The 144,179-nt window shown below is 41.0% G+C and overlaps 1 protein-coding gene, 2 long non-coding RNA genes and 3 pseudogenes across 4 annotated transcripts; 2 read left to right on the top strand and 4 right to left on the bottom strand.

The window, feature by feature from the left end:
- The first annotated feature begins 17,421 nt into the window (after positions 1-17,421).
- LOC116271337 lies at positions 17,422-17,895 on the top strand (annotated as a pseudogene).
- Positions 17,896-28,253: 10,358 nt separating this feature from the next.
- LOC101007612 lies at positions 28,254-31,857 on the bottom strand (annotated as a pseudogene).
- Positions 31,858-40,936: 9,079 nt separating this feature from the next.
- LOC101002762 lies at positions 40,937-43,769 on the bottom strand (annotated as a pseudogene). The gene has a single exon (XR_159936.5). The product of XR_159936.5 is annotated as a T-complex protein 1 subunit alpha pseudogene (transcript).
- Positions 43,770-54,497: 10,728 nt separating this feature from the next.
- Positions 54,498-68,467, bottom strand: LOC116271336. Its single transcript, XR_004179902.1, has 3 exons — positions 68,405-68,467; positions 60,710-60,840; positions 54,498-55,279 (listed from the first exon to the last, which is right to left on the bottom strand). It is a non-coding gene; the product is annotated as an uncharacterized LOC116271336 (long non-coding RNA).
- Positions 68,468-75,873: 7,406 nt separating this feature from the next.
- LOC116271335 lies at positions 75,874-131,353 on the bottom strand. The gene is made up of 4 exons (XR_004179901.1): positions 129,085-131,353; positions 128,787-128,946; positions 79,204-79,349; positions 75,874-76,682 (listed from the first exon to the last, which is right to left on the bottom strand). It is a non-coding gene; the product is annotated as an uncharacterized LOC116271335 (long non-coding RNA).
- Positions 131,354-132,109: 756 nt separating this feature from the next.
- Positions 132,110-143,439, top strand: PRDX6 (peroxiredoxin 6). Its single transcript, XM_003893583.4, has 5 exons — positions 132,110-132,327; positions 136,149-136,305; positions 140,010-140,156; positions 140,919-141,065; positions 142,425-143,439. Exons 1-5 carry the CDS (start codon positions 132,233-132,235, stop codon positions 142,551-142,553), a joined length of 675 nt encoding a protein of 224 aa, XP_003893632.1. The 5' UTR covers positions 132,110-132,232; the 3' UTR covers positions 142,554-143,439.
- The last annotated feature ends 740 nt before the right edge of the window (positions 143,440-144,179 follow it).

Below are 144,179 nucleotides of genomic sequence, written 5' to 3'. Positions count from 1 at the left end.
AGGCAGGTCTTCTAGAGGAAGAACTCTGGTACACTGCTTAAAATATATACTGTTACTATTTCTACCAGCCTTCCCTAAAGTAACCTACAGCATTTAGCCAAGGTAACTATAGATTGGGGGAAAGTAAATAATCAGACTTTTCCAGGACTACTGAACACTGGCTCTGAACTGACAATAATTTTCCAGGAGACCCAAAACATGACTTTGATCCCTCAGCCACAGTAGGGGCTTATGAAGATAAGGTAATCAATACTGTTGTAGCTCCGGTCCATCTCACAGTGGGCACAGTGGGTCCTGACCCCATCATGTGGTTATTTTCCAAGTTCTAGAATGCATAATTAAGATGGACATACTCAGTAGCTCACCAAATCCCCACGAGGCTATTATGGTGGGAAAGGCCAAGTGGAAGCCCCTGAAACTACCTTACCTAGGAAAACAGTAAACCAGAAGCAATACTGGATTCCTGAAGGATTACAGAGATTAATACCACAATTAAAGATTTGAAAGACACAGGGATGGTGATTTCCACCACACTCCCATTCAATTTGCCTATTTTGGCTGTGCAAAGGACAGATGGATCTCAGAGAATTACAGTGGATTATTTTAAGTTTATGCAGATGGTGACTCCAATTGGAGTTGCTGTACTAGATGTGGTTTCATTGTTTGAGAAAATCATCACATTCCCTGGTACCTGGTATGCAGCTATTGATCAGGCAAATGCCTTTTTCTCTATGTCTATTATCTAGGACCACCAGAAGCAGTTTCAAGCAGTTTGAGCCCACAAGGCCAGAAATCTACCTTCACTGTCTACCTCAGGGGCATAACAACGGTCTCTGACCCAGTGTCACAATTTAGTTTGTGGGGATCTTGATTGCTTTTCCCTTCCACAAGATATCACATTGGTCCATGACATTGATGACATTGTGCCAACTGGAACTACTGATCAAGAAGAAGTACTATTGGTAAGACATTTGCACATCAGAGGGTGGGAAATAAATCCAGTAAAGATTTAGGTGCTTTCACTTGTGAAATTTTTAAGGATACAGTGGTATGAGGCATATGGGAGACGTCGCTTCAAAAAGTAAAGGTCAGTCATGGCATCTAGCTGCTCCTACAACAAAAAAAGAGGCACAATGCTTATTAGGCCGCTAGAGTCTAGAGGCAACATGTTTCTCATTGAGGTGTGTTACTTCCACCTATTTACCAAGTAACTTAAAAAGCTGCTAGTTTTGAGTGGGGCTCCAAAAAAAAAAAAAGTCTCTGCAATAAATCCAGGCTAATGTAAAAGCTAATCTGCTATTGAGCCAGGTGATTAAGCAGATCCAACCATACTTAAAATGCCGGTGACAGATAGGAATCCTGTTTGGAGATTTGGCAGGCTTTTATAGGTATATTGCAGTGCAGGCCTCTAGGATTTTGGAGCAAAGCCCTGCAATACTCCACAGCTAACTTCTCTTATTGAGAAACAACTCTTGGCCTGCTATTGGCCTTAGTAAAGATTGGTTGCTTAATTATAGGCCAGCAAGTTACCATGAAACCTAAGCTCCCCAACATGAATTGGCTGTTATCTGATCCACCAAGCCATAAAGTTGGGTGTGCAAAGCAGCACTCTATCATCAAAGGGAAGTGGTAAATACGAGGTCAGGCCCAAGCAGGTCCTGAAGGCACAAGTATGTCTGCTGCCCCCACTTCTGCTATACTACCCTCTCTCTTCTAGTCTGCACCTATGGCTTCACTGGGAGTTCTCAATGACCATTTGACAGAGGAAAAGAAAACTCAGCCTTGGTTTACAGACAGGTCTATATAATGTTCAGGCACCACCCAAGACTGGACAGCTGCAGCACTACAGCCCTTTTCCAGAACACTACTGAAGGATAGTGGTGAAGGGAAATCCTCCAAGTGGACAGAACTTTGAGCAGTGCACCTGATTGTTCATTTTGTTTGAATGAAGAAATGGCCAGACGTGTGATTATATATGGATTCATGGGTTGTGGCCATGGCTGATGGTCAGCAACTTGGAAGAAACATGATTAGAAAATTGATGACAAGGAAATTTAGAGAGGAAGCAGACCTCTCTGAATGGGCCAAATGCATGAAGATATTTGTGTGCCATGTGAATGCTCACCAAAGGGTGACCTCAGAGAGGAGGATGTTAATAGTCAATTGGATAGGATCACTTGTTCTGTGGGTAATAGTCAGCCTCCCTCTCCAGCCACTCCTGACATTGCCCAAGGGGATCATGAAAAAAGAGGCCATAGTGGCAGGGATGAAGTTATGCATGGGCTCAACAACATGAACTTCTGCTCACCAAGGCCTAGCTGAAGACAACTGCTGACTTCCCAATCTGCCAACATCAGAGACCAACACTGAGTCCCCAATATGGTACCATTCCCCCAGAGGAATCAGACAGTGATCTGGTTGTAGGCTGATTATACTAAATGGCTTCCATCATGGAAGGGAAAGCTTTTGGTCCTTACTGAAATAGACATTTACTGTGGAAATGGATCTGCCTTCCCTGAACACAATGCTTCTGCGAAAACTATCATCTGTGGACTTACAGAACGCCTTATCCACTGTCATGGTGTTTCACACAGCATTGTTTCTGATGATAGAACTCACTTCACAGAAAATGATGTGTGTCAATGGGCCCATGCTCATGAAATTCACTGATCTTACCATGTATCCCACCATCCTGAAACAGCTGGTTTGACAGAATGGTAGAATGACTTTTTGAAGACTCAGTTATAGCACCAGCTAGGTACCAATACCTTGCAGGGCTAGAGCAAGGTTCTCCAGAACACTGTATATGCTCCAAATCAGTGTCCAATGTACAGTGCTGTTTCTCCCATAGCTAGGGTCCAGGAGTCATGGGTCCAGAAATCAAGAATGCAAATGGGAGAGGCACCACTCATTATTACTGTCAGTAACCCACTGGCAAAATTTTTGCTTCCTGTTCCCACAACTTTATGCTCTGCCAGCCCAGAGGTCTTATTTGCAGGGGTGGAATGCTACAATGATTCCATTGAATTGGAAGTTAACACTGCTGCCCAGCCACTTTGGAATCCTGGCTCTGAACCAGCAGGTAAAAAAGGAAGTTACTGTGTTGGCTGGGGTAATTAAACCTGGCTACCAAAAGGAAATTGGACTACCACTCCACGATGGAGGTAAAATCTGGAATACAAGAGATTCCTTCAGGCATTCTTAGTATTACTATGCCCTGTGATTAAGGTCAGTGGAAAACTACAACACCACAATTCAGGCACGACTACTAATGACCCAGACCCCTCAGGAATGATGGTTTGGATCATCTCATTAGGTAAAGAACCACAATCACCGGGCACAGTGGCTCACGCCTGTAATCCCAGGACTTTGGGAGGCCGAGGTGGGCAGATCATGAGGTCAGGAGATCGAGACCATCCTGGCTAACACGGTGAAACCCTGTCTCTACCAAAAATACAAAAAATTAGTCGGGCATGGTGTGGAGCGCCTGAAGTCCCAGCTACTCGGGAGGCTGAGGCAGGAGAATGGCGTGAACCCGGGAGGAAGAGCTTGCAGTGAGCCGAGATCACGCCACTGCACTCCAGCCTGGCGATAGGCGAGACTCTGTCTCAAAAAAATAAATAAATAAATAAATAAAAAGAATCACAATCAGGCAGGGTGCAGGGGCTTACGCCTTTAATCCCAGCACTTCAGGAGGATCACTTTAACCCAAGAGTTTGAGACCAGCCTGGGCAACACAGTGAGACCTCGTCTCTACAAAAAAAAAAAAAAAATTTTAATTAGCCAGGCATGGTGGTGCATGCTTGTAGTTCCACCTAATCAGGAGGCTAAGTTGGGAGGATCACTTGAGCCTGGGAGGTAGGGGCTGCAGTGAGCTGTGATTATGCCACTGCACTCCAGCCTAGGTAACAGAAGGAGATCCTGTATCAAAAAAATTAAAATTAAAATTAAAAAAACAGCTAAAGGCAAAACAAGTGCAGAATGAGTAGTGAAAGAAGGAGGTAATTACAAATACCAGCTATAGCCATGTTACAAGTTACAGAATTCAGTACTGTAATTGACATATTTCATCCTTATTTTGTTATGAATATGATTGTATGCATAGTAAAATTTATATATATATATTTATTTTCTTATTCTCTTCTCATGCAACATAAGATATAGTAACTTTATATCATAGTGTGTAAGTATTGTTAATTTTACAACATAGTAGTTAACTTATGGGATATCAAGGAGAAGAATAAACATCACACAAGAATCTTACCTGCTTTTCCTGATGAATGGTTAGTGTACTCTTTGTTGTACATAGGATAGTTGTATCATGTTAGGGCAAAATATGACTTTGCTTTTGTCTTTATTTGGACATTAAGTATGTTTTAAGGAGATGCAGATAGGTGCCAAGTTAATCAGGAGTAGACTTGTGATAGCCTAAAGAGTCATCTTGACTAGGCAACAGTGTGCCTGGATATTTGCTCAAATATTATTCTGGGTGTGTCTGTACAGGTGCTTCTGGATAAGATAAAATACTTGAATTAGTAGACATAGTAAAGGTTGCCCTCCGTTTACTATGATGTGAGTGGGCCCCAATCTAACAGTTGAAGACCTCAATAGAACAAAAAGTTTAAATCTCCTGCAAGTAAAAGGGAATTCCTTCTGTCTGACTGTCTTTGAACTGAGACATCAGTTTTTTCCTGTCTTTGGACTCAAACTGAAACATCGGTTTTTCCCAGGTCTCGAGCCTAGTATCTTCAGGAATGGGACTACACCATCAGCTCTCCTGGATCTCCAGCTTGCCCACTGCAGGCACTGGGACTTGTCAGCCTCCATAATTGTGTTAGCCAATTCCTTATGTATCTAATCTCTTTACACACACACACGTCCTATTAGTTCTGTTTCTCTGGAGAACCCTGACTACTATAGTAGGGAAAGAGAAATTGTGTAGCAGGAGCAAAATGCAGGAAGCAGCACTAAGGATGGACCATTTGAGGTGATGAGCCTGACCCTCTAAGAAAAGCTTAAGCAATTTAATGGGTGAGGAAGTTTGTTTTTAGATGCCTATAGCCCCAACCAGGTCCCCAGGGCAGATAGATTTGTAAGGAGAAAAGGAGGAGAGATTGGGGCAGACCTCAAGAAATCTAGATATTTTCAAGTAACAAACAAGGAAGCAGACAGGAGTGAATGCTTTGGTTTCCCTGGAGGTCTCTCTCCCCAGCCATGGCCTGAGAGTAATAAAGAGGATTTTAGAATGGAAATGAGGAGGAAGAGATAAAATAGATGGGTAGGCTTTCCTTCTTTATCTGTTTGCCAGGTTTACTAACAACAAGATGCCCTGTCTGTGAGTGCTGCATAGTCTTGGTGATATGGTTTGGCCATGTCTCCACCCAAATCTCATCTTGAATTGTAGTTCCCATAATCCCCACATGTCATGGGAGGAACTCAGTGGGAGGTAATTAAATCATGAGGGCAGCTACCTCCATGCTGTTCTCGTGATAGTGAGTGAGTTCTCACGAGATCTGATGGTTTTATAAGGGGCTTTTCCCTAACTTAACTCTTCACTTCTCCTTGCTGCTGCCATGTGAAGGACGTGTTTGCTTCCCCTTCTGCCATGATTGTAAGTTTCCTGTGGCCTCCCCAGCCATGCTGAACTGTGAGTCAATTAAACCTCTTTCTTTGTAAATTACCCAGTCTCAGGTATTTCTTCATAGCAGCATGAGAACAGACTAATACACTTGGCAAACAGAAGAAATACCTTTCCTTCTTATCTGCTTGAGACAAACAGAGCCCACAGCAGTGTAAAAGATCAAACCATGAGTCAATGAGCTATGAAAGAAGACAGAGGAGGCTCAGAATAATGAGTGTAATTCCAAAATTTGAAAAGAGACAGCAGGTCTTTGTATTCATTAGTCAACAGACATTTAACAACTGTATTTAGCACAGGCCCCCTTGTCAGAATATGACTAAGGCCTGGTCACCCAGTGGCTTGACTGCCACAACCTCCTCCCCAAATGGGATGAGCTAATAAGCTCTGGATGTGGAGTTAGGAGACACAATTAAATCTCAGCTTGGCCACTTACTAGCTTGTGCCCCTAAGAAAGTTCCTGAGCATTTCTAGACCTCAATTTTGTCACTTTCAGACAGGAGACATTACAATCCTTTCACAGAACTGCTATGAGGTGTAAGTAACATATGTTAGTGGTATGCAATAAGCCTAAGACAAATACCAGATGAAGTCACTGCCCTATATTTGTTGTTTTCCTTCCTTTTCTGTTGGTATGGGCTCTGATTTTTCCATTCTGGTGAAAGATTGCTCTGTGCTCCATTGCAGAAGCATCCTTACCATTTCCTACCCTAAAATCCCTGTCCCAGACCCCAAGTCTAGCATCCTGAAGATGTCCTCTCACCCCTTCTGGAAGTCTCAGTGGCTCCAGGTACCCTCTAGAACTCCTGCTCCTCCCTTTATTTGAGTCCTTCTGTTTCTATTCTGCTTTTCTAGACCTAGAAAAGGTCTAGCACAGTGTTGGACTTTCTGCTAACTTTAGGGTGATCTGATAAAGATAAGAGCAAGGGCATTTAGCTGCCAACAGCCTCTCCTACTGCCAGGGGGAGGGGACTTGTATGATCTTATGAGCTTGGATGTCCCTCAAGCAGCTTTGACCAGTATTAGGCACAGATCCCACAAGGAATCCTTGGTAAATCATAGCCTCAGGGTTAATCATTAATCTCCCTGGGACTAGGAAATAACCACGAAATCTGCTTCTGGAAGGCCCAGTGTTCCTACACGGCTACCCCTTCCCCATATACTTGCTGGATGTCTGATTATTTTATACATGTTGATGATTAGGCTGTCCAGTGGATTTTCCCAGGTTAAGCAGCTCACATAATTTGAGGATAACAAGGATTCCCCATAAGCAAATCACAGCATGTTATTACATCTTGCTTGTTATTTTCCCAACAGTGGAAATAAATTTTCATTCTTCCTTTTAAACAAAACCACAACACTAATGATGCATTATGCAAAAAAAAAATACAAACATCTTATGGACATATCCATTTCTCAAACACTTTATTCTGTTCAACAACTCTATTTTCTCTTATCAACTGCCTGTCCTAATCCCATCAGTAAAGGTTCCAGATTTCATCCTCCCCCCTCCCTCTTAATAGATGACCTAACTTCGTACACACTAAGGAAGGTGAAGCCATTAACCAAAAATTCCAACTTCCCTCTCCTCCACTCCTAATGTCTATAATGTGATGACAAACGGGAACCAGGAAGTCCATAGCTCTGCAGAAGAGCCCTGTGTCTTGGCCAAAGAGAAAAGCCCTTCTGAGAAATCTAGAAGTGATCGTTTGGTAGTGGTGAAAGCACAAAGCAACATTATCTGGAAGGGAGAAGGAAAGTCAACAAAACATTCTTCTTTACCCTTAATAGAGTCAGCATTCAGCAAGAGTCTAAGGAAAAGGTGCCACAATGCTCTATGGTGGTGCAATAAGGGATCTCAGAAGGAATCAGGCCAAATTAATTTTACATTCCCTTAAAATTTCTCACATCCTTGCCTTTGCATTCCTATCTCCCAACTTTTCATTCATTCATATGATCAATAACTACTGAAATTTCTATGTGCCAGCATTCATGTAGGTAGTGAAGAAAGCAGTAATCAAAACTAGGGGAGTAAATGAAATAAATAAATATGTGGTATGATAGAAGATGATATTTGCTAGGCAAAAGCAGGGGATGAGGAGTTCTGTCAGGGAGGGGAGTCATTGCAACTATAAATAGGATAGTCAGAGAAGCCATTTCTGAAAAGGTGACATGTAAGTCCTGAAGGAAATGGAAGAGTTTGCCATGCAGATATCTGTGAAACCATTATAAGCAGAAGGTAAAGCAAGTGCAAAGACTCTGAAGCAGAAGACAGCCCAACATGCATTCAAGGAACACGGAGAAAAATAGAAATGGGAAAGGATATGGTGATGCAGCAAGGGAGAGACGCTACGGGTATTATTTTTCCCTTCTCTATCCCCTTTGCCTTCCTAACTCAACTGATTCTTCAAGATCTGGCTTAGATGCTACTTCCTCTAAGAAGCCTTCTCTGAATATCCCTCTCCAAATTGGATAAGAGTAACCCTTTTTCACACCCTCATGGCACTCTGAACAATCTTTTCTTAAGGAACTTATACACTGTATTCTGATAACATGTTTTTCAGGTACTTAATAAGTGCTCACAAAACGTTTGTTGAAGGAATAAATGGATGGATGGATGGATGGATGAATGGATGGATAAATGAACGGATAGATGGAATGAAATGGAAAGTGAATGAAAGTAGTAAAGACACTAATTGAAGCTAACTGGAAAAGAAGTACTGACAATGGAAATAAAAAGGAACAGACAGGTGTTAGAGACATTATTGAAGTAAAATGACAGTATCTGGCAACTTTATGAATATTAAAGTGGACAAGAAGAAGAAGAACTTTAAATGATCCTACAGGTTCTAGAAACTAAAAGGCTTAGGATGGGCCATGTCTGATTTGTTCATCCATTTTAACAGCCCTTTATTGAATTTTTCCTAAATTTCATTCCCTGTGCTAAGTGCTGGTAAGGCGAAGCTAAATAAGTCATGATCTCTCCCGTCAAAGGAATATAAAATATGGGCACAAGACCATATAAAGCAAGGCCACAATCCCACTGTGCTGAAGTAACATTGTAGGGCACTATTGTACAGCAGTAAATAGTACCTGAAGAACTTTTGACTCCTGAAGTTGGCAGTATGGCATGGCGGAAAGTGTAAGAGCTTTAAAGTCAAGTAATCTTAGATTCCAGATTGGCACCTGAATATAGGAAATCTTGAGAAAACCATTTAAACTCTCTAAGTTTGGCTCTCCTCATTTGCAAACAATGAGACAATAAAACATACTTTGTATGGTTGGTAATAAAATGTAAAGGGATAACATATGGGTAAACAACTAGCACGACACCTTAGGATACTAGGAGCTTTAGCAATATCATTTGGCTTCCTTCTCCTGTGGTCCAAAGTTCAGCAAGTGGCAAGGTTGCACCGTGAATCCCAGGGATTCAAAATTTGCATCAGTCTCACTTTCAGACGTGCATTCAGTATCATTCTTACATTTAGTGTCTTCTATATTATACTCTGTACTGACATTTTAATAACCCTAAGAAAACACCTCCAACTTCAATATCTGGAGACCAAGTTCATTATGAGAGCACAAGAGGGAATAAAGCAGATACCAAATTACTTTTTATATTCAGCATAAAAATAATTTTAGAAGTGTTATACAAACATCTAATGTTCAATTAGACAGGATTCTACAATTACTGAAATATTTCCATTGAATCATTGGCAAAGTCATCTATAGTAAATATCTCTCCTCAAAGAGTTCATGCAACCTCTCTCATTGGAACAGTTCTTCTCTGTTATATCTGCAAGTCTAAGTTTCAATACTGAATATTTACATGGTAGTATTACTGAAATTTCAATCATATCTGCCACAGGAGAATTTGGGGAATCAGAATTAAACATATTATTTGAATGTAGATCGAAAAGTTAGGCAGAGGTAATGTCCAGTTAATGCAGAGGACTTTTGTAATAAAAGAACAGAGGAAAATGTGCCTATAGCATAACAAAACCAAGATTTTTGTCTTTTTGCTGTTTCACAAGGAATAGGGTCAAAGAATAAGAGGAATAATACAAACACCTCACACAGGAGAGACCAATAAGTTTTCTGGAAAACATTAATTAGTCCAGTGGAAAAGTGTGTTGGCCATCAAGTATTTTAAGAGAAAAATTGGCTTTGGCATTGCCAATGCCAAAGAAAACTGGGAAGTTAATTTTATTCTGTAACCATTGCAACAGAGAAAGAGAGACCTCAGTATAGATATACCTTGACTCAACAAGGTTGAGTTGAAGACAACAACAAGTGATTTACAGCCAAAAATCAGGCTGGGGGTCTGTAGACAGAAAATTATTCAGAGAAAATTCTCAAAGATAAAGAGGACTCTGGCTAAACTGATTTGATAAGACTCTTGCTGAAGACAGGCTAGGATGATCAGACATTGAGGTTGGGGAATGAGGAATCTGATCAGATAGCAAGGGTAAAGAATTTTCACTAAACTGACCCAGCAGAATTCTTGAAAGATGGACTAAATGGACCAAGGACAGAGTCCAAGAGTGAGGCCTAATCAAAAAGAGGACTTGGAGAAGCATAACTGAAGGTTGGGTAAGGAGAGAGTCTCAGTCACCAACAGAGAGAGATCCAACTGAAGTGAAATCAACTACCATTCCTGGGGCCCCCCTGACAAAGGGAGTCAGTGGGCCACCAGATAGAGGAAGACTCAGTGCGATCCCACTGGTGCCTGAGGCAACAGAGTGGTATATCCTAGGAATGACCTGAGCCTGTTATTTCATTACCCCTAAGGAAGGGCAAGAGTGACCCTGAGGGTAGGGCCAGGGACTTTGGAGAGGACTTAAGGAGAGGGCTGATGAGAGGGAATGGGTGGGACTGGAAGAAGTTTATGCATGTGGCTCACCTTCCTGAAGACCTAAAATGAAGCCTGATCCACCCCTCCCCACCCACTGTGAGGGAGTTAGCTCAAAGTCACCACTGATCATTCGCTCATCCCCACCCTCAACTCTGCACTGCTTTAGGACACTTAAGCAAGGTCTTCAGTAAAACAGTTGCTTAAACATCATCAGAAATACATATGCTATCCAGAAAAGAGACACAAGCCTTCAGATCAGAGCGAGTTGTAGGGAAAATACCTGCATACCCCACTGTGGAATGTTAGACCACAGTACCAACCAGTGAGGACCACATACCTGAAAAAATTTTAAATCCCTCTGATTTCTGTACCCACTCCCACAAAGGAGAGGTCTAAAACAAACCCACTGAAGGACCAAAAGGAGAGTCCATCCATGTATTAATTGTTGCTTGTTCCCTACCTGGAAGCTGAAGTTACATAGCACTTTACATACCATGTGAAAGCATTCCTAGATGGTGTGGAGGGGGAAGAAACTGATGGAAATGAGAGTCTCCCTAAGATTCAGCAGTACAGATGCTCTGAAAACAACTACCAAGGGAGAGATAAAGAAAATATAAGGAGGGTGTTAGTTTTCAAAAGAAAAGATGCAGTGGAGCATATTTTAAATTATTAACCCACCTTCCTGGTATGGCAATAACTACTGTTGGGGAAATGTAATTAAAAATAATCTCCTCCCCACCCAGAAAAACCTCTCCACAAAAGTAGAAGAAAAAGAAAGCCATTATATTATTGAATAATCATTAAACCAGAATGTGTTGTGCACATTCTGGTTCTTTAGGTAAACTAAAGAAACTGCAAAAACAGAAAGAAATCTCATCCATTTATACAGCCAAGAAGATGGAACCCATTCCATACATGTACTCAAGATAGACAATAACTGGTACTCAAGTAAGATGACTTGACGGCAACATTTGTCATACATAGTTCCTCCCAAATCCACCTGATAATTGATGTAGCCACTATATTTGCTAATTGACTTTATCCAGAGGAAAAGTAAGTTTTTTGCATACTTGTGATGGAAGTAGGTTAGCAACTTAGAGTCAGGCGCACTACTGAAGTTAGGTTCCTACCCTCTCCCAGAGTCTGAGAGACGGGGCACTATCTCCTTGAATGATTCCATTTCAATGAGATAGCTCCCAAGTCCTTGAGGAAAGGATCCCTGGGTTGTAAAACTTGCAGACCTCTTATTTAGCTTTTAAAAATGCTTACGGACATCTCAAAGCATCAGAGAGAACTCATAAATATAACTTTTATTTAAAGTAAACGTTCTAAGGAAATTGGTAAGTCAGTCTCTTTCCCTTCTGGCACCAGGGAAAACTTTTTCTTTTTGAATTTAACCTTACACTACCTCTTCCTTATTTATCACTGTATTTTCAGTGCCACACACTGGGAATAAGACACTCTTTCCCATGCAGCAATGCACTCAATCATGCAGTAAGCATCAACTCATTCAACATTGTTCTACATACTAGGAAAGGAAAGTAAATGAAATAGACAAAGTCCTGCATTCACAGAGCTTCTATTCTATTGGAAGAAGGCAGGCAAAAAGAAATCATTTTATTTTATGCAGAGTTATATGTACAGGGTTATCAGAGACAGCATCTCTGGAATTTGAAAGAACGAGGAACAAGTCACATGGAGGGCACTATGGCAAGGGGGTGTGCAACTTTTACTGGCAATGTAGGTCTAGCCCACAAGGCTTCTCAACCTCAGCAACATTGACATTTGGGGCCAGATAATTCTTTTCTGTGAAGAATTGTTCTGTGCATTATAGAATTTAGAGTAGCACGCCTAGCCTCTACTCACTAGATGCCAGTAGCTCCCTTCTTTCAAGTGTGACAACCAAAAATGCCTCCAGATATTGCCAAATGTTCCTGGCAGGGGAAGGGGACAAAATCACTCCTAGTTGAGAATCACTGGCCTAAGGTGTAACCTTGGGAGTGAGTCTAAGGCAGTGATTTTCCAATTCATGGAATGCAGCTAAAGCAGAACTTAGAAGAAAACAGAGCTTGAAATATGTAGAAAAGGGGAAAGAAAATCAATAATCTAAGTACCTAATATGGTCTGACTGTGTCCCCACCCAAATCTCATCTTGAATTATAGCTCCCATAATTCCCTCATGTTGTGGGAGGGACCAAGTGGGAGATCACTGAATCATGGGGGCAGTTTCCCCCATACTGTTCTTGTGGTAGTGAATAAAAGTCTCATGCAATCTGATGGTTTTATAAGGGAACCCCCTTTTTTAAATTATAGTTTAAGTTCTAGGGTACATGTGCACAACATGCAGGTTTGTTACATATGTACTATGCTGGTGTGCTGCACCCATTAACCCATCATTTACATTAGGTATATCTCCTAATGTTATCCCTCCCCGCTCCCCACACCCCACATCCCAGTTACACTGAGTTTTCTTTCTCCCTGAACATATCATGTTCACTTTGGGCCTTCACCCATTCTGTTCCCTCTGTCTGGAACATTCTTAGCTGGTCTCTTCTCTTAGCTTATTGCTACCCATCATTCAGATCTCAACCTAAGCATCCCTATCCAATCATGCCAGTCTAGGCTATGTTTCTCTTTGTGTTATGGTCCCATAACACCCTGAATTACTCTGTCACAACACTTCTCACACATCAATTTACTTAACATTTACCCTCCTTCCTGTGTCCAAGTGTTCTCATTGTTCAATTCCCACCCATGAGTGAGAAAATGCAGTGTTTGGTTTTCTGTTCTTGCGATAGCTTGCTGAGAATGATGGTTAGGGAAATCCCTTTCACTTGATTCTCACTCTCTCTTCTTGTCTGCCACCACGTGAGACGTGCCTTTTACCTTCCACCATGATTGTGAGGCCTCCTCAACCACAGGGAACTGTAAGTCCATTAAATTTCTTTCTTTTGTAAATTGCCCAATCTCAGGTGTGTCTTTATCAGCAGCATGAAAACAAACTAATACAGTACCTATCTCAAAAAGCTTGAAAAACAAAAGCACAGTAAACCCAAATCAAATATAAGAAATAAAATAATGATGATAAGAACGAAAATCAACAAAATGCAAAATAAACATGCAATAGAAAGAAAATCAACAAAGCCAAAAGCTAGTCCTCTGAAAAAGCTAATAAAATGTATAAACCCCTAGCAAGAATGATCAAGAAAAAAAGGCAAAAATTATTAGTATCATGCATGAAAAAGACCACTACAAATCTTACAAACATTAACACCATAAGAAGATACAATGAACAACCCATGAATATAAAAAATTTGGATGAAATGTGCAATGTAACCACAGGACCAGGCAAAACTTGGACATATACAGTGAGTGATAAATAAACCTGTGCTATATTAAGCCAGTGAGATTTCAGAATTGTTTGTTATTGTATTACAACCTAGCCTATCCTAACTGACAAACTAATCTCCCCAATACAGGTCTGAACAAAGGTGAGCAGTGAAAACTCTTCTCACATTTTCACTTTAAGTTCCCCTTGCTTGTTTTTGTTTGGTGTTTTACAATAGAGCTCTGCCTCATATTGCATCAGAAATCCATTGAAGTCCTAAATGTATTCAATGGACTTTTTGAACTCTGTTATAAATATAGTATAAATATACTATATACTATCATCTTTTCTGAAGTAATGCACTTGGAGCCTAGCTCTGCAATAACCTGTAAGGTAGACAGGCTGCAGTATTAGCTCTGTCTCTAACTGACGAAGTGGGCTTCGCTGATTTCCCCAGTCTCACTTTTCCCATGACAGTGTGACAATGCCTTGGTTAAACTCAAAAGACTCTATATAAATCTTGGGAATAAAGAATCCACAAGTACTTAATTTCTTTTAAGCTGTAGGCTGCTCAGTAAGATAAGCAAAAGTCTGGGGGAAATATTTATATTCCAGGATCTCAGGAGCATAAGAAACTCAGAGAATGACCAGTGACCAAAAACCAAAAAAAAATGTTTAAATTTTTAATTTAAAACAAAATTATATACATGTATGAAAGGATCTAGGTTTAAACCAGTTATACCTATTGATATATTTGCTAAGAAAAAGCAAATCATTTACCAAGCTTTTCAAGAGCTCTCAACTCCTTCCTAGAATATTCATTCAACATTGAATAAAAAGTTCCTGTGTAAACTAGGTTGAATGTAATCTTCAAAACAGAAGCAAGTAGAACATTGTATAGCAAAAATATATTTATTGTAGAAAATAAATGGTATATATTCACCTAAGTTATAAATGAACTGTGTGGATCAGATGCATCACACTATAAATCATGTAGCTCCTCTCTTAATTAAAAATACCTCCATCCCTGCATCGAGTTCCTCTGTTTGAAGGTTGCATATAACAAAAGTGCTTTATTGAAGCTTGGTTTTGCTGACATTCCTGAAATATACTGTTTTCTCAAAGAATGTCTTAGGATCCCCAAGACAACAACTGGCATTATTAAAATGAGTTTTTTAAGTAACATATGATGTACCCAGGGCAGGCCAGCACAATTCAACTCACATGCCCAGTTATTGTAATCCTGGCTAAGACAGACTAGTAGAATCAGTACTTCCTCCATATAAAACATACCAGTAAGTCCCCTGGCTCTACCTGAGGCCCATATCAGAACAAGGCAGGTGGGTGTCCAACATCCTCTATGTTTAAACTATTCCCCAGTTTCATTCTGATGATAAGAAGCTACTGTATTAGATGACTGAATTAATCAGAAAAAAAGTCAAGCTAAGCAGGAACACCATCAAAATAGTAAGAACTTAACAGAACAAAGGCTATTTTCTAACTCGAAGTTTGCTGTGGGTCCAGGAGACTTTGGAGCAACTCTTCCATGTAACAACTCTGCAATCCAGATTCTTGGTGCCTCCACCAGCCTCTAGCTGCAACATCTAAAACATGCAGCCTCACAGGCTGACACAACAGGGCAAAAGAATGCTAGAGGGTCTCACACCGGTAATTAAGTGAGTCATCCTCAAAATAACACGTTACTTCTACTAATGACCCATTGGCCAGATGTAGTCACCTGGCCCCTGCTACCTGCAAAGAGACAGGGAAGTGAAACAGTCTCCTATTCCAGTAAGAGAAGAAAAGATGAGGGTATGGATAAGCTCCAAAAGCCCTTGCCAAAATGACTCTCTGTCTACCTAAAGACTAGAAAGAAAATCCAGTTCTGTCACCCAGCAGCCCATAGGAAAAGTACACACTCTGAGCATTTTCTATGGCTAAAAAATACTAACAATAAGTCCAAAATCTTAACGTGAGCTTAATGTGATCATCAAAGCCTTATATTATCTGGACCTGCCTACCTCTCCAGCCTCACCTCACCTCTCTCCTCACATCCAGTCTGCCAGTTACACTGAGTTTTCTTTCTCCCTGAACATATCATGTTCACTTTGGGCCTTCACCCATTCTGTTCCCTCTGTCTGGAACATTCTTAGCTGGTCTCTTCTCTTAGCTTATTGCTACCCATTATTCAGATCTCAACCTAAGCATCCCTATCCAATCATGCCAGTCTAGGCTATGTTTCTCTTTGTGTTATGGTCCCATAGCACCCTGAATTACTCTGTCACAACACTTCTCACACATCTATTTACTTAACATTTACCCTCAAGGCAGAAATCAAGAAGTTCTTTGAAACTAATGAGAACAAAGATACAATGTACCAGAATCTCTGGGACACAGCTAAGGCAGTGTTAAGAGGGAAATTTATACCACTAAATGCCCATATCAAAAAGCCAGAAAGATCTCAAGTTAACAAACTAACATCACCACTAGAAAACTAGACTCTGTGCTTTGCCCTGTTTTGCAGTGATGTGGGAGGGAACCCACCTGGTAAGTGGTAGGCACAGATATAGTAGGACCAGGGACATTCAGACCGTCCTTCAGTGGAGCTTAGCAAGAGTGAGAGGCACCTGGTTACTTGGGTATTCAAGTGCTGGTCTTAGGAACTTCAGATCTAAATCATCATGATTAGATGATTTAGATTGATTCTCAGAATGATTCTGAAATGACTGACAGCCTGGGGCCCAAGAGTAACCGATAATGACATAATATGGATCTGAGTTGGCTAAGGGACAAACTGCAAATACTTTAGAGTCATTTTGTTTTGGTTTGGTTCTTTGTTTTGTTTTGTTTCTTGTGTTTTTCGGTTTTTTTTTTTTTTGGAGACGGAGTCTTGCACTGTCACCCAGGCTGGAACGCAGCGGCATGATATCGGCTCACTGCAACTTCCGCCTCCCGGGTTCAAGCAATTCTCCTGCCTCAACCTCCCAAGTAGCTGGAACTACAGGGACACACTGCCACACCCAGATAGTTTTTTGTATTTTAGTAGAGTCGGGGTTTCACCATGTTGCCCAGGCTGGTCTCGAATTCCTAAGTTCAGGCAATCCTCCTGCCTCAGCCTCCCAAAGTGCTGGGATTACAGGCGTGAGCCACCGCACCTGACCCATTTTGTTTTTAAAGATCAAAAATGTGTTTTTATCTGACATGTTTTCCTGACTGCACTGTTTTGAAAACTGAGTCAGCCTGGTTCCTCAGGTTTCAGATCTAGCTGCCCTGAACGAATTTGCCTGATGGAGTGCTGTGAGGTGTCCAGATGCTTCCGGGGCCTTGCGTTTTCTCATGGCAAGAGGTCTGATTGCCAGATCTCTCCCTCCACTGCACAAGCAAAGGCCTGAGCTCAGCGTGGCTTCGGGGTACCACTGCACAGGCTACCTGCTTGGGTTCCTCATGGTTTATTTTGAAAGTCTGAGAGTCTTAGAATGATGTTTAGGAACGTTGGGAAATGGCTGCAAATAGCTAAATCAAACTTAAGAACCACATCTCTGCCAAATTAAAAAATTTTGAAGCTTTTAAAAAACCTAGACCGAAGTGGGAACAGCCAAAATGAAGTTCAATCCCTTTGTGACTTCTGACCGAAGCAAGAACCGCAAAAGACATTTCAGTACACCTTCCCACATTCACAGGAAGATTATGTCTTCCCCTTTTTCCAAAGAGCTGAGACAGAAGTACAATGTTCAATCCATGCCTAACCGAAAGGATAATGAAGTTCAGGTTGTGCAAGGATACTATAAAGGTCAGTAAATTGATAAAGTAATCCAGATTTATAGGAAGAAATATGTCATCTACACTGAATGGGTGCAGGGGGAAAAGGCTAATGGCACAACTGTCCATCTAGGCATTCACCCCAGCAAGGTGGTTATCACTAGCCTAAAACTGGACAAAGACCACAAAAAGATCCTTGAACAGAAAGTCAAATCTCGCCAAGTAGGAAAGGAAAAGGGCAAATACAAGGAAGAAAAAATTGAGGAGATGCAGGAATAAAGTAATCTTATATACAAGCTTTGATTAAAATTTTAAATGAAGAAAAAATATATGTATTCATGGTGGCCATTGAGTTCTAGGCACACTGGTGACCGTCATTGCCATAGCTGCTCACTTTCTCTGGTAAACCAGAGGGACCTCAGACACTGGGTTCCTCACTCACATCCATGCGGGCGCAGCCCTGCCAGTGCTCAGGCAGAGTTCTCAGGAGTGGGGACACCTTATTCTTAACTTGTGTGTCTTCTCCTAATGTGATCTCCTCCACTGCTGCTGTGGCCATGTTAGTCAAAAGTCACAGAGAAGATTGGGGATGGTGCATGTGTGTGCATGTGCCTGTGTGTGTACGTGCTCCTGTGTGCGTGTGCATGTGTGTACGGTTAAAATTAAGTCATGCTGTCAGTCACTCGTGATCTCATCTGAAACAGTGTTTGGAAATGGAACAGTTTCATCCCGCATGCTGATATGTCCAGAATTTCACTTAACAATTAAAAGGAAAATGTGTGGTTACTGAAAAATGTGTATTGATACAGAATTTCATAAGAGCCATGTTAGACAAAACAACCCTTTTTCAACCACTGCTCATCAGTTTCTGTAGAGTAAAAAAATCTGTACATATTTTGGAATCTGGAGAATCCTATATAAATCATTTGTCACTTAAATCTGTGAAAAACATGTTCGTTTGGAGGAAAATGTATGCATGTATAAGCATTCTGTGGAATCAGTATGTATTGTATTGATGTAATTGTCTCTAAGTGTTCCTCCTCTTCATAGCAATAAGAAATTCATTAAAGTGTACATGTTCTGTAATTCTAAAGAACTAGAAAAACAAGAGCAAACAAATCCCAAAGCTAGAAGAAGACAAGAAGTAACCAAAATTAGGGCTGAATTGAAGGAGGTTGAGACACACACATACAAAAAAAATTCAAACGGTCAACAAATCTAGGAGGTGGTTTAAAAAAAAAAAATTAATAAAATAAGACTGCTAGCTAGACTAATAAATTAGAAAAGAGAGAAGATCATGTTCTCACTCATAGGTGGGAACTGAACAATGAGATCACCTGGGCTCGGGAAGGGGAACATCACACACCGGGGCCTATCACGGGGAGGGGGGAGGGATTGCATTGGGAGTTATACCTGGTGTAAATGACGAGTTGATAGGTGCTGACGAGTTGATGGGTGCAGCACACCAGCATGGCACAAGTATACATATGTAACAAACCTGCACATTATGCACATGTACCCTAGAACTTAAAGTATAATTAAAAAAAAAAAAAGAAAAGAGAGAAGATTCAAATAAGCACAATCAGAAATGATAAGGGGAATACTACCACTGACCCCACCGAAATACAAACAACCATCAGAGAATATTATAAATATCTCTGTGCACATAAACTAGAAAATCTAGAAGAAACAGATAAATTCCTGGATACACAGACCTTCCCAAAACTGAACCAGGAAGAAACTGAATCCCTGAATAGACCAATAATAAGCTCTGAAATTGAGGCGGTAATAAATAGCCTACCAACCCAAAAAAGCCCAGGACAAGATGGATTCACAGCTGAATTCTACCAGATATACAAAGAAGAGCTGGCACCATTCCTACTGAAACTATTCTAAAAAATTGAAAAGGAGGGACTCCTCCCTAATTTATCTTATGAGGCCAGTATCATCCTGATACCAAAACCTGGCAGAGATACAACAAAAAAAGGAAATCTCAGGCCAATATCCTGTTTATGCATAACTTTTTAGTTTTCCCAAAAGACTGATAAATTTCAACATTTTGAATATATCGTTAATTTTGAGTTGGCAGAGGTAAACTAACCAACTACCATTATGTTTTAGTACTAAGGGATATACCTTTCAATAAAGTTACTGAAATGCAAAAAATAAAAAATAAAAAAAGTTTGGAAAAGTAGAATTTAAAAGTTTTTAAAAAAAGGTTACCCTCCCTACAAAATTACATTTGAAGACCATATCTATCTTTTATTCTGAGAACATTATGCAGTTCCTAGCTCATAAATGATGCTCAATAAATACTGACTCATTGTATTAACTTCCTGTTGCTGCTATAATAAATGACCACAAACTTAATGCCTTAGATCAGCACAAGTTTATTATCTTAATGGTTTTGAAGGTCAGAAGTCCCACACAGGTCTCACTGGGCTAACATCTATGCATAGTTGGAGTTGCATTCCTACTGGAGGCTCTGGGAGATAATCTGTTCCCAGCCTTTTCCAGCTTCTAGCGGTCACTCACATCCCTTGGCTCATGCTCCCCCACCAACAATAGCATTATTCTTACCTCTGTTTTTGTCATCACATAACTCTTTCTGACTCAGACTCTTCTGCCTTCCTCTTTCCCTCATAAGGATGCTTGTGATGATATTGGGCCAACCTGGTGGATAATCTAGAATAATCTCCCCATCTCAAGGACTCTAACTTAATCACATCTGCAAAGTCCCCTTTGCTATATAAGGTAACAAAGTCACAAGTTGGGGAATTTGCACGTGAACATCTTTGTGGGGTGGGGGAGCATTATCTTGTCCACCATACTGGCTGACTCGTCATTATCTCATTTCTCACAGAGAGGAGACTTACAATAACACTTGTGAACCTTTGTTCCCGTCTAAGGAAGCATCTCAGTTCTTTGCAAAAGCCTGGCTAGAAGGGAGTTTCTCATTGTCTAGAGAGTGCTGACTCTGGAGGGGTGTCTCCAAAAGAATCTTAACAGGGCCTCTACCCATTTCCCTCTCAACTCCATGTACATTGTACCACTCAAACCTCCCACAGGTGAGAAAGTGAAAGTATGAAAAGTGCAGAACGCCCCCTCTTTGGCGTACAACAAGTTAGAAGAAGCCAGAAATAAAACCTCTCATTTTATACACCAGCGAACACGTATTTGTTGAATCCCTTCCATTATGCATGCTGGGGTACAGATGAGGTCCTACTGCCATGCAGTTATATTCCAGGGCAGGAGACCTGCTACAGGGAAGCCACACTTCCCCTACTCAAATGCCTTGCTGGGCTATGCAGAGGACTCACATGTGTGAAGCAGCCAAGGGTGAGAATACAGGGAGTGGTGATTATGTTGAGCAGGAGAGTTTCTGCTTGTCTAAAGACATTCAATTCAAAATTGATCTATGGCCACTATGCTGGCCAAAGAAAACAAGCCTGCCACTTAGATCAGCATCCCCAATTCATCATTTACAGGGCTGCCATTCCCAAGGTAAACAGAGCAATAAAATAATTTCAGATATTGACACATTTTGTGAGAAAAGTAAGGCAGGCCTATGTGAGGGTAATCACTTAAATGTGGGGGAGGGATGCTCTGGCTTTTCAGGGAAAGCAACCCATTCCAGGACACCACACATCTTTGTCTCTACCAAGAATTTCCAGTGAGGAACTCAGATCTCAGAAGAGGCATCTTCTCTGTCCTGTGGTTATAAAATGAAGCAACTCAAAATTCCATTTTGATGTGAAGGGGTATTAGATTAAGAAGAAAAAGTGTCTCTTCTTTGGAAAATCTTATAAACCACAAATAGAGTTGAAAGCATCAGGTTACAGCAAACCTAGGTAGAATCTGACAAGAGACAGTTATCTCAATAGAAAAGTGCTCTTTCATTTTTCGTAATGCATTCCAGAAACCATGTATCACAAGACAGTGTGATCATTTGACTATTCTGGTTTTTGGGTCTAGTATCTGACTTTGATTCTTGTGCTCAACTTAAGTCCCCTGAGTATTCTTTGCATTTTACTCCTTCCAGTAGAAGTGAGTTCACATCCTGTCTCATAGCTTTTCTCATGATCCAAGCTATATGTCTTTAATGTTAATGTTTCACACTCACCCTCAGAGAGATGTTTCACATGCCTGGTCATGCCTGGTTGTCAATTACTTTTGAGAGAGTTCTTTCTAGCTCATGAGTCTGGCAATCAACAGTGTAATTTGTTGCTGTGTTCTCTGTATATTAGGAAAAGGCAAATTCTATGTAGAAATCAATGTGTGTGGGAGAAAGTGACATGGGCTTTTAAATGTAAGTGTAGTTACAAGTGTAAGTATAAGTACATGTATTGCCATGGTTGTGGTGGCAGTGCAGGGTTTCTGTGTAGGCAACTCTTATTTATACCGCGTTGATGATAAGACAGCTGGGGACCCATTCGGCCTATTATTTCTCTTTTTGTTCCTAACTGCTCCCTTCAGAGGAGAAGCAAAGATATATAAAATACTGATTAGCCAAGTTAATAAGTTAGAGAAAACTTGGGGAAGAAAACATAGAATAGAAAGGAAGTCAATTGACTTTGGGCATTCGATGATCCATGATAAGGTTAATTGAGTTTTAGGAGTCTATGTTGTTTTAACAGCTTAAGATGTAGGCCTCATAGATGATCTTTTTTGAGGAGAGAAAGTAGATTTCATCTCAGTATTATCTCATGCCATCTGGTAGTGGCTGTTTGGAAGGTTAGGCTGGGACACAAGATCACAAGAGAAAGAGCCTTGAACAAGTAGTAATCTCTGCCATGGGTGTGGGAGGGAAGAAGGTTGACAGCGTGCCCAGCAAGAATTTGCCTTCCCTGACCTAGTCCAATAGCCTCATTTCACAAACTACAAAGCGAGAACCAGGAGAATTTAAATGATTTGTCCAAGGCCTCATAGCTCTGAAGCAGCTCTGGGACTCCCTGGTGTGCTAACTCCATACCAGCATTTTTTGTTGTTGTTGTTGTTGAGACGGAGTTTTGCTCTTGTTGCCCAGGCTGGAGTGCAATGGTACAATCTCAGCTTACTGCAACCTCCGCTTCCTGGATTCAAGCAATTCTCCTGCCTCAGCCTCCCGAGTAGCTGGGATTACAGGCATAAACCACCACACCCGGCTAATTTTTGTATTTTTAGTAGAGAAGGGGTTTCTCCTTGCTGATCAAGCTGGTCTCAAACTCCCAACCTCAGGTGGTCTGCCCACCTCAGCCTCCCAAAGTGCTAGGATTACAGGCAGGATCCACTGTACCCAGCCTCTTCCATCACACCACTCTGCTTAGCACCTGGCCCACATAAATAAGAATAACACATACTATGGTATAGATAAGGTGAGGCTACAACATGATCATGGTAGACTAAAAAAGGGTCTCCAAAAGATGTTCATGTTCTAATCCCCAGAACCTGTAACTATGCAACTTGCATGATAAAGGAATCTGCAGACATGATTAAGTTAAGGCTTTTGAGATGGGGTTATCCTGGATTAGCCAGATGGACCCAATGTAATCACAAGGGTCCTTACAAGAGAAAAGTAGGAGAGTCAGAGTCAGAGAAGGTGACATGATGATGGAAGGAAGTTGGAATGATATAGGGTCAGGAACTAAGGAATTTGGGCAGCCTCTTGAAGCTAGAAAAACACAAGGAAATAGATTCTCCCCTAGTGCCTCCAAGGAGAGCTGCTGAGGACTCCTACATGCTCCCCCTTTCTTATTTTTTTGATCCTCCCCAGGACTCGCTCTATTACCCCATTTGCCTAATAAAATAGAATGCATCTTTCAAAAGTCTGCTAAACTACAATATGGTGCCATAAGAATTGCTAAAATGAAAAGAAAAAATATTGTTTGCAAGGAAATGGAGCAACCAGAACCCTCATAGACTGCGACTGGGAGTGTAAGTTAGTACGACCACTTTGGAAAACTATTTGGAAGTATCTATACATCTTAATATACCATAAGAACAAACAATTGCACTCCTGGGTATACATTCAACAAAAATGCATACATACATTCATTAAAGTACATGTACTAGAATTTCATAGCAGAACTATTTGTAACAGTCAGAGACTAAAAATGTCCACCAAACAGTAGGTATGGAGGAATGAATGCATGCATATTCTGACAATGGAATATCATACAACGAGACTGATCTTTACTCATATCTAATAATATAGATGAATGTCACAGACATAATGTTTGTTGAAAGAAGCCAAACAGAAAAGTGTAGATATTGTGCCATTCCTGTTATACAAGGCACTAGTTGCAGGCATCACTGCTATATGCTGTTTAAAGTCAGATAGGTCTTACTTTTGGTGGACAGTAACTAGGAAGAAAACTAAGGGATCTTTCTAGGCACCTGGCTTACATGGTATGTTCAACTTGTCAAATTTTATTAAGTGGTACATTTACTATACGTGTATATTACATTTCAATCAACCTTTAAAACTAAACTCAATTAAAGCATTCCTCTGGTTTCCTAACCACTCTCCAGGATAAAATTGATTATCCCTTCTTGGTACTTAACTTTATCTTGTGCAGCCTCTGTTATGCCATATGTAATCATGTATTATCAATATGCCTTCTCTTCTCTTCTAAACTATGAATTCCTTGAAAACTATGGTATTTCTCACTCATTTGAATGTCCAAAGCTTAGCCCATAGTAGTAACTAGAAAATGTTTAAATGTTTGCTGAGTTGAATGAATGAATGAGTTTCTTCTTTTGCAATCACTTCATGCCTGGTCATTTCAACAAACATTTGATCAATAAATACTTGTATGTGATAGACCCTGTGTTAGGTGTTTGGAATAAAAAGATTTTAAAACACAGTTCTTAAACAAGCATAAACAAATGCTAGTCAGAGAGTCAGAGTCTAAGAGTTTTAAATTTAAAAAAAAAAAAAAAAAAAAAAAAAAAAAGAAAAAGAAAAGGACTTTCTTTTTTTCAGTTGGAAAAAAAAAAAAAAAAAAAAAAAAAACAGAAAAAAGGAAAATTCAAGGACTTTTTACCAGTTGGAAAAAAAAAAAAAACATAAAAAAACTACATCTGCTGACTTCCTTGGCCATCCAGTGGCATTCCCCTTCCTCTCCTTACTATTTTCACATATTTCAGCATATTGGATTACACTTTTCCGGGATTATTTTCCTTCATGTTTCCTTCTCATGTTTATTTTCCTTCATGCCTCCTTCTTAGGATGCTCTATCTATCCTAAACCTTATACTTTCTTAAACCACTGGCCTTTAAGGGCAGGTCTGCTAAGATAGTGTTTCTAATCTTTCCATTTCAGGACACATAGAGAAAATGATGTTATTTGTACTGCACATTGGGGCAAATGGGAGAGGCTACTTGAGGCCAAAGGTGAACAGCCCACATGTTCCCTGATGCTCCAGGTCCTGCCTGGGCTCAAAGGATTAAGAAGTCAACATCTTGTTCTCTGCACACCAGTATTTTATACAAAACATAGTGAGAAGCTTGTTGATCTAAGGACATTGATCAGATTATATGACCATAGGGTCAATATCTACTATCATATTGTCCACCCTTGCTATGATGGCCACACAGGCCAGCAGCCATACTGCCAGTCATTACCCTTGGCCTCTCCCCATTCCAACTAGCCAGCTGATAACAAAGACTCAGTTCAGATTCTACCCTTGGAGAGAGAACTATATCTATCTCCTTTGTTTGGAGGCTTTTTTAAAAGTGTTTATTGACAGGTGAAGAATATATGCCCATGAAACAGACACCTTTTCTCGGAAATCTCCTGGCTTCCCATTCTCCTGGACTGTGCCTAATGGAATGAGAGCTGTCAGGACCAAAGTTGCACCTCAGAAGTTGTTTGTCTGACAAGTCACTGCTGACTGTGGCAGAAAAGCCTTTCAAACATTTCCTCCCACTACATGTGGGTTGCAATAGCTAAGCATGTTGTTAAAATAAATATGACAATTTTGAAGAACAAGGACTGCCTTCAAAAGGGATATGGTTAATTCCACTTACCATGCTTGATCTATATTTACCAAAGAGAGCTAGAAATCCTGAAACTAGCTGTGAAGATCCAACCAGCTTGTAGCTTTCATGACTTTGGCTTTTACTGTTGAATTACAAAAGGTGGATAGCTGGGGATAGCAGACTTAGCTATGGTACTGCAAGTGACAGAAACAGGAAGATGTCCAAAGAAATAGAGAAGAACTTAAACAAGAAGCTAAACTGAGGGGCCCTTTGTGGAAAAGAAACTTCAGGGCAGGACTCACTGGGTGGGCAAGGAACCCATTTGTGAGAAATTAGGGGGTGGAAGGGAAGTAATAACCCACATAAATTATTAAAGTCATCATGTGAGCAAGAACAAGGCTGCAAGAAAAGGTGCGAGGCAACACATACCTACGCTATGCATTGCTGATAGGCAAAGGGAGCATTTCAGACGGGCTGCCGAGATGAGGTGCCTGAACAGCCCTGTGATGGAAAATGGGCAGAGAAAGTGAAGGGATTAGCCAAACTAACCATGGGACAACAGTCCTGGAAAGATAAAGAGATGAAGAAAATTATGTGTACTAGGACTCATCTCGTGCAGCTTACTGAATGTGGTTACAAGGAATAATTTGATAACTTCTTGTGAAGGAGGAAGTGGGAGGTGAAATCCCCTTAAAAGCATGCTTGAATAACACCAGATGTTTGTTAAACTGCCTTTTAAAATAGGTGGGTCCAGATGACTGCAGGGGTTTTGATCTGCTGAGTGAGTCTACAAATTTGGACCAGAGCAGAATTGCTTGGGATGACAGAGAAGCAGCAGAGCTCTGCTGTAGAGACCCCGCCTTTCTGCCCTTTTGTCACACATCACTGAGCCACCCTTCTTCATGAGTATGACCAACAACTTATAGGTGGGAGGATCATCTGAAGTCAGGACTTCAAGACCAGAATGGCCAACATGGTGAAACACCATCTCTACTAAAAATACAAAAATTAGCTGGGCGTGGTGGCATGTGCCTGTAACCCCAGCTACTCAGGAGGCTGAAACAGGAGAATCGCTTGAACCTGGAAGGCAGAGGTTGCAGTGAGCCAAGATTGCACCACTGCACTCTAGCCTGGGTGACAGAGCAAGACTCCATCTCAAAAAAAAAAAGAATGCATAGGTACCACTTTCTTTTCCAAACAAATAGATAACAAAAGTTTAATTGTTAAAAGGATGGTTGAGACACATATTTACCATGTGACCAGAGGACTGATTCTTACTTTCCTTGGGTCTACGGACTCACTGTTGTGAATTTGATTAAGCTACAAACCTACTCATCAGAAAACTGGCCCCAAAAGCAAAAGTTTACATATAATTTCTGGAGATTCACAAATACTCCAAAATCTATTTAAGGATCCTAAATTAAAAGCTCTAACTATAGAAAGATTTGACATGCCTAGTGGCTAGGTAGCTATGACAATTCATGCTGGATATCTGGATACAATCCTAGAACTCTATCTTGATCAGTTCTAAGAGGGCCATATAAAGGAATTCCTCTAATATGTGGTGAACATGTCCATTAGCACTCTTGGAGTATCTTCTCATATACCATGAGGAAATTCAGTCTTCTTGGTCTTAATTTCTATGTAAGCATGAGAATGGCAAATAAGTTAAATACTAAATTACTAGTTTTATCTTAGCATCAATACATTCATGTTCTATTTAGAAAAGCAATTTTGAGAGTTTATAACAAAGAAAGCCTTTGTTAACAGGTATCAGGGAACCCGCCCCCAATATTTCAATGTAGGTTCTATTTTCCATAAGTGTCAGCTGGCTGAGAAATAAAGAGAAAGAGTACAAAGAGGAATTTTGCAGCTAGGCCTCTGGGTGACATCACATATCAGTAGGACCGTGATGCCCACCTGAGCCACAAAACCAGCAAGTTTTTATGAAGGATTTTAAAAGAGTAGGGGGTGTACGAACAGGGAGTAGGTCACAAAGATCATATGCTTCAAAGGGCAAAAGGCAGAACGAAGATCACACGCTTCTGAGGAAACAGGACAAGGGCAAAATCAGAAGTACTGATAAGGGTCTATGTTCAGCTGTGCACGTATTGTCTTGACAAACATCTTAAACAACAGAAAACAAGGTTCGAGAGCAGAGAACCAGTGTGGTCACAAATTTACCAGGGTGGAGTTTTTTCCCCAGCCTAATAAGCCTGAGGGTACTGCAGGAGACAAGGGCATATTTCAGTCCTTATCTCAACCGCATAAGACAGACACTCCCAGAGCAGCCGTTTATAGACCTCCCCCCAGGAATGCATTCCTTCTCCAGGGTATTAATTATTACTATTCCTTGCTAGGAAAAGAATTTAGCAATATCTTCCCTACTTGCAAGTCCGTTTATAGGCTCTCTGCAAGAAGAAAAATATGGCTCTATTTTGCCTGACCCCGCAGGCAGTCAGACCTTATGGTTGTCTTCCCTTGTTCCCTGAAAATCGCTATTATTCTGTTCTTTTTCAAGGTGCACTGATTTCATATTGTTCAAACACACATGTTTTACAAATCAATTTGTACAGTTAACACAATTATCACAATGGTCCTGAGGTGACATACATCCTCAGCTTATGAAGATGACAGGATTAAGAGATTAAAATAAGACAGGCATAAGAAATTATAAAAGTATTATTTGGGAACTGATAAATGTCCATGAAATCTTGACAATTTATATTCCTCTGTCGTGGCTCCAGCCGGTCCCTCAGTTCAGGGTCCCTGACTTCCCGCAACAAAGAGGCTGTTAAGGAAAGTTTCAGTGCTTTCTTTTTTAAAAAAATTGCTTTATTGACTTCAGTAGTAAATTTATAAAAGGTTAACATGGCTTCATCTAGTTGAAATTATGATTCACATCAACATGATAACAATGTGTGTACAGTTCATGTTGCACTCATACTATATGCCTTCTTATTTGTGGTCCAGAAGAATGGCTGTTGCTCTTTCCTTCTTCATCCAGAGTCTTTTTGGTAGCTTTTAATTCTTTCTTCTACTTCTTTACCTTTCTCCAGCTCAGTTTGGTATTTTCAAACTTTAGTTATTTGGTTGCCTTTTGCCTCCATCTTTTCCACTAATGCCTCCAATTCACATACTAAATTGTCTTTCAGTTCAACAGTTGGCAACTCCTGGGTAAGTTTTGCAAGCCGCTGATGATTACAGCTCCTGTGTCCAAATTCATCTGTAAACTCTGTAAGACTTCTGACAACTCCTCATTAATGCTGTCAGAGGAGGGAGGTATTACTGACAACTTCTTACTTTTAACACTCATGAAGATACTTGCTTTGCCAAGGGAACACTAATGACCGATCATTGCACAAAGCTTTACTGTGTTTCTTCATTAGATGCAATGCAAGACAGGCTGAACACTGGCTGCCACAGCATAGCTAAGACTTGTGGACTTCCCAGCTACAAACGGCACATCACCCAAGCATAATCTATAATGTACTGGTGCACCAAAATAGTTCCTAGAACTTAGTTTTTCTTGTGGTTTTGACTTTTTTAAAAATTCTTCTTGCACTGGGAAAATGTGGACTTGCCTTATCTTCAATGATAAGTCTATTTGTTTCTAGACCAGTCTGTAACTTAGCTGCCTTAGTTTGTACGTGTTTCCTTTCCTGTTCTTCTTCAGAGAGTTTTGCTTCCAACTCTTACATTTTTCTTTCTGCTAGGGCCTGCACTGTAGAAAGTTTGTTATACTCCCATTCAAAAAGATCCAATTTTTCAAGTTGGCTGCAAACATGTCTTTGATTGTGTTGCCATTCTCTTTCTAGGGAAACCTGTTACTCTAAGACAGATGTCTTCTCCATTTCTGCATGCTTTATCATATTTCACATGTATTCCAATTGTTTTTCTAAAAGAGTACATTTATTTTCTGCAGTTATCAACTGAGATATCAATTCTTGATTGTGCTTTGATTCTTCATTCTTTGAATTCTCCCTTTCCTGTATATCTTCATCCAGTACTTTCTTGGATTCAACTGTTTCTCTAGACAAGGTTTTTACACTTTATTCTTCTGGAATCCTTTCAAGTTCCAAGCATCAAATCTTACTTTGAAGATTCTTAAGAGCAGAAAATATATCTCTGCTGTTGCTTTCTAGATAGGCAAGTATAGTCTTATTTGGGGAGTGTCATAGATGACTATTAAGGAAAGGCTTATCAGATGGATATACTACATATGGAGATGGAGAATGCTGAACTGTACTTCCTTGAGGCCTTGATGATTCAGCTAAGATGTTCGAGAACTAAGAACCAGAAGCAGCAGAGACCAACGCCACCCACGGAGCCTCCACAGGTCCGAGACAGTCTGAGTTCTCATACTCTCCTTCACAACTCAGGAGCTGCCCACCAGGGGTGATCCTAAGCTGAACCCCTGATGGAAAAGGGGAAAGGTGCTAGTGCTGGGCTTAGAAAACCCTGCCACACACTGGTGCCACTTTCTTAGTCTGTTGGGGACAACCACGTAACTCAATCTGGCCTTAATCATAAATTTTGTGACCATGTGAAAGCCAACCATTTTTTGAAGGACAATTTGGTAATAAATAACAGACATTTTTAAACCCAAAGCCTTTGATATAGAAATTTAATTCCTAGGAATCTGATGTCCAGAAACACTCATAAATGTGTACAAAGATATTTTTATGGATTTCAGTTTAGCATTGTTTATAATAAGAATAAAAATATCCTAAATGTCTATCTATAGGGGATTAATTTAATTATACTAGATCTATATTTTGCATTTCTTAAGAAGAATAGATATATATATATATATGTACTGATGTGGAAAGGGGTTCATAACATATTGTTCAAAGAAAAAGAAAAAAGTAAGTATTTTATCATCTTGTTTTTGTTATAAGTTAATTTTTTAACTGTAAATGGATATACTTGTACATATATGTAGGGGTGTATGTGTATATATACACATTTATATATATATATTCACAGATGTAAATTTGTATATACATAGAAAAAGTGTGAAGAAAAAAACTCACACCAAATAATAAGCAATGGTTTCCTCTGGTAAACTGGATGGTATTTTTGCTATGTTACTTCTGTATTATAATTTTTAAATAATTTGAACTACCTTTGTAATTTTAAAAATCAACAAAAATACTTCTTAAGGGAGTTGAAACTTGTTGCACGTATTTTGTTATCCAATCAGGATTGCATTACAATTAAACTAATTATATTGCTTTAAAGTGTAAGAAAACTGTGTTTGGTATTCTTCAGTCTCTCCCACTCTACAACAAATATAGGGAAATGGGAACATCACATCACTATTATACCACTAACTGTTCAAGGGGATCTAAATGTCATATCAGGCAGGGCTGTAGTCAAGTTTATACAAGTTGCTATTTTAATTACACAATTTTAAGAAAAAAGAATATAAAATTATCAATATAAAATCAGGTATAAGGCTAAATATTTAAAAAAAGAAATCACAAAAAAATAAGTTCAAGAAAGCTAACAAGCCAGGCATAATAGCTCATGCCTCTAACCCCAGCTACTTGGGAGGCTGAGCCCAGGTACTGAGGCTGCAATGAGTTATGATGGCACTGCTGCACTCCAGCCTGGGAAACAGTGTGAGACCCTGTCTCAGAGAAAAAAAACAGAAAAAAAGGAATGCATCATTCTCAGGTGAGAAGTCACTTGGCAAAAAATAAAAAAAAAAACACAAGAAAACCAACAAACACAACAATGACATAATCCAGAAAAATATCAACTTTTATTGAAGTTGTTATTTTCAGAATACATTTCTATAATACTATTTTCTTACACTTTTTGGCTAGATGCTCTTTAACAAGAATTTTGTAATGTCATTTTCTACAGAGGAAACATTATTTAGTGTTTAGCACAATTTATGGAAATATGTTTTTTATTATTGTCTGTCTCAAAAGGCTTTTTTGTGCTTCAAAATTCATTATTGCTAATGATATGTAAAATGTTTAGGATCATTGTCCTATAATGAGGGGAAATTCTATTAAATGTCTTTCATATACCAACTGTAAAATTTCAGGGCACTTCAAGTTTCTTGTAGAGTGAGTAATTTTAAATGATCATTCATTAACTGATTTGTCATCAATGTCCTCATTGTAGTAGCACTTTGTGAGTTTTAGATTATTTTTTGTTTGTATGTCGTGTCAAATCAGCAAGAAATTTACTTTCCAGTTATGTTTGAATAATTAATTCCTCTTAATTAATTTAATCATCAAACAAGCTAAGAGTTGATCATTACTTCTGATGAAATTTACCTCTTTCTGTTAATGACATAATGGGGTTTTAGGTAACATAAATGTTTAGGGGTATGATCTGTATGATATTTCATATGGAACCACCAAACTTTGTCAGGACAAGATTCATCAAATACACTAAGATCTTTCATAGCATATTGGTATGCATAAGATATGCAAGTTTACACATATATAGACTCCTTATTTGTAATACTGCTTAAGATTTATGTCTTTTACAGGCAATAACAAATGCTGGCAAAGATGTGGAGAAAAGAGAATGTTTGTACACTGTTAGTGGGAACGTAAATTAGTAAAAACATTATGGAAAACAGTTCCTCAAAAAACTAAAAATAGAGCTACCATATTTTTGGATCCAGCAATCCAAGTCCTAGTATACACCCAAAAGAAAGGAAATCAGTATATTGAAGAGATATCCGCACCCCCATGTTTATTACAGCACCGTTCATGATAGCCAAGATTTGGAAGCCACCTAGTGTCTATCAACAGATGAATGGATAAAGAAAATGTGGTATTAATACATATCCACATGGAGCACTATTTGGCCATAAAAAAGAATGAAATCCTGTCTTTTGCAACAAGATAGACGGAAGTGAAATAAGCCAGGCACAGAAAGACAAACATGGCATGTTCTCACTTATCTATGGGAGCAAAAAGTTAAAATAATTGAATTCATGGAGATAAGAGAGTGGAAGGATGGTTACCAGAGACTGGGGAGGGAAGTTCAGGGGCAGGGGCTGAAGGAGAAAATCGCCATTCTCTTATGTCAGGAATTTATTCTTTAGGCAGCATATATAGTTATACTGTATCATATACTTTTCAAAGAAAATTGTATCAAATCAAGTTTATGCAAATTCTTGTGTTTATAGGACATATATATATTTTAATTTTTGAGTTTCAATTTTTGTGGGTACATATTAAGTGTATATATTTATGGGTTGCATGAGATATTTTGATACAGACATACAGTTCATAATAATCACATCAGGGTAAATAGGGTATCCATTATCTCAAGCATTTATCCTTTGTGTTTCAAACAATCCAAATATACTCCTAAAAATGCTCACTTCCAACCCTACCAACAGAAAGGACTTTTGACAGAGGAGAAGTTGTAGTGTTAAGAGTCAGGGGTTTTATGGGGTAAAAATAACTTCTTTTTGAAAATTTTGTGATAACATAAGATCATGTGAACCCACTGCCAGTGTCCCTCTAAGAAGCTCATGCCATGAAGGACCCTGAAGTTCAAGCTTCTTTAACTTCATGGAAAACCTGCCTCTGAACATAAGACCCTGCTTAGGAGGACACTCAGGGAAAAAGATCATCAGAACTGTCTAACAATTCCCCAATGGAACAAAACCCTAATGTGGCCTATGAGGTCCTGCCTCCTTCACCTACACCTGTCTCTATAGCATCTCAGACTGACAGGTGAAGCCAGCTGGACTTGCTGGGTCAAGTGGGGACTTGGGGAACTTCTCTGTCTTACAAGAGTATTGTAAAATGCACCAATCAGCACTCTGTAGCTAGCAAGGGGATTGTAAAATGCACCAATCAGTGCTCTGTAAAATGCACCAATCAGTGCTCTGTAAAACGCACCAATCAGCAGGATCCTAAAAGTAGACAATCGCAGGGAGGATTGAAAAAAGGCACTCTGATAGGACAAAAATGGAATACGGGAAGGGACAAATAAGGGAATAAAAGTTGGCCACTCCCATTCAGCAGTGGCAACTCACTCAGGTCCCCTTCCACACCGTAGAAACTTTGTTCTTTCGCTCTTCACAATAAACTTTGCTACCACTCACTCTTTGGGTTCATGCCATCTTTAAGAGTTGTAACACTCACTGCAAAGTTCCGTGGTTCCATTCTTGAAGTCAGCGAGACCACAAACCCACCAGGAGGAACCAACTCCAGACACATCTTGGGGGTTCGTCCAGAATGTCACCATGCGGTGAGTACCGTTGGACCACTTTCACTTGCTATTCTGTCCCATTTTTCCTTAGAATTCGGGAGCTAAATACCAGGCACCTGTTGGCCAGTTAAAAGTGACTAGTGCAGCTGCCAGACTAAAGACACGGTTTCAGGCTTTCTGGGAAAGAGCTCTCTAACAACCGCTGACTCTTCAGAGTTGGGAGTGTTGGTTTGCCTGGAAACAGCTTCCACTTTCCCTGTACTTCTGGGCTGAGCTGAGGGTCGACAGAGAGGAAAACCATACAGCTCCAGGGTCCTAACAACAAGTTGGTTGACCCTGCAGCCATGAGCAGAACTCTCGAAGTTATGTCACCCAAGCAAGACTAGCCCATCTATCCTATCTATCCTGACCCTTGCCTCCTGGGTCCTAATGCCTGTCAAATAAACTTCCTCCCACCTCTCTTCTCCGAGGCTAGTCCTGTTTCTAAAAACCACACCCTGTCCCTGGTGCTCTTCTAGTTTATCCTATCAGAATGATTTCTAGTATAAATTTCAGGACTCTGTTCCCTTCTTTAGGCACCTGGGCTCACCAATCAGAAAGACATAATTATTGCCCAAAGCCCCGTCGGGACAGGGGACTATCTTATCTGGAATTTTAGGATTCCTCCTCAGACTAGCAGGCCTAACAAAGGCTATTTCTGAAGTTAGGATATGGGGAGCCTCAGAAATTACAGACTTCAAAATTGGGAGGGATATCTTTCCCATTTATATGATGAGAAGTAAGGACAAAAGGCATCACTCTTCCCACCCTGGAGATCCCTTCCATCCCTCAGGGTATGGCCCTCTACTCCATTTTGAGGCATATCATCTTTATAGGAAAAGTGTAAGGTCCCAATACTAACAGGAGAAAAGGCTTAGGACTCTAACAGGTTTTCAAGAATGCGTCAGTAAGGGCCACTAAATCTGACATTTCTTGGTCCTCTTTGTGGTCTAAGAGGAAAGGCAAGGGTGCAGGTTTTCAAGAATGTATCAGTAAGGGCCACTAAATCTGACTTTCCTCAGTCCTCTTTGTGGTCTAGGAGGAAAACTAGTGTTTCTGCTGCTGCTTCAGTTAGCGCAACTATTCTGAACAGCAGGGTCCAGGGACTGTTATGAGTTCTTGGGTGGGGGGAAAAAACAGACCAAAACCATGGGTGGTTTTGTCTTGCACATGGGAAACACTCAAGTATCAACAGGCTCACCCCTGAAAATGCATCCTAAGCAATTGGGACCAATTCAACTCACAAACCCTGAAAAAGAAGTGGCTTATTTTTTTCTGCAATACAACCTGGCCCCAACATTCTCTCTCTCTGATGGGGAAAAATGGCCACCTGAGGGAAGTATAAATTAAAATACTATCCTGCAGCTTGACCTTTTCTGTAAGAGGGAAGGCAAATGGAGTGAAATATCTTATGTCCAAGCTTTCTTTTCATTGAAGGAAAATACACAACTATGCACAGCTTGCAGTTTACATTCCACAAGAGGACCTCTCAGCTTACCCCCATATCCTAGCCTCCCTATAACTCCCCTTCCTATTAATGATGAGCCTCCTCTAATCTCCCCCAGCCAGAAGGAAACAAGCAAAGAAATCTCCAAGGGACCACAAAAAAACCCAGGCTATCAGTTATGTCCCCTTCAAGCTATAGGAGAAGGGGAATTTAGCCCAACCCGGGTACATATGCCCTTTTCCCTCTCTGATTTAAAGCAGATCAAGGTAGACCTGGGGAAGTTTTCAGATGATCCTGATAGGTATACAGATGTCCTACAGGGTCTAGGGCAAACCTTCTACCTCACTTGGAGAATTGTCATACTATTCTTAGGTCAAACCCTGGCCTTTAATGAAAAGAATGCAGCTTTAGCTGAAGCCTGAGAGTTTGGAGATACCCGGTATCTTAGTCAAGTAAATGATAGAATGACAGCTGAAGAAAGGGACAAATTCCCTACCAGTAAGCAAGCCATCCCCAGTATGGATCCCCACTGGGACCTCAACTCAGATCATGGGGACTGGAGTCATAAACATGTGCTGACTTGTGTTCTAGCAGGACAAAGGAGAATTAGGAAAAAGCCCATTAATTATTCAATGATGTCCACCATAACTCAGGGAAAGGAAGAAAATCCTTCTGCCTTCCTCGAGTGGCTACGGGAGGCCTTAAGAAAATATACTTCCCTGTCACCCAACTCCCTTGAGGGTCAATTGATCCTAAAAGTTTATCACCCAATCAGCCACAGATATCAGGAGAAAGCTCCAAAAGCGAGCCCTGATCCCTGAACAAAATCTGGAGACATTAAACCCGGCAAACTTGGTGTTCTGTAATAGGGTCCAAGAGGAACAGGCCCAAAAGGAAAAGTGAGATGAGAGAGAGGCTGCAGCCTTAGTCATGGCCCTCAGACAAGCAAACCTTGGTGGTTCAGAGAGGACAGAAAATGGAGCAGGCCAATCACCCGGTAGGGCTTGTTATCAATGTGGTTTACAAGGACACTTTAAAAAAGATTGTCCAATGAGAAACAAGATGCTCCCTCGTCCATGTCTGCTGTGCTGAGGCAATCACTGGAAGACGCACTGCCCCAGAGTGCAAAGGTTCTCTGGGCCAGAAGCCCACAACCATATGATCCAACGACAGGACTGAGGATGCCTGGGGAAAGCACCAGTTCATGTCATCACCCTTACTGAGCCCCAGGTATATTTAACCATTGAGGGCCAGGAAATTGACTTCCTCCTGGACACTGGCACAGCCTTCTCCTGTCCCAGACGACTGTCCTCAAGGTCTGCTACTATCCAAGGAATCCTGGGACAGCCTGTAACCACATATTTCTCCCACCTCCTCAGTTGTAATTGGGAGACTTTGCTCTTTTCACATGTCTTTCTTGTTATGCCTGAAAGTCCCACACCCTTATGGGGGAGGGATATATTAGCCAAAGCTGGAGCTATTATCTACATGAATATGGGGGAAAAGTTACCCATTCGTACTCCCCTGTTTAAGGAGGGAATCAACCCTGAAGTCTGGTCATTGGAAGGACAATTTGGAAGGGCAAAAAATGCCCATCCAGTCCAAGTCAGGCTAAAAGACTCCATTAGTGTAATTACACCCTACAACTTCAAGCCCCAGCTGATCATAGTAACTTCTGAGTCACCCAAACAGCTCCATTCAGATGGCTTGTCTGCTTCTCAGGGCCTCCAAAAATCATCACCTCCTCCCTGCTTAACAAACAGTCCAGGTTTTGTAATGGCAAACATACTCCATGCATGACCATTCACCCATGGACACCCCCTGCAGCAGCGTCCCCACCACTACTGAATGCCTCCTCACGCCCTCTCTCAATCACTCTCAAATGGTTCCTAGTAGATACAAAACGATTTTTTCTCCAATGAGAAAATAGAACACAGGAAGCCACTCAGTTTTCTCCCAGCACCCCTTTCCAGCCGCTCACTGGAGCTACCTTGGCAAGCACTCTAGGAGTATGGGAAAATGAAAACAACAAACTCACACACCTTTTTAACATACACAACCAGTTCTGTCTATCCAGCCAAGGTATATTCTTCTTATGTGGAACTTCAACTTATATCTGCCTCCCCACTAACTGGACAGGCACCTGCACCTTAGTTTTTCTAAGTCCTAACATTAACATTGTCCAAGGAGATCAGGCCCTATCAGTACCCCTCAAAGCTCAAGTCCATCAGCACAGAGACATACAACTAATACCCCTACTTATAGGGTTAGGAATGGCTACTGCTACAGGAACTGGAATAGCCAGTTTATCTACTTCATTATCCTGCTACCACACACTCTCAAAGGATTTCTCAGACAATTTGCGAGAAATAACGAAATCTATCCTTACTCAACAATCCCAAATAGACTCTTTGGCAGCAGTGACTCCAAAACAGCTAAGGCCTAGACCTCCTCATTACTAAGAAAGGAGGACTCTGCACCTTCTTAGTGAAAGTGTTGTTTTTACTCTAACCAGTCAGGGATAGTATGAGATGCCACCCGGCATTTACAGGAAAAGGCTTTTGAAATCAGACAACGCCTTTCAACTCTTATACCAACCTCTGGAGTCAGGCAACATGGCTTCTCGCCTTTCTAGTTCCTGTGACATCCACCTTGCTATTACTCGCCTTCAGACTCTGTATTTTTAACCTCCTTGTCAAATGTGTTTCCTCTAGGATCAAGGCCATCAAGCTACAGATGGTCTTACAAATGGAACTCCAAATGAGCTCAACTCACAACTTCTACCAAGGACCCCTGGACCGACCCACTTTCACTGACCTAAAGAGTTCCCCTCTGGTGGACACTAAAATTGCAGGGCCCCTTCTTCACCCCTATCCAACAGGAAGTAGCTAGAGCAGTCATCGCCCAATTCCCAGCAGCAGTTGGGGTGTCCTGTTTAGAGAGGGGATTGAGAGGTGAAGCCAGCTGGGCTTCTGGGTCAGGTGGGGACTTGGAGAACTTTTCTGTCTAGCTAAAGGATTGTAAACACACCAATCAGCACTCTGTGTCTAGCTAAAAGTTTGTAAACGCACCAATCAGCACTCTGTAAAATGGACCAATCAGCAGGATGTGGGTGGGGCCAAATAAGGGAATAAAAGCTGGTCACCCAAGCCAGCAGTGGCAACCTGCTCATGCAAAGGTCTGCGGCTTCACTCCTGAAGTCAAGCTAGACCACGAACCCACCGGAAGGAACTCCGGACACATCTGAAGGAACAAACTCCGGACATACCATCTTTAAGAACTGTAACACTCACCATGAGGGTCTGCGGCTTCATTCTTGAAGTCAGTGAGACCAAGAACCCACCGGAAGGAACCAATTCCAGACACATTAGGAGAAATACCTAATGTAGATGACGGGTTGATCGGTGCAGCAAACCACCATGGCCAGTGTATACCTACCTATGTAACAAACCTGCACGTTCTGCACCTCTACCCCAGAAATTAAAGTATAATTTTTAAAAAATACCATGAGAAAGAAAAGTCTTCCCCAGATGATTCCAGTGTGCAGCTAGAACTAGGACCTTTAACCTACAGTGTTCCTCTTCAAATACCTGACTGATTCCTATTCTTTTTCACATCCCACAGTGATCAGCATTTCCTAAGGTGGACCTTTCCCTGCCTGCCTGGACTATGTCATATCTACCATATCACCTACATTCTAAGAGATTTACTGTTTTCACACAAACAAAAAAAAAAGGTGTCTCAAAACTAAGAAGTGAGTAGCTGAAATTCTGCATCTTTGCAGAACAAAATCAACGGCAATTAGCTTTTTAAAAAACAAACTTGAGCTCTGGTACTCTGCTTGGGATCTCTTTTTGACACTGTTTCATGCCTTCATCTTAGTTATCCCCAAAATAGGTTGGGGGATGAAATCTTGTCATTCCAATTATTAGGTGCAGGAGGTCAGGAGTGGGGGGAACTAATTAGCTGCTAGTGAGTAGAAACCAAGGATGTAACTAAACATCTTACAATGTTGCTAAACACCTTACAGCCCCTGCCACAAGGAAGAATTCTTTGCCCAAAATAGTAATCAAGTGCTGAGGTTGAAAAACTCTATCTACTTAAATAAAAGTGCATGTGTTCAGTGCAGAGAAATAGGACTTTACATTAGTAATGTTTATTGAATAGAGGTAGTAGACCAACCAAATTTTGTGAATAGCTTCTTCAGTGAGGTATCATTTAAACCCAGATCCATTAACATTTTTAAAATTTTACTTTATCACACTTAAACAAAAAGGAGAGCAAAAAGGAAAAAGCTGCTTTTTCTGTCTGTGGTTTGTATAGCTTGGCCTTCATTCATTCACACTATTGAAGATTACCTCATTTCCTTTTCAGATTCTGGAAAGAGACACTGTGGTTTTGGGAATAACCATTTGAACATTAAACCAGTTATTCACAGGAAGAATAGAACAATGATCTGAATAAGAAAATCTCGAATTCCCACAGAGAATTAAGCAATTTAATCATACTGTAGATTACTTTTTTTCAGATCAACGGTGTTAAAACAGATGCTTAAAAGAGGCAACTTATGGAGAAAACCAGAGACTGGGACCACAGGGGCAGAGATTCAAGTCCTCATTCAATCATTTCCCAGCTATGTCATCATGAGCATGTTATTTACCCCTTCAGAACTGTTTCCAATTGTATAAAATGAGGATCAAAATGCCTACCCCTCAGGACTAATTTGAGGATTTAATGAGGTGATATTAATAAATCAACTGGCACACAGTAGAAAGATAGCAAGTGACAACTTATGTTATTATCCTCATCATCATCATGACGATCATCATCAACTTCTTTACCCCCCATTTTCTGGTAGGCGTGGGGATACTAGCCACTTCATGTAAGTCAAAGCGAGAAGAAAATGAGTTGATGCATTTGACACTGCTTACACATAACTGGCTTTCAGTACATTCATTCATTGAATAAATATTGCATGCTAAAGGGTGTGAGGAACTGCTCCATCAGTGTAAAGATCAGCAAATATCCCTACCTGGTGAAACTTACATTTTAGAAGGAGATAGAAAATAAATGATAACACAATAAATAAAGTAGCATATTAGAAGATGATAAGCACTGTGGAAAAAAATAAAAAATACAGTAGAGTAAATGAGATCAGGAGAAGCAGGTCAAGGTTAGCCCCACTAAAAATAAACATTTGTGTATGTTAGGGGGAGAACAAAGGTTGTTAAAGGTATTCCCAAGAGCAGTAAACAGTATTGCTCTCACCTTCTTAGAGTTACTATAGTAGCTCTAAAGCAAAAAAACATATTTATTTTATAAACAGCACCGAATTCTAGGAACCATCCTTGCCCTCACCCACCACATGATTCCCTTCATGACCCTGATCCCCTCTTCCAGCAGCAGAGCATATGTAGTGGTCTTCCCTCAAAGGTACACAAACCAGTGGTGTTCCCTGACAATCTACTAAGGAGTCTGGAAGTGCTCTGGCAAATTTAGAGAAAAAAGCGATGGAACAAATTTTTAATATACAACTGACAGAAATGTTGCCATATTCTTTTTTTCAAATGTTCCAACAAGATGCATATACACTATAAGGGCTGCACATGTCATGTCACTGCTACTAACAATCAATCAACTGAGACCCATTTTTTTCTCATGAATATGTTCTTATATTTATGTGCTACTACTTACCTATGTTAAATATAATTTTTTTTACAGCTTGTTGTACTTTAATGTGTAATACTTAACTCAAGGTACAAGACAATTGCATTTAACATTGTTATAAATAAAAGAGACATCAGATCAATCATTAAGGGCTCCAGAGTGAACAGCATCTTCATAACTTCCATGTTTAGCATCTTTACTTTCTGGATAGAATTTAATAAGATCATCAATTCGAAGAATGGTAATTGCAGCTTCTGTTGCAAATTTCAAACGCTTAACTGTAACTATGGGTGGTTCAAACACCCTTGCTTGTTTGTTGTCTCGAGGTTTATCATTGCTCAAATCAAGACCAATCCATTTAGATTTTTACATTCTGGGTTAATCTGAGCCTCATTATGAAAAGCTCTTAATTTTGCAATCAGATCTGTGGAGTCCTGGGCAGCATTAACTGCTAGTGTATTGGGAATAACAAGAAGTGATCTTACAAACTCTGCAATAGCAAGCTGTTCCCGAGACCCCATGCTGGTTGCATAGTTTTCAAGGTATATGGAAAGGGTTGCTTCTACAGCACCTCCTCCGGGAACCACGGATTTTGACTCCAAAACTCTCTTCACTACACAAAGTGTATCATGTAAACAGCGTTCCATCTCATCACACATGAAATCATTTGCCCCACGTAAGATAATCGATGCAGATGTATGAGCCTTGGTGTTTCTGATTAAGATCAGCTCAATCTCACAAATTCTCTCCTGTACCACTTCTTCTGCCTGTCCCAACATTGCAGCTTCAAAAGTTTCTTCACCTTCCAAATTGGCCAGGGTTGACAGAATAGTTGCTCCAGAAGCTTTCACAAGGCGTTTAAGCTCCCTTTTTAAAACTCTTCTAACTGCCATAGCACCAGCCTCCACAAAATACTTCAGACACATATCATCAATTCCACCAGTGGTTAGAATAATATTGGCACCAGTCACTAGGATCTTCTGAATTCTCTCCTTGGTGATATCTGATTCTCTCTAATTTGGTCCAGTTTTTCAGGGTCTGTAATGACTACCTGTACACCAAGCTTCGTTTCTGTTTTTTGCAGGCTAAAGTCAAGGCAAGCAATTTTTGCATTTACGATTCTCTTGGGCATGCCCTGGGATCCCACCACACAGTTGAGTGCATAGCCACTCTCTGTTTGACTTCTCCCATGGGTTTTCAAAATATTAACAGAATTGACTGGATAGCGTGGCTGGCCTCTTGTGTCTGTGTATTTAATAGCAAGTACAGCATCTACTATCATGTTAGCAAAGAAATCACCATTTATTCCAATGATTTTGGAAGACATGGATGTCTTAGCAGCATTAATCAGGCAATCTCTTCCCAGTTCGTCTCTGTTAACAATTAGGTTTTCATTGATATAACGCACTGCTTCCTTGCAAGCAAGTCGATAGCCACTAATAACTGATGTGGGATGAATTTTCTGTCTGACTAATTCATCTGCATTTTTTAGGAGTTCTGCGGCAATAATAACCACTGACGTAGTTCCATCTCCAACTTCTTTGTCTTGCAGATCAGCCAGCTCACAAAGAACTTTAGCTGCAGGATGTTCAACTTCCAGTAACTTCAGGATGGTTGCACCATCGTTAGTAATGGTTACATCACCAATATCATCCACAAGCATTTTATCCAAGCCAACTGGACCAAGAGAACTTTTTACAATATTGGCAATGGAAGCTGCAGCCATAATAGGAGTCTAAATGGGGCGGACACTGTGGCTCACATCTGTAATCCCGACACTGAGATGCCGAGGCAGGAGGACAGCTTGATGCCAGGAGTTCGAGAACCCCTTGGGCAACACAGCGAAACCCATTTCATTATGGTAGCGGATCGCTTCCCCAGTGCTGCGGTCACGGTACACGCACAAAGCTCCTCCATCTTCCCGGCAGTGATACACATCGAATTCTGCTCACACCGCGAGCAACCAGTATCGCGGCCCCTGGACGATCACGGCAGTGGCTGCGACGGCCTGGAGCGTACCCGAGCGATGCCCCCGGAGTTGCTGGGTAACACCGCCCTACCCACTTCCCGGCTGCCCTGGCCTGAAATATAAATTTTTATTATTTCTATTCTGCTGCCTTATATCCCAATTCACAAAAATGGGTATATAGTTCAAATCTGGTTTTAGTATAGTCATAGTGCTGAAATCAGCATTATAAATTATATAACTCAAAATAACTGGAAGCATAAATAGCAAACAGGACTCTAGTACTAATTTTTTAAATAAATCTGCATTTGCTGGGATAAGTGACTCTGTGGGTAAAATGATTTTTCCCATGCAGCTAAAAGTGGGAAGTATAAACAGGAAGTAGGACAATGAATCCTTTATCCAAACAATGAATTTTATTGGGTTCTTGATGCATTTATCTCTGACCCTAGTGATATCAATTGTTATGAAATTTTACCAACTAGTGGCAGGAGGTCATCAAAACTTTTCCAACAATCTCCAAACACCAGTGAATTGTTTTCATAACAAGGGCAAATAATGCCTTCCAGGAAGAAAGCATTATTTAACCCTAAAGACAGAGAAAAGAAAAAACTATAAGAAATATTATTCAAAGTTGCAACCCTCTCAGCAAAAAAAATAGGTACACATCACACTATAGCTAAAAAGGTTAATAACAGCCACAACATTAGCAATGATGTTATATGCGGAGAAAAAGCAGAGCAAGTCATTGACACAATTTCTGTAATGTTAGGGGCACCCAGCAGCAATTGTTATTACGTGAACAAGCTAGTAGAGATTTTGTGTTACGCCTGTAATCCCAGCATTTTGGGAAGCCGAGGCAGGTGGATCACTTGAGCACAGGAGTTCGAGACCAGCCTGGCCAACATGGCGAATCCCCTTCTCTACTAAAAAATACAAAAATTAGCCAGGCATGGTGGCACATGTTTGTAATCCCAGTTTCTTGGGAGGTTGAGGTATGAGAATTGCTTGAACCTGGGAGATGGAGGTTGCAGTCAGTCATGATGATCATGCTGCTGCACTGCAGCCTGGACAACAGAGCAAGACTCTGTCTCAGAAAAAAAAAAAGAATTTATCATCAGAAGGGTAGCAAAACTTAAAGATTTGGAAAATTCTCACCTGGTCATGTAAAGAATGAAAAGGTGTATTAGGAAGAGAACACTAGGGTATGGCCAGGTCACCGTTTGATAAGGATATTAGTATAGATGGACAGAAGTCAAATGTTATTCATCAAGACAAGGCAAGAAGGACCCCAGGGGTATTTCAGAGATCTTCAAGGCTGCCACTTACATCACAGGCCCAGAGTGTCCATAGGCCTCGAGGACCTTTAGAGCAGAACAGTGGCAAATGAGGGGCTTGTGGGACCTTGGGGCTCATGCCCAGGGCTACCTCAAGTCTCTGTTCCCCACATTCTGGTGCAGTGCTCTTCAACTGCCCTAGCTGTGGCTCAAGTGGGCCCAGAGGTGGCTTAGACCACTGCTCTAGAAGGCACAAGTGGTAAACATTGCAGTGTCTGTGCATGTCAACTCTAAAAGTGCACAGAGTGTAAGAGCTATGGAGGCACAGCTACCTCCACCTAGATTTCAAAGGATGCCTCAGAAAGCCTCAAGGCCCAGACAGAGAACAGCTACCACAGAAATCCCACAATCAAGGTAATGCCCAAATAGAGTCGTGGGGTCAGAGCCACTGCAGAGAGCCCTCATTAAGGCAATGCCTAGTAGAGCCATGGGAGTGGGGCCACAGCAGACAGTCCCCACTAGGTCAATGTCCAGAGAGCGATGGGGTTGGGACCACTACAGAGAGCCCCCAGTGGGGTAATGCATAGTGGGATCAGGGCTGCCCCTGAGACCTGTAGAGCCATAAGCATGCAACATCAGCCTGAGAGAGCTATAGGCATCTGACTCCAACTCCAAGAGCAGCTGTGTTGGCTGCACCCTGTGAAGTCATGGGGATGGACCTGCCTGAAGCCTTGGGAGCCCAATCCCCACCCCAGTGTGTCCAGAAGGCAGGATATGGAGTCAATGATTATTCTCAAGCCTCAAGATTTAATGCTATTTGTCTCATGGGGTTTTGAACTTTTTGGGGGCCTATTACTCCTCCCTTCTTTCCTATTTCTTCCTTTGGGAATGGAAATGTCTGTTCTACTTGTATTTTGGAAACACCTAACTTGATTGAGTTCATGGGTTTACAGCTGGAAAGCAATTTGCCTCAGGATGAAATATACCTTGGATTCTCAGCCATGTTTGATATTGATGATATTTAGATGAGGCTCTGGACTTTAGACTTTTGAGTTGGCACTGGAATGAGTTAAGACATGTGGGCTATCGGGATGGAATGAAGGTATTTTGTATGTGAGAAGGACATGAATTTTGGAGAACCAGCAATGAAATGCTGTGATTTGTATGTTTGTGTTCCCTTCAAAATTCATGTTAAAACTGAATCCCCAATGCAACAGTATTAAGAGAACGTTTAGGAGGTGATTAGGCAATGAGGGCTCTACCATCTTGGATGGGACTAATACTTTATAAAAGGGCTGGAGGGAATGGCCAGTCTTTTCCCCATATGAGGACACAGCATTCAAGGTACCATCTTGGAAGGAGAGCAGCCCTCACCAGACACTGAACTTGCCAGCACCTTGATCTTCAACTTCCCAGCCTCCAGAACTGTAAGAAATAAATTTCTATTATTTATAAGCTACCCAGTCATAGGTATTTTGTTATAGAAGCAAAGATGCATTAAAGCAGGGGGAACATGCTAATGTTTTTGAAAGACAGGTTAAGAGATTCTTTCCTGAAATTGATAGTCAGTTGAGATCATTGCTGTGTTTTCAAGTGCCTCAGTCAGCTGTATGTTCAGAGTCCTAACTAGCCTGATATTATCCCTCAGGACTAAAATATCAGGTTTTTAGAGCTGAGGAGAAGATATTTTTAAATTTTTAACTGAAATATGGTAGAAAATTGTTCATTAACCATTAACTTTATTCACATATCAAGAAAAGAAACCTATTTCATATTACCGAGCATATTTTAAAGCCATAAAACATCTTATTCTCACGCTAAAAAATGATTTTCAGAATTGAATGAAAGTGAAGGATGGATTAGAAAACCATTCAGAGTCCAGTTTTTGAGAGTGATGTGCTTTCGAATTGGACATTCTGAGATTCTAATGGTTGCATGATACTTGACAATTTACTGAACTTCTCTAAGTCTGTTTTCTCTTTTGTAAAGTGAAGAAAATAATAGCACCTTTCACATTGGCTCAAAAAAAGATTAAACAAGAGAAAACATGTAGAATTCTTGACACGTTGCCTGGCATATCGTAAGCACTCAATAAATGCTCTATATAATAAATAGCTATATATTAGTTTCCCTTTCGAAAGCTGGAGATAGTATTACTGACATCAAAACTGTGGTACACCTGTTCTGTACCAATCTCCAATTGCTTTTCTTTTTGCCTTCCAGAAAGCCTGGAAGAGAGCACCTTTTATGCATGTTATGTATGTTTGTGTCTATGCACTTTGCATGTATTTTTGACACAGTGGCCCATGCACAAGGTATAGAATTCAAACAGATTTTATACAGTAGCATTTCTGAAAGTATAGTCCAGGGCCCTTACAGGGTTCCCAAGACCCTTTCCATGGGTCCACAAGATGAAAGTATGTCCATAATAAGGCTAAGATGCTATTTGCCTTTTTCACTCTAACTCTCTCAAAATTGCACAATAATGTTCTTCAGAGGCACCATGATGTGTGATATCACAAAGGACTGGGTGCAGCAGCAAACATGAGGATCTAGCTGTCTCTCCTAATCCAGACATTAAAGAGATTTATAAAAACATCAAACAATGCCACTCTTTTCACTAGTATTTGTTTTACAAAATACAGTTACTTTTCATGTAAAATGTTATGTTAACAAATAATGGGTTTATTATTGCTATTTTTAATGAATCCGTAAATACATATTTTTCAGATTTCTGTGTTAATTTCTAATACACTATTGATAGGAATTTTACTCACATAAACAAAAATTCTTGGGGCTCTGTAGTGACTCTTAAGAGTTAAAGGAGCCCTGAAACTAAAAAGTTTCAGAACTACTGACATATAATGAGAAATAAGCCTCTCTCCCATTCCTAACTGTTCCCTAGGCATGCAGTTTCCCTCTTTAGAGGCAACCATTGTTACCAGTTTCCTGTATGTTACATGCATATATAATTATGTGCATTACATATTTTTTCTTTTTACAAATGGTAGTGTATTATGTACACTAACTGAGAATTTCAAAATAGGAAAAACTAAAGTTATCATCATTTAATTACACTTTCCAACTCTTCCTTTTGCTATACACTCTTGAAAACAGGCTGTATGTTTTCCCTTCCAGATATTACTGAGGCGCTCGGGACACCCACATTTCTTTAGGTATCTATCGGCCAATGACAGGGTAAGAGAAATCAATATGTCTACTACTACCAGAAAATTTCATTTTCACTTTTCTTAACATCACTTTATCTTTGAGCTAATAAAATAGTTCTAAATATATTCAATACCTAAATAATTCTCTCCTCTTTCAGAGTCTGAAATCCATTCTCATTATCTCTTTTTCCTTTTTTTCTTTCTTGTTACTCCTCTGAGATCCCCCACAAATGAGATCTCCCATTTTTGCCAGCTATATACAAGAGTTGCAGTGAAGGGCCTCCACATACACATATACAAAAACATACAAGCAAGCCTGACTTTATAATATAGCATGGATCAGAACAGAAATGTATAAAAGTCACCTTAGAGAATAAAGATCTTCTAGTCCAATATAACCCAAAAAGATGTATTCATTTATCCAAAGAAAGAATCTCTTTTTAATAATTTCTGGTGCACTATTCTTTATTCATAAGCTTTCTAACTTACTGATTTTAACTTTCTAAGTTGCTGATTCTCTTTTTAGCTTCATCTAATCTGCTATATAACTCTTCCTTTGAGTTTCTAGTGTCAATGACTACTATATTGTTCTAGAAGTTCTATTTGATTCTTTTTTCAAATATACCTAGCTTTTCTGTTTGTCGAGCTTTGTTTCTCTTTTTTTTTTACTCCTTCATTGATATATTTATTCATTTTGAACATAGCTATTTTAAAGGCTTGAATAATCCCAATATCTGAAATTCCTAGCAGTTAATTCTGTGGATGTTTTGTAGGGCCTGGGTTAAGGGTAACTCCTTCCAGAGAGATTCTGCATTTGCTACTACCAGATATCCAAAGATTTGCATGTATGGTAATTTCTTCATTTGGATGTTATTAGAGCATGTGGACAATACAAATATGAACCTCAAAACTATGTGAGAGTACTAGTATTCATTCATTAAGAAACACTTTTCTTCAGGTCAGTGTCCAGCCAAAAGTAGTCATTTTCTAGTTCTCCCTGTTCACTACTGTTGCTGCCTTTGTAGATCTCTATGCATTGGCATTTCAATTTCATTTCCACTGAACCTAAGGCCTTGTGAAGCCATTAAACCCCAAGCATTTGAGACCTACAACCTTTTCAAGTTTTCATTTTACCCTCAAGTTTTGGCCCTGGGATTTTTCCTTTCTTTCTTATAAATTCGACTATGCATTGAAAAGGATACTTGTTGTACTTTGTCTGGCACTTCTGGGTGTTTTGCACTGGAAGAGGTGGTAATGGATAATCTAGTCCACCATATTGCATGAAACGGAAGTACTCATTATTCTTTGTTGTTCAAGTGTAGGTCACCTAAGACAAAACCAAATTTATCCTCCAAATTATTTTCTCTTCTCAAACCTAAATCACTGTATTTCTTCAACTTTGTAAGCAAGTGGAAAGACAGAATACATTATCAATTGTATTATTAGCAACTTAATTTCAACATTCTTCTTCTTCTTCTTCTTCTTTTTTTTTTTTTTAAATAGAGTTTCGCTCTTGTTGCCCGGGCTGGAATGCAATGGCGCAATCTCCGCTCACTGCAATGTCTGCCTCTCAGGTTCAAGCGATTCTCCTGCCTCAGCCTCCTGAGTAGCTGGGATTACAGGTGCCTGCCACCACTCCAGGCTAACGTTTATATTTTTAGTAGAGACAGGGTTTCACCATGTTGTCCAGGCTGGTCTCAAAATCCTGACCTCAGGTGATCCTCCTGCCTCAGCCTCCCAAATTTCTGGGATTACAGGTGTGAGCCACTGCGCCCAGTCTTCAACATTCTTCTTTTATGAAAAACTATAAATTATGAAACTGGTCATGTTTTCCTCTTGCTTAATAAAGTGTGCATCACTACAGCAGACATGTTAAAAATCCTTATTCAACATTTCTATTCTCAGCCTTCAGACAATCATGCTATCAGCGCATTCTTGCTCTGGTCCTTCCCCTATGTAGCACCCCACTTTATGGTCCACTCCTTCTCCCTCTCCATGTCCCTATGCATCCGTATCTCCAGCTTCAAATTTCTCTCTCTCTCTCTGTCTCTCTCTCTCTCTCGCTCTCTCTCTCTCGTGCACACTAGATTAGCTCTCTCTCTGATTATTTCCAAATGAATATATATAAATTCATCATATGTATGGCTTTCCCATTAGCATAGTCTATCTTCCTTAGAAAGCAAACAAACAAAAAAAAAGTTTTTCCAATATTATTTCCAAATGAATATATATAAATTCATCATATGTATGGCTTTCCCATTAGCATAGTCTATCTTCCTTAGAAAGAAAAAAAAAATTTCCAATATTGACTCAGCCCTATATTCTCAAGACTAGTTACCATGCCCCTTAAATTCCTTAGGAGGTCTTAGACTGACACTGAATCCACTGTGACCCTGTTTATACTTGGTCTTGAGCTAGTAAATCATCTTCCTCTCCTCCCACTCCCTGAGAAAGTCAGTTTTATCTCCCTCTTCCTACATTTCTGATTCCTCCTCAATCTAAATTAATCTAACCCTGCCACTCTGCCAGCTGGACAGTCTAAACTAGCCTCTAAATGGAGGTGAGGATAACTAGCAATTACCATGAAATATATGTAGCAATCAGTGGCCTGACACTCAGAGATCTCTAACTCTGACTTATAGACCAGGGAGCCTTCAAGGACAAAACTGAGAGATTTTAGGGTGATTTTTATTACAAAAATAAAAAGCAGGACCTTATAAACAAATACTTTATGTAAGCCAGAATGCTCAATCATAGTGACCTTTAAATTCCATAAGTTTACCCAAATGGACCTGCAAGCATTTATCTGAAAAATATCCTTAAATCTTTGGGGAATATTGGCTACAAACCCTGAGATAATACTAATTCCTGAAACTCATAATACCACTTTAGAATATGCCAGTCTGAGCATAGGCTTATCGGAGCCAGGTGACAAATGGAGTTCTAACTCAATGTCACCTCGGAGTCAAAAGGCCTGGGCTCTACTAGCAGCTCTGTGTCTAATTTGTTAACCCTGTGGGCCCCAATTTCCTCCTCTACCAAGTGAGGGCTAATGCCTATCTCATAGGATTAGCTTAAGTATTAAATGTTTTACATAAAAATATTTCCAAATTTGAATAAATGTGAATAAACACAGTACTCTTCTTGCACAACCAAACCAAGTTTTACCATAGTCAGTTTGAAGAAAGAAACCCAGAAAACAAAAAGGGAAAAAAATGATTGTAGAGCCCTCTCCCTACCCCCGTGGTAAGGTCCAAACTCCTTAACTGGGAACACAAGTTCAACTATTTGTTCCTGGGAGCTCACAGCTGGCACCTTGAGATTCTGCTACACTGTGGTGTAAAGTTCTGTAGTATAATGGATGACACTGCAAGAGCAGCATTTCTTAGAATTCATCCAAAGTTTAATTCAAACAACTCTCTGTATTACATCATTATTTTTAGGATTAGAAATAACAGATGTAAATTACAGTAGGCTGCCTGGCATTCACCAACTGGTAACTATTATTTGTATTACTAACAGCTTGAGTCCCAAGAAGCTATTCATTTATTCTTTGCTACTGAGTACATATTTACTGAGAAATGATGCCAAAACATTTAAATAAGTCCTTTCAGGAGAATATGTATCTTTCTCGAGAAACTTATTCTTGGCATTTTAGGAGGCAAAATGTCAGACTTTCTTCAGATTAGACAAACAATATTAGAAAAGACCATCTATAATCACTAAATCAGGCAATTTGGATAGAAAACAGGTTAGCAAAGTTAGGAGGAAAAGCCTTATATTTAGTATAATATTTAAAAATTACAGCTATACTATCTACAATTTCCAGCTATATATAAAACACTAGTAAATTGCCATTAAAACTCCTTAAAGAAGGGGATTTTACTCCAAATAAAATTATTGAATTGGAAGCACAAGGCCATAAATTTTGGCATATTCTGTCTCCAGACCATTTTATTTTCCTAACCCAGAGCCTAAAGGGAATGAATGTTTGGTTGGTAGGGTGGGGGACAAAAGGATGCAAGAGAGATGGAAGCACTGAAGGAATCGAGGCTAGAGTAGGGACCTATGTCTAGGCTTGGGTAGGAATGGAAGGGCTGAATAGCCAGAGACGTGGATGAGGGCACCAAGATCCTAAAATGTGTGGAAGAGGATACCCAGATGTGGGAGCAAAATACAGAAAAGGAGCTGCAAGACAAAAATTCTGCTGAAAGCTCATTCTGCCTTCGATGTATATCCCAGAAATTGACTTCAAATGTCCTTGCTTCCTAACTCACTGCCAAAAACGTAGGAGTCATTCCTGACATTTCCTCACCCTCACACAACATACTTTGTTATCTACCACATCCCTAGTTCAGGAATCCATCATCCGCCCAGCTCATCTGCCCTGCCTCACAACTGTCTCCGTGCCTCTGAACTTGCTCTTTCAGGGCCCTTTGCCACTTCCAGCCTATGATCATCCCAAATCACAAATCTGATCCATGTACCCCCATGGTAAGGTCCAAACTCCTTAACTGGGAACACAAGTTCAACTATTTGTTCCTGGGAGCTCACAGCTGGCACCTTGAGATTCTACAAGTTCTGTAGTATAATAGATGACATTGCAAGAGCAGCATTTCTTAGAATTCATCCAAAGAAGACAAAAAAATGCTATAGATTATATAGTTTTCCCACAGAATGATGATTTTAAGTAAATCATTTACAATTGAGACTATCTGTATATCCTTCCTGCAGTGGTTCACTTTCAAATGCAGTTCTTCCTGTGATCCACTACTGACACAAAATCTAGAATGTGCTATTAGCCGAGACGTGTGAAACATCTGTACTTTCAATGAACTTATGCAATAAGCATCCCACACTGCATAACTTGTCATGATTATTGTTTCTTCATAGGACATTTGGCAATTATTTTCCAATATTATTTCTTGACAAAGAAAAAATGTTTTATTTAATTTCATGCCATTTTTCCTTTGAATTATTTTAGCCATTTATATCTGCATTATTTCAGCAAGAAGGATACGCTATTTCTCCATGGTGTATAACTTTTTGTCTTTTGATATTACAAGCAACAAATTTAAATCCAGGCACAGTGGTGCATGCCTGTAGTCCCATATGCTCAAGAAGCTGAGGTGGTAGGATCCCTTAAGACCAGGAGTTCAAGGCCAGCCTGGAAACATAGCAAAACTCCATCTTTAAAACAAACAAACAAAAAAACTAATATCTGTCCTAAAAATATGTTCATGAGTTTGGTGAAATGTTAAGACTTGATCCTGACTTAAGGACTGCAGGACTTTAATGCTGAAATGATTGTTTCATGTTCCAAGCACCTGCTGTCAAGGGTCTTGCTAATCAAGCTGGCCTCATGCTATTCTTACTTTATATTTCCAGATACTTTCTTTATTGTGATTGTCAATTTTATGTGTCAACTTGACTAGATACAGGGTGTCCAGATACTTGGCTAAACATTATTTCTGGGTATGCCTGTGAGAGTATTTACAGATGAGATTAGCATTTGAATCTGCGGACTAAGTAAAGCAGATTGTCTTCCCAAATGAGGATTGGCATCGTCCAATCTGTTGAGGGCATGAATAAAACAAAAGGTTGAAGAACGGAGAATTTACCCCTTCCGCCTGACTGCTTGAGCTAGAACATCCATTTTCTCCTGCCCTTGGTCTGAGACTTACACTATTATTTCCCCTGCTTCTCAGGTCTTCTTCAGATGCAGACTCTATTACACCACTAGCTTTCCTGGCCTCTGAACTTATCCCATTCAAGGTCCTTTGCCACCTCCAGCCTTTGTCCTAGGTCTGTAGCTTGCAGATAGCAGATCATGGGACTATTCACCCTCCACAATCATGTGAGCCAATTCCTCCCAATAAATCTTTTATATTTAAATAGAGACAGATTAGATAGATAGATAGATAGATAGATAATAGTTAGAAAAGAGAGAGAGAGAGATAAAGATGTATTCTGTTTCTCTGGAGAACCCTAATATAGATTTTGTTTGTTTCTGAGATTGGTTCTAAGGGAACAAAATGCTACAGATGAATTTTCTGAATTGGTTCCAGGATTCCGGAATTGTCTCCCTAATTTGATGAGATTTGAAGATACTAATGACTATTTTCAGAAGTAAAGGGAGCACTGATAATTCATGGCATACTCTGGCAATAGAGATATACAAAATACCTGCATTGGAAACTCCTAGTCAACCACTTACAAGAATCAACAAACGTGGTGGCTATAATGAGGTTATATTACTCAAAACTATTATCAAAATTTTCTCTCATATATATAGAGAGAGAAAATTTTGGGAAAACTGGTGACTATAAAGAGGTTGGCTGTTTACACCTAATATTGCTGACCAAAATGGTGTAAGAAAAGAATGAATTCAGGAATTTGAACTCTCAGCTTGAGCACTGCATAAATGACCTAAAGGCTTCTATGTGTGCCCTGAAGGAAGCCATTATTTCCTATAGCCAAAGAGCTGAGATTGCTGAAAATCAAAAACAGAATCTCATTTTGCAACTAGCTGAAATACAACACAAGTTAAACTCCTAGCCTCACAGGGTGTCTACTGTTAAAGTGAGGACATAAACTAGGAAAGCATAGGATCTTATAAATTGGGATGGGGACATGTGAGAAAACTTTGTTGATGCTGGAAACATTGAGTTCCTGAATTCTGGTAGTTTTCTTTGCCAGTAGAAGAGGCTCCACCACCCCACAGCAGAACAGCCTTCCCACCCACAGAACAAGTGGCCTCCCAACAACCAGTGGTAGCACTTACCCACCCCCAGTGGGAGTGGCCTCTCCACCTCATCCAAAGGGATTAACCCTGAACTTCCTAGGAAGTTGTCATGCCCCCACCCCAGGCAACTGCCTTGCAAGACTGCTGATTCACTCCAGGACCCACACTCGTCACCTCTCTTTGCTTCTACTTATAACTAGATTTGTCCCAGCAGGCCCCGAAAGGTGAGGTACAAAGTGTGACCCAAGAGGAGATGTGCTACACTCCAAAACAACTACTTGAGTTTTCTCATTTATACAGTCATAAATCCAGGGAACACAAGTGGAGATGCATATTAAAGGTATGGAGCCAAGCATGGTGGCTCACACCTGTAATCCCAGCACTCTGGGAGGATCACTTGAGCCCAGGAATGCAAGACGAGGCTGGGCAACAAAGTGAGACCCCGTCTCTATGAAAAACAATTTAAAAATTAGTCAGCAAGATGATGCACATCTGTGGTCCCAGCTACTCAGGAGGCTGAGGCAGGAGGATCACCTGAGCCTAGGATGTCAAGTCTGCAGTAGGCTATGTCCATGCCACTGCACTCCAGCCTGGGCAACAGAGTGAGACCCTGCCTCAATACAAAAAAATAAGGTTTGGGCAGATGGTGGAAAGAACATAAAGTTTAATCCAATCAAGTTTATTCCTTGGGCTCACTAAGCAGAAATTCTGCATTAAATGTTGAGCTCAAGGAATTAGAAAGGGCTCTACATTTTTGTTGACTGATCGGCTGAAACATGGACCAAAAGTTGGCCCACAGTGAGTGAATTTATGTATCACACCTGCCTTGGTTTAATGTAGAGGAAGAGATTCAATGGTTTAGGGAAATTGGAATCTTAGAGTGGATTTGTCATAAGGCCTGCTTGTTCACACTGGGAGGGTCCAGAAGATAGGCCTTTCACTAATACGGTGAGAAATAAATTTGTGAGAGGAGCCCTAGCATCCCTGAAGAGCCTTGTGATTGCTCTTCTCTGTAGGCCACACCTCACAGTGGAAGCTGCAGCCACTGAATTAAGAATTAAATGCAGTGAGAGTAATTGGATCCTGGGTGGCAGCGACCAAGCAGCAACACTTAACTGCCAAAGACAAGGCGGGTGTGGTTACCATCATGGACAGCAGAGTCACAGCAGCAAGCTGAATGGTCTGACATATAAAACCTATGGCACTGGCTGGCTGATCACGGTGTTCCTAGAAGTAAAATAGGTAGTAAACCTAGTAAATTCTTACTTGATCTAGATAAGCAGAAAATTTCTAGGTTAAGTGAACAAAGTCTAACCTGTATCATAAAAACAGAGAGCCAAAGCCCCTCAATCAACTTCCAAACAAGATCACTTACAACCCCTTGAATGAAGGGGAGGTCAGGTCCCCTTGAAGAAGGACCCTATTCACTACTTAAAAGTTATATTAATACACCTCCCCGCCTTATACAAAGGGACCTTTGACCTTTTACCAAAGTAACTGTACATTGGGGAAAAGGAAATAATTGGACCTTTTCAGGACTACTGGACCCTGGCTCTGAACTGACACTAATTCCAGGAGACCCAAAATGTCACTGTGACCCTCCAGTCATAGTAGTGGATTATGAAAGTCAGGTATCAGTGGAATTTAGCTCATGTTCATCTCATAGTGGATCCTGAACTATTTCAGTGACCCTGAACCCATTCTGTGGCTACTTCCCCAGTTTTGGAATGCGCAATTGAAACAGATATAGTCAGTAGCTGGCAGAACCTACAAACTGGTTCACTGACTTGTGAAGTGAGAGCTATCCTGGTGGGAAAGATCAAATGGAAGCCATTTGGAAAAGGCTTCCACTTTTCCTTAGGTTTACTACCTAGGAAAATAGTAAACCAAAAGCAACACTACATTCCCAGAGGAATTGCAGAGATTTGTACCACCATTAAGATACTTCAAGGATGCAGGGGTAGTGGTACCCACCGAATCCCCATTCAACTCACCTATTTGGTCTGTGAAAAGACAGATAGGTCTTGGAGAATGACATAGATGATCATCAGCTTAACTAGGTGGTGACTCCAATTATAGCTGCTATAACAGATATGTTTCATTGCTAGAACCAATTGACACATCTCCTGGTACCTGGTTTACAGATATGGATCTGCCAAATGCCTTATTCTCCATACCTGTCCGTAAGGCCAACAAAGCCAGTTTGCTTTATTGAGGCAAGGTCATCAGTACAATTTCACTGTCCAACCTCAGGGATCTGGTCTCTCCTCAGCCCTTTGTCATCATAAATTAGTTCTTAGAGATCATGGCACCTTCCCTTCCACAAGATATCACACTGATCCATTACACTGATGACATTCTCTTTCACAAGATATCATACTGATCCATTACACTGAGGACCTAGTGAGCAAAAAGTAGATTCTACTCTAGGCTTATTGGTAAAACATTTGTGTGTCAGAGGACGGAAAATAAATTCAACAAAAATTCAAGGGCCTTCTACTTCAGTGATATTTTCTTTTTTTTTTCTTTTTTTCCCTTTTTGAGACAGAGTCCTGCTCTGTCGCCCAGGCTGAAGTGCAGTGGCACGATCTCAGCTTACTGCAAGCTCTGCCTCCCAGGTTCACTCCATTCTTCTGCCTCAGCCTCCCGAGTAGCTGGGACTACAGGCACCTGCCACCATGCCCAGCTAAATTTTTTTGTATTTTTAGTAGAGAACGGGGTTTCACCGTGTTAGCCGGGATGGTCTTGATCTCCTGACCTTGTGATCCACCCGCCTCGGCCTCCCAAAGTGCTGGGATTACAGGCGTGAGCCACCGTGCCTAGTCCTATCTCAGCGATATTTCTAGGGGTACAGTGGTATGGGAAACATCCAAATATCCTTTGCAAAGTGAAAGATAAATTCTTGCATCTGGCCCCTCATACAACCAAAAAAGAGGCACAATGCCTACAGGGCCTCTTTGGATTCTGGAGGCAACATATTCTCATTTCAGTGTGTTAGTCCAGACCCATTAACACTTGAGATTTTGAAGTAAAGCCCTGCAGTCCTGCACAGATAACTTCTGTCTTGTTGAGAAAGCTCTCGGCCTCCTACTTAGCCTTAGTCAAAGCTGAACCCTTAACTGTGGGTGACCAAATTACCATGTAGCCTGATCTGCACATCATGAAATGTTATCTGACCCACCAAGCCGTAAAGTTGGGTGTGCACAGCAGCACTCCTTCATCAAATGGAAGTGATGTATATGGGACTGGGTCAGAACAGGCCCTGAGGCAAAAGTAAGTAATATGAAGAAATGGTCAAGTATCCATGGTCCTCACCCCTGCTCTACTGCCAACCTGCACTTATACCCTCATGCAAAGTTCCCTAGGAACAGCTGACAGAGAAGACCCAGAACTGTTTACAGATGATTCTGCATAATGCAGAGGCACCAACCAAAAGTGAACAGCTGCAGCACTATATCCCCTTTCTGGAACATCTGTGAAGGATAGTGATGAAGGGAAATCGTCCCAGTGAGCAGAACTTCAAGCAATACAACTCGCTGTCCACTTTGCTTGGAAGGAGGAATGGCCAGACATAGAAGTATATGTTAATTCATGATCCATGGCCAGTGGTTTAGCTGGAAGGTCAGTGACTCAGAAAAAACATGTTAGAAAATTGATGACAAATAAATTTAAAGAAGTGATCTGTGAACAGACCTCTCTGTATGGATGAAAAAAAAATGTGAACATACTTGTGTCCCATGTGAATGTTCACCAAAGGGTGACCACAGCAGAGGAGTATTTTAATAATCAAATGGATAGGGTGACCTGTTCTGTGGACAACAGTCAGCCTCTTTCCCCAATCACCCCTGTCATCACCCAATGGGCTCATAAACAAGGTGGCCACGGTGGCAGGCATAGAGGTTATGCAAAGACTCAGCAACATGGACTTCTGCTCATCAACATTGACCTGGTTACAGCTACCACTAAGTGTCCAATATGCCAGCAGCAGAGACTTACACTGAGTCCCCATTATGGTACCATTTCCCAAGGTGATCAGATAGCTACCTGGTGACAAACTGATTACACTGGATGGCTTCCATCATGGAAGGGGCAGTGCTTTGTTCTTACTGGAATAGACACTCTGGATGTGGACTTGTGTTCCCTGAACACAATGCTTTTGCCAGAACTACCATCCACAAGCTTACAGAATGCCTTATCCACTGTCATGGCATTTCACACAGTATTTTTTTCTGATCAAAGAACTCATTCACAGAAAATAAAGTGGAATTCACTTGTGTTACCATGTTTTCCACTATCCTGAAGCAGCTGATTTGACAGAATATTGGAATGGTCTTTTGAAGACTCAATTACAGCACCAGTTAGGTGGCAATATTTGCAGAGCTGGGCAAGATTCCCCCAGAAAACTACTTATGCTCTGAATCAGCAAGTAATAGATAGTGCTGTTTCTCCCATGGCCGGGATTCACAGGTCCAGGAATCAAAGGATAGGAACAGGAGTGGCACCTCTTATTGTTACTCCAGTTACACCAGTAAAATGTTTCCTTGTTCCTTCAACTTTATGTTCCGCCTGCCTAGAGGTCTTAATTTCAAAAGGAGAAATGCTTCAACCAGGAGACAATGAACAACAATGGTTCCATCGAATTGGAAATTAAAACTGCCACCTGGCCACTTTGGGCTCTTCGTGCCTCTGAATCAACAGACAGAAAAAGGGAGTTCCTTTGCTGACTGGGGTGACTGATCTTTACTCCCAAGGGAAATTGAACTGTTCACAATGGAGTAGGGAAGAGTATATCTCTCATACAGGAGATCCCTGGGGGCATCTCTTATTATTACTCTGCCCTGTGATTAGGTCAGTGGAGAACTACAACACAATCCAGACAGAACTACTAATGGCCCAGATCCCTCAGTAATGAAGCTGGGGTCACTTCACCAGGGAAAGAATCACAACCAATTGAGAAACTTGCTGAAGGCAAAGGCAATATGAATAAGTTGTGATAGAAAGTAGTTATAAATGCCAGCAATGACCACACACCTAGTTATAAAAATAAGGACTCTAATTGTCGATTATTTCCTCCTTATTTTGTTATGAATACAATTGTGTATGTGCATATAAATACATATATATTTGTTTTCTTTCCTCTCTTACTTCCCTATTATATAACACAAAATGTATTGTTTTACCATAGTATTTAAGTTTTGTTAATTTTACATCATAATGTTTATAAGATTTCAAGAAGGGTAAACCTCACTCAAGTGCTTTAACTCCTCTTCTGGGAAAAGGGTTATACATTTTGTTGTATACAGGATAGGAATATCATGTGGAATTATGAACTTGTTATTGTCTTTATTTGGAGGTTAAGTATGGTTTCACAAGGCACGTATGGCTATCAAGTTGGCAAGGGGTGGACTTGTGATGGTTAATTTTATGCGTCAACTTGGCTGGATCACAGAAGCTCAGATATTTGGCCAAAGATTATTTGTGAGTGTGTCTGTCAAGGTGTTTGCAGATAAAATGGGCATTTGGATCTGCAGACTGTCCTCCCCAATGAGGACTGACATCCCCAGTCTGTTGAGGACATGAAAAAAACTAAAGGTGGAAAAAGGAAGAACTCATTCCTTCTGCCTGGCCACTTGAGTGGAAACATCTGCCCTTGGTCTGAGACTTATACCATCGTCTCCCTAACTTCTTAGGCCTCAAAACCTCAGACTGAACTACACCACTGGCTTTCCTGTATCTTCAGCTCACAGACAGCAGATCATGAATCTTCTCGCCTCCAGAGTCACATAAGTCAATTCCACACACACACACAACACACACACACCCACATATATACATATATACACATATACATATATGTCTGGAGAACTCAGGTTAATACAACTATATATTTGGGAAAGGCTTGTCATTAATAATAAGTCCATTTGTTGAAAAATGTTGCTAATGTCCTATTTCATGGTCAATGGCTTGTCAGACATTAGATCATCCTTATTTTTGCCTTGTTATGTGGCCAATGTAAAGTTTGTGCCAGCTAGAGCTCGCTATCAGTTTCTTATTGTCCATTTGCACTTGTGTTGTTAATATGTCTTCAAAATTCACGGCTTCTTTACAAGGATATTTTTAACCATTGGCCTCAAATCCTAAGCTTCATTTTTTTATGCTCAGAAATTTTCTATTGGGAGCAGGTCAGGGGCAAATAAATGTCAATTCTTTTACCCTAGGTCAAAGATGCATGCCTAAGTTATTCTTCCCACACCTCAGCCAAAGGTACACCACATCTGCAATCCTGAGAGGCAGGAATAATAATACCTTACTTACCATAGGCTGATTTGCCATAGGACCCTGGAGAAGCCACTTCACCTACTATTAATTCGCCTTCTGTGCTTCACAAGAGGATTTTTCAAATCTCAGCCTTCACAAACCAGAGTAGAGCTTCTGGGACTCCATACTGTTCCTGTCACAGCCCAGCTTGTGTATACATCCAGCCACAACCAAAACCCAACCAGAGGTAATAATTTCAGATTTTGAAGTTCCCTTTATTTCTACACCTGATCTAATTTTGTAATATGCCCTGGGCCATGCTTCACGCCAACACGTATCCCACCTTTATCAGTCAGATGGAATGTATTAAACCAACTGGAAAAGGGGTACACATCTCACCTTTCCCCAGAGCACTATTTCTCATCAATCCTGCTTCCAGGTGATCACCATGTGCAGCAAATGAAGCTCCTTGATGACCCCATCATATAGCTTGGGCACTTTGCAGAGAAGGAAGAGTTTTGGCCAGAAATCTGTAAGGACAGAAAAGTAGCCAGTGGCTTTCAAACAATCCCCTGGAGGGCTTGTAGGCTCCTGAGCCTCACACCCAGAGTTTCTGATTCAGGGAGTCTGAGGTGAGGCCTGAGAATTTGCGTTTCTTTTCATTATTTTCTTTTTGAGACAGGGTCTCACTCTGCATCCAGCCTGGAGTGCAGTGGCCCAATCACGGCTCACCACAGCCTCAATCTCCCAGGTTCAAGTGATTCTCCAACCTCAGCTGCCCGAGAAGCCGGGACCACAGGTGTTCACCATGATGCCCAGCTAATTTTCTATTTTTTGTAGAGACAGTATCTCCCTATGTTGCCCAGGCTAATCTCAAACTCCTGTGCTCAAGGGACCCTCCAGCCTCAGCCTCCCAAAGTGCTGGGAGTACAGTCATGAGCCACCACACCTGGCCCAAGAATTTGCATTGCTAACAAGTTTTCAGGTGATTACTGAGGCTGCTGGTCCGTGGACCACACTTTGAGGAACACTCCAGACTAAGCCAAAGGATACCTCAGTACTTGTCTAGCATCATCTGGCGATTTTTTCCCCCTGGAAATGCCATCTGTTATCTAGCAGCCTGATGCTATTGCTAGCCAGCAGAGACCATCAAGGCCCAAACACATGCATGCATTTTTAAGCTCCAGGAGCTTTGCAACATAAAGGAGTTTGAAAATGTAAGTGTCTGGGTCTTTTCTAGAAGCTCCCTAATTTGTAGGATAACTTATCTCCCCATGCTTTATGTAAGCACAGGGAACAGAGGACAATCAATTCCACACTGACATTTTCTGGCAGATCCACATACATAACAATTGAGATTTGAAATTATATTGTCAAATGAAACCCTGAGAGATCTTTCAAGAGTTTTCGGCCAGGCACGGTGGCTCACGCCTGTAATCCCAGCACTTTGGGAGGCTGAGGCGGGTGGATCACGAGGTCAGGAGTTCAAGACAAGCCTGGCCAAGATGGTAAAACCCCATCTCTACTAAAAATACAAAAATTAGCCGGGCGTGGTGGCAGGCGCCTGTAATCCAGCTACTTGGGAGGCTGAGGCAGGAGAATCGCTTGAACCCGGGAGGCAGAGGTTGCAGTGAGTCAAGATCACACCACTGACCTTCAGCCTGGGCAACAGAGCGAGACTCCATCTCAAAAAAAAAAAATAGTTTTCATTTTTTCATTTTGTGTTTGTTTGTTTAGTGCCTGAAGGGGGAAATATAAATGAATAAGACATGATACCAGCACAAAGGGACCTGAAAATCTATTGGAGGAAATAAGATGTAGAAGGACAGGCTCATTGCAGAGCGTGGAATACAGTCCAAGAACATAGAGCACTGGACATGGAAGCTCCATTGCTGACTCATTGTGTGATAATGGGGCAAGTCCCTTTGCCTTGCATGTGGTGACAAACTCTTGGAATCTGTATTTTGTAACTATGCAGGCCACAGATATGATATCTTATAGGACCATGGTTCTCTAGGGACAACTCTGTCCCTGAGAGCTAAGTCCCAGGGATGATAGCTAATCCTGGGACACATAAAGCTAAGACATCAGGACCCCCCATGGAATCACCCACAGGGAGTAACTCAGAGCAGCAACCTGCTGCAGAGAGGGAAGTAGTACCTACAGCCAGCTGTGCTAAGACAAATAACTATTTTTTTAGAACTTACCATGTACCAGGTACTAGTCTTAGTTAAATGTATCATTTTGTCAATCCACACAACATCGCTATAAGGAACTGTAATTATTCCTCTGCTTGGGATGCTTTTCCCAGACACCCACCTATTTCAATGCCCTCACCTACTTCAAGTCTTTGCTGAAATGTCACCTTTACAACGAGGCCATCCCTGACTGCCATCTTTTTTTTTTTTTTTTTTTTTTTGAGACAGAGACTTGCTCTGTCACCAGGCTGTAGTGCAATGGCGCGATCTCAGCTCACTCCAACCTTGACCTCCCAGGTTCAAGCAATTCTCCTGCCTCAGCCTCCCGAGAAGCTGGGATTACAGGCGTGCACCACCACACCCGGCTAACTTTTGTATTTTTAGTAGAGATGGGGTTTCACCATGTTGGCCAAGCTGCTCTCAAACTCCTGACCTCAAGTGGTCCACCCGCCTCGGCCTTCCTAAGTGCTGGGATTACAAGTGTGAGCCACCCTGCCCAGCGCTGACTGCCCTCTTACTATAACATCTTCCTTCTTTCCCCAAAACCCCTATCCATTTTATTCTGCTCTATTTTTTTCCATCACATTTATCACATTCTAACATGCTATGTATAATTTACTTATGTTCATTGCCTATCTTCCCCTATTAAATGTCAGTTTCCTGTGGGCAGAGATTTCTCTCTGTTTTGCTCACTGACATATTCCAAGTACCTAAACAGGCAACAGCAAGTCCCAAGGTAAAGGGCCAGACTGCAAATATGTTCGACTTTGTGGGCCACATGGTTTCCATTGCAGCTACTCAACTCTGCCTTCATAAGACAAAAGCAGCCATACTAATACACAAAACGGGTGTAGCTGGGGTCCAGTAAAATTTTATTTACAGGCACTGCAACTCAAATCTAACATAATCTTCACATATCACAACATATTTGGCTTTTATTTTTCAACCACTTAAAAGTGTAAAAACTATTCTTAGTTCACAGGCCACATAAACAGGCAGCAGGCTAGAATTGGCCCACAGGTCACAGTTTACTAGTCCCTGAGCCAGCACCTATTAAGGGCTCATATGGAAACCATTGTGCCAAGATATCTGAGGGCACTTGAAAGTGGGATGTTGCTTTAAGTATGTCAAACATTCCTTATACGATCATGTATACACACATTATTAATGTGCTTTGCCAGGTCCCTTTCCATAGTACCAAGGTAAATTTAGCTTTATTCACTGTCTGAATTATGTACAACTCATTTAAATTAAATAAGATTAGAACAATGAAGTTGTCAAGTTTTCAAAGATCACATAAAAAGAGTAGATGGTAAACAATTCTGTCCCCAAACATCTCATGCATCTCACATTGTACCTCATTGATAAATCCAAATTTCCAGCATGAGCATTGGATTTGATTTTATTATTGTTTAAAAAGCAATTGACAGAACTAGGAACTAAACCAGTTATGATGTTGCAGGCATTTTCAAGTGTGACTCACACTGTGAAATATGGAGTTAGCTCATCTCACAGGACAGAAAAGGCTGCATGGTATGTGGTTGTGTGTTATCGGATCTAGAGTTTGATCTCAACCCACTTCTCCCCTGTGGGCCCTGTGCATTTGGGTCCTCTGGTAAGGAGGGTGGGCTCAGATCAGTTTCTACGCTGGCAAGTTAGTTCAAGGCTATATTCTTGTAGACACACCCTGCTTTCCCAAAACTGAGGTAGACATTCTGCAATGCCACACAAACACGCTCAAAGGAAGCAGGGCTTTGGCATATAGTAGGCAATCAACAAATATTTGAACGAATGAATAAATACACGGAAAGCTCTGAACTACTAGGGTGAAAAAAGCACTCATTCAAGTAAACAGGTCATCATTAATTATCATTTACTGTACTCTATTCTTGTCTGCCACAGGAGAAACAAGAGATATAAGCCCCAGTGCTTGACCACTTACTTATTTACTTATTTCACAAACAGTATTAAATACCTACTATGTTCCAGGAACTCTACAAGGAATTTGGCCTACAGAGCTAATGAAGACACTACGGGGTTGCATTATAACTTCCATGGGTCCTCAGCTCTTTTGCCTTCATGGACCCTTTCTTCCATTAAAAACATTAAAATTTTTATTTTACATTGTCTTAAATATAATTCAGGCTGGATTCATTGTTATGTTCTTAATTATTATATTCATTATTTCTTCAGAATTTAAAAGCAATTAATATTAAAACATTGTTGTTGACCCTAAAAGTACCTTGGGCCCTGGGCTCTGTGTCTGTTGTGCCCAGTGGGGCGACTGCCCTGCGACAGTCTCTGTCTTCCTACCTCCTGTTCTGAATGAGTCGGTCCAAACGTTACTCGAAGGAGCTGATCAAGGCAGCTGGGACTAGGGGGTGAAATTCCCAGGTGTGGGAATCCTGAGAGGTTAATTGTGGAGAGCTTCCGAATGGAGAGCCTGTGGCCGTGGGGTGAAAGTGAACAGTGACAGCAGTCTGTTGGGGGTATTGGGTTCTGAGCAGGGCGAGGAGGGGGATCTGGTTGCGGGGATGGAGAGACAGTAGCAATGGCAAGGCAGGAAGTTACAGCAGCAGCAAGATGAAGAGGGTGACTGCATCACTCAGTGCAGACTGCTGGCGCCTGAGTGGAGTAAGGCTGATGGCTGTGCAGGGAGCAAAGGCGGTGGCCACTGGGGAGCCAGGTGGTGCGGAAGGGAAGCAAAGCAGACCAAACAGCCTGGCATGGGGTGTTGGGGCCCAAAAAGGATGAGGAGGATATTAGCACAGTTCGTGTGGAGTGTCAGAGCCTGAGGGTAGAGCAAGGTAACCAGCTTCTCACAGTGAGTAAAAGAAGTTACAAATCTGGCCAGGCACGGTGGCTCACACCTATAATCGCAGCACTTTGGGAGGTCGAGGTGGGCGAATCACTTGAGACCACCCTGGGCGATATGGCGAAACCCCATCTCCATGAAAAGTATAAAAATGTGTCAGGTGTGGTAGCACACACCCGTAATGCCAGCTACTCAGGAGGCTGAGGTAGAACAATCGCTTGAGCCCAGGAAGTGGAGGTTGCAGTGAGCTGAGATCATGCCACTGCACTCCAGCCTGGGTGACAGAGCAAGACTCTGCCTAAAAAAAAAAAAAAAAAAAAAAAAAAGTTACAAATCTGGAAAGTGAAAACTAGAATGAATCTGTGCTGCTGTTAGATTAAAATCAACAATATCAGCATGAATTCATGCTTTCCTGTATATACAGATATAAAACTAGATGTGTGTGTGTGTGTGTGTGTGTGTGTGTCCTAGCTCTATACACTGAGAGCCTGGGAGCAGACACATCCCAATAGCAATGAACATAGCTATCATCCACATTTTGATTTCTGCTGTGGTTTGACAGATTTTATCCCATACCAAATTCATATATTTAAATCCTAACCCCCAGAGTGATGGTATTAGGAGGTGGGGCCTTTGGGAGGTGAGTAGGTCATGAGGGCAGAGGTCCAGGTATGGGATTCACGCCCTTACAGAAGAGGCTCAGAGAGCTGCCTTGCCCCTTACACAGCCAGAAAGTTGGCAATCCGCATCTCACAGGCAAACCCTCACCAGACCCCAACCATGCTGGCACTCTGATCTTGAACTTACCAGCCTCCAGATCTGTGGAAAATACACTTCTGTTGTTTATAAGCTAACCAGTCTATAGTATTTGTTATAGCAACCCAAACAGACTAAGACAACTTCTAAATACCATTTTCCATGAAAAGGAGCCAGGCCCCTCAGGAGAAACGGCAGGAAAATTATAAGATGAGTTTGGAATATCTTGTTGTTCCAGAAGGCAAGGAAATGTACAAAGAATGATAGGGGCACTGGCCAAATTGGGAACAATTTGATGAAAACAGATTAGAACCCAATAGATAAAATAAGCTTCTATGGGTCCATACTAATATAAATAATTTATTGATTAATAAGGAAGAAAGTAAGTTTTTTCTTACAGTAGAATGCCAACTAATTAAATGCAGAATGGATAATTAGATTAAAAAATCACTGCTTGGCAATCATCCTAATAATGTTTCAGACAAGAAATATCAATAGATGCTAAAACTAATGGGTGAACATTTGATGCAGAATGGGTTTTTTTTTTTCTTTTGAGACAGGGTCTCACTCCTGTCACCCAGGCTGGAGTGCAGTGGCTCAATCACTGCAGCCTCAACTTCCCAGGCCCAGATGATTCTCCCACCTTAGCCTCCCGAGTAGCTGGGACTACAGGCATGCGCCACCATGCCTGGCTAAATTTTGTATTTTTAGTAGAAACGGCGGGGGGGGCGGCGTTCACCATGTTTCCCAGGCTGGTCTCAAACTCCCGGCCTCAAGTGACCCACCCTTCTTGGCCTCACAAAGAGTTGGGATTACAGGGATGAGCCACTGCACCCGGCCCAAATGGGATATTTAAATAGTCTCAAAGTACCTTCCAAAATACTTACTAATTTTAAAAAATAAGAATAATTTACAGTAAAGAGGACAGGCAGACACCTCTTAATTCAGTGATCAAAGTGAACATCACCATTAATAAGACAAATTGAAATTGTGCACCACCTATAGGATGCAACGAGAAGACCATACACAGCATCACTTCTCTGCTATTCCTACCAAAATTGAAAAGCATTACCCAAATCTAATTCTGAGGAAATATGAGACACACTCAAATCAAGGAGCATTCCACCAGATAATTGTAATCTATTAAAATGTGAAGGTCATGGAATCAAGGAAAGACTGAGGAACTCCCCCACTCTGAAGAGGGTCAATGAGGCACAACCACCAAATGCAGGGCTCGATCCTGGACTTCCGCGATAATCACATTTATTGGGACAGCTGGGGAAACTTGAATGGTGTCTGCAGATTGGATGTTAGTAAGGTATTAATGTTATTAATACTTTTATAGCTTTGATAGTTGTATTATTGTTATATAGAAGAATGTCCTTGGGTCCAGGAACGATACACTCAAATATTAAAGTGATGTGACATCACGCCAATAATTTCCTCTCCAACAGTTCAGGAAAAAAGTCATTATACTTTTCTTGTCAGTTTTCTTAAAGATTGGAATTATTTCAAAATAAGAAGAAAAAATTAACTTGACAGTCATCAAACTTTTTTAGGTAAGGCCCAAGACTACAGAATTTATAACCAAACTATTGTGTATTCCCTGAAGGACATTTGCTTTTAGTGATTCATAAGGTTTCTTAAAAATCAAGTACTTTTTTCTGGCATAAAAATATGACTCCCACATGCAAAGCTAATCTACAGTGTGAGAAGTGCAGGCAGTGGTTACGCTGGCAGGAGGATGAAGGGGAAGTGGTGGCTGGCAGTAAGCCCTGAGGAGCTCCCGCAGCTCTCCATGCTTCCTGATCTAGGCTCTGAGTGCATGGGTGTATGTCCTTCATGCACATGTACACCCTCCTGCTGTACTCAGGGTTTGTACTCTTTTCTATAGACATACTATACTTCAATAAATTGTAAACTTAAATTAAAAAAAAAAAACACACACACACACACACAGGCGCAGTGGCTCATGCCTGTAATCCCAGCACTTTGGAAGGCCAGGGTGGGTGGATCACTTGAGCCCAGGAGTTTGAGACCAGCCTGGGCAACATAATGAGACCTCATCTCCACAAAGAATCAAAAAATGAGGCGGGAAGATCACTTGAGCCTTGGAGGTTGAGGCTACAGTGAGCCATGATTGTAACACTGCACTCCAGGCTGGGTGACAGAGTGTGACACTGCCTCAATTTAAAAATAAAAAACAAAAAAAGGCACAGGCCTCAGTCTTAAGAAATCCACAATCCAGCATAAACAGAAGATGATGACAGCTGCCACAGCTGCATGTCTGACACCCACAAACCAACAGTGAATCACCAGACTAACCTACAAAGAAGCTCTAAATTTGCGCTTCAACAGGAATTCAAGGGAGGTTACTGGGGCCCAGAACAGTAAATATATATATATACATACACATTCACTCACTCACTGGCTCTCCATACATTCACTCATCAACTCCCCCGTTCTTCTCTCACATAAAATTCATAAATGGGTGTCAAGATTCTATTTTACTACCACCTTATTACTGCCTTCCTCTCACAGTGGGAGGGAACATTCAAAAGATGTTTATTTAAAGGGACTTGGTCATAGGAAGCCCCCAGTGGTACCTTAACAGTTGTGAGCATGTCTCAGTGAGCCCATGTGGTGGAGATGTGAGGGAAGAGATGGGAAATGAGGGAGTCAGAAGTGGTCTCACCATGTCACTGGCCTCCAGGTTATCACCCAATGTCCAATGTACCTGCTGCCAATAAGAAGACCCTGGTGCTCCTTGGACTGAACTTTGGCCTAGGACTTGCTTGACGCTGTGTGCACAGCTTTAAACCCCAGCTTTCCAGCACTGACCACCACGACAGGACAGAACCCAGTGTCCTGGGGTAAAACCCAAGGGGTAGCAGCCGCACTGGGGAGACATGTACCCAGTCTGGACTAGTCCTTAATGTGTTGTTTTCACCTTCGTGAAGGTCTCTCATGTTTCTTTCTTTGACAGGAAAGACTTGGGGGAAGTCCCTCTGATTTCCCCCTGCTGACACTGGGTCCGCTTTGGCCGCTTGACGTGTGTGGGCTTCCTGAAGTCTCTGTTGCTGCGGACCAGGGCATATCACTTTGCCCATGGTAAAGGAAGAAAGGAAAATTTCCACCCACCTGAGACAGGCTGCTTCTATCTTCAGCCTGAGGCAGAGCAGCCGTCACTCATCACCAGCACCCCTCAGGTCTTTCTTTGCTGGACTGGTGCAGCGGCAGGCGCAGGGGCGGGGACAGTTCCATCCAGGAGACCTGGGTTCCAGCTGTGGTTCTGGTTGAACTGTGCTTCTACCCTAGCTCTGTGATGACAAGCAAATTATTTTTCATGTCTTCACCTTGGCTTCCTCATGTGGACTACAAGAAGGTATTTTAAAATAATCTCTAAAATCCTCCAGAATATAAATTCCATGAGGATGTCATCCTGCAGCATAAGAGCTCAATAACATGTTCGATCAAGAAATAGGCTGAATGCAGTGGCTCACTCCTGTATTCCCAGAACTTTGGGAGGCTGAGGTGGGCAGATCACTTGAGGCCAGGATTCTGAGACCAGCCTGGCCAACATGGCAAAACTCCATCTCTACTAAAAATACAAAAATTTAGCCGGGCATGGTGGCACACACCTGTAATCCCAGCTACTCAGGAGGCTGAAGCATGAGAATCACTTGAACTCTGGAGGCAGAGGTTGCAGTGAGCCAAGATCACACCACTGCACTCCAGCCTGGCCAAAGAGCGAGACTCTCTCAAAAAATAAAAATAAAAATTTTTTTAAAAGGAAATAGTTGGCCGGGCATGGGGGCTCACGCCTGTAATTCCAGCATTTTGGGAAGCCGAGGCGGGCAAACCACGAGGTCAGGAGTTCAAGACCAGCCTGGCCAACATGGTGAAACCCTGTCTCTATTAAAGATGTAAAAAATTAACCAGGCATGGTGGCGGGCGCCTGTAATCCCAGTTACTCGGGAGGCTAAGGCAGGAGAATTGCTTGAACCCAGGAGGTGGAGGTTGCAGTGAGCCAAGATGGTACCATTGCACTCCAGCCTGGCAATAGAGCGAGACTCTGTCTCAAAAAAAAAAAAAAAGAGGAACTAGTTAAAGGAATCTCTTCTGAGGTCAACTGCCCCACGTCTCATCCACTTGACCTGCCTCTGATTTCAGCCATAACTACAGCAAACAGACAGTTCCTGCAAAACTCAGACTTCCCTGGTGACAGTGCCCCATCTCAAGGCCAGCCCTGCAAGTTTTTCTGCTTTCTGTCTCCGTTTCTGGCTCAACCTCACTGCCTCACAATCTCAAATGCAACAAAAACATTTTACTTCTCCGTCCCTCAAAGTTATTAACTTGCGCATGATCTCAGAGTGTGCAAAGATTTTCTAAATAGATCAAATAAAAAGCATTAAAAGACTTTCTATTTCTAAATAGAACAAATTAAAAGCATTAACCGTAGACAAGGCTAACAATTTGAACTAATATTCCTAAAAAGACATCCTCAAGAGAGTCAAAATGCAACTATGGGCTAAGAAAACATATTTGCAATATATATTTAGCAAAGGACTCGTATCCAAAATAAAGAATTGCTGCAAGTCAATAAGAGAAAGACCAACAGTCAGCCACCAAAGATTACATATTATTCCATTCACACAGAATTCAAAAATGGGTAAAATTTCCATTAACAGGAACTGAAGTTGGAATAGTGATTATCTTCGAGTGGAGTATTACAGAGAAGGACTACAAGGGGAGTTAGTTGCTGGACTGATGGAAATGACCAGTATCTCAGTCTCAGTAATGATTCCACAGGTGTATACAATGGATTTTATGTAAAATTCATTGAGGTGTACACTTTGTGCACTTTGCAACAGGTAAGTTAGAGTTCAATAAAAAAGAGGGGGGAAAAAATCCAGGCTGTTTTAGGTCACACGCTCACTCCTGCAGCCAAGGGCATACAGTGTGCTGATTGGCTTCGGACGGGGCCCTATGGCCCACCCCAAGGGCTGAGAATGGAGCCTACCCAGACCAAAAACGGACAGAGGAGGGAATCTCCAAGGAGAATTGAGAAGCATTTGCAGAAGATGAGGAAAAAGATGTTCTAAGGGAGACAACTAACTTCTTACGGTCAGGACAGAGGTGGGCCTTACCTTTAGCAAGTGGAGCTGGAAAACACAGGACAGAGAGAAAGACAGAGACACAGAGACAGAGAGACAGGGGCAGACAGATGCAGAGTGACCAGCCGTCGGCTTTCCAATTCTTTGTTCTCACTCCTATGAGTGAAGCTGCACTTCCTATGTGGGGGCTTTGAAAGGTTTCCCTGTATCTGTGGGGGAATTTGTTATTCTTTTTGACCATCTGGCATTTTGAGCCTGCTTTTAATTGTTTGGGGAAGTTCCCCGCCTTATGAATCTTGAAAGGAGGCAGAGTTGCCTCCCACTCTGTGCTGAAAATGCCAGTGTTCATGATCTAAGCTCCGCCAAGGAGACAGCAGCGCTCCAGAACCACAGAGACCACAGGGCACATCGGTGTGGAGGACTTGGTCACAGAAGAGTCTAGTCCAGCAATGTCAGAGCAGGCCGGTGTTCACGGGGTCAGAGGAGCGAGCAGCAACAGCCGGCGCCCAGCAGCATAGCCTTGCAGTCCCCACGCCCCATTCTAAGGTGTGATGTTTGGCCCTTTTGCTGGCAGGCTCCACATCTGATCCTCCATCCTTCCCTCCAATCCTGTACCCCAGTCTATATCCTTTCAATAGTTCCTTTTTGGCCTAAACCAGCCAATTGATGTACACGGCTTGAAACCAGGAATCCTAACTGATAATAACATGCTTTCAGAAAATTCCCCCTTTTACTAATCTGTGAAGGTTCTGTTCCTTGCAACACAGAGAAGCAAAGCTGAATCCAAAAGAAGGCTTCTACCGTGTGAATTTTTCACACCATCATATGGTCGGTCACAAGGAAGGTGTCTGCTGGCAAAAGACCCTTAACACCCCACAAATCACATGACAGGAGGAAAGGGAGACAAGCCAACATGTGTGAATTGCAGTTAGGTCCTCAACTTACCTTATGTTTAGTTCTCATCATAAACCCACAGGATAGGTATTGTACTAGTGTGCTCAGGCTGCCATCACAAATACCACAGACTGCATGGCTTAAACCACAGACACTTTTATTTTCTCACAGTTCTGGAGGCAAGAAGTCTAAGGTCAACATGCCAGAAAATGTTGTTGCTGGTAAAACCTCCCTTCCCAGCTTGCAGACGGCCACCTTCTCACTGCGTCTTTGCATGGCCTTTCCTCTGTGTGTGCACAGAGGAAAAGATCTCTGGTATCTCTTCCTCTTCTTACAAGGACACCAGTTCTATCAGATTAGGGCCCCACCTTCTATGATCTCATTTAACTGTTAACCTTAGAGGCCCTGTTTCCAAATACAGTCACACTGCGGGTTAAGTCAATAAATGAATTCTTGGGGGATGCGATTCAATCTGTAACAAGTATTGTCCCAATATTGCAAACAAGAAACATGAGGTTGAAGTTCTTGTCCAAGGTCTAGATAAAGCCTTGGCACTTTTCAGTCTGCTTCTGGTTTTCAGTCTTTCTTATCAAATCCTGGAAATTCAAGCTTCAAAGTATGAAGTAGAAGAAGAGTATGGTATATCACAGAGCACTGAGAAATGAATGAACCTGAGATGAAGCCAGTGTGACTGTCTGCCAGTCAGCCCTGAAGCCAGGGAATGGAATAAACCAGATAGATCCACTGGCTCCTCTCCAAGCTCCAGTCATGCCATGGCTGGCACATCACTGCCTCGTAGCACCTTGGGTCCTGCGTTTGGGTCCTGACTCTCACATGACTTTGTGAGTGCTGACAAAGACTCCCTCCTTGACCAAACTTCAGTCAGGTTCCCTTAAGCCTTCTTCTCAACTAGGCCTTGTCCTTGACCTGCTGAGCCCAGTTTTAGCAATGAATCTTGTTAAGTCCATTTACTGAGATTCTCTCACCCTCAACATCCAATCAAGCTCCTCTTCCTCCACCTAATCAAGTTCCTCTAGGTAATTTTCCATCCACTCCCCCACCCTGCTCATTGGCTGTAAATCCTCCCTTATCCCTGATATACTTGGGTTTCAATCCTCTCACCTATTGCAATAATCTTGACCCTTATTGCAACAGTCTTGAATAGTCTTCATTGCTGTTTTTCACAGATATCAGGATAATTTTTCTTTAATGCTTTATTAGGGGCAAGACCACATCTCACATTTCTCCTTACATATCTCCCTAACACATAGTTGTGCTTCAGCTGGTGCACTGTCAAGAGGCAAGTGAGTGGGTGGGACGGTGGGTGACACCTGAAAGTCCCATGGCTTAGCTACAGAGAAAAGTCAAAGAGCACCTTGAAGCCTCTGAAGAATGGACAGTGGGATGAGTCTTAGGAAAAGGAAGATGGAAGAGAATAAAGGGAAGAAAACGGAGGGTTTCTAGTAGCATGTCAGACTCGATCGGAACCAGCCTTACGCTATCAATTTGGGACACTCCAGGAGCAAAGGGCCCCAGTCTCGATGGCCTGAGGGCCCCAAGTCCAAGGGGCAGCACTTGGCAGAGGGACAAACACTGGATAATTATTCTGGTCCTGACTTTGGTGCTCTCAGCTCTGCAACGTTAGGCAAATCAGCTGACCTCTGTGACCCCCCGCCTTTCCATGCATGAAATGACAGTAACAATGGCTCCCTCACAGGTGCAAGTGAGAACGTAAGTGAAATAATTTGTTTTCTTTTTTAGTGTGCTTGATATTTACCGAGAAGAATGCAAATGCTCTTTCTAACCGGTCTTCAGGAGCTGGGTTGAGGGCCTGTTTTTGTTTGTCTGTTTTGTTCCTAGTATTTTTGCCCAAATGTGCATATCTGTGGGACTGATGAAATTATGAAAGAAAAAAGGACAGCTGGGCAAAACCAGTGCATGGAAGAAAAGGAATGTCATGATTTGGGACTGCCGGGCCCCTTTAGCAAACCAATGGGGCAGGGAGTAGGTTGGGAGCCAACCAGGCCCAAAGACTGGCTCCTTTGGGAGTCGGTGAGCTGTCCAAATCAATGTCCAGGGAGGTAGAGCCAACCAGGCTCACCTAGGTTGGTCCTTGTCTCTAAAGGCAGGGTCTGTCGGTGAGATGTTGTGGGTGATGATGTGCTCTCTGGGAATATGTAGGCTGAGCAATGGCAGCAGCTGGGCTGTGGGTGGTCTGCCCAATATGTCACAGACCCCTGGCCTACAGCTGGGGCTCAGAACAGTCCAAATTTGCAAAGCAGACATCCTGGGCTGGCCTGAGTAGGCAGCAGTGTGGTTTAGAGCAAGGCCCCTGCCCAGAGGCAGGCAAACAGAGCATCATCCTGAACAAAGACGAGCACTACAGCGGGATGATGGAGAGAACCAGAGGGCAGAGGGGAGGGAAGGGGACCAAAGGGGCACCTGTGGAAGGGAGGCAGTGGCAGCTTACAAGGCCCTCCCCCACAGGGCCCAAGGGTCTTCCAGCCCAGTAACAATATCTTCATTATCATCCTGGCCAAAACACTGCTTCCTTTCACTGAGAACATCACAAATGTTATACTATTATGATTATGATTATTTGAGAGAGAGACAAGGTCTCACTCTGTTGCCCAGGCCGGAGTACAGGGATGTCATCTCGGCTCACTGCAACCTCCACCTCCCAGACTCCAGCGATCCTCCCACCTCAGCCTCCCGAATTGCTGGGACCACAGACATGCACCACCATACCCGAGTAATTTTTGTATTTTTAGTAGAGACAGGGTTTCACCATGTTGCCCAGGCTGATCTCAAACTTCTGGACTCAGGCGATCCACCTGCCTCGGCCTCACAAAGTGCTGGGATTACAGGCGTGAGCCACTGTGCCTGGTCACGAATGTTATTTTGAAAGCACACACACATTCCTGGTGGAAAGCAAGTATCCTCAGCACCCATTTCCTGAAACGTCTTTTAATTATCGCAATATGGAGATTGTATTATTATCACTATTTTAAAGACAGGGCAGTATTTTCCTGGGGTAGTATTTCCCAAATTGTGTTCCATGAAATGCTAATAACAGTACTAAGAAGTAAGTGGTGTTCACTTTTGAAAATGTTCCTGTAGCCAAATATGTTTGAGACATACTGCAGAGGAATGGTACGTTCGTAAGCATAGACCTAGGAGTCAGAGACCTGGGTTTGGAGCCAAGCCCCACTGATTATCAGCTATGTGGGTGCAGCAGTAATAATCCTAGCTTCCTTATCTGGGATGTAGGAATAATGAAATACCTGCTTCGTAAGGTTGGTGTGAGGGTTGATGTTATGAGGTAACAAATATAACGCTCTTAGCACACAGCTGGTACAAAGAAAGTCTTCAGTAAATGGGAACTCTTATTGGCATTGTAGCAGGCTAAATATTGTTAACATCTCATAGCTAGACCTATAACTTTTTTAGGGAGAGATCAATTTTGTTTAGGAAAACTTCTTAATAAACCACTTGGAAGCGTGGCCAGCAATGAGACTCTGAAGTTACAAGCCATCAACAACCAAGACCAAAACCTGGCAAACCAAGTTTGAAAAAGCCAGAGTCCCATAGAGGATGAGTATTGATTTCTCTCCTTGCCTGACATTATAACAAAGAGGTTCAGGGCACAAAGATGAGATCTCACCTCCATCTTCACCTCCCTCTTTTTAGTACTACTCCATCCTTTACAGATTCACCTACACACACTCACACATGCACACACACCACTCCCTTTTCAGGAAGAAAGTTACAGGCTGCAGTTAATTAGACATTCTATGATTTGAGCTTTATTACTTCCTCTTTACTCTCTGAACTTTAAAGGAACCCATTTCTGTAAAGTTTAAATTATTTCAATTAGGTGTATTACCTTTTTAACTGGGGGTGGGGGGGAGCACTTTTTATTTTTTAATGTTGAAGACTCCACTCAGTCATCTGAGCTCCAGGAAGCCTTCCCTGGCCACCCATAAGTTAAGAGCCCCTCTTCCGAGCTCGCAGAGCACCCGCTTCACACCTATGCTACAGAACACACCGCCAAGGATGGAAATTATCCAAGGGTTTGTGTCCATTGCCATGCCAGGCATCCAGCTCTGCTCAAGCACGCAGGGGCCCTGACTTCCTCATCTAGATATTCTCAACACCTCCACCAGCAGCTGGTAGGCAGCAGAGCTACTGTTACTGAGCTGCCCATGGCACCAATGGATCTATGAATGAATCTGAACGTCCTCCCTGGGGAAAAGCACTTGCTTGTTGAGGGAGGAACGGGGGTCTGAAATGCTAATCCCTGCCCTATAGTATGGGTGTGCATACGGTGCACCTTCCAAAGCCCAGAGTGGCATTCTTATTACATCCCGGAAACCCCCGTGTCAGGGGCTTTTGGGGTGACATCCAATATGTAAATACCAGGGTCAGGTCCTGCTGAGTGGCACAGCAGTGCCATATGTGAAAGTTCCACCAGCAGCGGAGGGCTCTTTCATTAGTCATTTCACTGCACACAGCTGTAAGGAATCTGGCAAAGCTTGATTTGGCTGGGAGGAGTGCATTTTCCACTTGTAGGCGTCTTGAAAACTTTCATACTAAAAAAAAAAAAAAAAAAAATTAACAACAAGAATATCATCATAGTTCAAAATAAGAAGCCAAAAATTGAAGGTGGAGAGCCAGGGTAGCAAGCATAATGGAGGGACTCCAAGACCTGGGCTTCCACCAGGACCTACACTGACTCACAGATGTGTAATGGCCATGGCAAGCCTTATGTGTAAATAGAGATCCTAACATGTCCAGAGGTAGTGGCTGTGAAAGCCTGGGCAGATGCCAGGCGGTATTCTAAGGTTAAGCATTGCTATGGTTTGAATGTGTCCCCCAAATTTCATGTGCTGGAAACTTAATTCCCAAATTCACATATTGATGACATTTGGAGGTAGGGCCTTTGGGAGATAATTAGGATTAAATAAGGTCATGAGTGTGTGGCCCCCACGGTGGGACTGGTAGTTTTCTAAGAAGAGTTAGAGTGACCTGAGCGGACAGGCCTGCTCTTGCCCCCTCGCCATGTGATGCCCTCTGCCGTGTGAGGACGCAGCAAGAAGGCCTTCATCAAATGTCAGCACCATGTGCTTGGACTTCCCAGCCTCCAGAACTGTAAACAACACATTTCTTGTCTTTATAAATGATCCAGTCTGTAGTATTCTGTTACAGCAACAGACGATGGACTAAGACAGGCATGATTTAGGGTACAGAGAAGGAAAACTGAGAGGTCACAGAAGAGAGAGGAGGGTAGAAGCTGGGGGAGAGGCACTGATGGAACCAGCTTCCATCCTTCCCTGCAGGGCTTGGAAATACCCATGAGGACACAAGGGAGAATAAAAGGAAGCAGTCCTGCTTGCCATGGCTGGGTCAGGGTCCGGAGGCCAGGACTGCTTTATGTCCCTGCTATAATGGACTTATGGGCTTTTTAAGACTTTTTAAAATTATGGCTCCTAGAACTGACTCTACTGATAACTTTACCCCAGACTCCTCCCTGATTTTGACCTTAGTTTGTGTGTGGTGGCGGGAGTGAGAGACTGCAGTCCAAATGGAATGCAGTTTGCCTGTCCTCTATCAGCATCAATGCACTGCCTTTCCCCCGGATTTTTACCTCATGATATATTTCTGCATTTAAAACATGTTTATTGAGTGAGCTGCATGCAGCAAAATGCAAGTAAAAAGCATTTTTTTTTCTTTTTTCTTGTCCTTTCAACTCCTCTCTCTGGATTTGCCTTGTCCCTCCCTGCATTTGAGCCGAAAGCTAACCAATACCACGGATTTTCTAGCCACTCTGAGCCATTAAATAAGAGGCTTTTCAAAACAAACAAAAAAGTAAAAAAAACAGTCTACTCAACCTGAAGCTTCTCCCCTCTCAGGCTCCTTCACTTAAGGTTTGGAAACTCGGTACCAAGGAGGAAGGCATGGACTTCACCATTTTCTGTCCTCCACCTCTCAAAGGCAGCTGCTAATTCTCACGCCTCAAGCTGTGAGAGATTGGGAACTGAGGGAAAGGGCACAGTAGTTCACGGCCCTTACTGTCATGACACTGCCTTGGCGCTCTCTGGATTTAGCAGATTTTCCAACGCTTTCCTTTCCAGCCGCACTTAGGCACATTGCAGTTAAAGAATATGGCCACCAGGTGGCAGTAAAGGCCCTTTTTTCCTTGCCAGTAGATCCTACCCTCCGGTTTTATATGGCTGCATAATTTCTTTAAGATGAAGTTAAATATGCTTTCCCTACATTTAAAAAGAAAAGAAAGTAAACACCTAAAACCACAAACTGGTCAACTTAGCAAAAACTAAATATAATTTAAAGATGATGCCCTAGGGAATAAACGTTGAAAGAAAACTTCCCAAGTTGTTAATTATGTAATTACATAACTAATTTACTAAGTCTTTCTCTTCCTCAAATTATTACTGTGTAAGTCTAAATCTCATTCCCAGATCTTATCATAATTTACCTTCCCTTAGTTTAGAGTCAGAAACTTTTCCCCAAAGGCTCCCTGTATGACCAGTTGTCATTTAAAGACCTTTATTAATAACTATTATACTAATAATATCATTTGTTTTTGACTATACACCAGTTACAGTTACGTTACAGTCACTACTTATAGTCATGTGTTGACTACACACAGACTACACACTGTGAGAAAACCTAACTGTGGTATTATTTTATCCTCACACCACCCCTACAAGATAATCACTCATGTCACCACCACTGCCCCTGCCCCCATTTAGGGTTGCCAGAAAAAATATAGGACACACAGTTAAATTTGAATTTCAGATAAGCAACAAATAATGTTTTAGTATATGTCCCATGTACCATTACGGACATAGTTACTGCATGGGGCATAAATATTTCATGGGACATATTTACACTAAAAAATAATTATCTGAAATTCAGCTTTAACTGGACATCCTAGATTCTTATTTGATAAATTTGGCAACCTGACCCCCATTTTATGGATAAGGAAACTGAACCTCCAGGAAGGTAAGCAATGTAATGAAGGCTAAGAGCTGGTAAGCAGCATCGTGGAGCTCTGAACCCCAGACCCTCTCAACCGGGTTCCCTCCATACCATACTGCCCCTCCTTGTTGTCCAGGGAATTCTTCTCGTCTGCCAGCTGCTGGTAAAATAATCTGCCATCCTCAAGTAAAATAATCCTTGTCACTGCTCTCAACTAAATCGAAGAAAAGCTTTTCTTCCCAGTCAAGAAGGAGTCACTGAAAGACAAATTCCCATGACTGATTTTCCCACATCTGTCTTCCTTGCCAATTTATCATTTTTGAAAAAAAAAAAAAAATTGAAAACCTCCCTTATTTTTTTCCACACTGATATTAATATTTTTGTAACTCTTTCAAGGCTACCTCTAGTAAACTGAAATGTAAATACAACAGTCCATCCCAATTTGTTCTTCTGGCTTAATTATCTGAAACATAATACAGTAATTTAAAACTACACATAAAGAAAAAGCAAAACAAAATAAAACTGTAATGTCATTGTACCATGAGGATATCAAAACTTTTTGTCGGTGGTTTTTTCCCACATATCTTCCAATATTTGAGTGATGATAGACTTAGTCAACTTGTATTCCACTGCAGGATTTACTGTCTTACACGTACACATAATAGGACAATAAAACCATGTTACAGTCCCATGGCTATACCAGAACACCTCTCCCCCACAATGTCAAGGTTAGTCCCTAGCAGAAAAAAAGCAGCAACAAAGGAACGTTCAAAGGAGTTTAAACATGCAAAGTGCTTAGAACAGTGCCAGCCAAATAGTAAGTGCTCAGTAGATGTGAGCTAGTGTTACTATTAACACCTCCAGACATTACTAATGGCCAGACCTGGAAATGGCTTTGTATTAATGACTAACAAGCCATAAACAATGCAGAATGAGAGAGAAGGAATGGTGGTGCCCAGAGTGAAACAAAGTAGGACTGGGAGAGAAGGGAGAAAGGCCATTGATTGATTCAACAACCATGTCATGTGTGAGTGCTATGTGCCGGTCTTGAAGGGATGGGGAGCCCAGTGAGAGAGGCAGGTCTTTGTAGTATGGTGTGATAATTGTGCACTGGAGACAGCAATGCCCAGTACAGCATGGGAGCACAGAAAAGGGGAACCCTAGCCAGTCTAGGAGGTCAAAATGAGGTCAGGGAAACTTTGTAGTGTGAGACCTCAGCTGACTCTTACTGACCCAGTAACTGCTGACCAGGCTGAGGCTGAGAAGATGGCACATTCCAAGCAGTGGGGGCAACAGCAAGCAAAGGTGCAGACTTCAAACAACAAAGCGTGTGCAGAGGACGGGGAGACAATTCAGTTCCCTTCTCCTTTGGAAAACCAGCCAATTACTAAGCAATGTAAAGTTACTGGAATGACGGAACACCCATCTGTGGGCCCCTGCACGAGCAAGTATAAACGCAAGACCTCCCATCTTCAACCAACAGGAGAAGACGGTGGACACCACCAGATGAGAGAGTTGATGTCATGGAGAAAGGAGGTTTGTCAGCTTCATATGTTAACCACTGAAGAGATGTTACATGTTAAATATATATATATATATATATATATACACACACACACACACACACACACACACACACACACATATCTCACTCTGTCGCCCAGGCTGGAGAGCAGTGGTGCAATCTCAGCTCACTGCAACCTCCACCTCCTGGGTTCAAGCGATTCTCCTGCCTCAGTCTCCCTACATGTTATATCTTAATTAAGTTATTAATATTACTTGCAAAGAAATTCATTCTCACCAATACATGGGGCTTTCACATTGATCCTCATAAGCACCCTCCCTAAATCTAAAATAATAGATTCCCACCTTAAATATGAGAAAATGGATTTCCAAAGGGATTAAAGGATTTTTCTCAAAATTATATAGCCAATAACAAGAAGAGTAGAAGTTGATCTTCAATGTTGTGCATTATTTTATTCCCCTTCTTTTCCACCTCTTTAATGAAAACACAGCCTTCAAGACCCTGCTTGAATCCCACCTCCTCTGCAAAGCTCTCCCTCCCTCCCCCACAGCACATGACATAGAGTCTTTCATATACCAAGTATGTAATAACAGTGTGATGACTGGTGATGATGATCAGGTGGCAACTGTCAGCCTATGTGGGTGCCTTGTGACCACTGGATAAAGGGGAAACTGCAGTGGTCTGGACTCAGGAATGAAGTCCCCTAGGAAGGACTAGGCTTTGAGCCAGGTCTTGAAGAAATTGGTAGCTGGGAACTGGTGGAAGCATGTGGGGTAGGAAGGAGAACATCCCACAGGTGATGGAGAAGTAACAATTTGCACAAAGACACAGAAGCAAAGTGCACCAAAACTATGCCTATCTTCTATGTCTCTGGCTTTAATATTATCCTTGGCAAATCCTTTATAATTAGAGAATGTCTTCATCTGTTTATGCCACTATAACGGAATACCTGAGACTGGGTCATTTGTAAACAATAAAAAATTTATTTCTCACAGTTCTGGAGGCTGGGAAGTCCAAGATCAAGGTGCCAGCAGGTTTGGTGGCTGGAAAGGGACTGCTCTCTGCTTCCAAGGAGGTACCTTAAACACTGTATCCTGACATGGTGGGAGGGACAGAAGGGCAAAAAGGGGGGTGAATGCTGTATCCTCATGGCAGAAGAACAGAACAAACACTCCCTCAAGCTCTTTTGTAAGGACCCTAATTCCATCCAGGAAGGCTCTGCTCTCAGGACTTAGGCCTGTCGTGTTAATACTATCACATTGGTGATTAAGTTTTAACATGAACTTGGGGAAACACATTCAGACCACACCGGAAAGAAATAGACAATTCTGAACAAAGTATTTCTTCTCTTTACTTGCTTCTTTAGTCCACACGTATTTTGAGTGCCTCTCATGGGCAAGACTCTATGGGAGGCATAAAGATGAATCAAACACAGCTCTTCCCTCATGGACAATGTGTTCACTAAAAGAGGAAGACCTATGAGTAACTATCTATAATGAAAGGCACAAACTGGAAATAGCCACAAACAAGCTATGAGCTGCTGCTACTGTTTATCACTTCAAAGTAGGGATCTTAAGAGGAGAATCTTTTCCCAAACATAATCATGTTACAAACATTTGTCAATGTCTTTTATTCTCCTGGGATAACCAGGAGGTCATTATATTAAAGAAGAATAGACGGTATCACAGCTTGGATGACATAAGCCTCAAATAAAGTGGTTTTATATGACAGTGGAGGAGTAATGATTGCAATTAGAAATAGAAAGCAAGAGGGCTATTTTCTTTACTTTAGGTGGTACTCAGTAAACGAGGAACTGAGCTTCTATAGCAGGTATTATCAAGACATGGCCTGTGAGATTTGGCTACTGCTGTTTTTGAATTAATAAAGTTTGTTTGAAACACACACAAAAAAACAAAAAAACAAAGTAGGGATCTTTGTGGGCCAGTGGGCCCAATGTGATTCTATGAGTTCTTATGAAAGGCGTGCAATAAAGTCAGAGAGAAACTGGCTGTTCCCTTCCTAGAAGCAATGCTGTTGGTGCTGGATTTTCAAGGGTACAATTTTCACGGCTTAGACAGGTTCTGGGCCATTCTAGGCAGAGGGAACCACATGAGAAAAGATATAAAGGTGGAAAAGTTCCAGGTCCAGCAAAAAAGAGTGAGGAATTTGGTTTTACTGCAACATTAAGATAAAAATAAAAGAATGGAAAATGAAGTCGCAAACGTGGATGAAACCGGGTCAAACAGTGGAAAGAATATGAAACTTTGAATTCCTAAAACAGAATTCCAGTTCTGCCACTTACTGTCTACATGACCTCAGGCAAATTACTTAAATCCTCTGAGCCTCAGTTGCTTCATCTGAAGAATGGGATCAGACAGGTGGGTTTTCAGGCATGCAATAAGGTGGCACCCCTTCAATCAGAGATTCTTTAAATATTTCTTATTATTTAAATAATCATGTTTTTTAAAGGAGAGGCTGAGCACTGAGTCAGGCAATGACTCCTAGCCTTTCCTCCACTGTCCCAGGAAGTGTCAATATTCCACCCAGCCACACAGGACCCTGCGGCTAATCTGAGTCCTCTCCTTCCTTTGAAACGCGTACAAAAGTTTCTAGTGGATTTGATTTTCGATGATGTCTTGGTATTTTTTTGTAGGTTGTAAATATGAACGTCTGCCCTCTGGCTTGCACTTGGCTCAGTGCAGCTCAGGGAGTAGGTTTGAGGGTTAAGGGTATGACTTACTCAGAGTGCTCCATAAGAATAGCTGCTTCTGTGTGACCCTTGACAGCAGAGGAAAAACAAGCCATGGAGACTGGCTAGGGGGTCATTTAGAAAGACTATTTCATAATCCATAAAAAGCCACTCGAGGCCTGAAATAAGAGAACAGCACTGGGAATAGGGAAGAAAGGATAGATTGAAAAGCTCCCATGGAAATGGAATCCCCAGGATTTAGCAAATAATTGTATGTTAGATGAGGTAAAGAATGAGGTTGCAATCTGGCTCTAGGAAGACGGCAAAGCCATTAACACAACTAGTGATATGGGGAAGAAGAGCAGATTTAGAAACGAAGTCAATGAATCTGTTTGGGACACAGTTGGAGGAGCCAGCAATCACAAAAACAGACAGAAAAGGACATCAGGCAGTTAAAAATTCAGCCCTGTTCAAGAAAGAAACATGATAGAGTAAATGATTAATGCACACACAGCCTTTGTGTGTTCCAGATGGTTCTATGAACTAGAGTGAGGAGGCTGAGCCTGGACACTGTGACCAAACCATGGACTGTTCCCAGATTCTACAACTTGCATTCACTCCTCGTAAATCTCTTGATGAATTTTTCACACATTCTGGCCTCAGTTATATGGATATGGTCCCCAAAAGATGTGAATGACCTTACTGGGGCAAGAGAACTCCTTCTCTCCTCTGTTGAGGTTTGAGTCTTCAAAATGAACTAATAGCGTGATTAACTGGAGAAAAGGCATATAGACTTATCAAGGGCATGGGGCATCACAGGCAAGTGAGTACCCAATAACCCAATGTGCTGTAGCAATAGAAGTTTATATACTCAGATAATAACCTGGAACAAACTTCCTCTGGGCTCTGGGTGTGGCGTCAACTCTAACCTTCCTTCCTGCAAGTCAGTCCCACTTGTTTGATGAGATTATAGGGAGTGGGGCTCAAGTCAGTTGCTTCCTTCTGGAGGAGCTTCCCTTAGTCAGATATAGCAACTTTAGAAAAAGTCCCTCCCTCTGCTTCAGGAGAGGCAGAAAGGCAAGAGACAGCGGGCAGGAGGTGGTCAGAGACACCTTGATTCCATGGCTGCTTCTTTAGTTCAAAACACTCAGCATGTCAAAATGCCATACTTACGAGTGTTGTTTTCTGAGCTTTAACATTCTAATCCCCAGAACCTGTAAATGTGCTGCTTTACATGGTCAAAGGGACTTTACAACTATGATTAAATAAAGGACTTTTAAATGGAGAGATTATTTAGATTATTCAGTGGGTCCAATGTAATCCCATGGGTTCATTTTTTTTTTTTTTATTTTACTTTGAGACAGGTTCTTGCTCTGTCACCCAGGCTAGAGTGCAGTGACACAACACAGCTCACTGCAGCCTCAACCTCCCAGCCTCAAGCAATTCTCCCACCTCAGTCCCCTGAGTAGCTGGGACTACAGGTGCACACCACCACACCCAGCTGATTTTCTCCTTTTTTTTGTAGAGACAAGGTCTTGCTATGTTGCCAGGGCTGCTCTCAAACTCCTGGGCTCAAATGATCCTCCTGCATCAGCCTCCCAAAGTGTGAGGATTACAGGGGTGAGCCACTGCGCCCAGCTCCCATGGGTTCTTACAAGGGGGATGCAAGACAGTCACAGAGAGACAGACTGGAAGATGCTACACTGTAGGCTCCGAAGACGAAGCAAAACACCATGCAGAGGGAACACAGCCCTCCTGACGCCTTGATTATAGGCCTGTGAAACCCAATTTGGACTTGCCACCTTCAGAACTATATGATCATAAATTCGTATTGTTTAAGCCACTACATTTGTAGTAATTTGTCATAGCACCAACAAAAAATCAATACAATAGTCATAGCGAATGGCCTGGGTCTCATGGTCAATGGATTAGCACTTGAAACGTTAAAGGCTGTGGACAGATAACCTTTGAGAATAACTGATGGTTAGTCTACAGCTGTGGTTCTCAACCAGGGATGATTTTGCCCTACCCTCCTAAAGGATATTTGGCAATGTCTGGAGATACGTTTGATTGTCACAACTGGGGAGTGGCTGCTACTGGTATCTAGTGGGTAGAGACCAGGATGCTGCTAAACATCCCACAAAGCATGGGAGAGTCCCCCCACCTCCCCAACCAACAAAGAATTACCTGGTAGAAAACTTCAATAGTGATAAAGTCAAGACACCCTGTCTTACAGACTGCAACTAAGTTCAGAAACTACACTGACAGTATAAAGAATATCATGGGGAAAAAAGAGAGACATGGGATTTTTCTACCATGTATGAAGTTGCTTTGACAGAAAAATGAAACCTGACTCTGATCAAGTCTCTAGAGTTAACTACAATCGTGCATCCCTTAACGACAGCAATATATTCTGAGAAATGTGTTGTTAGGTGATTTCATTGCGTAAACATCACAGAGTGTACTTACACAACCTGGATGGTATAATCTACCACACACCTAGGCTATATGGTGTAGTCTATTGCTCCTAGCTACAAACCTGTACAGCATGTCACTGTACTGAAAACTGTAGGCAACTGTAGCACAATAGTGTGTATCACAACATATCTAAACATAGAAAAGGTAAGGTGTTGTGCTACCATGTTACAATGGCTATGTAACTAAGCAATGGGAATCTTTCAACTCCATTATAATCTTTTTTTTTTTTTTTTTTTTTTTTTTAGATAGAATCTTCCTCTGTTGCCCAAGCTGGAGTGGTATGATCTTGGCTCACTGCAACCTTCACCTCCCAGGTTCAAGAGATTCTCCTGCCTCAGCCTCCCAAGTAGCTGGGATTACAGGCACCCGCCACCACCCCCGGCTAATTTTTCTATTTTAGTAAAGACGGTGTTTTGCCATGTTAGCCAGGCTGGTCTCGAACTCCTGGCATCAAGTGATCCACCCACCTCAGCCTCCCAAAACACTGGGATTACAGGCATGAGCCACCGTGTCCAACCTCTATTATAATCTTATGGGACTACCATCCATAACGCTTCATCGTTGACAGAAATTTCGTTATGAGGGGCATGACTGTACTAATTTACAGGAAACAGAAAATGGAGGACACTGTTATATAGGACCACAGACATCCAATCCATAAAAATCTACAGGACAAAGTACTCAGTTTTTCAACTGATTGCCTGGATAACAAAACAGAGAGGGACATGGAAGGGGAATCTATGGAATAAAAGATTTAAGAGAAAAAGGAACCAATTACAATACGTGCAGCTGACTTTTATCTTAATTCAAACAAATAAGCTGTAAAAAATGTGCATATGCATTTGAGATAATTATAAATTTAAATACTGACTAGTTTATGATATTAATGAATTATTGCTAATGTTAGGTGAATTTATTGTTTTGGGGTTACTTTTTAAAAAGAAATTATTATCTATAGAACTACATACTGAAATATTTACAGATGAAATAACATATCAGCTGGGCGCAGTGGCTCACACCCGTAATTTCAGCACTTTAGGAGGCCAAGGCAGGAGGATCACCTGAGGTCAGGAATTTGAGACCAGCCTGGTCAACATGGTAAAACCCCATATCTACTAAAAATACGAAACTTGTGGCCGGGCATGGTGGCAGGTGCCTGTAATCCCAGCGATTCGGGAGGCTGAGGCAGGAGAATCAATTGAATCCGGGAGGCGGAGGTTGCAGTGAGCTGAGACTGTGCCACTGCACTCCAGCCTGGGTGACAGAGCAAGACTCTGTCTAGGAAAAAAAAAAAGAAAGAAAGAAAAGAAAGAAAAAGGAAGGAAGGAAGGAAGGAAGGAAGGAAGGAAGGAAGGAAGGAAGGAAGGAAGGAAGGAAGGAAGGGAGGGAGGGAGGGAGGGACGGAGGGAGGGAGGGAGGGAAGGAAAGAAAGATCAAATTTGCTCCAAAATAATACAGGAGAGAGGATGTGTGCAAAACAAGATCAGGCCACATGCTGCTAATTGTTAAAGCTGGACAAAAAGCACATGGGGACTTACTACGCTATTAAGTCTACTTTTATATATCTTTAAATTTTTTTATGTTAAAACATTTCATTATAAAAAAGAGTATTATGAAAATATCTGGTTGCTACGAAAAATGATTATTTTTTCAAAAGAGAGAAAAGACTGGCCCCCCTCTTTCCTGTATTTCCTCACCTTTCCAAAGAATCTGTTCACATTTGTCACACTTAGACACGTACTCCCGACCCAAACAGAAAAGCAAAAGTAACCAGAATTCTCATAGCATCTGTTAGGTGCTAAGTAAGTAGAAAAAGTTCTAGTTTAAAATGTGTGGCATTCACTTGTGAAGACAGAAGCTGAGAGGGGACCCCGTCCTTTGTTAGATACCGCTCTGCTCATTCTCCATGGCTCTTGGAAACAAGAGCCCAAAGAGAAACTGGTCCTCAAGAGACAGAGCCAAGACTGAGCACAGGCTGCGCCACAACCTCCACCAGCTCTGAGGGAAAGACCATGCGGGGGTCTGCACCTACGAATGGCAGCACCCAGCACGGTGCCTGCCGTGTGGTGGCGCTCTATAAATGTTGGAGAAAGGAGAGAGGAAGTTGATTTAGTGGGTTTAGTTTTTAAGTGGGTCTGAATAAAAAGTGAGCTTTTGCAACATCCTCTAATCCTCCTCAAATATCCTTGCTGCAGAAGGAAAAGTTAAGTCAGAATGTAATTGCCAAGACACCTTAAAGTGACATTGGTCATAGCAAATGTAGCAGCTTCCTGTCTTAGTAAGAACTTTCGGAACGTGCTGGGCTGACGCTGTCAGCTGCCGCTTTGTAAAAATAAGCCCTATAATTAGATAGCTACTCCTTATGAAGCCCACTCAAGTGCTATCCTTTATTTTTAACCTTTATCACAGTCCTCAAAATAGACTGTGCAGTGCCTCGCCCACAGCTGCCGAGTCAAACCCCAGCCGGCTCCACCCTTCCTGCTCCCGGCTGCATTCCGCTAAAAAAAGAGCCGCGGGCTCCCTACGCAATGGAACGCAGGGTCTGAGCACACAGACAGTTGCAGGGAATCTAATACCCCGGCAGCACTGAGAAAGAACAGCTGCGCCAAATTTGAATCTTCTTTATTTACTCAGCCAGGCAGCTAACACATATAGATAACATTTTGTTTCATCTTGAATGCACAGAATTCACAACTGCTTTCTTAGCTCGGTCCTGTTGCTCAACAAGCCTTTTTCACATGTGAATGTTTAATGTAAACCAGTCTTCCACTTTCTCTGTAGCAAGTGATACTATGAACCTGTTGGCATAGTTAGTTGAGACAATAAACATTTATAATCTTGTGGGTCTGGAGTGGGAATGCCAGCGGAATGCTTAGAGCAAAGTCAAGGAAAAGTATTATAGGGCCAAGGGATGTAATGGGGATTTCATTATATTTTGTTGCTTTCTTTTTTGTTGCTTATAACTTGGTATTCACATTCCCTAACAGATTCTTTGAAAAAGTCTGTGCATAGCAAATGGGGCTCCATTTAAATGGACACATTAGGATGAAGGGTCTATAGAGTTGTTCACTGCAGGAATTAATGTCATACTCTGTCTGTACAAATAATTGTATTAGGTGACAGGCAATACCAACGTTTATATAATTTGTGCTATATACAGCAGATGTAACTCAGAGGCCATGTACTTAATCCTAGAAAAAATCTCAACGTTAAGACACTGTTCCCTCAGTGTCCACAGATCCCACAAACCCTTTGCATTCTAATTCAAGCTCTGCTGGGCTTAAGGCTAATTGGTAATAAAACCCAGGCCGAGAAAGCCTTTCTGTGAAAGAAAGAATCCATTTGTCATGCAAATAAGCGCCTCCAAAGTGCTAAATTTGAATTTTGAATGTTCACCTGTTATCTTAACATTTCTTAGAATGTGGGTCAGCCAGCAATTGCTAGATCATTCTTCCAGTTTTCCTCATTGCCATCCTTCAAAGAGCTAAAGAGCATGTTATTTGTATTGTTAAATCAGTATTCTGTTGTTGTAGACCTAAAGTAAATGAATCACTGTAGTTGTCTTTGGTTTTCTTTGGAGAATGCTTTTACATTCTAAATATTTTCCAATTACAATAATTTCTTTGAGAAAATTTGTCAGTTTCCTTAAATAATAACCTTCAGGTTAGGCTTGAAATTCAAAAGTATGGTGGTTCCTTCCTAGTGAAGGTCCTTAAAGGTCTTTACACTCCGTTCTTGAGGAACTTGCTGGCCACTAGAGGGCGCTCTCAGCACACCGGGACGGGATTTGTTAGTTGCACAGAATTAAGAGCCATGCGCTGATTGTTGGGCTTTGGGCCCTGCTGGGGGCCCAAAATCAGCCTGCAGAGAGAAGCCACCTCCGAGAGCCTGCATTGGCTCTCAGCTGCAAAGTGCCAATTCATCTGCCTTCAGTGAACCAACTGAGCAAACCTGCTAAAAAGATTATTTTTTACTCATTTCTGAATAAAATATTTCATGGTCAACAATTGTTTGTACATAAACTACCTTGCCTGCTGTCCTTCATTGACATTCCAGGGTCTCCAGAGGCATGGAATACAATGCATGTTCAGGACTGCGACCTGATGGTGATGTGTACTGAAGTTGAGTGTTGGATTTTGATCTTGGCCAAATGGTGGCTCCTTGGTGACAGGTCATGTGCTTACTTCCTCAGCAGACAAGTTCTCCTCCAGCCTCACTTGTGACCCATGATGTATCATGAACACAGGCTGGTGTTGAAGCTCAGTATGTAGCCCCCTTGGCTAGAACACATATTTGATAACAGTAGCAAAGAGAAATCAGCAGAGTGTAGCAATGCCCTGAGAGGTCCTAAAAGAACTCGGTGAAGGAAGCCATGAGGGTTGACAACTAATACCTAATGGCTAAGACCTAAGAGGGTAGAAGAAGAAGAGGTCCTCCACAATTAGCATTTGGCATGTAATAATGTGAAGCAAGACACATCACTTCCTAGTAATACGCTATAAACAGGTGATGATAAAGGGCGAGGGGTTGTTCCGCAGTGAGAAATCCAGTCCAAACCCAGAGACCAGCTCACAGCCACCCAGCTGAGTCCAAAACAACTAGATCTTTGTTAGACAATTGCCATCCAAACCAGAGTGTTATGAAATGAATTGTGTACCTCCACCCTTCAAGTTTATGTTTAAGTCCTAATCCCCAGTGTATTTGTATTTAGAGACAGGGCCTTTACGGAAATAATTAAAGATAAATGAGATCATAAGGGTAGGGTCCTAATCCAGTAGAACTGGTGACCTTATAGAAAGAGAACAAGACACCAAAGATCTCTCTCCACAAACACACACAGAAGAAAGGCCTCATTTATGTGAGCACAGTGAGAAGGTTGCCTTACTAGAAACCAACCCTGCGGCACCCTGAGCTTGGACTTCCAGACTCTAAAAATGTAAGAAAATAATGTCTGTTGTTTAAGCCACCAGTCTGTGTACATTCTTATGGCAACCCAAGCAGACTAATAAACAATAAGTTATGGCAACACTGACAAAATTCTTGAGGGATCTTTGAGGAATACAGAACTCTCCTGAAAAAAAAAAATGGAGCATTAAAAACCAGTTTTAGGTGTTTCACCTATAATCTACCTTGTTCATGTAAAAACGATAGCAATTTCTTGGGTAAATTTTGTGCAAATATCCCATTTCATCAAATCGAAGAAACCAATGCTTATAAGGCATTACTGTATTTGCTATTAAGAGAAGAAAACAGTGACAATTGTTATACTCCATGTATTGTGAGACAGTCTTTATTTCAAAGATGGTAAAATGTGAAAATGTATATGTATGTACATATATACACATATACGTAACATATACATCTTAGCATTGATTGATAAGATTAACTCAATGTTTATTGACCCATTTGCCAGGAACTTTTTGCCTATACTAGACACTGGGAAAATAAAAATAAGCAAACAAGATGTCAAGTCTCAGGAGTACTAACTCACTAACCCTTTGAAGGCACAGAAATATAAATGTACTGTGGCAATCCCCAAGGATCCTGGTATTATGCTGCCCTTTTAGGCCATCTAAAGTAGTCATAATAAGGAGTGTTGCCTCAAGTGCCCCAAACACAGTGTGCTCTTAGTCTGAAATTTACTCATATACAGACTTGCAGAATAGTCTTAAGGGTGGTAGCTAGGTGCAATAATTCTATCCCCGAACAAGGAATAAATAAATAAGTAAACAAACACCTCTTAAGAAATTGACTCTTGGCCAGGCGAGATGGTTCACGCCTGTAATCCCAGCACTTTGGGAGGTCAGGGCGGGTGGCACTCTTGAGTCCAGGAGTTCCAAACCAGGCTGGGCAACATGGCGAAACCCTATCTCTACAAAAAATAATAATAATAAAATACCTGCGTATGGTGGCATGCACCTGTAGACCCAGCTACTGGGGAGGCTGAGGTGGGAGGATCACCTGAGCCTGGGGAGGTCAAGGCTGCAGTAAGCTATGATCATGCCTCTGCACCCCAGCCTAGGCAACAAAGTGAGACTTCGTCTCAAAAATAAAATAAAAGAAACTGACTCAGACTCAACTCTTGATCCACCACAAAGACTTCCAAGTTGTTATGGGTTCAATTTTGTCCCCCCAAAATTCATATATTGAAGTCCTATCTCCCCAGTACCTCCAAATATGGCCTTATTTGGAAACAGCGTTGTTGCAGAGGTAGTCAGTTAAGATGAGATTGTATTTCAGTAAAATAGCCCCTAATTCAGTAAGACTGGTGTCCTTATAAGGGGAAATCTGGACACAGGCATATGTAAAAGGAGAATGCCATATGAAGACGAGTTATGCTGCCACAAGCTATGGAATGCCAAAGATTACCAGCAAGCCACCCAAAGCTAAGGGAGAGACATGAAACAGACTCTCCCTCACATCCATCAGAAGAAGCCAACCCGGCTGACACTTGGCTCTCACACCTCTAGCCACCAGAATCATGAGACAGTTTTCTGCAGTGTCATCTGCTCAGTTTGTGGTATTTTCTTACAGCATCCCTAGAAAACTAATGCACAATTGTTTCAAATTACTTTACCTTCCCTTGTATTTTCTTGCCTTGTATCTAATTAGGATTATTACAAGTGCATGGTAACTGTTCTTATGATGATGTAGTTGCTTTTTTGTCCCTACTGTACCTCATACAATTTATCCTGCAGCATTTTCTAAACTTCTTTTTACACAAAAGATCACTTAGGAGACCTGGCAGAAAAGTGAGCAAGTGAGACTGGTAAGTGAGCAATCAATGGGTGAGCTGCAACAAAATAAAGATATTGTGATGCAGCCAATTTGACCATTAACCTTTCACCTTTTTCGTCACCAAATGCCAAATCAGAAGAAGATGCCAGTGAGGCATAGCACTGGAGTGGAGTGAACGATGGGGTGCAAACAGACGAGAGTTCATGGATGTGCTGGGGAATGTGTTATCCACATTACTTGGTAGTTTTCTAAGTTATCACTTAACATTTGGGAGATTTGAGGGTCATGAAGTAGGAATGGCTACAAAAGTGTGCAAGGTATTCGATGCCATAGAGACCCAATGCCAGCAAAAGTACTCCTCTGCAGAGGCTGGAACCATAATACCATCTGGGTAACCGAGATACAGTGTCTAAAGAGAATGGTGAGCATAGCTGTGGATCACGCAGGATTTTAGTTGAGGAAATCTGATTCGGCAAAGAGAAGAATATCCAGGGAAATTCTCAGTGTCAGATGTGCTCTTGACTGGGACAGCAATCTAATGCCCCATGGGACAAAATAGTGAAACACCAAAGAAAGAAAGAGGGTCATAGCCAAACGGCCTAGGATTCATCTCTGGTGAAAAACTGGAGTGCTGGGCATGAATAATACTGAGGTTCCACCTATGAGCTGGCCCATGAAAACAGGACAGGGGCAACCAATGGAAGGCTGAGGGGACTGCTGCAACTCTCAGCTTCATGGTCACTCATGGCCACGTCTAGTAGTCCTGATCCTATCTTGCTGGTAAGCAGTAAAACCAAGTCTTTTGGACAATGGCATCAAAAACCCCTATGTAGATGGACCCAGAAAGTGATGTGAGACAGGCTTTACCTACTAGAGATACTCATCAACACATATGACCCAGAGAGCTGGAAAAGAACAAAAGGAGCAAATAAGAACATTCTAAAACTTACTAAATAACTGAGCTATTTATTAGTTTATGCTTTGGACTGAATTGTGTCCTCCCAAAGTTCATGTGTTGCACTCCTAACCCCCAGGGTGGCTGTATGTGGTGTAAGGATGTAACTGATGTTAAATGGGATCATAAAGGTGGACCCCAATGCAATAGGATTAGTGTCCTTAGAAGAGGAGACACCAGCGAGCTTACTCCCTCTCCCCGCTGCGTGAGCACACATCTGCAAGGCAGGAAGGAGCCCTCACTAGGAACTAACTGGCCAATACCTTGATCTTGAACCTCTTAGCATCCAAACCTGTGAAAAAATACATTTCTATTTCTGTTGTGTAAAACACCTTGCCTATGGTATTTTGTTATGGCAGCCCAAGCCCAGTATGCAATCAATTTTAAAATTTCTTATTAATAGCTACATTCAATAAAAGTTAATCTACCGCTGAGGAAAGTTTTTTAAAGGTTAATAGTTGCTTATGAAAGAAAAACTATAGTCAATTATTTGTTGCATCCTACCTTTAATATAATGAGACATAAAAGCTTTACCTATGAATGCCATTTAGCATCCTTTTCCTCATTTTCAAAGTAGTTTATTGTTCAGAAAACAGAAAAGAAAACCTAGTACACATCCCTAGCTGTTTCTCAGGAAATATTCTCGGAAGTAGAATTACTAAGTTGAAGAATTTCAAAGCTACTGGATAAATATTTCCAAAGTATCCACCAAAAAGGTTGAACCAATTTACACTCCACAAAGGAGCAGAGGAGAACATCTATTCCCATGTACTCATGTCACCTCTGAATTTCATTTTAAATTTTATGTCTTAGTTTGTTATCTCCCAGAAGCAGACACTGAGACAAGGATTCAAGTGCAGGAAGTTTATCTGAGTAATACAGAAATAGGGATGGATATGGGTAAGTGATAACCAGAAGCAAAGGCAGCCAATAAAGGGTACATTACTAAGCCACCTATCGCAGTGGGCAACTGGAACTTAATCTTGCAGAGAAATTCTGGGCAATAATACAAAATGCCCCAGCATTATCCCACCACCTAAAGGGCTATGGTCTTACATGACAACTCCAAGAGTCATTAAGTGAGAGCTACTGTTTTGTTTTGCTTTGTTTTATTTTGTTTAAGATGGAGTCTCACTCTGTCACCCAGGCTGGAGTGCAGTGGCACAATCTTGGTTCACTGCAACCTCGGCCTCCCGGGTTCAAGTGACTCTCCTGCCTCAGCCTCCTGAGTCGCTGGAATTACAGGCACCTGCCACCACACCCAGATAATTTTTGTATTTTTAGTAGAGACAGGGTTTCACCATCTTGGCCAGGCTGGTCTTGAACTCCTGACCTCATGATCCACCCACTTCATCCTTCCAAAGTGCTGGGATTACAGGTGTGAGCCACTGCCAAGTGAGGGCTACTTAAGGAAAAGGCCACAGGGCCTTCAGCAGTTTTTTGGTTTTTGTTTTTTGTTTTTTTTTTGTTAAAGCTCTCAGGCATGGAGTTGCAAATACCACCCTTAGAAATCTACTGGGGAGCACTGAAATGTCCAGAAATGTGTCCTGGCGCTGATGGCATCTGCTACACTTTGTCAACTTGATAGGGATAAAATGATAGGTTTCTGTGTAGTGAAGAATTAACTTAGGGCTTTTGGCTACTGGGAGGTGCTCTCCAGGCCCCTGGAATGCCCAGCGTGTTATGAGTGTCTTTGTTGGCCTGAGGGCTTTGGCCACCAGTCTAGAGATGTGATTTATGGTGAGGCCTTTGACCCTGTGGACATCAGAGGCTCAGGTGAGCATCGCTGGTTGGCAGTACTCTGTGTGTATTGTCACATATCGTGACCAAGAGGTAACACAATCCATGACTCTGTAGAGAGAGGAAGATGGGAAGCTCTGTGCATGGACCCCTCCAGGCTCTGCCCTATGTCGCTTCCCTCTGCTGATTGTATTATCTGTGTCCTTTCGTTATAATAAAATTGTAAGCATAATAAAAGTGCTTTCCTGGGTTCTGTGTGTCATTCTTGTGAATTACCCAAACTGAGGGTGGCCACAGAGAAGGTCTCTCGGCTTTTTTTTTAAGTATTTTAACTTTGTTAACTTTTGTGCTTGTAAATAGCTTATTATTAATTATTTGCTTATTAATTTAGTTTGTGGTAGCTTTAAGTTACTGTATAATCAGTTCTATCAGTTTTTTCCTTTATTGCTTTTGTGTACTTACAAAGGTCTTTCTCACTACAAAATTATATAGGCATTCAGCTTTATTTTCAAGTTTTTTAGTGTCATTCTCCCCCATCTAACTAATTCCATTTGGAATTTGTTTTCTTGTACTCTTTTAGGTAAAAATCTATTGTTACTTTTTCCCAAACTGTTTCTCAATTGACCCAAAATCATCTTTTGCCTCACTGTATTTTTCTTCATTTTTATCACATGCTAAATTCCCACATACACTAGGGTTTATATGTGGTCACTCTATTCTGTTCCATCTATATACATTCCATCACTCGTCTTTAGTTTCTGTGGTTTATAATACATATTAATATCCCATTGCATACATTTTTCCTACTCATTGTTCCTATTCAAAATATTCTTGGTTTTCTTATTTATTCTTCCATCATAAAATTTTCTGCACCCCAACAAAATGTTTTATTCAGAACATAAAAGAAAAATTAAAATCACATCATCAATTCCCATCACACCTGCCCCTCCCCAATAAAATCCTACTAGAATTTTTTATTGGAATTGCACTAAACTTAAATATTAATTTTGGGAAAATTTGTATACCTATAAAACTGAATATTTCCATGCAGGAACATGGTATGTCCCCCAGTAAAAACAAATACAAATACATTTTTATCCTAGTACTTATATATCTTTAATTAAACCCTGACTGAATTAGAGGGTATCTAGGTAGAAGACACACATTGTCTACCAAAGTCTACTATGGGTTAATTTTGTTTCAAAAACATTAAAACCTATAGATCACAAAAAAAAAAATACAAACATTTTATAAATTGTTTTAAGTTGGCATCCTTCATACAGGTCTAGCAAGTTTCTTGTTAACTTCAAGGAAATAAGCATTTTTATGGCTCTTAATACACACTGATCCAGGAAATTTCCACTTCCATCAGCATCATATAAGACTGAATGGGTCTCCCTGAAAATTTGAGCTGATTAAAAAGTATCTCACTGTAGATTTGAAGTGCACTTCTTTGACCACATATATTTATCAGCTGGTTGTATTTTTTTTCTTTGTGGACTGTATCTTTTGCTTATTTTCTATACTTTGACTTACCAAGTAGAAATATTTTTCTCAGTATGTCATTTACCTCTTAATTTTGTTTATTACATTTTCTGATATATAGAATTAAAAAGCTTTCCATACTTGCAAATCTATTCTTGGTGGTTTCTTCAGTGGCACTTATGCTTAGTGAGTCTTATAATTCAAAGATCATGTAATATCTGTGTATATTTTCTTCTATTTATTTATATGTTCTACTTGTTTTATATCTCATGTTTAAGGTCTGAAGAAAGCTGAAAGATCAGTCTTATCCAAGCTCATGTGTAACAAGTATAGACTGAATAAAAGTCCAAGGTCATCTGCCTCCAAGTTCAGAGCTCTTTGCACAATTTTCATTTAGCACATATCTTCAGGTACCCACCATGTGGCAAATAAATGAGGCTTCAAGAGTAACATAAAACACAACCCTCATCTAAAGGAGTGAAATAATTGCACCTATAAAACAATCTGAGGCTGCCCCACCCCATCAGTGCAAGCCGAGTGAGTGACAAGCTACATGTAGAGAGAGAGAAGACCTCTGTATGCCAACAGTCAGAAGCTGTCACGGAAGGTAGATCTGAGTTCTGCAGATCCAGTCCTGGAGGAGTAGATTGAGTTCACTGTATCCCAGCTGAACATATCTCTTCAACTTTCACTGATGAAGACATTTCAGAACAAAGAGCTTCTTTCCTAATCAACCACACAGTACATGCAAATGTCTTACATTGTTACAGTCAACAGAACTCCTCGCTCCAATTATTTCATGATCAGTCTTGTACCCTCCTGTTTCTTTCTTCTGTTCTGCTATTTACTACCTATAATGGTCAATTTGTAATGACTCAGCAGCACACAAAATTTTTCTCCTCCAGAATCCCAACATCTCAAAATTAGACTCTGCCATAGTGAGCACAGCTACTGTCCTGTGGATACCACACTAGCAGCCCAGCCTCTGCCCACCTGTAACAGGGGTTAAGGGGGCACCACTGGCTCCACCTTACTGACTCTTATCAGAGAGTCAATGCCCTGAGTGGCAGCCTGTGGCCTCAATCCTGCTATCCCTCAGGAGGGAAGGGACAATCGAAGGAAAGAAGAGAAGAAAGTTGTATGTGACAAGAAGCTAAATAACACCAAGTATTGCTGTAGGTGCCCGTCAGTGACACGAGGGACACAGGCTGTCTAAATCAACTGGAAAGGTCACTGAATCATTCTGCAGGTTTGCTGGTGACCAGAAGGCCACACGATCCCTCCCCTGCTACTGCCACCGAACATAAAATTTGTAAACAATTCGTCAAACCTACCCTCCTCCTGGGTGAGAAACACAGTTCTGTCCACGCCTAATTTCACCTTGCTTGAAGATGATGCTGTTCTTCCACACTATAGAAAACTGTATTATCTGACAGCAGAAGCTTCAAACCAGAATATAATTTTCATTCTGGTGGATAACTCATCCCCTTTCTTATTCATATAAGAACCAAGCACTTTGGTCAAAGCAGTTAAATAAACATTAAATCAGTGAAGCCTCTTGTTGAATCATCTTTTCTTATTTTATTTGCTTGCATTGTGTTTCTCATACCAGCTCCTAGTAGACTAAAAATAGGTTTATTTTTTAATAAGATGCAATCTCTAGACATTGTGAAATAAGACATTCTCAATCTTTCTTAAAAACAACGCAATCTGTAAGGTTTAAAATCCATCAAAGCAAAATACAGGCTATACATATTAATACAATCTAATATTAATTACTAAATTTCTAAATCTTTAGTTCTAAGTAATTTTGTTACAAGATGAAGATGTTTAAAATCCCAGTAGAAAATATTCTGATTGTCAAAAATAGACAATAAAGATGGAAATAAAAATAAAAGCTTAGAATATGATTGTTACTAAACCTCTGAGTGCAGTCAGAGCAGGGGTAACCTCCTCTCAGGACCTGTGCCCAAGAAAACCAAAATAGTTGAACTCCAACCACCACATTCACCCCAAAGCCCGACAGGCTCTTCATCTTCCATTCCACAGTCCAGTTTTTTCTCCTATCTACCCTTTCCAAACTTTTCCTCCCTACTTGATTCTTTTACTTCCCACCCTTTTCTTCTTTTTCATCCCTTTTCCTCTCCCCTCTCTTTTCTTGTCCTATTTTCTACCTCAATCTCATTTCCTCCCCTTCCTTATAGCTCCCCTCCCTTATAAAATAAAGTCTAGGCTGGGCACGGTGGCTCAAGCCCTATAACCCCAGCACTTTGGGAGGGCGAGGTAGGCAGATGGCCTAAGCTCAAGAGTTTGAGACCAGCCTGGCCAACATGGTGAAACCCTATCTCTACTAAAAATACAAAAAAATTAGCCAGGCATGATGGTGTGTGCCTGTAGTCCCAGCTACTAGGGAGGCTGAGGCATGAGAATCACTTGAACCCAGGAGGTGGAGGTTGCAGTGAGCCGAGATTGCACCACTGCACTCCAGCCTGGGCGACAGAGCAAGACTCTGTCTCAAAAAAAATTAAGTCCAAAGATCAGTTGTTATTACTTGTTTTCAGAACTCTTAGTTTTTATTTTTTAAATGGGTGCTTTAAACAGTTTCTGGTTTTCACTCTAAAAGGAAGTTTATTTGTGTGTGGGTGAACAAGAACGTGTGTTTGCATACTTGTGTTCCTGATGTTCCCCCTCGTGTAGACAGAGTAGTCACATTTTACCTCCACCCGAAGAATTTATGCTTAACTCTCCAGGGTGAAGGGCAACGCAAAAACTAACACCCCATCCTCAGGACGGGACTGGTGAGTTCTGACCAGGTTTGCTGACGTAGGTCTCATCCATTTTTCACAAGAGACAGCTCCAAAAATGTGGATCAAAATGCTGAAGTTCCCAACTGCTCCAAAGCAGGGCTGTAGAGGGAATTTTGAGTAACAGCCTGGTAAACTGAGGAAGAAGAAGTCAATGTTGTGCTGGTAATGTTTAACAACTGGGTCTGGGTTGGGAGAAGAGTGATGAAAAACCTGAGTTGTAGTGTTTTCTGCTTTCTATAGTATAAATGCTCTTACCCCGACCAATTTCAAGCTCCCCCTGTGAAATAACTGAATGCTGAGTTGGGAGTAAATGCATGGTAAGTCCACGTTCTATAGGATAGTATTCCCACCACACAGACCAGGACCGCCAGGATCAGACCTTCAATCAGGAAAAGCAGGTCACGTCCTGATGGAGTTCAAGAGTATCCAAGTGATCCTGCTCCCCAACTCCTCCCCCGAACCCCTTGGTTCAAAACAAAACAAAATGCAACACCTCTCCCACATACCTAAGAATTTCAATCACTTGGTTCTAAAACTTCTTTGTTGCCTTTAAAATGAAAATGTCCCTGAGAAATCTAATCCACTCAGTTTTGTTTTGTTTTGTTTTGTTTTGTTTTTTTGAGACAGAGTCTCGCTCCGTCGCCTAGGCTAGAGTACAGTGACTCAATCTCGGCTCACTGCAACCTTCGACTCCTGGGTTCAAGGGATTCTTCTGCCTCAGCCTCCTGAGTAGCTAGGATTACAGGTACCCGCCACCACGCCTGGCTAATTTTTGTATTTTCAGTAGTGATGGGGTTTCACCATGTTGGTCAGGCTGGTCTCAAACTCCTGACCTCGTGATCTGCTCGCCTCGGCCTCCCAAAGTTCTGGAATTACAGGCGTGAGCCACCATGCCCAGCCTAATTTTTGTACATTTAGTAGAGATAGAGTTTCACCATGTTGGCCAGGCTGGTCTCAAACTCCTGACCTCAGGTGATCCACCTGCCTTACCTTCCCAAAATGCTGGGATTACAGACGTGAGCCACCATGCCAGGCCACTCAGTTTTATAACATTTGTATTTCAGAATATGTAAGTCTAACAGATCCTTGCCAGACAATGAGCCTTGAGATGGGCAGGAAAGAAGGTGAGCAACATATGGGCACTATTAGGGTCCATTTTGCCTCTTCCCTTTGGGGCAGTACCACTGGCCATGTAAATCAAATTGAAAACAGACTAAATGTGGTTACACAGAAAAGATGAGCAAGAATAAGTCAGAAACTTTTAAATGCCATCTAAGGATTCTATGGCTGAAAGTATGAGAAGCCAGAATAATGCTGTTTTTTAAAGGAGAAAAATACATTATTATTTTAATAATGAACTGCTAATAAATTAATAATAGCTTGAAAACAACCTAAAGATAGATAATGGTTAAATACATTTTGATACTTGCATACATGCATACAATGATTACAATGGAATCCTCATGCATTCAATGGAATATAATGCAGCCATTTAAAATGATAAAATATTTCTATATTTGATATGACAAGATTTTCAAGATATATTACTAAGGGAAGAAAGATTTTACAATAGTACACGTAAAAATGTCCTATTTTTGAAGAAAGATAGATGTAGATATAGATATAGGTCGATGTAGACATAAATAGACACGTATTTATACACAAACACCCCTCAGGCTCTTGACCCCAGGACCTCTCTCTCCAGTAAAATCACCCCTAATTCCTTTTTGGAGTCTTCATGGATTACTTCTAATAGTTTGCTCATTACTTTTCCTTCATGTTCCTCTACTTTGGTCCTCTCTTCACCCTTGCCCGACCAATATCATAGTTACTGGTAGAACGCTAATTCCCAACACAACGCATTGTTTTCTAGAACTCCCTGACACTACAAAACTGATGCAATGGAGTTCACTCCAGTACTGACTGTGCTGCAGTCCTGCTATGTTCTGATTGAAATGTAGAGAAAGCCCCTTTCCAACTTTTGTTTTCTTTGTCATCTGAGCCATTAGCCTACAGTCTTTGTTGCCACAGAGGCCTAAGATTTAGCCTACAGAACAGGGCGAGCTCTTTGGGAAATCAGAAGAAAAGGGACAGGAAGACACAAAACACAACACTACCAAATTCTTTCCATTCCCCAATTTTGTTCACCAGGAGATTCCACCTCAAGCCTTGTCCAAATACCAAAATTGGAACTATTTAAATCAATCTTTACATATCAACATCCACTCCACCCAACCCCTTCCTCCAACACAGCAAGGCTGTGATCCCAGATCAGGTTCAACCATTCCCCACCCTAACCAACCAAGCAACCTGCAAACACACATACACACACACGCACACACACACCTATCTGCACACATACTCTTAACTAAAACCAGTATTTACTTCTAGATGGTTGGATTATGAGTGTTTTTTTTTTTAACTGATTATTTACATTTTCTGTTTTTTTCCTACAAAAAGTTTGGATAATTTATAAAATGTTCTAATCTAAATTTTAAATTTTCACTCAAGATCACACACATAACATTAAGTGTTTCTCTTTAGATACTCAGGCTTTGGGAAATTCCTTTTTTTTTTTTTTAATTTTTTGAAAACTTTCAAATTTTCTATAATGATTATAATCCCTTTAAGGGCAAACATATATCTTCATTTTTCTAATACATAAAACTGTGGCTCTTTCAGGGAAAAGAAAATTTAAAAGGGAAGGGACTGGTTCTTAGAGGTAATAACTGAACTTCTGGTAAAGGATAAGATCCTTTCAGGGAGAGTAAGTATTAGTAGGCTGGGCTGGTAAAAGAGAACTGGGTGGGAGAAGAGAAGAATGAATCAGAGGCTAAATAAATGAACTGGGAAGGAAGAGGAAGACTGCTAATGAAGAGCATACAAAAGACAGATGACAGGAGTGGTTGCACACTGCATTTTAGAGGTAAACTAGGATTGCTGTGGTTAGCTTCAAAGTGAGGTTCTTGAATTGCATTCCTCCTAAACAGGTTTAACCCACTCAGCCAGCAAATGAAAGCCAAAAGTAAAAATACCTGAAGTGACAGAGGTGGTCTTTAAAGGGATAGTCCTGGTTTCTACTTCAAAGAATAAAAGGATAGGATTAGCATCAGTTATTGTATCTTGAGAGAGGTAGTACAGACAGAAGTGAAAAAAGAATACAAAAGAAAGTACAGTCAAGAGTGAATTCAATAAAGCCCACCTCTTCTGATTATTACAGCTAAAAACTCTGGACAAAATACAAAACACAACTACCTAAGGACTCTGAAAGGTAAAGAAATGCAGTCAGATTATAAAGAGAAGTCAAAAACTGAAACAGCATTAAGTTTCAGTTGCACAGGATTAAGTTTCTCATTTTATTTCCTCTTTCTTTTCACAGCCTTGGACCGAGAGCAATCACACAAATGAACTGCCAAGGGGGTACTGCAGACAGCTAATACCTTCAGATAAATCCCTTCCATCTAGAAAGAAGGCTGAGATCCTTTAAGCTGAAGAACACAGAAAGGAATCCTTGTGTTCTCATTCCCTCTCCTAATTTTCACAGCTTGCCTAGCAGAGCCAGCAGTGGCAAGTAGCATGGTCAGCTAAAATCCCAATAGAAATTCTGTTTTTCTAGTTAAACAAATAGAAAAGGGCTCCTGTGGTCCAGAGAGTACTGGAGTAAGTCAGTAGGTAAATTTTCTCTCTCTTTGTTCCATCTCCACATAGCACCAAAAATGGTCCTGGTCACAGGACCTGGTAGCGGCACAGGCAGCCAAAACTCCAAAAGAACCCCTATCTATTGGGCCAGAGGATAAGAAATAGAAAACTTATATAGGTGGGTGACTATGGGGAATCCTGGAGATCAGAGATTACAGAAATGGATCTCCTAACTGTGTATGAACTAGCATAGGCCCAGGCTTAACCTTGAGCTGTGCATGCATGGAACATACTCAAAGCTGCCTAGTAGAGGTTCCGAAAACTGAGATAACATTGAAACTATCACTCACAAAATACAGACAGTCTGAACAAAACCAGTATGATTACTTTCTCAAATAATCAAACAATCTTCCAAATCTCTTGAGGATTTTAATGAAAAACATCCAAATTAAATATTCAAAATGTCCAGGATACAATCTAAAATAACTCAGCATATAAAGAACCAATAAAATTTACTAGTTTGCACAAAAAATAGTCAATAAATGCTACCGCTGAGAAGACCAAGATGGTAGAATAATCAGGCACAGATTTTAAAGCAACTATTGTAACTATGCTCCATGAAGTAAAGACAAACACTCTTGAACAAAGGGGAATAAATGAAGTTATTGGCAGAATAATAGAAACTATTAAAAAAAAAAAAAGAATCATCTTACAAAACTAAGCATATTTTTAACATACAATACAGCAATCACATCCCTTGGCATTTATTGAAATGAGTTAAAAACGTATGTCCACACAAAAACCTGTACATAGACATAAATAGTGACTTTATTCACAACTGCCAAAGCCTTGAAGCAGCCAAGACTGTCTTTCAGTAAGTGAACGAATAAATAAACTGTGTGTGATGGTTAATACTGAGTATCAACTTGACTGAATTGAAGGATGCAAAGTACTGTTCCTGGGTGTGTCTGCGAGGGTGCTGCCAAAGAAGATTAACATTCGAGTCAGTGGACTGGGAGAGGCAGACCCACCCTCAATCTGGGTGAGCACCATCTAATCAGCTGCCAGTGCAGCTAATAAAGCAGGCAGGAGAAGATGGAAGAGGAGACTTGCTGGGTCTTCTGGACTTAATCTTTCTCCCCTGCTGGATGCTTCCTGCCCTCGAACATCAAATTCCAAGTTCTTCAGCTTTTGGACTCTTGGACTTACACCAGTGATTTGCCAAGGGCTTTCAGGCCTTCAGCCACAGACTGAAGGCTGCACTGTCGGCTTCCCTACTTTTGAGGTTTTTGGACTTGGACTGGCTTCCTTGCTCCTCAGCTTGTCGATAGCTTATTGTGGGACTTCGCCTTGTGATCATGTGAGTCAATACTCCTTAATAAACTCCCCTTCATACATACATCTATCCTATTAGTTCTGTTCCTCCAGGGAACCCTGACTAATACACTGTGGTATATCCATACAATGGAACATTATTCAGCTCTAAAATGAAATGAACTATCAAGGCATGAAATTACATGGAAGAAACTTAAATACATGTTATTAAGTGAAAGAAGCCAATCTGAAAGGGTTATATACTGTATGATTCCTACTATGTGATATTCTGGAATAGGCAAAACTATAGAAACTTATAGTAAAAACTTACAGAAACTTAAAGGAAAACTTACAGTAAAAAGGTCAGTGATTGTCAGAGTTTAGCAGAGAGGGAGAGATGAATACGCAAAACATAGACAATTTTTAGAGCAGTGAAACTATTCTGTATGATACTATAATGGTGGATATATGTCATTATAGATTTGTTCAAACCCACAGAATCTGCCACCAAGAATAAACTCCTTATGTAAATTATGGACTTTGGGTGATAGTGGTATTTCAGTGTACGTTCATCACCCGTAACAAAGGTACCACTCTGGTACCAGATGTTGACAGTGTGGAAGGTTGTGCATGTGTAGGGGTAGGGGGCATATGGGAACTCTCTGTACTTTTCACTCAATTGGTCTGTGAACCTACAACTGCTCTAAAAATAAAGTCTGTTTTTAAAGTTTTTTTTAAAGAATGAAATGGAAATTTTAGAAGTGAGAAAAATACACTGTGTGAAGTTAAGAAATCAATTGATGGGTTTAATAGCAAAACACAGAAGAAAAGAAAAAAGAGTCAGCAAACATAGTGAGAGATCAATAGAAAGGGAAAACAGAGGAATGAAAGACAGAGGAAACAACTAGAAAATCAATAACAAAATAAATTCACACATATCAATAATTACATTAAATATACATTATGTAAGCACGCCAATTAAAGCACAGAGTTCGCCAAATTTGATTAAAAATAAATAAGACCTAACTATCTACAAGAAACCTACTTTAAAAATAAAGACACAGATGGGAATAGAAGTAACAAGATGAAAGAAGAGATAGCATACAAACACTAATCAAAAGAAAAAAATGTAGTGGCTATATTAATATCAAAATAGATTGCAAAGCAAGAAATACTACTACAGATAAACAGAGATATTACATAATGGGATATGGTTCAATAAATCAAAAAAAAAATAACAATCTTAAATGTACATATCTATTAAGAGAAGTTCCAAAAACTTAAAACAGAAACACAAATGAGAACTAGATAAATCCACAACCATAGTTGCAGACTTTGACATTCCTCTCACAGTAATTGATAGAAGTAGACAGAAAATCAGTACCAACAGATGAGACCCAAACAACATTATGTCCAGTTGACATAATTTACCTTTATAAAATAGTCTACCTAACAAAAGCAGAAAACTTTTTTTTTCAAACACACATGGAATATTCACCATGCTAAACCATATTCTAGATTATAAAACAAACCTTAACAAATTTAGAATAATTGAAGTCATACAAAGAATCTTCTTGAACTATAATGGAACTAAGCTAAAAATTAATAAAAGAAAGATATCTAGTAAATATTTGGAAACCAACTGATATAGTTTGGATGTGTGTCTCCACTGAAATCTCATATTGAAATGTAATCCCCACTGTTAAAGGCGGGGCCTGGTGGAAGGTGATTGGCTCATGTGGGTGGATTTTTCATGAATCGTTCAGCATCATCCTTTTGGTACTGTCCTCACAATAGTGAGTGAGTTATTGTGAGATCTGCTCATTTAAAAGTGTGTGGCACCTCCCCCGACTCCTGCTCCTGCTCTCACCATGTGGTGTCCCCGCTCCTGGCTTCACTTTCTTCCATGATTATAAGCTTCCTGAGGCCTCTTCTGAAGCTGATGCCAGAGCTATGCTTCCTGTACAGCCTACAGAACCATGAGTCAATTAAACCTCTTTTCTTTACAAATTACCCTGTCTCAGGTATTTCTCTTTCCTCCTTCTTTTTTTTTTTTTGTGTGTGTGTGTGTGTGTGACAGACAATCTTGCTTTATTACCCAGGCTGGAGTGCAGTGGCACAGTCTCAGCTCATTGCAACCTCCACCTTCCTGGCTCAAAGAATCCTCCCACCTCAGTCTCCAGAATATCTGGGACTACAAGCACGCACCACACCCAGCTAATTTTTTTAATTTTTTGTAGAGACGGGGTTTTGCCATGTTGCTGAGGCTAGTTTCAAACTCCTGAGTTCAAGCATCTGCCTACTTCAGTCTCTCAAAGTGCTAGGATTACAGACAGGAGCCACCGTACCTGGCCTCAGGCATTTCTTTATAACAATGCAAGCAGGGACTAATACACCAACATACTTCTAAATTACCCATGGGCCAAAAGGAACATTACAAAGGAACTTAGAAAAATAAATGAAAGAGAAAATGCAACATATCAAAATTTGTGGAAGGCATTTAAAGCAGTGATTTAGAGAAATTTATAAAGGCTTATATTGGAAAAGAACATCATCTCAAATCAATGATCTAAGCTTGCAAGTGACATAACTAGAAAAAGAACAGAATAAACCCAAAGTAAGTAAAAGGAAGGAAAGTATTATTAGAAGACCAGAAATCAAAGAAATTGGAAATAGAAAAATAATGGAGAAAATTAATGAAACTAAAAGTTGATTCTTTGAAAAATTCAGCACAATTGATAAATCTCTAGCCAAGATGACCAAGAAAAATATGACACAAATTAGAAATATCAGAAATGAGAAAAGGAACATCACTATTAACCCCACAGACCTTAAGAGGATAACAAGGGAACAATACTATGAAAAGCTGTTTGTAAATTTGACAAAATGAACTAATTTTTTAAATTTAAAAAATTACCGAATTCATTCAGGAAGAAAAAAGTTTATGTTAAAGCAATGATTTATTTCATATATATGTATGCATAACTTTTAAATTGAATTTGTAGTTTAAGCCTTCCAAAAAGAATTCTTTAGGCCCCAGTGGTTTCACTGATGAAATTTACCAAACATTGATGAAGAGATAACAATTTTACATAATCTCTTCCAGACAAAGAAGAAGGAACACGTCTCAATTCATTTTATGAGATTAGCATTACCCAATAAAACCAAAGACATCACAATTAAGAAAATGTCAACCCAATATCCTTTAAGAACACAGACACAAAAATCTTATAGAATATTATCAAATTGAATCCAACAATGTATTTAAAAGATATTAATAATATGGCAGATCAAGTGGGGTTTATCCCTAGAATGCAAGGGTCACTCAACATTTGAAAAGCAGTCAATGTAATTCACCATATCAACAGTCTAAAAAAGAATAACCACATGAATATCTTATTGGATGAAGAAAAAGCTTTAGAATATATTCAGTAATCACTTCATGATAAAAAAAGAAAAAACTCCAGCAGACAAGAAATAGTAGGGAACTTCCTTAAACTAATAAAAGGCATCTATGAAAAATCTACATCTAACTTCATACTTAATAATGAAAGACTAATGCTTTCCCCCTAAGACTGGGAACAAGAAAAGGTTGTCCTCTCTTAAAACTCCTATTCAACAGTGCACTGGAAGTATTAGCCAGTGTAATAAGGCAATAAAAAGAAGTAAAGGATATAAATATTAGAAGGGAAAAAGCAAAAATATATTTATGCATACATAGATAACATGTTTATGTAGAACATTTCATTGAATCTACAAAAAGCTTTTAAACTAGTGAGTTAGCAAGGTGCCAGCACATGTACACATCAATATAAAAAAGTTAATTATACTACCATATACCAGCAATTAATAATTGAAATCTGAATTTTTTTCAAAAATACCACTTATAATAGCACCAAAAATAAGGAAAGTATTTAGGTATAAACAATACAATATGTGCACAATTTGCTGAATACAAAACATTGATGAAAAAGTCAAAGAAGATCTAAACAAATGTGGAGATACAGTATTCAAGGATAAGGACGACTCAATATTGTTAAAATGTAAATTATCCTAATCTACAGAGTTAATGCAATTCCAATTGAAAGTCCAAAGGATTTTTGTAGGTTTTTTTGTAGATTTAGACAATTAAAATTTTATACGGAAAACCAAACTAACCGGATCAGCCAAAAGAAAGAAAACAAAACAAAACATTAGAGGTGTCATACTACCTGATTTCAAGACTTTATATTAGTGAAGATCATGTGGGATTGGCAAAGGAAAAGATAAATCAATGAAATAGAATTGACAGTCCAGAAATAAACCTTTGTATTTATGGTAAATTCATTTTTTTAAAGGTATAAATGGAATTCAGTGGAGAAATTACAGTATTTTCAACAAATGATACTGGAACATTTGGACATTCAGATGCGTATAAATACATACATACATATACACACAAATACATGCATACCTACATACATACATATATATGAAGAATAAGCCTAACCTATACTTCACACCTTATACAAAATGAACTCAAAATGGCTCATAAAGTGTAAAGCTAATAAACTTTTAGAAAAAGAAAGTATCTTGCCTTTCTGTGTCTTTAAGAAGTCTTTTCTTTTTTTACCCCCTTGAAAACCCTGTAATTGCCTCACCTGGAGCAGATGCCTCACAAAAGAGAGGATGCCCACTCTCCTCAAAATCTACCCCAAACACTTCTTATTGCCACTAGACCCATACCTGGAGTCCAATTCCAACATGTTCCAGCAGCCTGGAAGCGGCAGCAGGTCTCTTAACTGTGGCACTGAGCCCAGGTTCCCAGATTTGTCTCATCCCACTTGCTCTGCAGAGTATGGGCCAATATAAACTAAAAGTGATGTCTTTACTAAACACCTGTTAGTAAACAGCCTGAGGTGTACATATCTCTCATCTCTGGCCTTGTTTTCAGCGTTTTTCCTCCTTGGATCAACAGTTTCTGACTCCCTAGGTTACAAGGCTGGAATACAAAAACAAACCCCAGCTTGGAAAGGAAGATGAAAAAGGAAGTCACTCTTATTTGTTTGTTCTCATAGAATTTGTCCACCTGACTATTGTAATACCCAGCCTAGCTTCTTAGTTTTTATTCACTGCTGTCATTAAATATTTACTAAGTAAGCATAACAGACGTACTGGGCAAGTAAAACGTAATGTGCTAGGCAGTCACAAGAAAATACAAAGCCAGAGTCCCCAACCCCCAGGAGTTCATTCTAGACTAATCGCAAACACATGGTTTTATGTTTTCAGATTATGCTCAATGGAGCCATTCCAAACTGTTTTCTTCTGGGTGGCACACCTCTGTGTAGCGAAATTTTCCAGACTTCATATGGACAAGGTAGCTAGGCAGAGAGAATGCCCTAAAACCAAAATTGTTTCAGAGAGAAGTAGGAATTGTACTAATTAATGCTGGAGCAAGACAAAGGTAGACTTTGAAGGGGAAGATGGCTACACCTTAGTGTCCAACATTGTGGAATTGATCTCAGTAGGGTACCTAGCATTGCTTCTACTACTCCCATGCCTCTAACTGTCCCATAAGCAGGTGCTGTTAGTGGCAAAGGCAAAATGCAGGAGTGCAGCCCACCATGGCTATAAGAAGTACTCAAAATCCCTATCTTCCTGCTTTGGGATAGCTGAATCTTAACAGACAACCATTATTTTTAAAACACATTTAAATAATGTAAGAGAAAAAATAGGAAAGAAGAAATGTTTAGAGAAAATGGAATGACAAATGAGCAAATATAGGAAAAGAGGTCAGGGAAAAGAACATCACACTACAAACTCATCAGTGCTTTATACCAGCACCTTGCACAAAGTTTAACTTTGTAAATTGTTAACTTTGTTTTAAATATTAAATAGCTAACTTTATATAAAAAGGCAACATCAATATCATTAATAATATAACTTTATATAAAAAGGCAACACCAATACCATTTCTTCTCAGCGCCTCCAAACAGAAATTTAAAAAAATTTCTTTTTTTAATTAAATTTTTTTTTGAGACAGAGTTTCACTCTTGTCACCCAGGCTGGAGTGCAATGGTGCAATCTCAGCTCACTACAACCTCCACCTCCGGGGTTCAAGCGGTTCTCCTGCCTCAGCCACTCAAGTAGCTGGGATTACAGGTGCCCACCACCATACCCGGTTAATTTTTGTATTTTTTTTTTTAATAGAAATGAGGTTTCAGCATGTTGGCCAGGTTGGTCTCGAACTCCTGAGGTCAGATGATCCACCCACCTCAGCCGCCCAAAGTGCTGGGATTACAGGCATGAGCCACTGTGCCTGGCCAGAATTATGTACTTTCAATTGTTTATCCTCCACTAGAGATGCTTCTCTGTGAATTAGTTACACATCTTGATGTGTAACTACCTTTATCACCTATCTTTATGACCAGGTTGTTGATCTGAGAGATGGGACTATGGAACAGAGGAAAATTTACAGGTGCCCACTAGGCCTCAAGCCACAGTTGAGTTTTCAGTGGGATTGTACTCTCAGCTAACGAGATGGAAATGAAAGCTGAGTGCTTACTGACAAGAACTGAGTTCGTATCTAAGTGGGCACACAAAAACCCCAGAGGTATAAGAGTAAATTCCGGGCTTCTAATCTGCCAATCAAAACTTCACAAAGGGTTGTGATTGTTAACTGTAAAATAAACCTATCTGCCCATGGGGACTTTTGGGAACCAGTGTTACTGACTATATAACACATGTAAATACTCTTGTTTATATAGCTTTAATTGTCTAGCCCTCTGTAAAATGAAACAATTTAGTTTAGGGACACTTGAGCTCAGTATCTAAAGACTAGGACAAGCCCACATTCCTTCTTGGAAAAGAGATCCTCTTTTTTCAACAGCTAAAATGCAGTCATTTGCTAAAAATGACTCAGTGCTCAGAAAGCTCAGGAGAACAAATCTCAGAGAAAGGGGCTGTCCCTGCCAGACACCCCATTTCTCCCACCCAAGATTTCTATGCCATGTAAGTATCACCCATACAGCCAGAAAGCTAGAAGTGTATTTATTTTGTAACTGACAAGCAAGGAAACAATGCTGAGAGGTCCAGAATTGAACAATAATCACCGTAGATATATTTCTTTGGGGAGAATTCTTCTATGTAAGAGCCTTAAAATTACCCCTCAAATTTGCTTTTTGAAACCATGGTGTTGAAAGGGACTGCTTGAGAATCTGGAACCTGGTGTCTGGTGAGGTTATCTTGGCCCATACTTCCTCTGCAGAACAAACAGTGACTCTTTGGAATAAGGGGCAAACTTGGACTCAGGACCAGAGTTACATTCACAGATCTGCTGTCATTTCCAGGCCACTGGAATATGATAACAATTGACCCTAGTTATTGGTCTAGTGGCAGTAACGGGTGTTTGAGGTAGGTTCCGAGGAGAGTGAACATCCTCTTGTTTGCGAAGTATTTGCTCCAGGTGAGGCAATTACAGGATTTTTGAAGGGAGACAAAATTCTGCAGATACACAAGGGCAAGATACTCCCACTGGCAAGGGAGACTCAAAGCAACTCAGGGGTTCAAGATACTCACTCTCATTTGAGACCAACCAGATGTGCCCATTTCAAGTTTTGGGGTCTCCTTCCTTCCCAACCAATGAGCTAACTTTCAAATGAGAAACTTGGCATTAATTTCCCAAGAATATTATACTGATGTTGTAGTTCTGCAACCTGAAAAATTAAATTTTATGTTTAATTTTTAACAATACCAACCCTGTGGCTATAAGACATAAAAGATTCTGTTAGGGCTGCCATGGAAGTTCTCTAGTTCTCAGACCAAGAACTAAACTAAGAGCTTAAGGACCCAAGCTTTTCATCTTTTGTCTATAAGCACTCCACTACACTCAGAAATATCTGTCCTACGCCACAGTCCTTGCAGTGATCACTACTGCCATTAAGAGACCAGTGTCCGGTCAAGAGACAGAAACCACACAGTAGTTCAAATAAGGAAAGTATAATCATGAAGAACTGTTAACTTGGTAAAAAAACCTGGTTAACCACTAAAAAAGATAAAAGAGAATTGTATGGTGTAATAGAGGTGGCAACCTCAGACTACAGCTATCACTTTTAAGATAAAAGCCAAGGTAAACAAGGAGGAAACTTAGAAAGGAAGAAAGGACTCCAGCAGGCTAAGATTTGGGCCTCTAAGGAGACGGTTCAGCTGCTGCAGAAACATGTCACCCACTGCTGGGGTAAAGAAGAAACCTCCGGGGGACATTCACTTGCTGGAACCATGGGAACAATTCACCACCACAAGGAATGCTGCTGGGGCCAGTTGTGTGCTGATCCATTCACTGTCATGTGGAGAAGGCAGCAAAAAAAACAGAAGATAAGTCCCTTTTTCCTTCTCCAATCTTGAGACTCCCTTCAGCACTCCCTTAGCCCCAAATTGGCTGAACCTAATATAAAACCATACATCTGAGAAAAAAAAAAAAAATGTAGTTTGCAGTGTACCTCTCCAGTATCGTGAAATAGGACAAAGAAAGGTAGTTCGGAATAAGAGGAAATAAATTAATAATAAGCACACTTGAATACAGAGGCTAGGAGTAAAGATGGGGAAAGGCAAACAGTTACAATATATGCTTTAGAGACAGAATCACTTGGACTTAGTGTTAAGACTCCTGTGGGAGGGAGTAAAAGGAGGAATCAAGATGATCCTTCTGAAGAGAAAGGAAACATAGTATATTCATTTGTGGATTGAATGAGTTTGTTGTGGTTAGAAAGAAAGAGACTTAAGAATTAAACTTTGAATATGTATCAAATGTCTATGACGCATTCAGATCAAGGTGTCAAATTGGCAGATAGATGGCTCTACAAATGTTGAGCTTGTCTGAAGATAAAAATTAGCATCATCAGCATATATATATGTTATTTAAGGCCACTGGACTAGATATCATCTCCAGAGAAACTGCAGATAGAGAAAAAAGCCAGAGAATCTCCTGAGAAGCACCAACACTCAGAAGTAAGAAAAGAAGTAAAACAGAGAGAGTAGCCAGTGATAGGGAAATAAAAAAAGAAAAAGAAAAAATAGGAGAGTTTGGTGTAACGGAAGCAGAGAAAGAAGTGTTTCCAAAAAAGTAATCAACTCTGTCAAATGCATTGAAAGTGAAGAAAAGCTTCCATTGGATTTTCTTTCTTTCTTTCTTTCTTTTTCAGACAGGTTCTCACTCCATTGCCCAGGCTGGAGAGCAGTGATGTGATCTCAGCTCACTGCAGCCTCAACCTCCCAGGCTCAAGTAATCCTCCCCACTCAGCCTCCCCAGTAGCTGCGTCTACAGGTGCGCACCACCACGCCCGGCTAATTTTTGTATTTTTTTGTAGAGATGGGGTTTCGCCATGTTGCCCAGATGCTGGTCCCAAACTCCTGGGCTGGAGTGACCCTCCTACCTTGACCTCCCAAAGTGTTGGCATTACAGGCATGAGCCACCACACCCAGCCTGGATTTAACAAGATGTATTTCAATATATGAAGGAAGAGAAAGAAAGAAAGAAGAAGACAGAAATAAGTGGTAGCAGGAGGAAATGTTGGGTCAAACTATAAGTTTTAAACCTGAAAAAATACGAAAAATAAGTTGTCTAATATAACAGCCACTAGCCACAGGTGGCTGCTGAGGACTTGAAATGTGGCCAGTACACCATATGTAGAAAGCTGAAACTGGATCCCTTCCTTACACTGTATACAAAAATTAACTCAAGATGGATTAAAGACTTAAATGTAAGACCAAACACCATAAAAACCCTAGAAGAAAACATAGGTAATACCATTCAGGACACAGGCATAGGCAAAGACTTCATGACTAAAACACCAAAAGCAATGGCAACAAAAGCCAAAATTGACAAATGGGATCTAATTAAACTAAAGAGCTTCTGCACAGCAAAAGAAACTATCATCAGAGTGAACAGGCAACCTACAGAATGGGAGAGAATGTTTACAATCTACCCATCTGACAAAGGGCTAATACCCAGAATCTACAACAAACTTAAACAAATTTACAAGAAGAAACCCCATCAAAAAGTGGGCAAAGGATATGAACAGACACTTCTCAAAAGAAGACACTTATGCAGCCAACAGACATATGAAAAAATGCTCATCATCACTGGTCATCAGAGAAATGCAAATCAAAACCACAATGAGATTCCATCTCAGGCCAGTTAGAATGGCGATCATTAAAAAGTCAGGAAACAACAGGTGCTGGAGAGGTGTGGAGAATTAGGAATGCTTTTACACTGTTGGTGGGAGTGTAAATTAGTTCCATCATTGTGGAAGACAGTGTGGCGATTCCCCAAGGATCTAGAACTAGAAATACCATTTGACCCAGCAATCCCATTACTGGGCATATACCCAACGGATTATAAATCATTCTACGATAAAGACACATGCACACGTATGTTTATTGCAGCACTATTCACAATAGCAAAGACTTGGAACCAACCCAAATTTCCATCAATGATAGACTGGATTAAGAAAATGTGGCACATATATACCATGGAATATTATGCAGCCAAAAGAAGGACGAGTTCATGTCCTTTGTAGGGACACGGACGAAGCTGGAAACCATCATTCCAAGCAAACTAACACAGGAACAGAAAAACAAACACCGCATGTTCTCACTCATAAGTGGGAGTTGAACAATGAGAACACATGGACACAGGGAGGGGAACATCACACACCTGGGCCTGTGTGGGGTGGAGGGCTGGGGGAGAGATAGCATTAGGAAAAATACCTAATGTAAATGACAAGTTGATGGGTGCAGCACACCAACATGGCACATGTATACATATGTAACAAACCTGCATGTTGTGCACATGTACCCTAGAACTTAAAGTATAATAATAAAAATATATATATAAAAGAAATGTGGCTAGTACAAATTTAGATATGCTGTAAGTATAAATTACACACCACATTTCAAAGACTCAATATGAAAAAATATATACAATATCTCATTAATAATTTTTACATCAATTATATGGTGAAATAATATTTCACATACATTGGGTTAAATGAAACATATGACAATTAAATTTATCTCTCTCTTTTTACCTTTTTTTTTTTCTTTTTTTTTTTTTGAGACAGAGTCTTGCTCTGTCACCCAGGCTGGAGTGCAGTGGCGTGATCTCAGCTCACTGCAAGCTCCGCCTCCTGGGTTTATGCCATTCTCCTGCCTCAGCCTCCCGAGTAGCTGGGACTACAGGCGCCCACCACCTCGCCCGGCTAGTTTTTTGTACTTTTTAGTAGAGACGGGGTTTCACCGTGTTAGCCAGGATGGTCTCGATCTCCTGACCTCGTGATCCGCCCGTGTCGGCCTCCCAAAGTGCTGCGATTACAGGCTTGAGCCACCGCGCCCGGCCCTCTTTTTACTTTTTTAATGTGGCTACCATAAAATGTTAAATTATATATGTGGCTCACATCATATTTCTCCTGGAAAGAGTTGTGCTAGAGCATGTTTATATGCTAATACAATGATCTAGCAGAGAATCAGGAATTGATGATGTAGAAAGATAAAGAGTAAGAAAAAGAGAAAAGACCTTTAAAAGCTTAAGCTGATGAAGGCTGATGGACATCACGGATAGATCAACAAACAAGTAGAGAAAGGCATGTACATAGATAATATTTGTTGTATCCTTTATACAGAGAGAACTCACTCTTTTTAAACAGCCATGAAGCAGTAATAAACATTTATCAAGGACTAAGTCACAAATAAAATCTCAAATACCCAAAGGTACAGATCACATGGTAACCAAACAAGAAATCAGTAAGAAAAAGACAGCAAACTCAATCTAATTACGTGGACATTACAAAACAGTGTTCTAAATAACTCTTGGATTAAAGTGGAAATTAGTACTAGAACACAGACTGTTTGAAATTACCAATGAAACAACACTACATTTCAAAACTTATGGAATACTACCAAAGTCTTAACTCAAAGGAAAATTCAGAGCTTTTAGTGATCTTCATAATATACATGGAAGATTGAAAGTAAATGATCTAAGCACCTGGTTCAAGAAAGTTTAACAACATTAAAAAAATAATAATAAGCCAATAGAGAACAGGACAAACTAATAAAAAGAAAATTCAAAATTAATGAACTAGAAAGCATGGCAAAACACAATTGCATAGACCTGGTAAATAACACAATTGTTTTATTTTGTTTTTGTTTTTAGAATACGACACACAAACCATTAGTAAGTCTGAACAAGAAAAAAAGGGAAAGAAAATGCAAATATCTACAACAAGGAAAGAAAAATAATTAAGCATTAAGAGATTTTTAAAATTCTAAAATTTCCAATATTTGCCAGTAAATTAGAAAATCTACATGAAATAGACAAATTTTTAGGAAACTGCAGATTACTAATATTGGCTCATGAAGAGAAGAAATTATCCCAATGATCAGAGAAAAACTTGAAAATGTAGCAAAAGCTTTAACTTCAAAAAAAGCACCAGTTCCAGTTTGTTTTATCAGTAAGTTCTAATACATCATAAAGAACAGATAATTCCGAGATTATTTAAACATTCAGCTAATACAAACTATGAAAAACATCCCAAAACACTTCACTGAGAAATTTAATTCTGATACTAAATTATACTAAATACTAAACAACAATAGTAAAAATAAAATAAAATACATCTTGGGTCATTCTCAAAATCCAAAGTCAAACATTAGCAAGTCTAATTAAGAATGCTTTTGACAGCAAGTAACAGAAACTCTGACTCAAATTATCTTTAAAAATGAGGGTATTCTGGACTCAACAGGAAGTCTAGAAGTAGGATAAGTTTTAGGATGGGTTGTGGTTTAATTATGTTATTAAGAACCCAGGGGAGAGGGCCAAGGTGGCCAATTAGAAGCAGCAGCTGTCTGTGGCACTCAGGGAGAGGAAGAAAGGAGCAAGTGAATACAGCACCTTCAACTGAAATATCCAGGTACTCACATTGGGACGGATCACAGAAACAACTCGACCCATGGAGAAGAGAGACAAGCAGGATAGGGCAATGACCCATCTGGGAGCAACATGAAGCCAAGAGAACCCCCACCCCCAGCCAAGGGAAGCAGTGAGTGATTGTGCAACCCCAGGAAACCATGCTTCTCCCACGGATCTTTGCCACTCACAGATCTGGAGATCGGTGCACCCACACCACCTCGTGCACCCACATCACCAGGGTCTTGGGTCTCACACACAGAGGTGTGTTGAGTCTGGGCAGTGCGGCTGCTCAGGCATGCACAGAGACCCAGGAACTTTACATATTCGGGTCCCAGGATCCCCAATAGAGGTGTCTGCAACTCAGGCAAGGTGGGAGGTCTGTATATACCCCTAGGAAGGGGGCTGAATCCAGGGAGCCAAGCAGCATCAATCTGTGGGTCCCACTTCCACAACACCTCACAAAATAAGACCTACTGGCTTGGAATATAGCCTGCCTGAGATGGGACAGAGTCCACAGTGGGAGGGGTGGGCCGCCATCTCTACTGTTTGGTTGACTCAGCCATTCTGGTCTGCGGCCTTTGGAGAGTCCAAATGGTTCAGACAAGGAATGGTCTTCCCAGCACAGTACAGCGGCATCGCCAGAACGAGGCCAGACTGCTTCTTTAAGTGGGGCCCCAATCCATTCCTCCTCACTGACAGGTACCTCCCAACCGGGGCCTCCAGCCATCTCTGCCAGTATTCTACCAACAGATCCTGATCTCTTCCTGGAACAGCATGCCCGAGAGGAGGGGAGGGGAGGGCCACCATGCTGGTTGTTTTAACGACTCAGCCTGTGGGCTTTGGAGAGTCCAAGCCAACAAGGGCAGAAGCAGTTCCCTAGCACAACATGGCTGTTCTGCATGGCCAGATGGCTTCTTTAGGTGGGACCCTGATCCACTTTTCCTTGACAGGTAGATCATGCCACCTGGGGTATCCAGCCACCCCAGCCCATGTTCTGCGGCCAACAGAGTTCTAATTTTTCCCTGGGACAGAGTGCCCAGAGGGCAAGGCAGGCCACCAACTTGGCTGCCTTGGGTAGCTCAGCCAGTCCAGCCTGTGGGCCTCGGAGAGCCCAAACCAATTAGGGGCTGATATGCTATCTTCAAGAAACCCATCTCACGTGCAAAGACATACATAGGCTTGAAATAAAGGGATGGAGGAAAATTTACCAAGCAAATGGAAAACAGAAAAAAACAGGTGCGATCCTAGTTTATAACAAAACAGACTTTAAACCAACAAAAATCAAAAAAGACAAAGAAGGCCACTACATAACAGTAAAGGGTTCAATTCAACAAGAAGAGCTAACTAACCTAAATATATATACACCCAACACAGGAGCAACCAGAAAAAGAAAGTTCTTCGAGACCTTCAAAGAGACTTAGACTCACACACAATAAGAGTGGGAGACTTTATTACCCCACTGACAATATTACACAGATCATTGAGACAGAAAATTAACAAAGACATTCAAGACCTCAACTCAGCTCTGGATCAAGTGGGCCTGATAGATATAGACAGAACTCTCCATTCCAGAACAACAGAATATACATTCTTCTCATCACCACAACACTGACTCTAAAATTGATCTCATAATTGGAAGTAAAATGCTCCTCAGCAAATGCAAAAGAACTGAAACCATAACAAAGAGTCTCTCGGACCAAGGTGTAATCAAATTAGAACACAAGATTAAGAAATTCACTCAAAACCATACGACTACATGGAAAATGAACAATCTGCTCCCAAATGACTTTTGGGTAAATAATGAAATTAAGGCAGAAATCAAGAAGTTCTTTGAAACTAATGAGAACAAAGATACAACGTTCAGAATCTCTGGAATGCAGCTAAGCACTGTTAAGAGGGAAATTTATAGCACTAAATGTCCACATCAAAAAGTTAAAAAGATCTCAAGTTAACAACCTAACATCACAACAAACTAGAGAACCAGAGCAAACCAACCCAAAGCTAGCAGAAGACAAAAAATAACCAAAATCAGAGCAGAACTGAAGAAGATAGAGACACGAAAAACCCTTCAAAGAATCAATGAATCCAGGAGCTGTTTTTTTTTGGGGGCGGGGGGGGGGGGAATTAACAAAATAGATAAACTGCTAGCTAGACTAAAAGAATAAAAGAAAAAAGATTCAAATAAACACAATCAGAAGTGATAAGGGTGATATCACCCTGACAGAAATACAACCAACCATCAGAGAATACTACAAACACCACTATGCAAACTAGAAAATATCTAGAAGAAATGGATAAATTCCTGGATACTCCCAACACTGAACCAGGAAGAAACTGAATCCCTGAATAGACGATAATGAGTTTAGAAATTGAAGCAGTAATAAATAGCCTACCAACTGTTGCGAAAAAGCTGAGTGTTGGGAAGAAAGCTGAGGCAGGGCTTGCATGTCTGACATAATGTCCTCTGGAATGTATGTAGACTTGCTGGCTCCTTGCTTCCAGCCCTCCTAGGCTCCTAGATCGATCGTATTCCCATTTTCTCAAGTAGTAGAACATGTTCCTTATAAATGCTAAACTGTCACAGCTGTAGATCATGCGCCTGCTCTTTTGACCTCCACATTCTCACCACCTGTTTCTCTGTTGGATTACCAATAAACAGCGTGGGCTCCCAGAGCTCGGAGCCTTCGCAGCCTCCATACACTAGCGATGGCTCCCTGGTCCCACCTTTCTCTCTCAAACTGTCTTTTTCTCAATCCTTTGACTCCACTGGACTTTGTCACGCCCACGACCTGGTGTTGGGTCTGATCACCCCAACACCAAAAAAAAAAAAAAAAAAAAGCCCAGGAAGACAGATTCACAGGTGAATTCTACCAGAGGTACAAAGAAGAGCTAATACCATTCCTACTGAAACAATTTGATATTCAAAAAAATTGAAAAGGAGGGACTCCTCCCTAACTCATTGTATGAGGCCAGCATCATCTTGATACCAAAACCTGGCACAGATACAACAAAAAAGGGAAATTTCAGGCCAATGTCTCTGATGAACATCAATGCAAAAATCCTCAACAAAATACTGGCAAACTGATTCCAGCCGCACATCAAAAATTTTATCCACCACGATCAAGTTGGCTTTACCTTTGGGATGCAAGGCTGGTTCAACATACAAAAATCAATAAATGTAATTCATCACATAAACAGAACTACAGGCAAAAATCACATGATTATCTCAATAGATGCAGAAAAGGTCTTCGATAAAATTCAACATCCCTCATGTTAAAAACCTCAATAAACTAAGTATTGAAGGAACATATCTCCAAATAATAAGAACCATATATGACAAATGCACAGCCAATATCATACTGAATGGACAAAAACTGGAAGCATTCCCCTTGAAAAGTGGCACAAAACAAGGCTGCCCTCTCTCACCACTCCTAATCAACACTGGAAGTTCTGGCCAAGGCAATCCGGCAAGAGAAAGAAATAAGGCATATTCAAATAGGAAGAGAGAAAGTCAAACTATCTTTGTTTGCAGGTGACATGATCCTGTATCTAGAAAACCTCATTGTCTCAGTCCAAAAGCTTCTTAAGCTGATAAGCAACTTCAGTAGTCTCAAGATACAAAATCTGTGTGCAAAAATCACTAGCATTCCTATACACCAACAACAGGCAAGCCGAGTCAAATCCCATTCACAATTGCCACAAAAAGAATAAAATACCTAGGAACACAGCTAACCAGAGAAGTGAAGGACCTCTTCAAGAACTACAAACTACCACTCAAAGAAATCAGAGAAGACACAAACTAATGGAAAAACATTCCATGCTCATAGATGGGAAGAATCAATATTGTGAAAATGGCCATACTGCCCAAAGTAATTTACAGATTCAATGCTATTTCTGTTAAACCACCATTGAGATTCTTCACAGAATTAGAAAAAAAATTATTTTAAAATTCATATGGAACCCCAAAAGGACATGAATAGACAAGACAATTGTAAGCAAAAAGAAAAAAGCTGGAGGCATCATGCTCCCCAACTTCAAACTATACTACAGGACTACAGTAACCAAAACAGCATGGTACTGGTACAAGAACAGACATATAGACCAATGAGAGAATAGAGAATCCAGATATAAGTCTGCACACCTACAACCATCTGATCTTTGACAAACCTGACGAAAACAAGCAATGGGAAAAGGATTCCCTATTTAATAAATGGTGCTGGGAGAACTAGCCATATGCAGAAAATTGAAACTGGACCCCTTCCTTACACCATATACAAAAACTAACTCTAGATTGATGAAAGACTTACATGTAAAACCCAAAACTATAAACACTTCAGAAGAAAACCTAGGCAATATCATTGAGGACACGGGTGTGGGCAAAAATTTCATGACAAAGATGCCAAAAGCAATAGCAACAAAAGCCAAAATTGACAAATGGGATCCAATTAAACTAAGGAGCTTCTATACAGCAAAAGAAACTATCATCAGAGTGAACAGACAACCTACAGAATGGGAGAAAATTTTTGCAATCTATCATCTGACAAAGGTCTAATAGCCAGCATCTAAATGGAATTTAAACAAATTTACAAGAAAAAAACAACCCCATTAAAAAGTGGGCAAAAGACATGAACAGACACTTCTCAAAAGATGACATATATTTGGCCAACAAACATGAGAAAAAGCTTAACATCACTGTTCATTACAGAAATGGAAATCAATACCACAATGAGATACCATCTAACACCAGTCAGAATGGCTATTCCTAAAAAGTCAAAAACAACAGATGGCTGGCGAAATTGTAAAGAAAAAGGAACACTTTTACACTGTGGGTGGAAAAGTAAGTTAGTTCAACCATCATGGAAGACAGTGTGGCAATTCCTCAAAGACTTAGAGGCAGAAATACCATTCAACCCAGCAATCCCATTACTGAGTATATACCCAAAGGAATAAAAATCATTCTATTACAAAGATATATGCATGTGTATGTTCATTGCAGCACTATTCACAACAGCAAAGGCCTGGAACCAACCTAAATGTCCATCAATGATAGACTGGACAAAGAAAATGTGGTACATATATACCATGGAATACTATGTAGCCATAAAAAGGAATGAGATCTTGTCCTTTTCAGGGACATGTATGGAGCTGGGGGCCATTATTCTTAGCAAACTAATGCAGAAACAGAAAGCCAAATACCACATGTTTTCACTTACATGTGGGAGCTGAATGATGAGAACACATGGACACATTGGGTGGAGCAACACACACTGAGGCCTGTCTGAGGACAGGGGGTGGGAAGAGGGACAGCATCAGGAAGAACAGCTAATGAATGCTGGGCTTAATACCTGGGTGATGGGATGATCTGTACAGTAAACCAACATGGCACACATTTACCTATGTAACAAACCTGCACATACTGCACATGTACTCCTGAACTTAAAATAAAAGTTGGAAATTTAAAAAAGAATCCATCCTTTCCATCTTTCTGGTCTGCCATTCTTTGTGTTATTTCATTCCTGGTTAGCTAGCAACATGATTGTAATATTTCCAAGCATCCAGGCATGATTTCCAGAAAAAGATGAAAAACTAACTCTTTTCAGATTTCTACTTATGAGCCAAAGACACTTTTCCCAGAAGTTCACCTAGCAGGCATCATTGCTCACTAGCAAGAGTTGGATTACATGCTCATAACTGAACCAATCCTAATCACCAGAATGGAGTTGTTTTAGACCTGCTCATCAGCATCTCCTGGAGGGCTTGTTAAAATATACATTGCTGGACCTCATCCCCAGGGTTTCTGACTCAGTAGGTCTAGTATGGGTCTTGAAAATTTGCATTTCTAATAAATTCCCCAGTTACATGAATACTGATTATCTTGAACCAGTCAGGACTATCTCTATAGCTGGAAATGAGGTCAGCTTCCCCAAGACAGCTGGCCACCCTGAGAATGGAGACCTGAACACAGCAGTGACTCTATTAGAAAATAAGGAAGTATAAATGGCTCTGCAGTGGCCTCCATGCTAATCTAAGAATCTATTAATAAAACAGTATTACCAAATAGGATTTAGCCTAAGAATACAAGGTGATTGAACATTTGGAAATGTATTCATGTATTACACAAATACATTAAGGAGAAAAGCTTCATGCTTTGTGTTACTAAAGGCCAAAAGACATTTGATCAAATTAAAAATCCATTCCTGACTTAAACTCAGTTTCTTCAGCTTTAAAATGGTGGTAAGGGGGTTGGAGATAGGGTTTGTATTATATGACCTCAAAGTTCCCTTCCACTGTAAAGATTTATGACTCTAACACTCTGCAGTGACCACTGGATAAGTTCTGCATAAAGAACATTTTGATGAGCCAAAATGTAAAAACTATACTATTTTTATCACTAAGTAATGCCCAACTGACCTTGTCAAACACTCAATATTCTTTTCTCCCTCCCTGAACCTGGGTGCGGCTCACACATGAATGAAGAAACGGTGAGGCCAGCCAAGCCACTGCAATATGGAAAGGGTGTATGTTGAGTATATTATCTGGTAAATTTTTTAAAAATTAAAGTATAGTGGTCTATTTTTTAGGCTACATCAAAATGACCCCATTCAAAACTTCAGGGATCCTTTATAGTCTGAAGGCTATTTACTAAAAGGTAAATATCCTGAGGAAAGGACATTCAGGAAAAGCACTAACATGCACTGAGAGACCACCAGTGTATTAGTCCATTCTCAGGCTGCTAATAAAACATAACCGAGACTGGGTAATTTATAAAGGAAAGAAGTTAATTGACTAACAGTTCAGCATGGCTGAGGAGACCTCAGGAAACTTGCAGTCATAGCAAAAGGGAAGGTAACACGTCCCTCTCCACATGGCGGCAGCAAGGAGAACTGCAGAGCAAAGTGGGAGAAAAGCCTCTTATAAATCCATCAGATTTTGTGAGAACTCACTCATTGTCACAAGAACCCCATGAGATTCCCTCCCACAACATGTGGGGATTATGGGAACTACAACTGAAGATGAGATTTGGATGGGGACTCAGCCCAACCACATCAACCAGATACCAGACTAGTCAAATGTACCACTTGTTGCGGGGATGTCAACTATCTCAATGAGTGAATATGTAAAGAATTTTGTAGAGTAGAGGCTCTCAAAGATGTCTACCACCTCTGGGTGTGATATCTACTCAATCACAGCCAGAGGCTATGGGCTATCAACCATTCAATGAGCCTCTACACCCAGGATGCACCTAAACAAAGGTTTTATAAAGAAAGCATGATCTCAACAATGTTTTTCATGTAAGAAGAACCTTCCTGGTAATTACAGTGATTTTAACAATTTAGCAACATTGACTGAAACTTCCTGAAGTTTGTTTTGAAATACTAGAGTGAGCTTTTTGAATAATTCAGGAAAATAATATACATATATTATAATAGTTCATATACAACTATTCTAATGTACACACAGTGGCAGTTTCTTTTTCTTTTCTTTTCTTCTTGTTTTTTTTTAGCTTTACTGAAGTACTGCAAAATATACAAAGAGAAAATGGCAATTATCTTAAACATACAGTTTGATGAATTTTTACAAACTACACACATGTAACAGCCAGCATCCAGATCAATGGTCCTGTGCAGTCACCAAGTGGCCAGCTTTCTTTATGAGGGAGCGTAGGCACACTTGTAGACCTAGCTACTCAGGAATCTGAGGCAGAGGATGCTTGAGCCCAGGAGCTGGAGGCTGCACTGAGCCAAGTTTATGCCACTGCACTCCAGCCTGTGTGAAGTGAGGTCCTGAATCAAATAAAAACAATAATAATTTACTACTCCAAAACCCCTCTGAGAGTTATTCCTCACTGTAGCATTTTATAAGCTGTTGTCTTTCATTTTCACTCCTACATTTCCTACTTTGATTTCTCTCCAGAGTGTAGAAGTCCTGCAGTAGATATAATAGGGAGTAGTATGTATAATGACAACATTAAACATGATTGATATGGTTTGTCTGTGTCCCCACCCAAATCTCATCTTGAATTTAACTTCCACAATTTCCATGTGTTATGAGAGGAGCCCAGTAGAAGGTAAATGAATCATGGGGGCAGGTCTTTCCTGCACCGTTCTCGTGATAATGAATGAGTCTCATGAGATCTGATGGTTTAAAAACGGGAGTTTCCCTGCACAAGCTTTCTTTTTCCCTGCCACCATCCACATAAGATGTGACTTGCTCCTCCTTGCCTTCTGCCATGATCGTGAGGCCTCCCCAGCCATGTGGAACTGTAAGTCTATTAAATCTCTTTCCCATATAAATTACCCAGTCTCAGGTATGTCTTTATCAGCAGTGTGAAAATGAACTAATACAGTAAACCGGTACCAGTAGAGTGGGGTACTGCTGAAGAGATACCCAAAAATGGGGAATCAACTTTGGAACTGAGTAACAGGCAGAGGTTGGAACAGTTTGGAGGACTCAGAAGAAGATAGGAAAATGTGGGAAAGCTTGGAACTCCCTAGATACTTGTTGAATGCCTTTGACTAAAATGCTGATAATGATATGGACAATGAAATCCAGGCTGAGGTGGTCTCAGATGGAGATGAGGAACTTGTTGGGAACTACAGCAATGGTGACTCTTGTTATGTTTTAGTCAAGAGGCTGGCAGTTTTTCACCCCTGCCCTAGATATCTGTGGAACTTTGAACCTGACAGAGATGATTTAGAGTATCTGGCAGAAGAAATTTCTAAGCAGCAAAGCATTCAAGAGGTAACTTGGATGCTGTTAAAGGCATTCAGTTTCATAAGGGAAGCAAAGCATAAAAGTTCAGAAAATTTGCAGCCTGACAATGTGATAGAAAAGAAAATCCCATTTTCTTAGGAGAAATTCAATCTGGCTGCAGAAATGTGCATAAATAACAAGGAGCCAAATGTTAATCCCCAAAACAATGGGGAAAATGTCTCCAGGGCATGTCAGAGGTCTTCGCAGCAGCCCCTCCTATCACAGGCCTGGAGACCTAGAAGGAAAAAATGGTTTTGTGGGCCAGGCCCAGGGTCCCCATGCTGTATGCAGTCTGGGGACTTGGTGCCCTGTGTCCCAGCTGCTCCTTTTAGCCATGACTAAAAGGGGCCAATATACAGCTTGGGCCATGGCTTCAGAGGGTGCAAGCCCCAAGCCTTGGCAGCTTCCACATGGTGTTGAGCCTACAGGTGCACAAAAGTCAAGAATTGAGGTTTGAGAACCTCTGTCTAGATTTCAGAGGATGTATGGAAATGCCTGGATATCCAGGCAGAAGTTTGCTGCAGGGCCAGGGCTATCAAGGCAATGCAGAAAGGAAATGTGGGGTCAGATCCCCCACATAGAGTCCCTACTGGGGCACTGCCTAGTGGAACTGTGAGAAGAGGGCCACCATCCTCCAGATCCCAGAATAGTAGATCCACCAACAGCTTGCACCATGTGCCTGGAAAAGCTACAGACACTCAACACCAGCCTGTGAAAGCAGCCAAGTGGGAGGCTGTGCCATGCAGAGCCACAGGGGTGGAGCTGCCCAAGACATGGAACCCACGTCTTTCATCAGCATGACCCGGATGCAAGACATGGAGTCAAAGGACATAATTTTGGAGCTTTTATATTTTACTGCCCTGCTGGATTTGGGGCTTGCATGGGGCCTGTAGACCCTTTGTTTTGGCCAATTTCTCCTACTTGGAATGGTTGTATTTACCCAATGCCTGTAACCCCATTGTATCTAGGAACTAACTTGCTTTTGATTTTACAGGCTCATAGGCAGAAGGGACTTGCCTTGTTTCGGATGAGACTTTAAACTGGGGACTTCTGAGTTAATGCTGAAATGAGTTAAGACTTTGGGGGACTGTTGGGAAGGCATGATCGGTTTGAAATGTGAGGACATGAGATTTGGGTGGGGCAGAAGGATATGGGTTGGCTGTGTCCCCACCCAAATCTCATCTTGAATTATAACTCTCACAATTCCACATGGGGTAGAAGGAACCCAATGGGAGGTGACTGAATTATTGCAGCAGGTCTTTCCTGCACTGTTCTCATGATACTGAATGAGTCTCACAAGATCTGATGGTTTTAAAAATAAGAGTTTCCCTGCACAAGCTCTCTTTTTGCCTGCCACCATCAACGTTCTGCCTCCCCAGCCACGTGGAACTATAAGTCCATTAAACCTCTTTCCTGTATAAATGACCCAGTTTCAGGTATATCTTTCTCAGCATCATGCAAACAAACTATTACAGTGATAAAGAAGAGCAGTGGAGAGATTATCATCCCCACTCACTGAAGGTTGACAGGACTGCCTTAACAATATGTACAGGTTACTGTGCCCAAGCTTTATTTCTGAAAAGACAATCAAATCTAACAAGAAAGTTTATGAGTTAAAAAAAAAAAAAATTTCACCATCCTAACATTAATTTTTAGTTTTATATGTCTCCTCCCATTGGTATAGGGATTTTTACCTAGCTCTAATTACAGTCATGCATCACTTAATGATGGGGCTATGTTCTGAGAAATGCATCATTAGGCAATTTCGTCATTGTGTGAACATCATGGAGTGCACTTACACAAACCTAGATGGTATAGTCTACTACCTACCTAGGGTATATGGTATAAGCTTATTGCTCCTACGCCTCAAACCTGCACAGCACATTACTATACTGAATACTGCAGGCAATTATAACACTATGGTAAATACGGCTCAAGCCTGTAATCCCAGCCCTTTGGAAGGCCAAGATGGGAGGACTGCTTGAGCCCAGGAGTTCGAGACCAGCCTGGGCAACATAGGTTAGGAAGACCACGTCTCTACCAAAAATAAAACAATTGCCAGGTATGGTAGCATGTGCCTGTAGTCCCAGCTACTCAGGAGGCTGAAGTGGGAGGATTGCTTGAGCCCAGGAGCTTGAGGCTGCAGTGAGCTATGATCACACCACTGCACTCCAGCCTGGGTGACAGAGCAAGGCCCTGTCTCAAAAAGAAAAAAGAAAAGAAAAAAGGACAAAAAATGGTACACCCATATAGGGCATTTACCATGAATATAGCTTGCAGGACTGGAAGTTGCTGTGGGTGAGCCAGTGAGTGGGTGGTGAATGAATGTACTGTAGACTTTATAAACACTGTACATTTAGGCTACACTAAATTCATGTGTAAAAATTTATTTCGTCAATAACAAATTAACCTTACCTTACTATAACTTTTTTACTTTATAAACTTTAAAGTTGTTTTAATGTTTTGACTCTTTTGTAATCTTGGTTTAAAACATAAACACATTGTATAGCTATACAAAATACTGTATTTTCTTTTTTATATTCTTATTCCATAAACTTTTTTATATTTCTAAAAGGTTTTTTTCTTTTGAAACTTTTTAAAAATTAAAAACAAAGACATAAACGCACACATTAGCCTAGGGCTTCACAGGGTCAGGATCCTCAACACGTCACTATGCGATAGGAATTTTTCAGCTCCATTATCATCTTATGGGACCACTGTAGTATACGTAGTAATGTTGTATCACATGACTGTATAACTAGAGACATCTAGTTCTTTTACTGCCAGCTGTGGACAAACAAGAAATGTTGCTGTTATGGCTGCAGGAAGGCAACCAAATGTTTCTCTAATACTTTGTACAACGTAGTCCTTATGCCCACTATATCTAAAAGGTCACAAATATTCATTAACAAAATATAGTCAAACCTTTAGGAGTTCACAATCTGGTAAGAGAGATAGGCATCATAGTGCACAGCTGTTTTTCCAAATGTCCATTGCTAATCTGTTCATCTTATTCTTCTGTCAAAGCAGTAAGGACAGAAGAGAAGATGTGAGTCATCCCAGAGTCACAGCCCTCTGAAAATCCCTGAAATCCCTTCTTTCCTGTCCCTCAGATCACTGTAAGGACTTCAAGGTTCTCTCTAACCCTTACAGCTGTCTGAAAACATTTTTTCTGATATGAGAGCCTCCACCTTCTCTCTAAGGAAAGTAAATCCTTTCTTAGTCAAGTTCTCCTTTTCCACACTCCGGTCTTTCCCTGGAATATCTCCCCTATCCTTCCTCCCTTCTTCCTTTCCCATTATACTTCTCACTGACCCTCAGGAAAATAGCTTTAAAATTTCCCCTCTGGAATGGGGCCCCTGTCCACAGAGCACCTACCTTCCGTATAAGTCAGATGCTAAACTCAATCACCTACGAAGGCCAGGCAGAACAGTGTTCTTCTGACTTTGTTTGCACATTAAGTTCACGGAACATTCTCTACTTTCACAGAGAAACATGCTTGTTTTTTTCTTGAAACATACAGCCCTTAGTTAAGCTTTCATTTGCACAGTTTTGACAGATAGGGATGCAAGAACTATTTGTTTTTCCTCCCAATTCCACTCTAATGTCAGTAATTGGCAGAGGACCTTCCGAGTAACAGAGAACATATGCTCTCTAAGAGGGCTACTCAGCAGCCACGGTTTGCCAAGTGGAACATGGGCCTAGTGTTGCTGTGTTGCTAGATCTTCTGACCTTTCAGGAGACAAAAATCCAGATATTTTTATGAAAAATCATGTTTTCAAAATGCTGACAGTTAATTCAAAAGAATTTAAAATGCTCCAAAGTCTAAAGCAAACAAGGTCACAGAGTGAAGGAGCATTGCCAGTGTACAGCTTCTGGCACTGTTAAGTTTTAATGAGTATTTTATTATCTTTGCTTAATTTACAACAGACAATTATATAATTATGCCTTTGACAGACATCAATAATCTGTTTCTGTATTCCTTCTCCATATTTATAGAGTATTGTGTTTTCTAGCTTATTTCCACAACACATTGTTAATAGTGCCTTAGGCCAAACTACTCTTCTTTCCCAATTATTCTCTTTCTTCCCTACAAAGGGAGTTAAAACAAGGAGCTGTTAAAGCTCGGAGCCAAATAAGAGATTAAATTACATTAGTTTTAAATGGTTTTCTGGAGTGGCTGGAAATTTTTACCAGTAATCTTACTGCAATTCCTGGGTCAGTGAAGAACTGGGTAAATATGATTACCGTGCACACACAAACACATCGCTGTGATCAAAACGCAAATCACAGTATGTGAGTCACTACTCCCAACACTGCCATGTCTCTGCCTTAGTAAGCCTGCCAGCCCCATCCAGAGGATTTTTCTCATCTCTGAACTCCAATCACTTACACCTTCCCCCATCAAAATTTACCCTATATTTTATTATAATTGCATATAAATATGCCTTCCTTGTAAGAGCAGGAACTGTGTCTCTCCATTGTACAGCCTGGCACAGTGTCCGGCACACAGTAGGCAAAGCAAGAGTCATTGCACGAACCAGTATCATCATCCAAACAATAGCTACCATTTCCAGAGCACCTACCGTGAGCTGACTAGTTTACCTGCATTATCCTGGTGGCTTTCCCAGACCAGACCACCCAAAACAAAGCAGCCCCCCAGTCACCCTCTAAGCACATAACCCTATTTTAGTTCTCGGAATAGGACTGATTGCTTTCTAACATATTTTCGTCATTTCGGTGTGCTTATTGTCTGTCACCGGTTTCACTTCACAAGAAGGAAAGCTCCAAGAGGACAGGCATTTTATCTACCTTGTACTTGGCTCATAGCAAATAAATGAATCTAAGCCGCCCACCTCCCTGGGCAACAGAGTTGACCTGCACACAGTAGGTCTCAATGAGTATGTTTTAAATTTTATATTTAGATTTCAAGATAATTGTGTTGAATATTTTATGGTTCATAACAAACAGAAAGGGGAGGGCAGAATAAAAATAAATAAAAGTTTAGTTACATTACCCTAGCACTGACGTTGGTACGGGAATTTTTGCTGCAGTAAGAAAACCACTTCCTCTGACATAAGGTCACCCACACTTCTGGGTCTTTTTTTTTTTTTTTGAGACGGAGTCTCGCTCTGTCACCCAGGCTGGAGTACAGTGGCGCGATCTCCGCTCACTGCAAGCTCCGCCTCCCGGGTTCGTGCCATTCTCCTGCCTCAGCCTCCCGAGTAGCTGGGACTACAGGCGCCGCCACCTCGCCCGGCTAATTTTTTTGTATTTTAAGTAGAGACGGGGTTTCACCGTGTTAGCCAGGATGGTCTCGATCTCCTGACCTCGTGATCCGCCCGTCTCAGCCTCCCAAAGTGCTGGGATTACAGGCTTGAGCCACCGCGCCCGGCCTACTTCTGGGTCTTACCACATCCTCTTAGACAGCTCATCGTGGCTGGGCTGGCTGGGACAGTCAGGACTCCAGACGCTCACACTAAAAGAGGGATGGGAGTCGAGGAGTCACTCCACTCCTCTGTAGGGAGCTGGCCGCGAGTGGGTGAGCAGGAGCGTGCGCGCGGATCCGTGCAGCGCCCAGGGCGGCTGTGCGAAGCCGCCACAGCCTGCGCGCCCCGGCGATTCTCCACCCTGGGGCTCGCCTGGCCGTTTCGTTCCTCTTCCTTCCACCCCCAAAGCGCGCAAGCCCTGCAGAGTCAAACCTGGCACATCCTCAAGCCTCCAGGGGGAAACATGACTGAGCCCCGCATCACGTGTGCAGAAACGGCCTATAGTGTCCGAAGGATGCCACCTAGTCGCAGGCCCAGCGGCGCCACGGACAGCGACCGCGGTTGTCCAGGTCGCGCCCCGTCCCTGCCCGGCCCAGCCCATCCCCGCGCCCCGCCGCGCCCCGCCCCGCCCCGCCCCCGCGGCCCGGCCCCCAGCGGCCAGCCTCCCGCAGCCCCGCCCCCGCCGCCCCAGTACCCGCCCCTCGCGCCTTCGTTTATTTCTCTGCGCGCAGGGACCGGCTGCTTCTTCGCCAGAACCACGCGATTGCTTGCTGTCCCAGCGGCGCCTCTTCATCGCCGCCGCCATGCCCGGAGGTCTGCTTCTCGGGGACGAGGCTCCCAACTTTGAGGCCAATACCACCGTCGGCCGCATCCGTTTCCACGACTTTCTGGGAGACTCGTAAGTGGCCACCGCGTAGCCCTGCCCTGGCCTTGGTTGCGCCTGGACTCGGAGGTGCCTTCCCTATTTCTTCTCCCTTCCGTCCTCCCTGCCGCTCAGCCCCCTGCGCCGCTCGCCCCCTCCCCCGCACCGGTTTCCGCGCGCGCCAGGCCGTGTGGCCCCTGCTCAGCGTCGGCTGCGCCCCCGGGAGCTGGCACCCCTTCAGCCTGCCCTGCGCGAGCCACTGGATCCCTCCAGGCCTCCCCGCCTCCGGCGTGGCTGGGCAAGGCCACGCCAAGGTGGGGGATGGGGAGGACAAAATTGGGTTCTGCAGGTTCTGGAAACTCACTGCCCGTGGGAGGGTTTGTTGTCCGTTGAACTCGTCTTAGTAAACTGCAGGTAGCGTGGTCAGGCCGAGGGCGCAGGGGCGGGTCGGCATTGGCGATCACTTCCCCGGTCTAGTGCCCAGGGTCGCACCGCCCTCCCTCCCACCCTCCGTTCTGGAATTTGCTCCCTGGGGAGGATGGGTGTCTGAAGCCAAAGTCGGAGGACACAGCTGCTGGCTATATGTTACAGGAAGGCCAACGTATTATCTGAGGGTGCAGGGTATTTGCAGGCTTCTGGGCACAAAATGTGAAATTTAAAACCACTAGCTGCCTAATAGGTGGCCGAAAGACTTTTTGTCCAGACCCTCCTTCAATGACCAAGATATGATTTGATAACAGCTTTAGGAAGAGCCAAGAACACTCTGTGTAGGTGTGCCTTCAGAGATTCCAGAACTTGCAACGCTTAGAGGGAAGGACTTCTGACGCCGTTCAGCTGTAGTAGCCTATTCTTGCTAGTGATGGCCGTTCCAGGCTCCAGGACACGTGTACTCCCCAACTTTGAGACTCTTTTGTTTCCCAGTGGCTTGCGCCTCACTGTCCTCTCCACTTTCTGCCTTGCTTCCAGCACATAAGCTTTCTGATGATAGCCAAATTGATGACCTGTGATCTGACTTGGCAGTTTTGCCATTATGAATAGGAGTAGTGAATCAGTGTTGCCTTTTTTTTTTTTTTTTTTTTTTTTTTTTGGCGGCTCCTGGATTAGCAAACTGGAAGTTGCTTAGTTTTCATCAGAAGCATTCCAGGCCTGTCTAGTTATATTATGGTTCTGGAGTTCTAGTGGTCCTACTACACTGTGAGGCTCCGAGGTTTGACGACAGTTCTTCCCCAGTTTATATCCTTTTTATGTACAGTATCCAGGGAGACAAAGAGAGAGGCTTATGAAATTAATCAATGATTGGACAGGGCTGTGCAGAGAACCAGGGAGAGATTCTTACACATCATGTGCCTACCTGGACCCTTACAACCTCTTACGTCCCTTTTCTAGCCACTGAATAGAGGAAAAAGCTTTGTGAAAGATAGGACTAGGCCAGAAAAAGGTTGAAAAATGGAATATTCAAACCTTGAACGCAGAAAAATACTTTAGAAATACAGCTTATGGCCAGTCTTAATTTCTCCAGTAATCCTTGGGATTTTTAGAGTTGTGTTCCTTCCCATTTCTGCCTGCAGCCCTCACCTCCATGAAACATAAACTATTTCCAGAACTCTTAGCTTGTGTAGATTAAATATTAGCATAAAACGTATTTACTGTTCCAACAATTAGAAATGTTGTCGCTTTTTAAGCTAACCATACTTTTTTGGGGTTTCGTTAATGTTTATTAGCCTCTAGATCCATCTAGATTTGATCAAAAGTGGTACTTTATCAGCCATAGTTAGGAACACGATAAAAATGTCTGCATTTATTAACTAATAGACAAGTCTGCCTAGGATCAGGCGTAGTATTCCCTACCTTACCAGGAAGAGAAGTTTGAGCCTTTTATATGTTTATGACATGGATTTTTGCCTGATTTTTCCAAACTCTATTCTGTATATGATCCCAAGTCAGACTGTCAATTTTTGATACAGGTATTTTTGAGGAGAAAAAATTAAAATATCTTTCTCTACCTTACCCCTGATCATTGTAAACAACTAAAGAGGTTGGGTGCTACATTGGGTGAGTTTACTGGACCTTATCACTGTTTCTGTAAGTGGTAGAAGTAGCTTCTTCATAGCACATCTTCACTACGCAAAATATGTGTTTTCCGGGGTCTTCTGGGGCTTAGTAAATGGGAACCATTCTCTTGAAGGAGGAAACCTTTTGTCTTTTGAAAATGGGTAAGAAAGAAAACGGGAGAATGTCACTGAATTACTCTTAAGTGCAGCAGTAGGAAGACTTAGAGGGAAAGGAAGGCCAAGGTGAGACATTCTTGGAGTTTATCCTACTTGTAGCCACGAGGTAAACTGGAGTTTCACTTCTGAGGGAGGGAAGGACGTGAACTGGCTTAAAACCAGTTCCTTTCGCATGATTCAGCAAAACAGTCTCTGCCGACTGACAATGGAAAAAGAACTCCTAACTTTTCTAATTCATCCTCCCTTTAACAATACAGGAGGAAACGCCCTGTTCCATTTCTTCTCAACTTTTGGAGACCTTCTGTTAAGTTTCATCTAACCATTAAATAGATTGTTTTCCATAGAATCTAAGGCCTGGATTTTACTCGTAGTGATATTATCTACTTCAAAAGATATACTCTATGTTCTTCCTTTTGCCCTTCATAATAAAGTGAACATAGTGCACACCTCCACAATCTTAAAAAATATATATTAGCTTTCTTCCCAGTCTTGCCATAGGGCCCTCCATCCTTTTCGTAAGAAGATCTTTTTCCTTCTTGAAACCTTGGGAGTTGAGTGGAAGCTGTAAGTGGGAAGGAGGTGCCCTTGTCTTTGCTTGTTCTCTGTACTCAGGGAAACTTCGGAAAGGTCAGCTTGGCATCTAGGCAAGATTTAGTTATCTACTAGTTTAGGATCCTGCCTAAATCATCTGGTTTAGGATAGTTTAAGTTGATGGGGATGTGGAGAACTGAGTGTTCAATTTTCCTTTTCAGTTGAAAGAGTAGTTTCTGTTGCCAAGGAGAAGGAAATGGTACTTCAGCTTTCTTAGTGGCCGCTTGAAATGTGCTCAAAACTATAAAATCTTAGACAATGATGACTTAGATCTTAGTATTTACCTAAGAATTTGCTATTGTAGAAATCTACATTGTAGGCTATCAAAATTCTACCTGCTTGGTCTGAAGAAAGAAGAAAAACTGCAAATGAAGAGATAGGTAAAACTGTTAAGGTGATACTGTTTTGTCAGAGTATAAATATTGGGTGTCCTGTTTGGCAGGTTAGATCAGTAAAGTGGTTTTACAAGATTTTGTATCCACTTGCTTCGAAGAAACCAAGTGTCGACTTCAATTTTTATATATAAATAGAGGATAGAAACCTATTTATTTCAGATTACATAATCTGTTTATTATTGTAGTCAGGCATTTGTTTGGATTGAGAGCATACTGGGACATCCATTATTGGAGCTGAATGTCATGGTCTGTGCTAGAAAAAAATGTAGAAAAGGATAAGAAGAAATAATTAAGTTTTTTCAGTAAGCTACTTGGCTTGAACAGCACAGATTTTATTAGCCAAAAAGGAGTCAGGGTGGCACCATAATTATTAAAGGAAGCAACACCTTAAAATTAGTCTTTTTAAATATGTGTCATCTTGAATTTCATATATTTGATTAAATCGGGCTATAAGCATAGGCTTCTCTAGAGGTAAGTAGATTGAAAAGCATTCCTCAACAGAAAAGTTTAGAAGTAAATATCGTCATAAGCATTCATTTAAAAAAGAAAGCCTGTTTTTGATTCAGAAGTTCTGACTTTTCATTCTCTGTGATGTTGGTGATAACTCTTCATTCAACTGTGACCTTGTTTTTCTTCCTTTCAGATGGGGCATTCTCTTCTCCCACCCTCGGGACTTTACCCCAGTGTGCACCACAGAGCTTGGCAGAGCTGCAAAGCTGGCACCAGAATTTGCCAAGAGGAATGTTAAGTTGATTGCCCTTTCAATAGACAGTGTTGAGGACCATCTTGCCTGGAGCAAGGTTAGTATCAATTGGCATGAACTTTGAGCCTGAGATTATAGGTCAAGTTATAAATTATAGAGTCCTTGGTTTTTGAGGTTAAGGTACAAGTAAGCTTTAGGTTCAAAGTTCACTGATTATTTGAAAATTTCAGTTGAACCACACAGTGATCACATTGCTAAATCCATTGGTCAGTCAATTCTCAGACCTCATCTTGGCCTGCCAGCAGCATTCAACCTAGGTGATCACTGTTTTCCTTTCTTGGCTTCTAGGACACCACATCCTAGCTGTTCCTGCTCACTGATTCTTCATCTCCCAACTCCTAATTTATGCTGAAGTTACCCTGAACTTATTTCTTGGACCTCCTCTCTTTTCTGTCTGTACTGTTTCCCTTGGAAATGCCTTTAAATACCATCTATGTGCTGTGGTTCTCAAATTTTCATCTCTAGGCCAGACGCTTCGAGGTTCTTGTAACCACTGCCTACTTAGCATCTCTCCTGGGATGTCCAGTCATCTCAAACCTAGCATGTCTAACTAGGCCTCATTCTTAAATCCAGAGTTTTATTCATCTAAGCTAATGGCAACTGCATTTTTATAATTGTTCACGCCCCAAATCCAGGAACCATTCTGAATTCTTCATGTTTTTTCACATCATAACATCTGATTTATCCTCAAACTTGTCAGCTCTACCTTCAAGATATGTCCTGTATCATGGATGGAAGACTGACTCCCAAGGGATCTGTGTGACTTACCCTCACCTCTTTTGGGTCTCAACTCACAGGACATTTCATCAAAGCCTTTCTTGTCCTCATTATCTAAAATGATAACTCCTTTTCACATTCACTATCCCCTCCTCCTCAGCACTCAAATACTCTGCATATTACCTATTTAGTTTGTTTCTTCCTAGTAGAGTGTAAACTCAGCAGGAACAGAGACTCCTGTTTTGTGCACTGCTGGAACGATGCTCACTACTCAGTACGTCTTAGGTGATCAGTCAGTATTTGTTGAATGAATTAACTGAAGGAAATACCTACTTTTAGCAAAAGAATTTACTTGAACAATAAATTTGGTAGTCTGAATTTACCTTTAAAACATTTTAAGGACTTCACTACAACATGCGGTTAAGTAATAATGGTAACTACTTTTTGAGGGATGTATACTAGAAACTATGTCAAGCATGTGTAGTTGAATAAAAGATGTATTGACTTGTGAGTTAGGGATCTGTGGCTGCATCCTATAGCAGTTAACACTAGTTAATCCTAAATATCTGAGACTAGAAGAATCATGTGTAGGAGAAAAAAGAAGGGCAGTTATCTATCTTGAAATAGAATTTTTTTCATTCCTTACATTTCTCAGTGAGTGGTAACTGTAGTTTTCACTATCATTTTTCATTTTCATTTTTGCAGTTGAGAATACTTTTTTCACTTAGAAACTTGGAGGGACTTGCCCAAGACTGCCCAATGGCAATGAGATTTGAATCTCAAATCAATGTTCTTTTTAATACAAGATGATAAAAAGTAGGATTTAGCCTAATTTAGGATAGAATAAAGCCAAATAATTTAGGATACTTTCTTTGGTGTTCATGGGTGTAATATAGTGTCCATCATGCAAGTGGCAGAGTAGAGAATTAGTGCATAGCAATAATTAAAGTGACATATTGCCAAAGGAGGTGTTTGTAGCCCATTATAGAATAGCTTTTAAAGTATAGAAGCATACACAGGTTTATTTTACCCTGAGCTTCTGCCTTAGAAGTTTTCACAATTGTGATTACATTGAATAGGAAAAAAGTCTGAACTACCAGAAGGAGTGCCCAAACTTTGACATACACCTGATATATAATAATGTGCCTCTAGCATGAGACTATATTAATTATTATTTAGCTCTGGTGACTTAATAGGCAGCCAGTGACAACAGAAAGTTAAGATAATAAAATGAAGGAATGTTAGAATGTGTTGTCATCCAGGAGCCTGAGGCAGGAGAATGGCTTGAACCCAAGAGGTGGAGGCTGCAGTGAGCTGAGATCGTGCCACTGCACTCCACCTGGGCGACAGAGCAAGAGTCCACCTCAAAAAAATTAATAAATAAATAATAAGAATTTGTTGTTATCCACTTCAGAGCTCATCAATGCCACATTTGTTACATCTCTGTTGAGAAATCCACAATGATTTTGTATCTGCTATGCCATCAAGCTCCTGTTTTACTTTCAAGCCTACACATAATAGACCTGATTCCAATTTTAAATCATTTTTTCCATTATTTGCTAAACTCTATCCAACTAAGTTCCTCACTCTCCTATCAATAGTTTATGTACAGAGTTGCCCACATGTTTCATTAATATCGTTCCTGGACAAGTGCACTAGCTCACACTTATAATCCCAGCACTTTGGGAGGCCAAGGCAGGTGGATCACAAGGTCAGAAGTTCAAGACCAGCCTAGCCAAGATAGTGAAACCCCGTTTCTACTAAAAATACAAAAACAAATTAGCTGGGTGTGGTGGCGGGCGCCTGTAATCCCAGCTATTCAGGAGGCTGAGGCAGAGAATTGCTTGAACTTTGGAGGCAGAGGTTGCAGTAAGCCGAGATTGCACCACTGCACTCCAGCCTGCACTCCACATGTGTGTGTGTGTGTGTAGTTCCTGATCCCTAGAATGCCTTTCTTTTCTCTGTGAAAAATCTTACCCATCCTTCGAGGGCCCAGATAGAAGTCCTATTCTTTTCTTGAAGCCTTTTCTAACTCTTGGAGTCCTACAAATGGGAGTGTTCAGTACTTCAGCATTTACCGTCCACCTTTTAACATTAGTCTTGCATTTGCTGCTGCTTCATGCTGGAATCATCTCTAACCAAATTAGAAGTTCCTTTGAAGGCAGGAGCCATGTCTTACTCATCTGTATTCCACATGTACTTACCATAATGCTTAGCCCACCTTAAGTGCTATATCAATGCTTAATCAAATAACAAAACTAAATTTTTTTTTCTCCAAAAGCTTCCAGGGATAGAAAAAGTAGAAATAAATGGATGAATAAAGTTTTACTAGGGAAGGAGGGAGGCATATCATTTTTCCTTAGTTCAGACTTGAAATGCTTTGTTTTCTGTTTGCATTTCACCCTAGTTTAGGTTTACCTCTGCCTTTTCACCCATTTATTTTTGACTTGTCCTTCAAGTATATATTCAACTCTCCATTCTTGTGTTTGCTTTGTTTTGTGATTTTTTGTTTGTTTGTTTGTTGTCATTTCTTACTATTTGTCTTGTAACTTAACATCTGAGTCAGGGTGCTTTTGAGGCAGGGACCAGAGCTATAAGATTTTCTTTACATATGGTATTATTTCTAGATGTGATGGATTTAACAAACCTGTTGTATCTGATGGTTTTTACAGTATTTGGGTATCCAGAGGTGCCTTGTATTTGGATGTAACTAAATTATTGCAATGTTAAAGGGGTTGCTGCTGTTTTCTCATGGCAGTGGAAGCATGCTGAATTTAAGAGAACTGGGCATGAAAATGGCTTTGGTCCATGATTACAACCTAAGTACTGTACTCTGCTGTTATTCCTGGCAATAATTGGAATGAAAAGTGTTGATTTACTCACTTTTTAAAATTAAAATTGCTTAAAGAAAATTACTGTGATTTGGTCCTCTTTCCTGTCTTGCAAGGTGATGGCTGTTAACTGATGAAATTCAGAGCATGTGTTAAGTTTAGATTCCTCTTTCCCCTTTTACTTGTGTTTCAGGATATCAATGCTTACAACTGTGAAGAGCCCACAGAAAAGTTACCTTTTCCCATCATCGATGATAAGAATCGGGACCTTGCTATCCTGTTGGGCATGCTGGACCCAGCAGAGAAGGATGAAAAGGGCATGCCTGTGACAGCTCGTGTGGTAGGTCATACAAATTCATTTTGTAGTCAGCATAACTGATCAGGCTGTATGTCCATGTAAATGCTCGTACCAGCTAGAGGAGATAGGGGAGTATCTACAATTATGAAATAACTGTGTATTGGCAACAATATCACTGATTATCTGTAATGCTGATGCAAAGTGGCTGAAATTTTCAACTAAATTTTTCAACTGCTTAATTCATAGTTCATGGAAATCTACAAAAAAAAAAAAAAAAAAAAGTTGTTTATCCTAAAATGTCCTCCAGAATTGAGAAACCTTTTCATAGCTCTCCTGACCACCCTGTCTTTAAAGTGATTGGCCATATCCTTCTTCATAAGGCAGCTCTGTTTTTAAATTTGTATTTGTTCTGTCCTCTGTCCACTAGAGAACAAACCCGATCCCTCATCTGAATAAATGCACAACTATTCAAGGAACAGTATCAACTCCCATTAGTATTATTTTTATGATAGTCATCCTCAATGGACATAGCCTTTCCTGGATTAAATTTGCATATCAGTTTTTCTTACTGGGATAGCCAGAACCAAATGGAATTCCCTTCTAAGTTTAGAAAATAACAGAGAGAAGAAAATTACCTGTATTCCAGCCATCCACATTAGCAGTTGGTGTATCCTTTTGGTGCTTTGTTTTTGTCTTGTTTTTATACCCTTGAAAATTATTAATGACTGCAGAGCTTTCTAAGTGGCTTTAATATCAAAAACACTCAAAGAACTCTTCCTATTTATGCCTTTCTGTGCTTTGCAGGTGTTTGTTTTTGGTCCTGATAAGAAGCTGAAGCTGTCTATCCTCTACCCAGCTACCACTGGCAGGAACTTTGATGAGATTCTCAGGGTAGTCATCTCTCTCCAGCTGACAGCAGAAAAAAGGGTTGCCACCCCAGTTGATTGGAAGGTAAAGATGTTTTTAAAAAAAAAGCAGTTTCTGTACTTGCCTGAAGGGCCAGTCTCTAAAGGGCCAACTTCAAGGTCTGTGTTACCTGGATCTCTGTTTCTAGCACGCAAGTACACTGGGAGGGTTTTTCCTCATGACTGAGTTCAAGATTTGCTCACAGGCCCTTTTCAAGGTCTTATAACTAACACCTTTTATGTACAACACAAACTCTATATGGCTTTCTGACTTTTAGATAATTTGGAAAAATTATTGGTCAGAATGATTCCTTTTCCTAATAGAAGGTTTAAAAAACACACACACACTTTTATCTAACCCTTCCCTGATGGCACAGTATTTATCACACAATCTTGATTTACCATTTCTGTTAAGTCATGGATATAAAAATACTGGTGTATTAATGTCATTAAGTATTTCATTTCTCTTAAGCTTCATTCTTTTAAACCTGTGCTAGAATTCTCCAAAATTTGTTGATACACTTTTAATCTTTAAGACATGGATAACATCACAAGAGTATCTTAACAGTGCTACATTTTTAAAATAATGCTAACCTGAATACCAGGTTTTGTTTTGGTTTTTTCTGACAGACAAATCACTTAAATTCTGTATCCACTAGTTAATTTATTATTACTTATTTATGTACTTAATGAGCACAGATAGTGGTGAACTGGGGAGATAGCAGTGAACAATAGAAGGTCCTTGCCCTCATAGAACTTCCTTTCCAGTGAGTGGAGACAAACAGTAAACCAGTTTATTAAGTGGTAATAGCAGGTGCTGCAGGGAAGAATCAAGCACAGATGGGGAGAATAACAGTACAGAGGTGGGAGAGTGACTGTCAAGGAATGCCTGTCTCTGAAGGGACTTTTGGGAAGAAAGACACAGAGAAGATGTGACCAAGGCATGTGTATTTGTGAGGGACGAGCACTACAGGCAGAAGGAGCAGTTAGTGCAAGAAGCTGGGCCTACAAATGAGCTTGGCATGTTGGAGGAATACAAGGAAAGCTAGCATGCCTGGAGCAGAAGCCGCAAAAGGTGGGGTGAGGGACAAGAGACGAGAGGAGGCAGGATTCCATCACACAGGGCTTGCAGGCCATGATACTCACTTAGAATTAAATGTGAAGTGTGGTGGCCGGCTGTTACTGGGTTTAAAACAGGGCTGTTTCTTGTTAATATGGGGTAACTACTTTCCCGCCAAAAGTGCCAAAGATCAACTTGGAAAACAAAATCCTCAAAGAGGGGAAGAGTGAAGAACACTTGATTAGTCTCATTAGCACCTGTGGCTACTTTTCTAAAGTTAATTCATGAAGGCCTTGAAGCTTCACTGTGAGATTGAATTTCACCATTCTCAATGTCTTTCAATAGGATGGGGATAGTGTGATGGTCCTTCCAACCATCCCTGAAGAAGAAGCCAAAAAACTTTTCCCGAAAGGAGTCTTCACCAAAGAGCTCCCATCTGGCAAGAAATATCTCCGCTACACACCCCAGCCTTAATTCTCTTGGAGAAGTTAGTGCTGTGAGCCAGAGGATGTCCGCTGCCAATCATGTTTTCCTGCAGCAATTCCATAAACACATCCTGGTGTCATCACAGCCAAGGTTTTTAGGTTGCTATACCAATGGCTTATTAAATGAAAATGGCACTAAAAGTTTCTTGGGATTCTTTACTCTCTGCCTTCACCAGCAACCAATTCCATTCATACATCAACACTCTACTGGTTCTGTTTGAAATATGTTCTGTATTTAAAACTCAAATCTTGTTGGATCTCTGCAGGGCTTGTGACCAATGAGGTCATATTGGTTGATGGTTGAGAAAGCTTGCTTCACTCTGCATCAGAGAATGACTATCAATTTTTTTTTTAACTATCCTATCACGTCCTCTCTTCTGTCACCCATTTTGAAGAGTGGCAGAACTTGAGGTTCAGCTTCCTCTGTAAATATCCAAGTATAAAACCCAGGAACTTCTAGAATAACCCAGATGTGCTTTAATATTCTTTTAATATGTTTTGATCACAACTCGGGGAAAAAAGCTTTTTAATTTTGTACCTTTCTAGTAGATAAGTGAAGGGCAGGGGAAGAGACCTTTAAATATTTTGCTATAAAAATGTGTGATAAGTTTCTATCAAAATGGGGAGATTGCAGAAAAGGCTTCCCTTGGCTTCCAAGGATGTGTAGCAGGTGTGAGGAATGCTAGTGCCATGTGCCTTTCACAAAGAGTTTGCATTTATCAGTCTGCTTTCCGATGATATATACATGAAAGAGTACACCATGTGAAGAGAAGAGAGAATGGTTGAAAATGTTGTATTATAGAACTCTTGCAGTGAGTTGCTATTTTCTAGATTTTACTTTTTAGGGAACAAAATAAAATCCTTTGTTAAAACTGGGTCAGAGAATTCTGTTGTCACATTTTGAAGTATCAGCTTAGACTTATGTCCTGAAGGGCAGAGGCTTCCTTCTTCCTAGGATTGGCATGAGTAATTTCTTCCAAAGACAGAATTTATATAAGATTTTATTATATAAGATTTTATATAATTTTATATGTAAGATTTTATATAATGAAAATGGAGGAACAGCTGAAGAACGTGTGATGTCACAACATGTCTTGGTCCACTTTGCTCCTTCATGTTACTTGCTTGGATCCTAGAGTCCCATGATGTTATAATCCCTGGTATAAAGAGCTCTCCTAACCTAATGCCTTAATGGGATTGCTGGGTATAGGAATGTGAACCTCAAAGATAATGGTACATCTGTGCTTTTTGCTGCTCTGAACTAATAGTCTCTCAGACTTTGATCATACTCTACTAGTAAGTGCTAGGTTTAGAAAAGGGTGTCCCGTTTACGGTGTCTTAGTCTGCTTGGGCTACAATAGCAAAAATACTATAGACTGGGTGGATCAAACAACAAACATTTCTCACAGTTCTGGAGACTGGAAGTCCAAGATCAAGGCGCTGGTAAATCCTGTCTGGCAAGGACCTGCTTCCTGGTTTGTAGTTAGCTGCCTTCTTGTTGTATCCTCATATGACCTAGAGAGGGATCATCGCTCAAGGTCTCAGAAGGTCACTAATGACATTCATGAAGTTCCACCTTCATGACCTAATAATTACCTCCCAAAGGCCCTACATT

This window comes from Papio anubis, chromosome 1 (assembly GCF_008728515.1).
Source record: "Papio anubis isolate 15944 chromosome 1, Panubis1.0, whole genome shotgun sequence".
Lineage (NCBI taxonomy): Eukaryota > Metazoa > Chordata > Mammalia > Primates > Cercopithecidae > Papio > Papio anubis.
This window is presented reverse-complemented; position numbering and strand designations above follow the sequence as displayed.

What these genes read in the sequence shown, in the direction of transcription:
- PRDX6 (XM_003893583.4), top strand. Translation starts at nt 132,233, where the DNA reads ATGCCCGGAGGTCTGCTTCTCGGGGACGAGGCTCCCAACTTTGAGGCC. An exon ending in CACGACTTTCTGGGAGACTC is followed by an intron (nt 132,328 to 136,148) that starts GTAAGTGGCCAC and finishes TCTTCCTTTCAG; the next exon opens with ATGGGGCATTCTCTTCTCCC. An exon ending in TGCCTGTGACAGCTCGTGTG is followed by an intron (nt 140,157 to 140,918) that starts GTAGGTCATACA and finishes TGTGCTTTGCAG; the next exon opens with GTGTTTGTTTTTGGTCCTGA.